The sequence below is a fragment of the Anomaloglossus baeobatrachus genome, chromosome 3, assembly GCF_048569485.1.
Source record: "Anomaloglossus baeobatrachus isolate aAnoBae1 chromosome 3, aAnoBae1.hap1, whole genome shotgun sequence".
NCBI lineage: Eukaryota > Metazoa > Chordata > Amphibia > Anura > Aromobatidae > Anomaloglossus > Anomaloglossus baeobatrachus.
In genome coordinates this window covers 176,030,217-176,174,395 of record NC_134355.1, presented here as the reverse complement: position 1 = coordinate 176,174,395, position 144,179 = coordinate 176,030,217, and positions in this window count along the sequence as shown.

Genomic DNA, 144,179 nt, shown 5'->3' with positions numbered 1-144,179 from the left:
TAAAAATTGCTGGAGAACCAGGTTCAACATGTGAGCCATACAAGGCACGTGTATCACATTGCCCTGATGAAGGGCCGCATCCAGGTTTGCATCATTGTCGCACACGGCTGTTAGTCACCACCGGAGTCCGCTCCATCAATTTGTACTACAGTCACCAGGTGACACCATGTTCCTTTCGTGCATAGTGCTGATGATGGGAGAGGAGTCGTTGCCAGCTGCGCCGGTGGACGCAGGTTATGCTCACCCACTCGGCTGCGTTACCTTGAGATATGCAGAACCAGTGGCTGACAGTAGGTGGTGGGTGTCTCACAGCTGAAGTACCATCATTCAGCTACAACCAATGGGAAGACACCACACCCTTTTTTTAGGCCCATCCTGTCTGCTGACCACTGCCAGACATAGCTCTAAACCTCTGGTTCCTGTTCCGCCCAGTTCTGTTTTGTGATTTTGTGTGCTTGTTTCCTGACTACGTCTCCTGCCTGCTGTTTATGTACCTCGTTGCCCGATCCGCATTTTACCTCTGCTTGTTTTCTGATTAAGTCCTGGCCGTCCCATTCTGTTCCTGTTGCTCAATTCATGGTTTGACCCTGCCTGACTACTACTCTCTCGGACTGCAGCCTTCCAAAGGTATTGATCACCTTGGGCCCTGTGTAATTCCAAATCCCTGTATAGGGGTTAAAGGGTTTCAGGGTTCTGGGGGTCCTGCTTGGTGAGTGGCTTCCCTCTAGCCTATCCTTTACAGCCCGTCTGAGTCTGTGGATCCAGGCAGGCGTTACATCGTGCCCTCTGCAGAAGGCCATGTAGGCCAGGATAGTGGTTTAAAAATTGCTGGACAACCAGGCTCAACACGTGAACCATACAAGGCACGTGTGTCACATTGTCACGGCGAAGGGCCACACCCAGGTTTGCATCATTGTCGCACCCGGCCTTCCCTGGCTGCTGGTTGAGTGGAGACAACCATTGATGAAACTCGGTCTCACTCTCCAGAGCTTACCATCCACAACTCCTCAGCGGTGTGACTCACATTTCACAGACATCTCAAAGAAAAGAGTCGACCACCTGATGCCGTTGAGCTCTGCTGCCACCATAGTAAGGAGGTGTGTGGGATTCCTTGTGCGCAGTTACAACGCGGGTGGCCTGACCACACAGGGTTTGGCGGAGGTGGAGGACCCAGACGAGGTTGAGGAGGCAGGAGCAGTGTAGGAACTTCTACATACAGAGGAAGGATTGACACACAACTCGTGGGGACGGCAAGACTTGTACAGCAGACCCTTCTCCATCTCTCCCCATAGTAACCCATTGCCCAGTCAGCGACATGTAACGTCCCTGTCCATGCTTACTGTTCCAAGTATCTGTGGTGAAATGCACCCTGTCACACACAGAGTTTCTCAAGGAAGCGATGATGTTGTGTGTGACCTGCTGTGTTAGCGCGGGCACCCCTTTCTTGGAGAAGGAGTGGCAAATGGCCATCGGCTCTTGGGGCACTGCAATGGGCATAAGGTCTCGAAAATCCTCGGTGACAAAAGGGTCTAAAGGCAGCCTTTCTGTAGCCAACAAGTTTGAGATGCTGAAACTAAACCTCTTAGGCATGTTATGCACTTCGAAAATCATGTAAAAAACAGCGAGGGGACTCCAACCACAGTCTCCCTCGTTGCCACTAATTGGGCCACACACACCCCACTTGACTGTCATCAGTTGACCCCCCTTTTCAAAATGAAAAAGATGCTTTGCATGAAGCACTATCAAAAATACGTGTGCCTTTCGCCTCCCCTGGCTGACCCAGGGGAAGAAAAGTCCTCTGAGAGCCATGACTTGTTCATCTTGGTTCTTTTAGAAACACAGCGAGGGGACTCCAACCACAGTGTCCCTCGTTTCCACTAATTGGGCCACACACACCCCACTTGACTGGCATCAGTTGACCCCCCTTTTGAAAATGAAAAAGATGCTTTGCATGAAGCACTCTCAAAAATACGCGTGCCTTTCGCCTCCCCTGGGTGACCCAGGGGAAGAAAAGTCCTCGGAGAGCCATGACTTGTACATCTTGGTTCTTTGAGAAACACAGCGAGGGGACTCCAACCACAGTCTCCCTCGTTGCCACTAATTGGGCCACACACACCCCACTTGACTGGCATCAGTTGACCCCCCTTTTCAAAATGAAAAAGATGCTTTGCATGAAGCACTCTCAAAAATACGCGTGCCTTTCGCCTCCCCTGGATGACCCAGGGGAAGAAAAGTCCTCAGAGAGCCATGTCCACATTGTCAGTGGACAGACACGTGTGCTTATCTGTCAGCAGACCCCCCAGCAGCACTGAAGACAGGTTCCGAAAGAACGCTGGCTGCAGTACACGACAAGATCCCCAAGGCGTACGTGGCGAGCTCAGGCAATTTATCCAGATCGGAAGCCTAAAATGAGCAAGGCTCAAGTTGCACAGTAATGGCATTGATGTTCCCTTGCATATACTCATATATCTGTGTCTCCTTCTCTTTTTCCTCGTAACGCTGTTTTGTTTTCGCATGTGAATTTGTTCTTGTCACTTTCCCATGTGTTTGTGTTGTGTTGTGAGTTGTTTGTCACCTTTTGGACACCTTTGAGGGTGTTTTCTAGGTGTTTTTATGTGTTTGTGATTGCCTCCCATTTTTCCTATGCGGTTCGAGTGGTTCGCCGAACCTAACTCGAACGAGACCTTCGTTCGGCCAACCGAACTCAAGCCGAACCATGGCCGGTTCGCTCATCTCTAGTGAGGACTCCTCAAGAACTTAGAAGTTTCAAGAGTGTTGCATTCCTCTCTATGACTTTAACAATTTTTGACTTTTCTGAGTCGGTTAAATCACTTTTTTTGGCCCATTTTGCTTGAGGAAACTAAGCTGCCTAATAATTAATTCTACACACCTTAATAAAGGGTTTTAATCACAGGTAGATTAAGAGTAGCCAGGGCCCAGGTCAGTTTAAAAGGCGTGGAGCGCCCAGCACCCGATATATATGATTTGACATTACACATGATTCCCTTGATACCCAGATGAGCAAAGGGTAACATTGTTTTGAACTTTTGACTTTGAGGCTCCATATCCCACTATACATTACAGCTTCTAACATGAAAATACCTTCATTTTATAGACAACCATCTTGGTTAATGTCATACATAAATTTGGCCTTCCAACTATTTAGCAAATGATTAGGTATGCATATTCTTGTCATGTCACTGTATTGTTATTTTGTAAATTCACCTTTGGCTTTCAACACTGCCACTTCTGGGCATGCTGTCAATCATATTCAAGCATATCTCGTCCAAAATCAGATTCTAGGTCACTTCTACCCATTACCAATGTTGATGCATACTAGTTGACTCACTTGCATGTGTATACAGATTTTTCTTTAACTTTACCCACAAGTATTAGTTTGAGATAACGTCTGGGGGCTTTGGGGCCAATTCACCACCTCTACTTCATTGCCATTGAACTATTTATTTACCAATCTCAAAGTATGCTTTGGGTTATTGTCCTGCTGGGACACCATGTTGTCCTTTTCGTACTCATAGTATGCGAGTGTATGAAGTAACTCATCTTCTAGTATAGTCACATATAGTTAAGCATTGAGACCACCATTTAGCCTGGTCAAGTGTACAATGTCTTTGGCTGTGAAACACCCCCATATCAGGCTTTATCCACCAAACTTGACAGTTCTTTCAATTTCTTGGTCCATTAGCCCCTTTTTCCCTTGTTTCTTCCAGACCCGTTTGCACTCATCAGAGCCTGGTCTATTGACTTTCATTGCATTGCAAACTTGAATTGATGCTTCTTCTGACAATATTGAAGTCAAAGCTTCTTCACCTGTTTTTGGTCAACCATTCCAGACTTGTGTAACATGCATCGCACATCTGTGATCCCACTATTAAGAAGCATATGAGCCTCCTCCACTGCCGTGTTTGTCACACCATAACTAATAGACCTTGTGATGACATACACCTCTTGGATTTTGAATAAATGGACGGATTTAATTTCGAATTCTTCAAACTGTCATGGCACTCACATGATGCAGTTTGACAATTTCCTTTGCAGAGAAACTGCTATCGATGAGCTGGATGATGCGGTTTCCCTTTTCTTAGGAAATCTTCTTCATGGCTGCTGCTCCTAGAATTGAACCAGTGACCTTTTGCTTTGGAATAAACCTAATAACACTCGGAGTTATTAGGGGATATGAGAACAGGTTTTAATTTGTAGTATACAGGAAGAAAAATATTTCATTAACAATCCAGTGACTTGACTAGAATCTGCATAACTAATCATATGATAAATAGTTGCAAGTCAAATTTATGTATGATATAGCCAAGAGGATTATTGATAAAATTAAGGTAGTCTCACGCTCAAAATTGTATTGGATGGTAAAATATAGAGCCTGAAAGTCAAAAGTTTAAAACATTGTTACCCTTTTGCTTGTCACTGTATATAGAGACTGTAGGTGCAGACCTACGCATTTCAACAATCCATCTTATTCATGGTATAAAATAAAATTGAGATACCCTCCATGATATATATGTAAAGCAAACAATGAGAGTTAATATTGCACAATTAAATCTTGTCTGCTATTAAGTCCTTTTGGGATTCTAGTCTCCAAGGTAAAAATCCATTCACTTTCTCTGTTTAGCAATTTGCATCTGAAATTACTTCCACATATAGGTTCTGTAACTTGCAAACTTGTAAATTTTAAAGTTGTCAATTTTCTTTTGTAGACTCTGGAAAAAGAGGAAGAAATAACATCTAGATGTATTGCATCCGCTATGTGTCTTCTCATGCGCATCTTCAAAGTTGTCATTGTGCAACCCACATATTGGACGTGGCAAATAGAGCATTCCCCTAAATAGATAACATGTTCACTATTGCAATTCTTGTAATTCCTAATGGGAAACGATTATGCTGAAAGAATAAAAGGTTTTTGTTTTCTATACATATTGACAGCATTTACATCTATTAGCTACACAACCAAATAAACCTTTTATATCTAACCATTCTGGCGATTACTATTCATAGTGAAGTGGCAAGGAGACAAAAGGCTTCCTAGTGGGGGCTTTTCTGGTCTCAAATCATATTTTATTTCTGAGGATCCTCTTTAGTTTTGGATCCTGGTTCAGAAGCAGTGTTTTTGAATTATTTCTGTAATGTCCTTAAATTGGACACTATAATTAGTAGAGAAGGTAATAGTGTTTTCTTTACAGCGATTCTCACATTTGAATTTTAGAAGTTCACTTTGTTTTATAAATTTAACAATGTTCTGAACTCTAGATAGTGACCATTCAGCTCGGCTCCGCAGTGTCTCACAAGTGTTGGCTGCTTCCATGGAGTAAAGGTTCCATCACACTAAGCGACGCTCCAGCAATCCCACCAGCAACCTGACTTGGCAGGGATCACTGGAGCGTCGCTACACGGGTTGCTGGTGAGCTGTCAAACAGGCAGATCTCACCAGCAACCAGTGACCAGCCCCCAGCCAGCAGCGACGCGTGGAAGCGATGCTGCGCTTGGTAACTAAGGTAAATATCGGGTAACCAACCCGATATTTACCTTGATTACCAGCGCACACCGCTTAGCGCTGGCTCCCTGCACTCCTAACCAGAGTACACATCGGGTTAATTACCCGGTGTGTAGTCTGGCTATGTGTGCAGGGAGCAGAGAGCCGGCACTGACAGCGTGAGAGCGGCAGATGCTGGTAACGAAGATAAATACCGGGTAACCAAGGAAAGGGCTTCTTGGTTACCCGATATTTACCTTTGTTACCAGCGTCCGCAGAAGCTGGCTTCCTGCTCACTGCACATTCAGTTGTTGCTCTCTCGCTGTCACACACAGTGATGTGTGCTTCACAGCGGGAGAGCAACAACTAAAAATGGTCCAGGACATTCAGCAACAACCAGCGAACTCACAGCAGGGGCCAGGTTGTTGCTGGATGTCACACACCGCAACATCGATAGCAACATCGCTGTTTCGTCACAAAAGTCGTGCCTCAGCAGCGATGTTGCTAGCGATGTTGCTTAGTGAGACGTGGCCTTAAATTACGCTATTATACTTTATCCTTGTCAGTTCTCCAATGGGTATGTTTTTCTTGATATGTGGAGGATGACATGAATCTGCAGTTAAGATAGAATTGCTGGAGGTGGGCTTTCTTTAAGGTTTAATGATTACATTAAAGATTTCCTAATTGGCTATAAGATTAATATCTAAAAATTTGAGTCAGTTCATCAAAAAGGTAGTAAATTTTAGATTGTATTTATTTTCCCGAATATACTCAAGAAAGTTTTCGGCTTCTTGTGGCATGCTTCCCCATACAAAGAGGAGGTCATAAATAAATTGATCCCACCATTTAATATTAGTTCCAGAGGGGTTATCATTATTATAAAGAAAATCCTCCTCCCATTCCCCCATGATAATCTTTGCCAATGAGCGGGAGAACTTAGCCCCTATACTAACGCCATCAGTACATGATAAATAATGTCTTGATTGTATTATCTCTGTGTTCCCAGCCTTGAATAAATCCCACTTGATCTGTGATAATAAGAGATGGCAACAGAGAATCCAGTCTGTCTGCTAAAATTTTTGAAAATAATTTAATATCAACATTTAATAAGGACGTAAGCCTATAGTTAGTTGTGATTGATGGATTCTTCCAAGGCTTGGAGAGTACACTAATGTGAGCTTCTAATGATTCGGTGACAAAGACAGTATGTTAATTCAAAGAATTAAAAGTTTGGTAATCACCGGAGCTAATTGGTCCTTGAAATATTTACTGGGAGTGGTGGATTGAAAAGCAGCACTAATTTCTATCTACAAAATATGTTCTTGCAATGAATCAAGGATGGGAGAGAGGTTTCTTGAATGTATTTCCCAAATAGAGCGACAAAGTCTAAAGGCGGAAGATCTGAGTATTGACCTTTGATATAATATAGCTTCTCATAATATAAAAAGGAAGAAATGTAGGATTTTGTCAGGATTCTGAGAATCTCCACCATCATGTCTCTTGATGCATGGGATATAAGTAACACTGGGATATAGGAGTCTTACAAGACGGCACAAATGCATGTGAGCCCGGTCACCATGGCCGTCACCTTGCCGTGGTGACCGGGCTTACATAAATTAGCCAATACATAAGCTACATATCTCTTTTTTTTTCAAATATTCCTACAGCAGTAATGCAATACCAGAGTTCCCTTATTCATTGTTAGCATTTTAGTGTGCAGCTCCATGTGTTTTGTAGTTAAAGTTTGTTTTCAGCTAGCACCTGTTCACACCTGTTGGATGTGTGGGTCAGTCATTGATATATTTGTAGGACAGGATTGGAACCAGGTGCCAACAGGTAGGATGGGCTGGTAGCCAGGTGTGGGTAGGACAGGACTGGAACCAGGTGCCAACAGGCAGGACAGGTTGGTAGCGAGGTACAGGTAGGAAAAGCTGGACCCAGGTGCCCACAGGCAAGATGGGTTGGGACCAGATTGGACAGGTGACCTGCCAACTGACTAGAGAGAACCAACTGACTAACAGAATCTATGGTGTTGAACAGGCCACTCCCCTAGTGGGAGATTGCCTTAAATACCCAGTACCTCTCAGCGATAGGCTGAGAGGCACTTCCTAGGAGTGGCACGCTGGCCCTTTAAGAGAGGGGCAGAGGCAAGCGCGCACCCCTTAGGAGCCCTCCCGGACAACCTGTGACACGTGTATAGACTCCGGGATGCGGGCGGTAGAGGAAACCACATGGAGGAGTGAGAAGGGATGCCAGGGAGCAAGGGAGCTGGCCACGGTGGTGAGTCAGAGCACATTCCTGCAAGAGGGGAGAGGCAGGTGTTGGGGGCTGGGGCCGCTGCCGCTTCTGGGGCCGCTCGTATCCGGGTTCGCTGCTGCGGCTCGAGTGGTGACCGGACCCGGGCTCACACGGCCGTCCGTCCTCACAACCATCAGAAGGGGATATTTACAGGGGATTGATGTGTCAGTGACGCCACCCGTGGGTTGTGGTGAGGGATGGTGACACCGCCGCTGCCTGTTGATGGGGCGCCTGGGGCTGATGGAGCGGGGCAGCAAGATGGGATCCCCTCCACGGGTAGGGGGAGGCGTAGTCCTGGGGCCCTTGGTACACGGGAGTAATGGCTGCTGAGGGCGGCGTGCCGGGTTGGACCGGGGATCAATGGTGTACTCACAGTTCAAGAATCACACACAAGTCCAGTGGTAAACCAAGTTGCCAGTGACCGGTCGCCTTTGGCGTGTGTTTTTGGGTCCCACAACCGGGTGTAGTAAACAGGGGTCCCTTCCTCCTGCACTCTGTGTCTGTGTCTTCTGTGGGACGACTCCGCATGTAACGGGGAAGTCCACTCCTGGTACTGTGTATATTTGGGAGCTGTGGCCCGCGAAATCTGACCCTTGGGATTTCTATGGGTTCTGACGAACACCCTATCCTCCGCGTTGGGCTTCCGTTTCACTCTCTGGGATTCTGGAGAACAAGGCCTGAAATCTCGTCCTCTGCTGCTTAATTAACAAGGGGCATGCAACCTTCCTCGTCCTAGGGTCCAGGCACCCCGTCTGTGCTCGGCCTACGGATCGGATTCCTGCTGTCGGCACCTGCGGGCTACAACCCTGCCCCAGTCCACTTAAGGTCTCCAGCGACCGGATCTCTGTCACCTTTAGCCCTGTTTGCTGTCTGCCACCTAGTCAGGTAGTCCAGGGGCCCCTACCCCTGACTCCACTTCTCTGTCTGCACTTGAGTGCTGTCAGACTTCAACTTCACTCACTGACTGACTTCAACTTGACTGTCGTGTTCCCGCCCTTGACAGCTCAGGACCCCTAGGTGGGCGTTCTCATCCGCCTGATCCCGCCCACTGTTGTGTCCCTATTGTCATGAGGGGCTGACTAGGCTTTAATGGCTGTGTGTTGTACCTGGGTGTGGGTTTTTGGTGGTATCAAGGAGGGTGGACTACTTCTGTGACTGCCTGGTTTTGCCAGGGTGTCACACTCCCCCTTAGTTGAATACAGCCCGTCCTCAGCCACCGATGTTTATTTTTTCTGCTTCTGCAATTAGTATAAACAAGTATAAGTGGGAGGCGATATATGGTGTTTCATTAACCACGACACACTTCTTCATGTCCACAGCAAACCATCCTCGTTTTCCACAATGCCAGGTATAGTTCACCATATCCCCGAGTTCCAGATTATGGTCTGGGTGGCCATTTGGCAAGTGAGGGGCCACATCCATCTGGGATACAAAAATTTTGGACTCCAGTCCCGGCTCATAGATAAAACTCCTTCCTTTCTGGGGGTCAAAGTATCGGACCTGTCCTCTATATATTGGGCCCCGGACCCAGAAGGTAGCCTGCCACAGGTGATCCTTCTCCTTATAAGTGTGGGCAAGCACATCCGCCTTATGCGTCTCTCTGGCAACGATCTCCCTGCGTAGCTGCTGTTGCTGCCGCTCCCAGTACGGGGCATGGGTTCCGTGCTCCGCCTCCTGCTAAGGAGCCAGGTCCACACGGATGCCCTCGGCGCAGGCGACGACCGGCCTCCCACTTTGCCGTTGGCCCCATCGATCAGTGGCCTTCTCCGCCTCTCTGCAGGTACATCTCGGCTGCTCCACAGCCGGAATGGGGTATTTGGGAGCGGCTGGCATCGCAGCTGGGGTAGACTTCCGGTCGGGTGCCGCCTCCGTTGCGGCCGGGCAGACTGTCGGAGCCGATGTCATCACCGTTGCGGCCGGGCAGACTGGCGGAGCCGACGTCATCATTGGTGCGGCCGGGCGGACTGCCGGAGCCGACATCATCACCATTGTGGCTGGGTGGACTGCCGGAGCCGACGTCATCACTGGTGCGGCCGGACTCGGGGCCGGGGAAGACATCATCGGGGTTGCTGCCTGGCTCGGGGTTGGACTGGATGTCATCAGGGTTGCGGCCTGGCTCAGGGCCGGGGCGGGTGCCGAGACGGTGCTACACACTAAGCCCGAGGTCCCTCCTGTTGGGTCCTCCTCCGCAGACAAGACGGGTTCCTCTGCCGCAAGTTGGGGTAGCAGAGCGATCAGGGCACTGGCCGCAGACACGGATGATGAGGAAGGTGGTGTGGCGGACGGGGCAGGCCGGACCCCTCAGCCGGGACAGCCGATTCTTGGGGAACATAGGGGCGTGGGTTACTGCTTACCCGCTCCTCTGAGGCCATCTCCATCTCGCGCGACCGGACAGCTGCAGCCAAGCCCTTCATCTCGGTCGTCCATCTCGTCAAGATGAAGTGGGCTTGGGCCTGGATCTTTCGGCAAATTTTCTCCATCTGCTCGTCAATCCAGTCGGCAGTCCTGGGAACGGGACCCTCCACACGCTGGTTCCCAGATCGCCGAGACATCTTGCCGCTTTGGTGTCCAGGAACAAATTTCTGCAGAGTCCTGGTGTCCCTGTCCTTTATTCTCTTAGGTCAGATGCCGCTCCTTCCTGCCCTCTCTCTTGGTTTTCAACAGTAGTCTCGTGGGACCCACTGTCCTTTGCAACTTCCTGCTTTAGGAGTCACTGGGTTCCGCCCACGTTCTTAGGTGGCGGGGCCTCAGCTTCGTGCCTTTTTTGGGGAAGAAGATGACGATGTTGTTGTTTTTGGCGCAAAATATGGCAGGCAAGATGGCGGCAGTCCAAAATTTTGTAACGGTTCACAGTCTACAGTTCAAAAGAAGGCGCATGTCATCCAGGTTTGTAGATGGGGTAAGAATCCTGTTCGTGATGCCAGGTTCGGGTTGTTGTGGTCGAGGGCCACTGCCGCTTCAGGGGCCGCTCGGATCCGTGTTCGCTGCTGCGGCTCGAGTGGTGACCGGACCCGGGCTCGCACGGCTGTCCATCCTCACAACCGTCGGAAGGGGATATTTACAGGGGATTGATGTGTCGGTTACGCCACCCGTGGGTTGCGGTGAGGGATGGTGACACCGCCGCTGCCTGGTGATGGGGCGCCTGGGACTGATGGAGCGGGGCAGCAAGATGGGATCCCCTCCACGGGTAGGGGGAGGCGTAGTCCCGGGGCCCTTGGTACACGGGAGTAATGGCTGCTGGAGGCGTCGTGCCGGGTTGGACTGGGGATCAATGGTGTACTCACAGTTCAAGAATCACACACAAGTCCAGTGATAAACCAATTTGCCAGTGACTGGTCGCCTTTGGCGGGTGTATTCGTGTCCCATACCTGGGTGTAGCAAACAGGGGTCCCTTCCTCCTGCACTCTGTGTCTGTGTTTTCTGTGGGACGACTCCGCATGGAACGGGGAAATCCACTCCCAGTACTGTGTATATTTGGGAGCTGTGGCCCGCGAAATCTGACCCTTGGGATTTATTGGTTCTGACGGACACCCTATCCCCCGCGTTGGGCTTCTGTTTCACTCTCTGGGCTTCTGGAGAACAAGGCCTGAAACCTCGTTTTCTGCTGGTTAATTAACAAGGGGCATGCAACCTTCCTCGTCCTAGGGTTCAGGCACCCCGTCTGTGCACGGCCTCCGGAACAGATTCCCGCTGTCGGCACCGGTGGGCTACAACGCTGCCCCGGTCCACTTAAGGTCTTCCGCGACCGGATCTCCATCGCCTTTTGCCCTGTTTGCTGTCTGTCACCTAGTCAGGTAGTTCAGGGGCCCCTACCCCTGACTCCACTTCTCTGTCTGCACTTGACTGCTGTCAGACTTCAATTTAACTCACTGACTGACTTCAACTTGACTGTCGTGTTCCCGCCCCTGACACCTCAGGACCCCCAGGTGAGTGTTCTCATCCTCCTGATCCCGCCCACTGGTGTGTCCCTATTGTCATGAGGGGCTGGCTAGGCTTTAATTGCTGTGTGGGTGTATCTGGGTGTGGGTTTTTGGTGGTATCAAGGAGGGTGGACTACTTCTGTGACTACCTGGTTTTACCAGGGCATCACACAGGGATGCTGAGTTATAGTAACCACCTTACATCCCCTCTTCCTTAGGGCTCAAAGTCGATGGTAGCTGGCAGGCAGGCAGAAATCAGGACAAGCTGGCAAGATAAAATCACATCAAAGTCAATGATAGCTGGCAGACAGGCGGAAATCAGGACAGGCAAGCAAGATGGAATCACATCAAAGTCAATAGTACCCGGCAGATGGCGGAAATCAGGACAGGTAGGCAAGACAAAACAAACCTACAAAAAAACTGACAAGACTGACAAGATAAAACAAGGAAGGAGATCTTTTTTTTATTTCGTATCTCCTACTGGAACAGGAATGAGGAATCTGGGTTCAGACTGGAGCATTCCACCTACACACGACACCAACCAAGACTTCTGAAGGCATCAGATAGGAGTTTGGAGATGCACCTAAGGCTCAGGAATGAGGCGACCAAGTTCAGATTGGAGCATTCCGCCTAAACATGATACCGACAAAGGCTTCAGAAGGCATCAGATAGGAGTTCAGAGATGCACCATGGGTTTAGGAACAGGCTCAAATTGGAGCATTCCATCTACACACAACACCGATGAAGGCTTCACAGGCATCAGATGGGGGTTTCCTGATATGACACCAACAAAGGCTTCAGAGGGCATCGGATGGGAGCTTGAAGATGCACCACGGGTTCAGGAACATGTTCGGATTGGAGCATTCCATCAACGCACAACACTGGTGGTGAAGGCTTCAAAAGGGATCAGGTGGGGGCAGCGAGGAGACTGCGCTCCTAAGAAATCATTTCATATGTGCTAGTGAGGCTAAAGTTCTTCTACTTCTTTCCAGGGCATTGTCTGTAGTTTAGCAGCAAATTACAGACACAGGAAATCTATGGAACCAGTCCAGAGACGGGAGCTGCGGATGATGCAACCCCGCTACTCAAAAGCCAGGCCCCTTCCCCACCTGTCCATTTTTATACATCCTGTATATCCTTTTGTTTGGGTTGATTTGCCAAGGGAATTGAGACTTCTGGATATGCCCACATTCTCCTACAGCTGGCAAGATAATCTGTATTTCAAGCAAAATATCTGACTTCACAAGTGATTTGAATAAAAGGAAACTGTATTTAGAATAAACGTTACAAATAAATAAGATAGACAAAGATGAGATATAAAATGTATAAGGGACCGCTTTGATTAGGAGAGAGGGATCTGCCCTATTCCAGAAGGATTCAGTAATTAAATAAAAATCTGGCTCACAGTAATGATTTTCTACATATGCTCAGAAACAATTCAAGTATAACATAAATAGTAGTGCTCAAGGATGATTCTGCATCAGGAGATCTCCAGAGAATATCTTATCCATGGAACATCTTACAGAACATTCTAAGGGGCACTTTGCACACTACGACATCGCAGGTGCGATGTCGGTGGGGTCAAATTGAAAGTGACGCACATCCGGCATCGCAGGCGATATCGTAGTGTGTAATGTTGTTCCTCGTTCCAGCGGCATCACACATTGCTGTGTGTGAAGCTGCAGGAGCGAGGAACATTTCCTTCCTGCGTCCAGCGGCTCACGACAGGTATGCGGAAGGAAGTAGGTGGGCGGGATGTTTACATCCCGCTCATCTCCGCCCCTCCGCTTCTATTGGCCGCCTGCCATGTGACGTCGCTATGACGCCGCACGATCCGCCCCCTTAATAAGGAGGCGGGTCGCCGGCCAGAGCAATGTCGCAGGGCAGGTGAGTGCATGTGAAGCTGGCGTAGCAATAATGTTCGCTATGCCAGCTATCACCATGATATCGCAGCTGCGACGGGGGCTGGGACTATCACGCACGGCATCGCAGCATCGGCTTGCGATGTCATAGTGTGCAAAGTGCCCCTTAGAATATCTGCAGACTTAGCCTTGGTTTATTTTACAGAAACAAAACATGTTTTTAAAAAGCTGGTATATATCTGACAAATTACAAGTAATATGCAATTAACAAGTAATATGTTATGCTAGTCACAACACGGACTAGATGAGAGGTAAAATAGTCAAACACTCCAGGGTCAAGTACCAGGAGAGCATGTCAAGATTAAGGGGATAGACAGGCATGCTCAAGTCACAGTCCGAATTCAGAATACCTGGAGAGGAAAGTGACAAGGCAAAAGGACTCTCAAATGAAGTCAGAGGTCTTGCAGCAAGAGATCAATACACAGGGCACAGATTACTGTAGCCATCAAGCATCTCTAAACAGAAGTCTAAGGCTATGTGCGCACGTTGCGTAATTACATGCAGTTATGCTGCGATCTGCACCGCAGCGTAACTGCATGCGTCCTGCGTCCAACCTCTGTGGCATTGTTCTGTGTGAAAACTGCACATTTTAGGCTGAGACCGCACTTTGCGTTCTCCTACTTGCAGTTCTAAACGCACGTTTTGGGCTTAATTGATTTGACCAAAGTTGCCTTATTCAGAACTTTAGTGTTGATAACGCATGCGTATTTACCGTGTTTTAGATGCGTTTTCAGCGTTTTCTACATGCTTTTTCACCTGCGTTTTGGCAGATGCATTTTGAACATCAAGACACTGCTAAATAAAGATTAAACAGTCCAACAAAATAAAAAAAAGAGAAAAAAAAGGAACACATAATTTTAGAAATAATTTAAGAAATAGAAATATTTAATAAAATTCTAGCGGTAATATCCTATTTATTGGAAAAATGGCAATAATTTATTATTTTTCTTTAATTTAATTGTCGGAATATGTGTGTGTGTAAAGGGACATATGAAATCATTATTTTAATGCCCAAAAAGCATGCGTTTTGGTAGTCCAAAACGCATGTTTTCTGCACATAAAAAGCAGGTTAAACTCAGGAATTTGTAGGAATCTTGGATTTTGCCATTTCTCATTGACTTCAATGTTAGCAAAACGCACTTAAAATGGCAAAAACAATTAACATGCTGCTTCTTTGAACGCATGGTTTTTGCCACAAAATATGCAGATTAAACGCAGCGTTTAGAAACGCAAAGTGCGGTCTGAAAATCACCATTTTCCATTGACTTTGCTGGAAAATAAAAACGCATGTCTTTTGGCATGAAAAAGGTGCTTCTCAAAACGGACCTAAAAAGCACCTGAAACGCAAAGTGCGGTCTTAGCCTAAGGCTAAGACCCCACTTTGCTTTTTACCTGTTTTTTCAACTGCAGCGTTTAATGCCAAAATGGATGTGTTCTGCTTTTCAAGCAAAGTCTATGGGAATTTGGGTTTCTAAACCCCACTATGCAGTTCAAACTGCAGCATTTTTGTGGCAGAAATTTGGGCAAAAACTCAGCTTTGCAGTTCAAAACGCAAATGGCAAAAACAATTGACATGTTTTTTCTCACTTTATTAATTTTATTCTCTATGACAAAATTAATTGTTATAAATTAACATGTCCTATGGATAGATATTTGTGCATTTTGCATTTTTCTATACATATGACCATACATTTTGTTTCATACTGCTCAGTAAATGCATAATTATGTGTCTTTAGGTACTGATCATACAGCAGAGATATAGATAGTTATATTTGCAAATTGTTCCTTCATAACATGTATTTAACATGTATTTTTGTATCAGTGTATACATTTTCTGATATATGTTACTTATTGTTGCAAATACCTATGTAAACAAGGTCTGGACGGGCTAAAACATTGTTTCAAATGTTCTGTCTCTGTTTTTTCCACTTAATACTTTCATACAAATTTGTGACCATTGATTTCTCCATAAAATATAAACTGACTTGAACTGCAGTGCATGTCGTCATTGTGATTGGTGCTAAGTGACGTCACAACTGGAAACCAAGTGGGATCTGGACAGCAACAGGGTTAATGGTAACCCATGGTAACAGCAGAGGGTAGCACAGACCCAGACATTTCTGAACTAGTGATCAAATTCTCGAGTGCTTGGTTCTTGAATCAAGAAGGTCGGACACTCGAGAGAGGCTCGGCTCGAGTACCGAGTATAATGCAAATTCATGGGAAACTCAGCCAAACAGTAGTTCTAGGGAGGCCAGAAAATCTCTGAAATAGACGGAAACAGTGCTCAAATGGAACAGGAACAGACTGGGGAAGACGCCTGGATGCATCTCTGACTCCAAGGTCACTGCTGGCAACCATGCTGTCAGAGTATTACTCCTCTTCTATAGACTGACAATAAAACATATAAAACTGAAGATAAAATACATTTTACAGGAAAAAATGTTAGGAAACATTATTTCTTCTGCAATGACTTGCATATAAAGCAAAATTAAAAAGAGAAAAAAACAAAGCCTCTTCCACCGCTTAATAGCCTGTCCATCTCTCAGTGTATTTTCACATCACCTATGACTAAGGCCTAAAACACACTTCCGCAAAAAAACCGTCCGTATGATACGGTCTGTTTTTCGGGTCCGTGTTCCGTTTTTTTGGGGCATTTCTCCGGTACGTATGGCATCTGTGTGATGGCGTATGCGAACCGTGTGTGCGTGTGGAATGTCCGTAGTGACATAAAATACGCACGTGTGCAGTCCGTGTGCTGTCCGTTTTTAAAGGTCCGCATTCTTACCCAATTAATGTTGTTAATCATTCATCATAAGATCCTGATGTTGTTGTTTGCCTTCAATTGACCTGATGGATTGAAAACAGGTGTTTCAGATTTTGTGATGAAAAACTGACACGGACGATACGTGCTGAACACGGACATACTCCGTGTGCGGTCCGTGCAGGCACGGACCCATAGACTAAAGCGTGTCCGTGCCTGCGTGTTGCCGGCAAAGAACGGACATGTCGTCCGTGTAGAAAAGTGCACACACGTACTTACGACATGGACACACGTTCCGTGTGATTTTACGTGCGTGTGCCATCTACCATTGAATAACATGGGCCTCCGTGTGTACGTGTCTCCGATCCATGCAAATACGTACCGCACACGTACAAAAAAAACGGATGTGTATTGCGGGTCTAAAGTAGATAACATAGTAGACAGGGAAATAAAACTATTCCCACCAGCAGTCACTGGTAAATGTAATTTTAACATTTATTAACTTTTCTGGGCATGTGGTATGTGCGACATGGTCAGACAAATCCTGTTTAATTTATGAAGAAGGCACTCTGAAAGCTTATCAGGACAATGCAAGAACTGCCAAATACTAGAAGGAAGAGAGACTCTGATATACCCTGCATTAGACATAAAGGGGAACATCATATACATTCTGGTAAAATTGTTGGGTAGTGGGCTCTTAAGGGGGCTTTATACACAGCGATATTGCTAGCGATATCGCTGGTGAAAACACCCGCCCCCGTCGTTTGTGTGTGACGCCCTGGCACAGCCAGGTTGTCACAGAAAGAGTTAATCCTCCTTGGTAATCTGATCTCACACCGGTGCAGCATGACAAAGCACAGCCCCAGTGTAAGGGAAAAGCAGAGGAGAGGGGAGGGGCTGGAGTAGAGAGTGTGTGGAGTGCAGAGAGGACAGAGGTCTGGAGTTAGCTCCCAGGCTGGGAGTGAAGCGTTCTCCAAAAGGGCCGGGGCAGGCCGTAGTGAGGAAGGGGCCAGAACAGGTAGCCGGAGCCGGGCGGTGGCCCCTCGGTACCTGGGTACCCGGATCACTACAGGGGAGAGGATTCCCCGTTCCCGGCTGAGGAGAAAGAGGAAGAGAGAGAGGAGAAAAAGGCACTTTGCTGCAGGGAAGGAAACAACAAGGGCTGCTGCACGGTGTGTGGGACTCTAACACCCCCGTACCGGAGGCCGCGGACACCGGCAATTCTTAGTTCACCAGTGACTCCGTGTGACTTTCTTGTGAGTACACCCGTGCCCTCGGGCACCGCACTGCAGCACTGCGCCCTGCCCCCTGCTTACCCCATCCCCGGGCCCCGGGACAACCAACCCCCTACCCACGGAGGGGACATAACAACTACGCTGCTCCCTGTCATCGCTCCCGGGATCCCCTTCCAGAGCAGCGGTGGTGTTCCACCATCACCACAACCGTGGGTGGCGTCACGGACAATCTCCCCTAACAAAACCCCTATTACTGTGGAGCCTGGGATCACAGACCGGGTCACGCCATCGTGATACCCACAGAAGTGACTCTGTGGCCCGGATCTGAGTACCCCCTGGTCCCCGGGCGAAACATGTGCGTTACATGCAAATCGCTGCCCATGGCGCACAATATCGTTAGGAGCCGACACACGTACTTACCTGCCTAGCAATGTCGCTGTGTCCGGAGAACCGCCTCCTTTCTAAGGGGCGGTTTGTGCGACATCACAGCGGCGTCACTAAGCAGCCGCTCAATAGAAGCGGAGGGGCGGAGATGAACGGGACGTAACATGCCGCCCACCTCCTTCCTTCCGCATTGCCGGCGGCTGCAGGTAAGCTGCAGTTTGTCGTTCCCGAGGTGTCACATGTAGCGATGTGTGCTGCCTCGGGAACGACGAACAACCTGCGTCCTCTACAATCAACGATTTTTTGACAAGGAACGATGTGTCAACGATGGACGATAAGGGAGTATTTTCCATCGTTAATGGTCGTTCCTTGCTGTCACATGCAACGAGGTCGCTAACGATGCAGGATGTGCGTCACGGAGTCCGTGACCCCGGCGATACATTGTTAGATACGTTGTTGCATATAACGGGGCCTTTAGACTCATAATGCCTATGCACTAAGTGCAAGGGCTGCCAAAAATGAGGAGGGACAGCAATACACACTGAAGACACAGAGGAGGGCATTTTTTCCCATTTTTAAAGAATGGACACCTAGATTGGTAAAGCGTATGCACTAAATGCAAGAGCTAAAAAACATTTACCCCAGGGGAGTACACATCTATATATGTAGGAGAAATGTGGAGGTAGGCATCATACACATACTGAAAAATTATCGAGGGTATCATATACACTCTTTTTGAGTGAGAAAGGTTGTAAGTAGTAGTGAGCACTTAATTATTCGTACTCGCTATGCTGTTAGCGAGTACTGTCTGCTACTTTCATATTCGTTACGAGTAGCGGGCGCAATGTAAGTCAATGGGAAATACTTTCTATGTAGCGAGTAACCCGAAAGCCATACTATTCGCTACTCACACGAAACGTATGGCTTTCGCGTTACTCCCTACTTAGCGAGTATTTCCCATTGACTTACATTGCGCCCGCTACTTGTAACGAATATGCGAGTAGCGGACAGTACTTGCTAATAGCATAGCGAGTATGAATAATTAACTACTTGCACAACACTAGTTGTAAGGGAATATACCAAAAAAAAGGAACATTTGAACTGGCTTTAGGTTCCACTGCTGTCATTCAGTGGTGTTGAGAAGTCTCGTCCAATCCAGGCCTTGTTTATTTTCATAACAGTCAGCCTGTCAGTATTTTCAGATGACAGGTGGATGCACCTGTCAGTTACTATGCTCCCTGTGGCACTATAAACCGGCTCTGACAAAAAGTTAGTAGTAGGGCAGGCTAGCACCTCCAAGGCAGAGAGAGACAATTCATGCCCCATGTCCAGGTTGGATACCCAACAGTTGTATGGCACAGATGAATCACAGAGGACTATAATACAGTTGGCTGGGTACTCCACTATCTTCTAAAACTTTTTAGTTTAGCTAACTTTTAATTTCTGGGCACTGGGAAAATCTAATTAAATTGTCCTATATTTTTCATAGTTTTCCCTGCCTCTGTTGGACCTGGTGAGTGCCTACTGGTCTCTCCACATTGCTTGACCAACAAGGAACTATAACCTCTGGCTAATATATATATATATATATATATATATATATATATATATATATATATATATATATATATATAACGCAAGCACATTGAGTCAGCCATGTGTGCCAGACACCCAAAAGCCAACACTTCCCTGTCTCCACAAGAACAACCCTCCTCCTCCTTTTCTGCCTATACACACTGAACAGATGGGATGAGGCTGGTGTGTGTAGTACCCACCAAAACAATGCGAATCTCAAATTCAGTCAGGAAAAAAAAAAAGAAGTGGGTGCATGTGTGGCACCCCAGGGTTCAGTTTCAACAAATATACCTGTACCTGGGCAGGGAAGGATCTCCACATTAAGTAATCCCACATACAACATTTCCACTTCAAGCCTGGAGGGGGAGCTCTACAAGTCGAGTTCAGTTGAGGTCCCCTTTAAAGCCAGGTTTGGAGGCGGAGTCAGAGAGACGAGACAGTTGACGGTTGGAGAAAAGGAGACTGTGTGAGGGAAGACATCAAAATGGAGAGGGCAGTGCTTAGCCCGCACAAGTAACTGTGTGACCGCCTGAGGGATCAAGAGTGAGGCAAAAGAGGAGAGACCGGGGAGGTGGAGCCTGACCGGTTCATCCCCAAGGAACAGCGCTGATTATCAGACACCGGCGTCTGAGATTGTGAGGGATCTAATCTGCCCAGCAATAAAGACCGGGGGCCAGGGAGACTGCAGATCTCCTGGCCGCAGCAGCACCTGAAGGCAAAGCCGCTACACAGAGCTTAGGGACCGCAGTGAGTACAGCAGTGCCCCTTAGAGAAGCACCCGCCACCTGCCATACAGGTGAAGACAGTGAGAGAGGGACAAGGTATAGCTACAGGCAGCCTAGTACCAAGGAGAAACAGCGCAGCAGGGAGGCCACACAACTGACCTGGTGCAGAGATCCTGAACTGTTCCCAGATTAACCAAAAACTGTATCATCAGAAACTGAACCCATTTTTAATAACACCTGCAAGTAAAATCTGGTCAGAGTTCATGAATTGGTGTGACGCACTTTATTTCTTTCATCTGAGGAGCCATAGGCTGCTGCACTAAAGTGACAGTTGAAAAGGCTGTGAAGAAAAACGGCCGCCATATCTGTGTACTACTAAAACTGCCCTGGGGACCCCGCTTCACCTACGGGAAGCGTAAATAACTGGCTGCCTAACCATCACCCCAGAGGTCTGACCTGCAGCCCCAGTAACCATACTGGAACCGTAGGTGGCGTCACAAAACACTTTTATTTATTTTTTTTTTTTTCTTTTCTTTATTATTTTTTTTATTTATTTATTTATTTATTTTTATTTTTATTATTTATTGACTTTCAGCGACCACCAGGGCCACGGAACCGGGTACAGGCCCCCGTGACATAATCCCATTAACCAACACCCGGAACCGAGTACCCCACGGCCCTGGGGCGGATCAGCTTTTGGCGTCACGAACAGGATCTGGACAAGGCCCAGTAACCCTGGGTAACGTGTGCCTTGAAAACTGTTTAATAATATCTGAACTTTGCCGCCATTTTGAGCATTTGAAAAACTAACTGCGCCACAGTGAGGATGGAGATGCAAGGCGATGCTGATGCCGCTGGAGCAGCTGCAGCACCTGAAGCTGTAGCCCCGATCATGCCGCTTGCTCTGCCGTATGTCCCAGGGGCGGCATGGTTACCGCAATATGCTGGGGAGCCCAATACCCTAGCTGAATTTAGAGAAAAGATGTGCAATTTCCTGGATATATACTCTATGACTGACAAGCAAAAAGTGTCTGTTTTTCTGGGGCAACTGACGGGTGCAGCAGAGCGAGAGGTTAAATCCTGGCTGAATACAGATAAAAGGACAATAACCCAGATATTTGCTAATTTAAAAGCTGCATTTGAAACTCACACTGTAGCTGAGCTAAGAATGAGGTTTTACAACTGCAAACAAAGACCGCAGGATAGCATACGGGATTATGCATTGAACCTTCAGGAGGCGCTGCTGGCTGTAAAGCAGGTAGACCCTGAAAGTGCACGAGAGGAAGATAAAATGTTAATTGAACAGTTTCTTGAGGGGCTACATTCACCAATTCATCAAACACAGCTGCGTCTATGGGTCATGGAGCATCCGAGTCTAGACTTTGTAACTCTGAAGAACCGGGCCATTAGAGCACTGCGAGTCCCTGGGACTACAGACCCCGTGAAACGGGGTGCCAGGGGCGCCTCGGGGCTTGTAGTCGTGGCCCTTAACACTAGGCTTACCCCTGGCTCCGCCGTCACTTTGGGGTCGGGAGATGACATGGTGGGGCAGAGTGTGGTGGTGCAGATGTCGTCCGACGTATAAACACTCTCCAGGCATGCTTTGGTGCAAATAAAAGACATTCTTTATTTTCCAAAATAAACCGGCAGTTGCAGATGACTTCACGTTTTCTTTAGCTGGGGGAAGCCTGCCCTGACGTCCTCTCCAGTGGGGATGTGCCCGGCTACTCTGCTTCACCCGGCTCCCACTATGGCTACCCACAAACCGGACCCACACCAGTCTGCTTCGCTCTTGAGATTCCGCCCGCTCCTGTGCTCTCCGGCTTCCCTATTCTTCCAGCTCCCACACTCTGCCCCGGCTCTGCTTTCTTTCTCCCGTCCCGGACACAACTGCCTTTTTCAGATCTCACACTTTCCTTTCTAACACTACTCCTCCCTCCCCTTTCTGCTGCCGGCTCCTCCTACCATCTGTTTCTGTGAGACAGCCGATCCACCCGGCCACTAGGGGATCCCTAAGACATGCATTATGAATAAAAACATTTTTATTAAAACAACATTAACATTCCGGGCTTCCTTTGTAAGGGGTCTGCCCACCCCTACATACCTCCCCTCTTAAAGCCTGAGCCTCCCGGCAAGGCACAACCCTAAAACACATTTAAAAACTAAACAAAGTCATTTTAGTAGAACGACAACCATGCGTACCCTAGGGCACCCAACGGGGGTATGCCAGTCCAGCGCCCGGAGTTCCTCCTGGAAGCTCCCGGTCTTAGTCGTGCCCGGAGGCCGTCGGCACGCACTCCCGGTCTTAGTGGAGCTTCTGCCCGGAGGCTTTTGTAGCACTCCGGGTCTTAGACGTTCAGACGGCAGGAACACCCAGCGGCAACATCTTCTTCAATGACGCGGAGGGAGCCCCTGGCTCAGTCCAGCAGCAGGCTCTCTCCGGGCTTAACAACTTGAACGGTGATTAACAGTAAAACTTCTGCCGGTTCAAACAACGCCGGTCTTCAAACAAGCCGATCAGGGCACTTCACTCCGGGTGCAAAGCCCGTTTCCATTCGGCTCGTTGGGCCCTCACATAGTCCGACAAGGACTGCCCGGGCAGCCGGCGCAGTCTCTGGAAGGGCTCATAACCGACGGTGGGCTCCGGTGCCTTGGTCTCCTCAACCCCCGATGGGGTTGACGGGGTCGCTGCACGAGGCGGCTGAGGTATGTCCATGACAATTACCGGATGTGTGGTGATGTTCTGGCTAATAGCCAGCACCGCCGGGGTTCCCTTCTCCGGGTCAGCGGCAGGTCCGGGCATCACTTCGGGAGTTACGGCCAAGGTGCGTCTCGAGTAGGAGAGTTCAGCCAGCACCGGTCTTGGCTGCGACCGCCGCCGGTACTGGCATTCCTCCCACTCCAATTCCTGCTGCCATTGAGCAGCCTCTTGTGAGGTAGGCATCCGGGTTACGCCGACTGCGAAGAGGCCTCGGCATCCCACCTCTCGCATAAACCGGACCTTCTCCCCCGGATATAACGTGTGCAGGCGCTGGGGTAGGCCTTCAACGTCCAGGTGCACTCTGTTATAAAAGTAGTCATCGCCGGTCTCTTCATCCTTGATGAAGCCGTAACCCTCCTTCTGATTAAACTTCACCACAATTCCTGTGGAGCACTGCTGCTCAAACTTCTCACTCCGGGAACCAGCCATCATTTCCCGGGCCACGGTCTCGGCAAGCAGTCGCTCCTGTACCGGGTCCGGTTCTGGGGACGGGGACTTCCGTTGAGGTAGGGGTGACGGCTGTACTGGGTCCCAAAAGAAACCCCAGTTGTCCTTTTCCAGCTTCCGGGCGTGTGAATCTTCCGGAGCTTGAACTGGAACAGGCAGTCGACGGTCCCACCGCGACTGGCGGGGGTGTCTCCAGGTGTGGGTATGGGTATGGGGTTCCCAGGGGCCGATTCCCCGACGGCAGCTGAGCGGTGTACGTCGCCCGGACCTCAGTCGTGGTCTCTCCAGTCACAGCGTTGTAACCCAGGTCACTTTGGTCGGGCGCTCTTGTCCTCCTGGTACAGCCGGTATGTTGATAGGAAGTGCTTCCGCAGCTGAAGTCTGCTTAGGACGTCCTCGGCCCAGGTTAGTGGCTGCCAGCGCGGCCACCACATCTTGCTGCTGTCTGGAGGTCTCCATCTCGTTAGCAGTCGGCAACTCTGATAATGGCGGCGGGGTCAGTGGAGATGCTGGAGGAAGTGGAGGCGGGCCTATTTTTCCCGCTCTTGGGTATACTCACCCCCAGTCTCACACATCAGGTCGACCCCTCCGCGGCGGTTCTTCTTTTTCTCTGGAACACCGCCCACTTCACATATCTTCATTCGTGCCCTGAGACCGGCACCTCCCCTCTTTGGGCGGAGTACTCCGAACTTCTTTTTCGGCACCGGCCAGCCCCAGGCTCTTCTTTTGGCGCCAACTTTTCGCGCGCTTTCTACGTCCTTGAAGACGACGGCCATCTTGCCGCCATCTTGTGCCCGGTCCAACGCTGCAGGCACTGCTTCTTCTTCCCACCATGGGATCGGGACTCTTCTCCAATAATCCGGATCCTGTGCCCTAGGCACCACTCGATCTCCATCTTCTTGTGGGACCCTTTGCATACAATCCGGATCCTGCCGACTACGCCACATGTAACGGGGTGCCAGGGGCGCCTCGGGGCTTGTAGTCGTGGCCCTTAACACTAGGCTTACCCCTGGCTCCGCCGTCACTTTGGGGTCGGGAGATGACATGGTGGGGCAGAGTGTGGTGGTGCAGATGTCGTCCGACGTATAAACACTCTCCAGGCATGCTTTGGTGCAAATAAAAGACATTCTTTATTTTCCAAAATAAACCGGCAGTTGCAGATGACTTCACGTTTTCTTTAGCTGGGGGAAGCCTGCCCTGACGTCCTCTCCAGTGGGGATGTGCCCGGCTACTCTGCTTCACCCGGCTCCCACTATGGCTACCCACAAACCGGACCCACACCAGTCTGCTTCGCTCTTGAGATTCCGCCCGCTCCTGTGCTCTCCGGCTTCCCTATTCTTCCAGCTCCCACACTCTGCCCCGGCTCTGCTTTCTTTCTCCCGTCCCGGACACAACTGCCTTTTTCAGATCTCACACTTTCCTTTCTAACACTACTCCTCCCTCCCCTTTCTGCTGCCGGCTCCTCCTACCATCTGTTTCTGTGAGACAGCCGTCCCACCCGGCCACTAGGGGATCCCTAAAACATGCATTATGAATAAAAACATTTTTATTAAAACAACATTAACATTCCGGGCTTCCTTTTTAAGGGGTCTGCCCACCCCTACACCCGCACCTCAACCGCGGCAAGCCATCACCTCTCCCTCAGAGGTGGCGTCCCTTTCCTTAACTCCAGCAGAAATGAATGGACAGGCTGTAATACCTGGTGCCTCTGATGACTTGCGTTCCCAGGTACAGCAGCTGACAAAAGATGTGGCCATGCTCCTAAAGGCCATGCAACTCCAGCAGAAACCACAGTCGTCGGAGAGGATCCAGTTGGCTGACAGCCCTGAGGACATCCCGTGGATGCGAGGAAGGAGGAACCCACCACCCAGAGGAAGACCCAACGACCGCTACGACTCATCAGGACAACCTATCTGCCGCCGTTGTAACGAGGCGGGCCACTTTGCCAGGTCATGTCCTTTAAACCAGCGACTCCTGGGGCAGCGGGCCGGCCACCAGGAATAAAACAACCAGGCCCATCGAACTGGCGCGATAGATATGTGGGAGGACGACCATTCCTATCTATCATGCTAGATGGCATTCCCACACTTGCTCTATTGGACACTGGCTCACAGGTGACGACGATCCCGCATATCCTTTACAAAAGATTTTGGGCCGATTCTGAGCTCACTCGCCCAGACCCAGACCTTACTATATATGCTGCTAATGAACAGTCGGTATCACAAATAGGGTACAAGGAGGTGACGATAAAGGTGGGGAGGGAGGAGCTAAAAGGCCAAGGACTTATTGTGGTGGATACTGATTGTCGTCAAAGAAATCCAACAATGATATTAGGTACTAATGGTGAAAATTGTCTAGGAGCAGTTCTTTTCTTGCTCCAGCAGGTTGCAGAAACTGCCAGCATCGGGCAGCAGAGGGTCCTACAGAAAGAAATCAAAGCCCTTCTGCAGAGACAACAGGTAGAGTTGTCTGGTGGAGAAAATCGGCAGTGTACGGGTAAGCGACCCATTCCCCATTGTGTTACCCCCAAGAAGTGAAGTGATGATTTGGTGTCGGGCAGCTATAGGCCTCAGAGGGCGGGATTACCAGGCAATGGTAGAGCCCATGTACTCAGATAGTAGGCCCACAGTCCTGACAGCCAGGGGGATAGTTGATGTACGCAAAGGGAGGGTACCTGTACGAGTTTTAAACTGTGGAGAGGAAGAGGTCAAGCTACACAGATATGCTACTGTTGCCAAGTTGTTCACTGTCAACAACAACTCAATTCAGGCAGTGGAACCCTTGACCCCGTCCGACCAGGCGGAGGACAACAGCTCCAAGGGACAGCTGGAGGACTGGTTTCAGAAGCTGCATGTCGGCACTGATTCCACCCCTTCTTACCAAAGGCACGGAGTTTATTGGGTGGTGAAGGAATATGAACGGGTCTTTAGTAAGCATCCATTAGACTTTGGGCGGATAACAGGGGTACACCATCGCATACCCACGGGAGACCATCCACCAATAAAAGAGAGATACAGGCCTATCCCACCAGCTCACTATCAGTGTGCTAAAGATATGTTACGGGAAATGAAGGAAGCTGGGGTTATTAGAGATACTTGTAGCCCCTGGTCAGCTCCACTTGTCCTGGTAAGAAAGAAAGATGGCACAATGAGGATGTGCGTTGACTATAGGCAGATAAACCGCATAACACACAAGGGTGCTTACCCGTTGCCCCGCATTGAGGAATCACTTGCTGCACTGAAAGCTGCTAATTTCTTTTCCACCTTAGATCTTACCAGTGGGTATTGGCAGGTTTCCATGGCAGAAGAAGATCGAGAGAAGACCGCATTCACGACGCCGATGGGTCTGTGTGAGTTCAACAGCATGCCGTTTGGACTCTGCAATGCACCCGGCACGTTCCAAACTTCGAGACTGTACTGATATATCTTGATGACGTCATTGTGTATTCCAAGACGTATGAGGAACATCTGGAGCACCTGGCCGAGGTGTTTGAAGCATTGTCAAAGTTTGGTATGAAACTAAAGCCTTCAAAATGCCATTTGCTGAAGCCGAAGGTTCAGTATCTTGGGCATGTGGTCAGTGCGGATGGTGTGGCACCAGACCCTGAAAAGGTCACTGCTATCAGAGACTGGCCAAAGCCAACAACCGTCAAAGAGGTGCGTCAGTTCTTGGGGCTGGTAGGATACTACAGGAGGTTCATAAAGGACTTCACGAAAATAGCGGCGCCTTTGCAAGATCACCTGGTAGGCCAGACCAAAAAGGGCAAGACGTCCGGCCCTCCATTTGAATGGGGTGAGAAAGAAGAAGACTCTTTTAAGCACATGAAGTGGGCCCTGACCGGTGAGGAAATCCTGGCCTACCCTGATTATAATCTGCTATTCATGCTGTACACAGATGCCAGTAATGTGGGATTGGGAGCTGTGCTGTCGCAGGTGCAGAATGGCAAAGAACGTGTAATTGCCTTTGCAAGCAAGAAGCTCCGTCCTACTGAGAGAAACCCAGAAAACTACAGTTCGTTCAAGCTGGAATTCCTGGCCTTAGTCTGGGCCGTCACTGAACGATTCAAGCACTACCTGGCATCTGCGAAGTTTACCATATTTACGGATAACAACCCGCTTACTCACTTGGACTCCGCAAAACTAGGTGTACTAGAGCAGCGATGGATGGCCCGGTTGTCAAACTATGACTTCACCATCAAATATCGGGCAGGCCGCAAAAACGCTAACGCTGATGCATTGTCGAGAATGCCCCATTTACCAGATGCAGGAGAAGACTCGGATGAGTTAGAAGAGATAGAGCTGCCGGCTTTTCACCGCAACAGTCCATCCCAGTGTAACCAAGGTGTTAAAGGCAAACGCCAACAGGCCACGCTGAACCCGTTACCTTACCATGGGTGGGAGGAAACGCAAGACAGCGATCCGGCTGTTCGCCTAGTTAAAGAGCTAATAATCCAACCAGACTCAAGTCTTAGCCCAGATGCCCCACCGGAAGCGCAGCACCTGTGGAAGGAAAAGAGAAGATTGTTCATCTACAGGGGTAGGCTATGCAGACATTACATCAACCCCCGAACCTATGAGAGGGTGTGGCAAATAGTGGTACCGAAGAGAGATGTTCAGATGGTGCTGGAGGCGTACCATGACGGAGCAGGACACTTCGGGTGGAAGAGGCTTGAGGTACTGTTACGCCACAGATTCTATTAGGTTGGCATGAGAACTGCCATTGAGAACTGGTGCCGAAACTGTGGCCCATGCAACCTGAGAAGAAAGGATTGTGACAGTCAAAGAGCTCCACTACAACCAATTGTCACCAAGCAGCCGCTGGAACTTGTAGCCTTGGACCATGTGAAATTGACACCCAGTAGATCCGGTTATACGTATGCCCTCACTATGGTGGCCCACTAATCCCCGTTTCTGGTGGTAGTACCTGTAAAGGACTTGACAGCAAGAACCGCAGCGAGAACCTTTCAAGCCTACTTCTGCAGACCACATGGCTACCCGGAACAGGTGTTGACGGATCAAGGTTCTGCATTCAAAGCTGAAGTGTTCCAGGAGTTTTGCAACCTGTATGGATGTAAGAAAATCCAAACCACACCGAATCACCCACAGACAAACGGCATGTGTGAGAAAATGAACCAGGTTGTTATAGACCTGTTGAAAACCTTGCCCTTGGAAGAAAGAAGCATGCGGCCAGAGAAGTTGCCTGATTTAGTGGACATGTACAACAACATCCCTGTGAGTTCCACCAATTGCACGCCAGCATACTTGATGAGAGCAAGACCCGGGAAGTTACCAGTTGACTTAGAAATGGGAATTGTTGTTCCTGAAACCAGGTCACCTGAAGCTGATTGGGACACTAAGCGCCAAGAGCAGTACAAAAAGGTACAGGAGTGCGTAGAAAGAAGCCTAGACCAAATTAGAGAAAGGCAAGAGAAAGATTATAACAAGAATGCACCAGCTGCTCCTTTAATACCTGGAGAGATGGTTCTAAAAAGAAAAAGAAAGACCCATAAGCTTGATGACCAGTGGGAAGCAGAACCATACACAATATTGCTCTCTAAATTTGACAACAAGAAAATCTGCTTAATCAGCAAGGATAAGGGAAAAACGTCAGCGGCAGTTTCTAGAGACCACCTTAAAAAAGGCCTGAACAGTTGCAGCAAAAAGAAGTAATCCCCTGTATACCTCAACCTAAAGAGGAAAAGAAAGAGAAGATGATAAGAACAGTACTTGGTGATTTTCCTGAAAGTTGGCCTCAGTACAATGGAGCCATAATTATACCATTATTGACTGGCGCTCAACCAGTAAAAGTCCCACAAAGACTGGAGGAACCGGTCAACGTTTCAGAAGAACTACCTGTCGCAGTAGAACCAGAGAACCCTGCTATTGGGGATCCTGCCAGTCCTATGGTAAGACTAAGACAACATTCACGCATACCAATATTGCGTAGATCCTCATGCAGACTAGTAGATAGTGCACACATAGCACCAGCACTAGGTACCAGTACACTGCACCGACCAGTTGTGACACAGGCATTACGTAGGTCTAGCCGTAGCAACTTTGGTCAGCCCCCGTCCCATTATATAGAAGAATATTAAATAGAAAGTGTAGTAGTTAGTAAAATGTAAAAATATTTTATTTATTTGTTTATTGCAACTAAGTAAATCCATAACCGTCAAGCGTGTTGAGCCTGCAAGACTTTTTGCATGAACTTTTGCATCTTCTTAAACTTTTATGGACCAATAGACCACAGAACTGGTAGTGGTCAAAAACTTTCTTATATTTACCATACTCACATTTTGCAGCGGAAGGACTGCATTTTTCTGTTTTATTGGTTTTTGTAATTTTTATTTTTTAAGACTTTGTACTACTCTTTATTGTTCCTAAAGTTTTATAAGTTTGTGTTTCCAGTCCAGGAGTACTGAATTTAACTAAGGGGGAATGTGGCACCCCAGGGTTCAGTTGCCACAAATATACTTGTACCTGGGCAGGGAAGGATCTCCACATTAGGTAATCCCACATACAACATTTCCACTTCAAGGCTGGAGGGGGAGCTCTACAAGTCGAGTTCAGGTGAGGTCCCCTTTAAAGCCAGGTTTGGAGGCGGAGTCAGAGAGACAGTTGACAGTTGGAGAAAAGGAGACTGTGCGAGCAGAGAGTGAGGGAAGACATCAAAATGGAGAGGGCAGTGCTTAGCCTGCACAAGTAACTGTGTGACCGCCTGAGGGATCAAGAGTGAGGCAAAAGAGGAGAGACCGGGGAGGTGGAGCCTGACCGGTTCATCCCCAAGGAACAGCGCTGATTATCAGACACCGGCGTCGGAGATTGTGAGGGATCTAATTTGCCCAGCAATAAAGACCGGGGGCCAGGGAGACTGCAGATCTCCTGGCCGCAGCAGCACCTGAAGGCAAAGCCGCTACACAGAGCTTAGGGACCGCAGTGAGTACAGCAGTGCCCCTTAGAGAAGCTCCCGCCGCCTGCCATACAGGTGAAGACAGTGAGAGAGGGACAAGGTATAGCTACAGGCAGCCTAGTACCAAGGAGAAATAGCGCAGCAGGGAGGCCACACAACTGACCTGGTGCAAAGATCCTGAACTGTTCCCAGATTAACCAAAAACTGTATCATCAGAAACTGAACCCATTTTTAATAACACCTGTAAGTAAAATCTGGTCAGAGTTAATGAATTGGTGTGACGCACTTTATTTCTTTCATCTGAGGAGCCATAGGCTGCTGCACTAAAGTGACAGTTGAAAAGGCTGTGAAGAAAAACGGCCGCCATATCCGTGTACTACTAAAACTGCCCTGGGGACTCCGCTTCACCTATGGGAAGCGTAAATAACTGGCTGCCTAACCATTACCCCAGAGGTCTGACCTGCAGCCCCAGTAACCATACTGGAACCATAGGTGGCGTCACGAAACACTTTTATTTATTTATTTTTTTTTCTTTTCTTTATTATTTTTTTTATTTATTTATTTTTATTTTTATTATTTATTGACTTTCAGCGACCACCAGGGCCACGAAACCGGGTACAGGCCCCCGTGACATAATCCCATTAACCAACACCCGGAACCGAGTACCCCACGGCCCTGGGGCGGGTCACATGACATTACTGAAATAGCTTGTTCTGGTACTGTAAAAAAGCAGCTTTTAATTTGCATTTAAAAAAAACTGGTAAAACACTGCATGTAAACATAGCCTTTTAAAAAGAGAATAATGAAAGTAATCAAATATGACAACACATCATGTTTAATAAACTAATAATGGCTGTGCTTTCCTCCCATCAGTCCAAGGTTGTTTTTAAGTCTGTTCACAAGTTGCTTTTTTGCTGCTGTTTTTCTGCAGCAAAACCTGCTTTCTTGGCAATAAAAAAAATTGCTTCCAAAAAACAGGTTTTGCTACTTTTTTTTACTGCGTTTTTGGTGTGTCATTTGTATACCGTACATGTTTAAATAAAGTTAGAAAAAATGCATCAAGAATGCAGCAAAAAACACAGCTACATCTTTGCACTCTTATTACTTTCAATGATGAAAAAAGCTGCAAAAAATGCTGAAAGAATTGACATGCTGCTTCTTTCCAAACGCAGCAAAGACACAGCAGTTTTCCCATTTTAGACAGGATAAAAAAAAAGCTGGTGTGTTTCTGTGTGTGAATAAGATTTCTGGAATCTCATAGGTTTTGCTGTAAAAAGCAGCTTTTTATTTGCATAAAACTCATGAAAAAAACTTGCAGGAAAAAGGCAGCAGAAATACAATGCGTGAACATAGCCTAATTAGTGCTAGATCCTACCTGCCCTTTAAATTGGTAGGCTTTTATCCCAGCAGAGGCATGTTTGCTAAATATTAGATATAGGGTCCGATCAAAGAGCCATGGTTGATGGGCTCACAATAATTTGCTAATTTATGCGCTAAGTACTTTCATTTTTCTAAGTATATTCCATATAGCATTAATGCAGTTTAAATTTCATATATTCTATGTCTGCTTATATCTTAGCACCTACAGAGTGCATCTCTATTTTTTTTTTTTGTGTATTGTGCAGTCATAGCAGCTTGCACCTGTTTACACTTTCTTTATTCCTTTTAACACTAGAAGTCCCAGAGAGGGGTCATTTAACATTTCTACCTTTGGAATCCATAGAGCTCGAAATTCCTGGGACTTCTAGTGTTAAGCCCATTTCACACATCCGGCATTTCTCCGGATTGCCGGATTCGGCACACTACAGTACAGTGCAATACTGTACAATGTCATAGCGGCAAGCACCAGTCAGCCGTGATGCCATTAGACTGTATCACACTGTACTGGAGTGTGCCGGATCCGGCAATCCGGCGAAATGCCGGATGTGTGAACCAGGCCTTAGCGGTTCTGGTACGTTTTTTTGCAATAAATTTAAGAAGGTTCTCCAGGAGTAAAAAAAATAAACAACTAAAAGAAATGTCTTTATAAATAAATTCTTAAATATTTTTAATTAGCAAATGAAAATAGTTTTGTCTAGGGAGGTAATCGTTATGTAATGTAAAAGGCTGAAGGATTGTTACTCTGGCAGAAATCTGTCTTAGGCCATTTGCGCACTAGAAATTGACTATTTAAGGAAAATCCGCACCTGCAATAAAAAAAACATACCAAAACCGCAACAAAATCCGCATGCGGTTTTGCCGCAGTTTGGTGTGGTTTTGGTGCAGATTTGCTACGGATTTGCTGCGGTTTTTCCGCAGGTTGGTCCTTGTGGGTTTTTACCATTATCTATGGCAAAAACCGAAGGTCCTGCAGAAAAGAACTGACATGCACATTAATTCCGCAGTGGAAATTCCGCGAGTAAATCCGCGGGCATAAAAAAACGCAGTGTGCTCCCAGCATTTTTTTTTATACCCATAGGTTTTGCTGGGGAATGACTGCAGAAATGTTGGACACATTTTCTGCAGCAAATCCGCGGTAAATTCCGAGGTAAATCCGCAGCGTGCGCACATAGCCTTAGGGGTGCTTCACACACAGCGAGCTCGCTGCCGAAATCTCTTCTGAGTCACGCTTTTTGTGACGCAGCAGTGACCTCATTAGCGATCTCGCTGTGTGTGACACTGAGCAGCGATCTGGCCCCTGCTGTGAGATCACTGCTCGTTACACACAGCCCTGGTTCGTTTTCTTCAAAAGCGCTCTCCCACTGTGACACACAGATCACTGTGTGTGACAGCGAGAGAGCGACAAATGAAGCGAGCAGGGAGCAGGAGCCGGCGTCTGGCAGCTGCGGTAAGCAGTAACCAAGATAAACATCGGGTAACCAAGGTGGTTACCCGATATTTACCTTAGTTACCAGCCTCCGCCGCTCTCACGCTGCCTGTGCTGCCGGCTCCGGCTCTGTGCACATGTAGCTGCTGTACACATCGGGTTAATTAACCCGATGTGTACTGTAGCTAGGAGAGCAAGGAGCCAGCGCTAAGCAGTGTGCGCGGCTCCCTGCTCTCTGCACATGTAGCTGCATTACACATCGGGTTAATTAACCCGATGTGTACTGTAGCTAGGAGAGCAAGGAGCCAGCGCTCAGTGTGCGCGGCTCCCTGCTCCCTGCACACGCTAAGCTAAGCGGTGTGCGCTGGTAACTAATGTAAACATCGGGTAACCATACCCGATGTTTACCTTAGTTACCAGTGTCCGCAGCTTCCAGACGCCGGCTCCGTGCAAGCGCAGCGTCGCTTGCACGTCGCTGCTGGCTGGGGGCTGGTCACTGGTCGCTGGTGAGATCTGCCTGTTTGACAGCTCACCAGCGACCATGTAGCGATGCAGCAGTGATCCTGACCAGGTCAGATCCCTGGTCGGATCGCTGCTGCATCGTTAAAGTGTGAAGGTACCCTTAGAATGTTGAGTTGCTCACTGCAAATGCTAACAGTCTAGGACAGGTCTGTCTATTTAACAATGCGATAACTATCTTAATTATACAATAATTTGTTAAAAGTATTTAGGAATTTATTTATAATGACATTTCCTTTATATTTTTCTTTCTCCTTTTCCTGGAGAATCTCTGCTTAATGACACAAGTTGTAAAAAACAGATGAGTGAATCATGTAGAACAACAATGTATGTAACATCCCATGAAGTGAGTGGATATTGACAGATTAATGTTCAATATGTGCAGGTTTGTAGAACCCATATCCTGAACGACATTCAGGTGCAAAGCTTGTGAATAGCTTTCCTGAATTCTTGCTCTGCATTTATCTGTTTTAATTAACATTAAGTTTTGTTGGGTTTTTTTAATAAATCTATTTTTAGAAAAAATAGAAAAACAAATATTATTATCTGAAAATCTGAAGTAATAAATTTATATTTATCGACACATGCTTTTTTTTGTAACACAAACACTCTCTATTTTTTGTTAGGCTATGTTCACACAGTGCATCTTTTGGTGTGTTTTGAGGTCACAAAGATGCACCAAAATACATGCATTTCCTTCTCCCAGCAAAGTCTATGAGATTTCTATTTTGCTGTCCACATTGGCCATCTTTTTTTTGGCTGCATCTTGGCTGTGTTTTTGATGATGCAGTTTGTCAATTCTTTTTGTGTTTTCCAGCATTTTTGAGCCCTTCAAGTCAATAAATTTGACTTAAAAACACATAGGGCAAAATGCAGTAAAAACAAGGAAAAACACATGCATTTTTGGTTCTTTTTTTCATTATTGGCTTCTATGTGGAGTCTGCAAAAAAGCATCTAAAAATCACAGTTGCATTTTTAAGTGCAGAATCAAAGTTTTTCTGTACTATAAAAAAAATACACATTGAAAAGTAGGTCCTTGTGTGTTCACAGCGATCCTCCACTGCTTTCGGCCAGCATCTTTCCTCTTTCACACACATCTGATTGCAGTACCATCACACATCCCACACAGACATCGTAGTGACATCACACACACATCCGGTGATACCGCACTGCTTCCAGCTGCAGGGGGACATGGGACACTGTGGAACGCATCGAGGACCTGCAGTGGAATATATTGAAGACCTACACTTTGATGCATTCCACAGTAGGTCCTTGCGGTTCACAGTATCTCTCCTTACCAATCGGAAGCAGTACGGTATCACTGTATATGTGTGTGTTTAAAGTTACAGCGCTCAGATGTGTGTGTATGATGTTAGTGTAATTGAATGTGTGTGTGTGAGCGGAATAGCAAGACCTGATAGTGAAGCATATGTCTGTGGAAGATCCCATCCACCATTAGCACCTTCCAGCAGTAGCTGTTCGACATCTGGTGCGTATGATTGCAGGGTCTATCTTCTCTCTTTTGAGGTGTCTTCTCTATGTAATGAAGTGTCCTACTGTATTCTTTAACTTTTTTACCTGCATGGACATTTTATTATTGAATCGCAACTGGGCTTATTTTCGGAGCTGGACTTATGATGAGAAGAAAAATTTCTGGTAGGGCTTATTTTTGGGGAGACACGGTACATACCCAAGTGAGTCAACTAGTATGCACCGACATTGGGAATGTGTAGAAGAGACCTGGCCTCAGATTTTGGTTGAGACCTGCTTGAATCTGATTGAGAGCATGACCAGGCAGTGTTGAAAGCCAAAGGTTGATTTACAAAATACTGTCAAAAACATAAAAATATATTTTTTTTTATTTAGGAGCTAAACAGTAACAATGCAGTGAGATTACAAGAATCTGCATAATTGATCATTTATTAAATATTTGCAAATCAAGATTCTGAACTAAAGTATATCACGGATGAATCAATTGAAAATCACTCTGATTCTACAGGTCCAGCACCTTCCTTTCACTTTGTATTAATATTTACAGACTGAGACAACCACTCCCATTTTTAATGTTTTTCAGTAGTACACCACAATCACATTAGGTGCATTAAATAATAATAATAATAATAATAATATTTATTCATTTATATAGCGCTGTTAATTCCACAGCACTTTACATACAAATGCACTCTCTGGCTGATTCAATCTTCAACAATGTGAGAAATAGCACTGGACATTTTTTTTTCTTTGTGATCTTTCTTTTTTGCTAATTAAATCACAAATTGTTAAAGTTCACCATAAAATTTTAGGAAATTTGACTCAAGGTTGATTCGAAGCAGATTGATTTGCTCATCTCTAGTTGATACACCTGTGCAGCCTCTATTAAATAACCCTTGCTACATGCACAATTTAAGAGCTAGAGATTGGATTTTGTTAATGTGCCGCCCCCGTGCCGGCAGCCTGTCGCTGCTCGGGTCCGGGCCTTCCGGTGGGTGGCTCGAGGGTCTCCGGACCCGGGTGATCCCGCGGACACTCCAAATGAAAAGGGTTGGGGGGATGGTGGATGTAGGACGTATATGTACGGGCTGGGCTGTACTAGGTTCGTGACGCCACCCACGGTATGTGGTGAGTCTGGACACCACTGCTGCAGTTACGGGGCATGGGAGATGTTGTGGAGCAAGTTGTTAACCCCTCTGTGGGAAGGGATGGTGGCCCCGGGACCCATTGGGTGCTTTGCTGGTGCAGGGAGATGGGTGACTGCAGGGTATTGGTGTACTCACTATTTAAGGAAACCCACGAGTCTCTGGTAAACCAAGGTGATGGTGGTCGGTGCCCGCAGCCGGCTGCGTTCTGGTCCCCCACCCGGCTGGTGGTCTCTGTCTTTCTCCTGCACCTTTGTGTAATGGTGGACTGCCTGTGCTTGCAACTTCAGGAGTTCGCTCCCGGCTGGATGTGGCCTAAGGAGCCCTTGCCCGCAGACGCTAGCCCGTGGGATCTCTGAGCCCTGGCGGTGGCCTTTTATCCCCCTCGTTGGGCTGTTGTCTTCTAATAGGGACTTTGGGTGGGACAAGACCTCTAATCCTGGCCTCAATTGGTTAATTAGCTGGTTCCAGTTGCTTCTGGTCCCAGCTTCAGGGTCCGAGTACCCCCCTGTCTGCTCCGGTTTCCGAGTCGGTTCCCCGGGTCGGTACCGGCAGGCCACTACCCTGTCCCGGTCCACCTCGGTTCTACCGAGCCGTCTTCCCGGCTCCTGCAGACGAAGACCGCTGTCTGCCTCCTAGCCAAAGGCACCAGGGCTGCTACCCTGATGCCTGTCAGTTTACTTCATGTCTTACACACAGGCCTGACCTCCACTCTCCTCAAACTCTAAAACTGATCTCTCCCTGACTGCTTTCCCGCCCCGGGCTGTCCAGACTCCTTGGTGGGCGTCTTCCAACTGCCTGGTTCTGCCCCCCTGGTGTATCCATCTAGCCCTGAGGGGTTGACTAGGGTTTAAAAGGTTGGCTGATGTCACCTGTGAGGGAAAGGTGTTATGCAGGGGCCTATTTGTGACTACCTGGGCTGGCCAGGGTGTCATACTCCCCCTTGGTTAAACACAGACCGTCCGCGGGCTGTCCAACCACCACCGGTTTATTTTGTTTAACTGAAAAAGATGAAAGGGGATAAAACATTTACAAGGATAATAACATATTTACATTCATGGATATTTTGGTTTCTTCCCTTAACGGGAGGCATGTTACTTAAACGTTGCATAACATTTTTATTAACCGGGACGGGACCATGTCCTTTTCACCTTAGCCCACCCAAACAAACCTAGCCCTGGTGCCAACGCTAAGCACTGGTGCGCACCCCTTTTCCCCCAGTCCAGGAAACGGGTTCGGATCCGGGTGGTGCCCACGCGGGCCGGGTAATAAGTTCCTTACCCAGCAGTCTCTCTCAAAGGCCCCACGTCCACGGGACCCCTGACCCGGAGGGTAGTCACCGGTTGCCATGGTGATGGGACCTCGGCCTACTCTGTCGCAGGCCCTTCCTCCAACCAGCTTCTCCGGAGACTGCGGCATGATGAAAAATGGTGGTCTGTTAAAACATTTAACTTCACTGCCGGTACAGCTTCCTCTGGCAACTGTCCCTCAGCCCAATTACAGGGCAGCGCGGGTCCCCAATGCCACCAGCATTCACGGGTGACACTGTCCATAAAGACCCTGTCTTCCACTGCCTGCAGTGCGGGTACGATTGCTCCTCCAAACCGGACCCTGTAAAACGGAACTGTCCTCACTCCAACTTAACTTCTTGTCATCCTCCACAAAGGGCTCCGACCCCTGATGACGCCCTCTGAGGCTCCGACCGCAGTGGTGTTCAACAAGTCAGACAAGATCCTCCTTTCCTTCCACCCGTGTGCTGGATGGCATCTCCCGGGGAACTTGGAGACATTCAACAAAGGTCAGGCAGTCAGTATAACAAAAGCGGGTCCTTTGCTTATAACTTTTCAACTGTAAACTTTTAAACTTATGGTTAGTTCATCTAAAACCGGCCATTCTCAGGGCACGCACCGGCAAAGTGCCCTAGCTGTCTGCAGTATTCACAGATTGGAATTATCATACCCCCTGCAGCAGTCAGGGCTTTATACTCCGAGATGGACTCCGTATCTCCCTCGGAGCCGCTGTCATCCGTCTCCCAGCTAGGCGCCGTTCCCGTAGTGGCGAGGCGGACTGCCGGAGCCGACATCCCTCTTGTGGCAGGCGGGTCACCGCCAGCTGCTACGCGGAGAGTCATTCCCGGAGCCCAAGGGTCCACCGCTCCTGCGACCGGAACAGGAGCTGCAGCTTCCTCACCGACTGCCTCACTTGTGGGTGCCACCGCTCCAGCGGTTGGCGCGGGGCTGGTGTCAGGTTTTGAAGCAGACACCTTCCCGCTTCTCCCCCTTGGTCTTTTGCTGGCACTCCTCTTTTCAGGCCGGTGAATTTCGTTTTTAGACTTCCGGCCTTGCTTTTCGGCCATGTTCCCAGGGGGCAGGGCTTCGGCTTTCGCGCCCTTTTCTCGGGGAAGGAGACTCTGAGGGGGAATCTTCACGCCAAAAGATGGCGGCAAAATGGCGGTTTCTGGAAATTTTGCAATGGATCACCGCTGACTTCAATACAAGTTGCACTTCCACAAGGTAAGTGGATGAGTAAGTATCCTGTTCGTGATGCCAAGTTTCGGGGTGTGCCGCCCCCGTGCCAGCAGCTTGCCGCTGCTCAGGTCCGGGCCTTCTGGTGGGTGAAACTCCGAATGAAAAGGGTTGGGGGGATGATGGGTGTAGGACGTATATGTACGGGCTGAGCCGTACTAGGTTCGTGACGCCACCCACGGTATGTGGTGAGTTTGGACACCACCGCTGCAGTTACGGGGCACCCGGGGGAGATGTTGTGCAGCAAGTTGTTAACCCCTCTGTGGGAAGGGATGGTGGCCCCGGGACCCATTGGGTGCTTTGCTGGTGCAGGGAGATGGGTGACTGCAGGGTATTGGGGTACTCACTATTGAAGGAAACACACGAGTCTCTGGTAAACCAAGGTGATGGTGGTCGGTGCCTGCAGATGACTGTGTTCTGGTCCCCCTTCCGGCTGGTGGTCTCTGTCTTTCTCCTGCACCTTTGTGTAATGGTGGACTGCCTGTGCTTGCAACTTCAGGAGTACGCTCCTGGCTGGACATGGCCTAAGGAGCCCTTGGCCACAGATGCTGGCCCGTGGGATCCCTGAGCCCTGGTGGTGGCCTTTTATCCCCCTCGTTGGGCTGTTGTCTTCTAATAGGGACTTTGGGTGGGACAGGACCTCTAGTTGTGGCCTCAATCTGTTAATTAGCTGGTTACAGTCACTTCTGGTCCCGGCTTCAGGGTCCGAGTACCCCCCTGTGTGCTCCGGTTTACAAGTCGGTTCCCCCGGGTCGGTACCGGCGGGCCACTACCCTGTCCCGGTCCACCTCGGTTCCACTGAGACATCTTTCTGGATCCTGCAGACGGAGACCGCCATCTGCCTCCTAGCCAAAGGCACCAGGGCTGCTACCCTGATACCTGTCCGTTTACTTCAGGCCTGACACACAGGCCTGACCTCCACTCTCCTCGAACTCTAAAACTGAACTCTCCCTGACTGCTTTCCCGCCCCGGGCTGTCCAGACTCCTTGGTGGGCGTCTTCCAACTGCCTGGTTCCGCCCCCCTGGTGTGTCCATCTAGCCCTGAGGGGGGTGACTAGGCTTTAAAAGGTTGGCTGATGTCACCTGTGAGGGAAAGGTGTTGTGCAGGGGCCTATTTGTGACTACATAGCCCGGCCAGGGCATCGCATTAACATTTCAAAGCACTGATTAGGAAATGGAGAACAGGATTTGAAGTGGAAGAAATGCTGCAAGAGAAAGAAATATTCTTTACAACTGTAGTTTTCTACTGTTGAGAGAGGGATGATACAGACACAGAGGGATGAGACAGAGAGATGATTTGTACATGCCATTTTTTGTGCACTAGCCTTATTAATTTGAGAGATTATGTGTATGTAATTCAGAATATATTTTTATGTAAGATACATTTTCCTGACTTTGTCCATGGTATGCTCCTGAAGACAGAAGAATACCACCTGATCAAGGATATTTTAACCGTAAGGTTTTAAGTCATAAACAGTTTTGGTTTTAACCTCTTACCGACATTGGACATACTGGCTACGTCATAGCTGATGTAGGTATAATTATCGCCGGTTGCTGCGGTGAGCCTCGCACATGTCAGATGATTTGAAAAGCTGACATGTGCGGCTATCAGGCGCAGATGGATCCACGATCCACTCGCACCTGTTAACTCCTGAGATTGCGCTGTCAAAATGTGACAGTGCTATGTAAATGGCAACAGCGGGCAACTCGCCTTTCCCTGCCGCCATCGGAGGCCCTGTGACATGATCACAGGGAGCTGATGGTTGCCATGGTAGCACAGGGTCATGTGATGACTCCTGTCGCTAGCATGACTCACTTCCTCTTACAGCCATCAGAGCGCTAGCTGTAAGAGAAGAGAAGCTCTTCTCCTGGTCTGAGCTGTGCAGTTATGATCAGAAGAAATGAACAAGCGATCAAACTGCTGATCCTTAGGCTATGTGCACACTTTGTGTCGTCCTAGTTGCAGTCCTAAATGCGCATCCTCTGGCAGAAATTGCTTTTGCCAAAGTTGCTTTTGACCACAGAATCGCGGTAAATACGCATGCGTTTTCACTGCGTTTTGAGCCGCATTTTTAACATTTTGATGTTAGAAAAGCATGCGTTTATGTAGTCCAAAACGCATTCTTTCTGCAGCTAAAAAACATGTAAAACGCTGGAATTTTGGTGTTTCTAGCTTTTTAAAACTTCTCATTGATTTCAATGTTAGCAAAACGCAGCCCAAATAGCAAAAACAATTGACATGCTGCTTGTTTGAGCGCAGAGATTTTGCCCAAAATTCTGCAAATTAAACGCTGCGTTTGAAAGCGCAAAGTGTGGACAGGAAATCCCCATTTGCCATAGACTTTGCTGGAAAATCAAAACAGTGGTCATCTAATTGTGGGCGCTTTATTGTTGTATTTGGAGAACTGCCCACTTCTGTGTAACTGTGGGCGTTTCATAGGTGTATCAACAGCTTCCCACGTGATTGGTCACGTGTCACCGCTGGGGATGGAACCCCCTGTGCGTCCTGCGCCCTCCCGGATGATCACGTGGCTTTTCTGGACGGCCGCGTGACCAGTGTTGGGTCGTACATATGATGTTACAGGTAGGCGGTGCCCGACGTTGCGTCTGGCTCTTCCATGGTCACGAGGTCTTCCGGATGACCGCATGACCGGATATGCGTTGTTCGCACGTCCGACTGACAGGAAATCACATGATATGGATGTGAGGCAATATGACACGACCGGATGTGTGTCGCACAACATGCGCGCCGCCAGCAACAAGCGGCCGGATGGGCGTGAGCACGGTGGGCGGAGTCCGGATGACGCCCACAGCCCGCAGGCCTTGTGACTCGGCTGCACTGGGGGTGTTTCTTTACACGTCAGTGCGGTTACGTCAGAGGGGAGTGGAACCTCTGTGACGCGTTTACAGGGAGGGCTTTGCCCTCTATTTGGGTAATGCTGGGGGATGATTATCTATCTCCGCCCAAACAGCCAAGGGGCGTTCACACTCAGGGGAAGTGTTATCTCCCTGTATATGGTGGGCAATTACTATTAGTCTCATTAACATAAGTGGGGCGACCCCCTACACACCCACAGGATATTTAAGGGCGGTAGTTTTGAAAGTCCTGTGCTGTATGCCAGGCCCAGACACAACATGCTGGAGGTCCATTATACTGAAGGTAAAAACATATATGTTTTTTTTGGAATATACGCTATCTCTCTTGTTTCATGTGTTTAGATAGTATCCTGACCATTTTGCTCATCTTTGCAGCTCTCTCTTGACCACAGTCCCCTGAGGAATAAGCAAATTATGAAACGCGTTGGGAGGTCTAAGAGCACATCAGGTCAGATGGTTGCCAATTGAGGGGTATTGTGAGGCTATAACAGTTTGCCCCCCCCTCTATATATTGGACAACTTTGTCTTTTTTTCTCGTTATCTTATATAGAGATTACAGTAAGTGTTGTCTATATGACCCTGCTGTATACTGCTTATAATATTGTTTAGTGTGTCTGACAACTTTTTGATTGTTGTCTTTATTACCATTACTACGGTGGGAGGAATCCCCCCCCCATGTGAAGTTTGTCCTTCTTTGGTAATACAGGGAGCCCTACATCTGCTCCATTTTATTGGGTTGGTTAAACAACCGTAATTATTGTGTGGTTTAATAATTTTTAACTACTAGCCATTAAAGGTTATATTTTAATTGTTACCACAGTTTGTATACTATTTTGCTTGGCTGTATTTGAATATTTTGTGAAGCAAACAACACTGATTAATTAATTTTGCCTATAATTATTGGAATGGCAGGCTTCCTCACAACTGGCTTTGACACCGGTAGTTGGGTTCAGGAGGCTAAGGATATTTTTTCCGAAAAAAAAATTTCGCAACCAAAATATACTCCCACATACACGGCTGCCTTTAAAGAGCTCACCAGAGTTTATAAAAACCAAATCACTTCCTGTTGGGAAGTTCAAAGTTTTGAAAACTATATTAAAGCCGATATAGTTCCCCGCCATCTCAGAATTTCTCTTCTCCTAGGCCTGAGATATAAGAACTCTACCCTTCTCGATAAATGGGAAAGGGAAGCTACCAATAGTTCTGTACAGTTTATGAAACTTTAGTTGGAAGAAGAGAAGGCGACTGTCTGCTCTTTCGGTACAACTACAAGAACAAATTGAGATTACAAAGAAGTTCTCAAGTGAACCGGATTTTGCCTCAAAAGAGACATCTTTACAGGGGCAATTGGAAAGATTCCAGTATCACTTAAAAGAGTGCAAACACAGATATTTTGTAAGAGATTTGCAGGAGTTTAAGGATAGTAGGGCCTATCTTTTTTCCACTTCTAGGAACACCCCTGCAAATCTTGAAACAGACTTCTTGTCTACTGACACTGAAGCTTCGGATAACGAGAAGCGTAATAAGAACTCCAGAGGGAGACAGCGTGGCCGAGGGGGAAGAGGAAGGGGCAGAGGCTTTTACAATGAGAATTCAGGAGTTCGTTTTTTAGACCAGGGGTATTATCTGAGAAGTCATTCTCGAGCATCCCATCAAACAGACAGCCACAGGTCTTGGATCTATCCTCGCGCACTTTAACCACCGAAGAGATGTGTGTGGTCAGTAAAGGCCTGTCGTTTGTTCCCACTTCAGACTTCCAACTTTTTGAGGGCATTAAAGATTTACATCTGTTTGCCAGGAAGCTGAAGTGGCACAAACATTTTGTAAAAAAAGAAAAACACGCGAGTAAGGAGCTGGGGGTGCCTGAGACTTTGTTGGGAGATATACGCCTGCTATATCATTTATCGGACCCAGATCCGAATCTTTGTGGTGAAGGTCCTTTTACCTCTTTGAAAAACAAGAGCATGCCTCCTAACTTATTTGATCAGTCCACCATTGACGTCTTTGTTGAGCAGGTCTCAAGGGTCTTTGAATCATTGGCTCGTAAAAAGAAACACAAGACATTTAATTTGACTAAATCTGAAATGACAGCCCTTCAGACCCTTGAACGTGATCGTTCAATTATTATAAAAAGCTCAGATAAGGGGGGCAATATTGTGGTACAGGACGTGGAACATTATAAGGAGATGTGTCTTACTATCCTTCAAGACAAAAATAATTATAAGAAACTCTTGAGTAACCCCCTCAATGAATTTAAATCTGAACTCCAAACAATTCTATCTGAGAGCTTGAAGGATAGACTAATAGACAAAAATGAATATGATTTTCTGTTTCCTGCACATCCCACCTTGGCTACTTTCTACTGCCTCCCCAAGGTTCACAGAGGCCTCACTCCCCTTAAAGGTAGACCAATTGTGTCTGGGGTGGGGGGGCCTTTGTCAGAACATTGGTACTTACCTGGATCAGATCCTTAAGCCATTCGTAGGGGCTCTGAATTCATTTACTTTGGACTCCACCGATTTTTTGAGGAAAATCGAGGATGTGGTACTCGATGAAAACACCATCTTGTGCTCAATACACGTGGAGGCGTTATACTCCTCTATCGTACATAGTGATAGATTGAGAGCGGTAGAGTACTTCTTGAAGGGACGTGGTTGTCATTTTTTCAAACACAATGTTTGGCTTCTCAGGTTGCTTGAATTTTGTCTCACCAGGAATTTCTTTTTGTTTGACGGGTTTTACTTCCACCAACTCAGGGGCACTGCCATGGGTTGTCCATGTGCACCCTCTTACGCCAACTTGCTCCTGGGTTGGTGGGAAGAAAACCTGATTTTTGAGGAGGATTCCCTTTTTGATTTGAATAGTATCGTCTTGTGGACCCGCTACATAGACGACGTGTTCGTATTGTGGCGGGGGACAAAAGAGACATTTTCTCGTTTTGTCTCCGATATTAATCATAATCCCCATGGCCTCCGATTTACGGCAGAGAGTGATGAAAGGGAGCTCTCTTTTTTGGACATCTTGGTTACTAAGCATTCAGATGGAACCCTTGTTACTAGAACTTTCCGCAAATCGACTTCGTCTAATTCACTCCTGCGGTGGGAGAGTAACCACCCTAGACCTCTTAGGGCAGGCATCCCTAAGGGCCAATACCTACGGGCACGTCGGAATTGCTCTTTAAATTTCTCTCGTCAAGCAGAGGACTTACGTAGCCGGTTCAGAGAGAGGGGTTATCCTGATCATGTCCTTTCCCAGGCTTTTCGGACAGCACAATCAAGGGATAGGACAAACCTGCTGGTCCCTTTACCAAAGAAGGATGAGATAACGAACGGCAAGTTCCGTTTTATCTCCACTTTTAACAACTGCTCCACAGAAGTACGCAGGATTCTCGAGCGACATTGGGCTATTCTGAAAATGGATGTAGACATTTGTGATGTAGTGGGTGCCTATCCAAAATGTACTTACCGGAGGGGCCGTTCCATCGGTGATAGGGTCGTTTACAGCCATTTTATTCGTCCTAAGGAAATCAGTTGGCTGCATTCGGACCTTAAAGGTTGTTTTAGATGTAGCGGCTGTGTCGCATGCCCACATATTCAGACTTATAAAACCTTCTCGAGCTCCGTGACGGGGGATTCTTTCCGATTAGAGCATTTCACCGCTCGAGAGGTGTGACATACAAGGCAAGATGTGGCTGCAGTCTTGAGTATGTGGGCAAGACGAGCAGAGAGCTTAGGAGGCGTGTCGGGGAACATCTTCGTGACATAGCCAATAAGAGAGATACCCCCTTGGCCAAACATATAGAAACAGTACATAATGGTGATATCTCTGGCCTTACATTCATGGGCATTGATCTCATTAACTATCTGGCCCGGGGTGGAGATTGGGATCGGAAAATTCTTCAACAGGAATGCAGATGGATCCACACCCTCAAGACGCAGACACCACTAGGCCTCAATGAGATTCTTAGGGTATGTGCGCACGTTGCTTTTTACCTGCTTTTTACCTGCTTTTTTGCTGCTTTTTCTTCTGCGCTGTTTAATGCAAAAATGGATGTGTTCTTCTATTCAAGCAAAGTCTATGGGAATTTGGGTTTCTTGTTCACACTATGTTGTTCAAAATGCTGCCTTTTTGAGGCAGAACTTTGGTCAAAAACTCAGCTTTTCAAAGAAGCAACATGTCAATTGTTTTTGCCATTTGGGTTTTGCACTGCAAAGCTGAGTTTTTGACCAAAGTTCTGCCACAAAAAGGCAGCATTTTGAACAACATAGTGTGAACAAGAAACCCAAATTCCCATAGACTTTGCTTGAATAGAAGAACACATCCATTTTGGCATTAAACAGCGCAGAAGAAAAAGCAGCAAAAAAGCAGGTAAAAAGCAGGTAAAAAGCAACGTGCGCAAATACCCTTACTTTTGGATGTGTTCTGTAGTTTTGAGGACCCCATAGGGACTCCAGGGACAGCCACCGTGGAACAGGGGCACCCGGTACTTTAAGGTGTTGTTACACTCCGTCGGTAGGTAGGAGCTATTTAGGGTTACACAGGGACATCTTTAGGAATCGTGGCCTTCCTTGTTTTTTGATTTTTGTGTATACCTCTCATTTATTCATTTTGTTTTTTTCCTTTGCTTATTTCCCCGTGCCCGAGTTATGGAACTCTTGCTGATACCTGCCTTAATCCAATTATATGTGTCCACCCTATATGGGTTCTTCTTGTAGGACAACCTAAGTTAGCGTATATTTAACCTTCACTCCCCGTTTTGGGGTCTGTACCCAGCCTTGACAATATGGGGCTTGTTAGCATATGCCCCCCCCCCCATCTAACCCATCTTACCTTCACTATTCATGCCTGGGGCATCCTGCCCAACTGGGTAATTTCCTTAATACAAACTACTATAGCTATATACTATATTATTATTTATTAACATTACTTTTGAATATTAGCTATGTTATACACTTCTAGTCGCATCCTGATCTTTAGTACAAAATATGCGTTTTTTACATTAAGCAAGGGCCATTGACAGTGGTCATCTAATTGTGGGCGCTTTATTATTGTATTTGGAGAACTGCCCACTGTGGGCGTTTCATAGGTGTATCAACAGCTTTCCACGTGATTGGTCACGTGTCACCGCTGGGGGTGGAACCCCCTGTGCATCCTGCGCCCTCCCGGATGATTACGTGGCTTTTCCGGACAGCCGCGTGGCCAGTGTTGGGTCGTATATATGATGTCACAGTTAGGCGGTGCCCGACGTTGCGTCTGGCGCTTCCATGTTCACGAGGTTTTCCGGATGACCACGTGACCGGATATGCTCTGTTCACACGTCTGACTGACAGGAATTCACATGATCTGGATGTGAGGCAATATGACGCGATCGGATGTGTGTCGAACAACATGCGCGCCGCCAGCAACAAGTGGCCAGATGGGCGTGAGCACAGTGGGTGGAGTCCGGATGACGCCCACAGCCTGCAGGCCTTGTGACTCGGCTGCACTGGGGGTGTTTCTTTACACGTCAGTGCGGTTACGTCAGAGGGGGGTGGAACCTCCGTGACGCGTTTACAGGGAGGGCTTTGCCCTCTATTTGGGTAATGCTGGGGGATGATTATCTATCATACAGCCAAGGGGCGTTCACACTCAGGGGAAGTGTTATCTCCCTGTATATGGTGGGCAATTACTATTAGCCTCATTAACATAAGTGGGACGACCCGCTACACACCCACAGGATATTTAAGGGCGGTAGTTTTGAAAGTCCTGTGCTGTATGCCAGGCCCAGACACAATATGCTGAAGGTCCATTATACTGAAGGTAAAAACATACGTTTTTTTTGGAATATACGCTATCTCTCTTGTTTCATATGTGTTTAGATAGTATCCTGACCATTTTCCTCATATTTGCAGCTCTCTCTTGACCACAGTCCCCTGAGGAATAAGGAAATTATGAAACGCGTTGGGAGGTCTAAGAGCACATAAGGTCAGATGGTTGCCAATTGAGGGGTATTGTAAGGCTATAACAGTTTGCCGCCCCCTCTATATATTGGACAACTTTGTCTTTTTTTCTCTTTATCTTATATAGAGATTAGAGTACGGTAAGTGTTGTCTATATGACCCTGCTGTATACTGCTTATAATATTGTTTAGTGTGTTTGACAACTTTTTGATTGTTGTCTTTATTACCGTTACTACGGTGGGAGGAATCCCCCCCCCCATGTGAAGTTTGTCCTTCTTTGGTAATACAAGGAGCCCTACATCTGCTCCATTTTATTGGGTTGGTTAAACAACCATAATTGTTGTGCGGTTTAATACTTTTTAACTACTAGCCATTAAAGGTTATATTTTAATTGTTACCACAGTTTGTAATACTATTTTGCTTGGCTGTATTTGGCTATTTTAAATAGCAAAAAGTGCTTCCAGTTTTAGAGCCATAGTTTCATTGTCAGGGATAGTCAGTGTTGGTTCTTCAGCTGTCAATAAAGCTAGACCACTTCTGCATTGTACACCACCTGTCCATTTTTGCTACACAATTTTAATTGCCAAAAGTGCTGCCATTTTTAGGGGCATACTTTCATTGTCTGGCATACTATGTTAGGGTTCCTCTGCTGACAATTTAGCTATACCACCTCTGCATTGTACACCACATCTCCATTTTTGCTACGCTATTTTAAATTGCAAAAAGTGCTGCCAGTTTTAGGGCCATAATTTCATTGTCAGGGATAGTCAGTGTTGGTTCTTCAGCTGTCAATAAAGCTAGACCACCTCTGCATTGTACATCGCCTCTCCATTTTTGCTACGACATTTTAAGTGTCTAATCTGGTCACAAACAAAATGAGTGACAAAAGGACAGATGCTGGTCGAAAGGGGAACATGCGTGTTGGAAAGGGAAAAAGGTTTGTGTCCGTGGGGTAGGTGGTAAAGCTACAGTATCATCTGCTGAAGAAAGGCCATCTTCCAGCAAAAGTAAGATGTCTACTACTTTCCGTGGACAATCTGATGTGATCCTTTTTTTACGGAACCGAACAACTCTAACAAAGGTAGATGATGCACAAAAAAAGAACATGCTTGAATAGATCTCAAGTGCTCCAACAAGTGGCCTCTCCTCCACCTCAACTTCAACATCCAAAAAACAACAATCCTCTGAGTTGTCACCCCAATTGCACTTGCTTTCTACCAGCTCTCAAGTCTCCACCCGCCCTGCAGAGTATGGTGTAACAGAGATGGGTGAGTCTGCAGAGCTGTTCAGTCACACTATAGCCTGGGAATCAGAGATCTGCTCCCAAGCTACAGTGAGTACAGACCAGGAAATGATCTGCAGTGATGCCCAGAAGCTTTGTGAGTCAGATTCAGGCCCTGATGACCACGTTTCTGAGCATAATGTAAACCCTCATTTCCAAACTGTAACACCTCTTGGTGGAGACAATGAGGAACATGCAGATGATAATGAGACTCAGATACCTGATTGGAACAACAACTTAACTATTCAGTCAGGGCAGGAAGAGGATAGGTCTGAGGGCGAGGGGAGTGCAAACACATAGGTTGATGATGAGGTTGTAGATCCCACTTAGTGTCAACCCACAGTCAGGCACTCGAGGAGGTCAGAAGAGGCGGTGGAAGAGGATGGGAATGACGACGATGTTAGCTTGCGCCTTCCTGGACAAAGACGGAGTACTGGAAGCACGTCAACAACTGCATCCTCAGCCACAACTCTGCCTCTGAGCACAAGTCGGGGTGGCTCTGCAGGTCGCATGGGCTCTAATAGTTGCCTAGCCTTTTTTGACATCGCAAAGGATCACCCAACTCATGTGATCTGTAAGATTTTTCGCCAATATGTAAGTAGAGGCCAAAAACTCACTAGTTTGACTACTTCATCCATGAACCGTCACATGAATAACAAGCATAAGTCCCAGTGGGAAGCTCACTGTGCTACAATGCGGCCTAGCAGACCGGGCCAACCACCGTCTGCCCCTTCAAGTGCATCCGCACGCTCTTCATCCTCTATGACTGTGGGGACAGCTGTCACATATGCTTTTCGACGTGGACCTTCAACCTCTTTAACCGCAACAGGCAGTTTGATTGGCAGGTCGTCAGTTGTTTTGGAAGGGGAAACAGGTGCTGGTGTAGAGCTCTCTCAGACATCGAGAGCACCAACTTTGGATGAAGGCGACATCATGTCTCTGCCTGGACTTTCCTCACAGACCGGCAGTTTTCCGGGGACACCCTACTCAACGCCATCTCCTCACACCAGCCAGAACGCGGTCCCTCAGATGTGGACAATTAAAAGACCATTTCCTCCTAGCCATGACAAAGCTAAGAGGTTGACTTTCACCCTCTGCAAGCTGTTGGCTACAGAAATGCTGCCTTTCCGCCTGGTGGACACAGGATTTTCGAGACCTTATGTCCGTTGCTGTGCCCCAGTACCAGATGCCCAGTCGCCACTACTTCTCCAAGAAAGGCGTGCCTGCACTACACCAGCATGTCGCACGCAACATCACCGCTTCCTTGAGAAACTCTGTGTGTGACAGGGTGCATTTCACCACCGATAGTTGGACCGGTAAGCAGGGACAGGGGCGTTACATGTTGCTGACTTGGCACTGGGTAACTATGGTGAGAGATGGAGAAGGGTCTGCTGTACAAGTCTTGCCGTCCCCACGAGTTGTGCGTCAATCCTCTGTATGTCGAAGTTCCTCCACTGCTTCTGCCTCCTCAACCTCGTCTGGGTCCTCCACCTCCGCCCATAGCCTGTCTGATCAGGCCACCCGCGTTGTAACTGTGCACAAGGAATCCCGCACACCTCCTTACTATGCTGGCAGCAGAGCTCAATGGCATCAGGCGGTCTTTACGTTGAAATGTCTGGAAAATAAGAGTCACACAGCTGAGGAGTTGTGGTCAGCTCTGGAAAGCGAGTTTAGTAAATGGTTGTCTCCACTCAACCTGCAGCCAGGGAAGGCCGTGTGCGACAATGCTGCAAACCTGGGTGCGGCCCTTCGCCGGGGAAAGGTGACACATGTGCCTTGTATGGCTCACATGTTGAACCTTGTTGTCCAGCAGTTTTTAACCCACTATCCCGGCCTAGATGGGCTTCTGCACAGGGCACGGTCACTTTCTGCTCCCTTTCGCCATTCAATCGGCGCGGCTGACCGACTTGCATCGCTCCAGAAATTTTTCGGCCTGCCGGTTCACCGCCTGAAATGCGATGTGGTGACACGCTGGAATTCGACTCTCCACATGTTGCAGCGACTGTGGCAGCGCCACCGAGCCCTGGTGCAATACGTTATGATGTATAGCCTGGGCCAACGAGATGCAGAGGTGGGGCAGATCATGCTGCTGGAATGGTCTCAGATCAAGGACCTATGCACCCTTCTGCACAGTTTCGACATGGCGACGAATATGTTTAGCGCTGACAATGCCATTATCAGCATGACAATTCCAGTCATTTACATGCTGGAGCACACGCTAAACACTATTCGGAGTCAGGAAGTAGAACAAGAGGAAGGGGAGGAAGTACAGGAGGATTCATATGTGGAAGGGATACCAAGATCTACAAGGTCCAGACGCTCAGAATCACCAAGGCGGCAGGCATGGGACGGTGGGGGAGAGGGATTAACAAGGGCGCATGATAGCAGCCAAACTGTTGAGGAAGGTGCAGGAGCCCAGGAAGAAATGGAGGACGAACTGGCGATGGGCATGGAAGACTCAGCAGATGAGGGAGACCTTGGTCAAATTTCTGTTGTTCGAGGTTGGGAGGAGATCTCAGAGGAAGGAAGCACGGTTATCACCTCGCCGCCACAAACACAGCAAGGACTTGGTCCGCATGGATGTGCAAGACACATGAGCGCCTTCTTGCTGCACTACCTACAACATGATCCTCGGATTGTCTGAATTAGAAGTAATGATGACTACTGGGTTGCCACACTCTTAGATCCCCGGTACAAGTCCAAATTTGGCGAAATAATTCCAGCCATAGAAAGGGACGCACATATGCACGAGTATCAGCAGAAGCTGTTATGCAATCTTAGCTCGGCTTTTCTACCAAACACCAGTGGTGCACAGAATGAATCTCCCAGTTGTAACTTGCCAAGCATGGGACTGTCTCATCATCATCAGTCAAACCCTACCAGCAACACCGTATCTGGTGGTAACAGCAATTTTATGGAATAGTTTCATAATTTTTTTAGACCATCCTTTGCAAGGCCACAAGAGACAAGAAGTCTGACACATAGTCAACGGCTGGAGAGGATGATACAGGAGTATCTCCAAATGAACATCGATGCTATGACTGTGCAACTGGAGCATTGCTCATTTTGGGCTTCCAATCTTGAAAAATGGCCTGAGCTCACCATTTATGCCTTGGAGATCTTGTCGTGTCCCACAGCCAGTGTTGTCTTGGAACGTGTCTTCAGTGCTGCTGGGTGTGTGCTGACAGATAAGCGCATGCTTCTGTCCAGTGACAATGTGGACAGACTAACGTTCATCAAGATGAACAAGTCATGGATCAGCAAGGACTTTGCCACCCCGGTGTCATCCTGGGGAGAGTAAAGGCTGGCGTATTTTTGAATGTGCTTGATGCAAATCAACATGTGAAGTTTGCAACTGGGGCACAAGTGGTGCCACTGAAGTGGTGTGTTTGGCCCAATTTTTGGAAAAAAGGGAGACTCTGCTTGGAGTCCCCTTGCTGTGTTTTTAAAAATGATCCAAGAGGAACAAGTTATGGTTTAGCAAGGACTTTGCTACCCCGGTGTCATCCTGGGGACAGTTAAGGCTGGCGAATTTTTGAATGTGCTTGATGCAAATCAACATGTCAAGTTTGCAACTGGGGCACAAGTGATGCCACTGAAGTGGTATATGTGGTCCAATTTTTTGGAAAAAAAGGGAGACTCTGCTTGGAGTCCCCTTGCTGTGTTTACATGATTTTAGAAGGGCATGCCATGCCTATATCTGTGTCTCCCCCTCTTTTTACTTGTCCAGCTCTTTTGTTTTCGCATGAGTATATGTCCTTGTCACTTTTCCATGTGTTTGTGGTGTCTTGTGAGTTTTTTGTCACCTTTTGGACACCTTAGAATGTGTTTTCTAGGTGTTTGTATGTGTTTTTGTTTGCCTGCTTTTGTTTTCAATGGGGTTCGAATTGGTTCGTTGAACTTGTCCTCCGTTCGGCGAACCGAACCGAACTCGAACTCTAGGGGCTCATCTTTATTAATAACCCCATATTCTATTTGATGGGTAACTATACTTTCATGTATCTTTTCAGAATAAACTGTGCTGTGTCAGGAATAACATTTCTAAGCATTAGACTTGTATCTTGCAGTAACACCCTCTTTCCCCTCTGCCTGCTCTAGCTCTTAATTTGCAGTTGACTCTGAACTGGTGGGAAAGACTAGCTTCTATAATCTCTGCTATGCACAGGAAGAATGAGAATTTCTTGCTCTTCATTTCTCTTTTAGTACACAGACAGAAAGATAAGCAGCGCCATGGAAAACACTATACAGTAGTTTTAAGTTGTCTTCATGTGAATCAAGCTCTAGAGTGAGGTAAAAGACTTTTTAGAAAGCTCAGCACAATCTATCTGTGGCTCAATCTGTCACTGTTCTCACTGTACTCCTTATTGCTCTACCCTACTGTCTCCATGGAGTACAATGGGCTATGTAGCATAACACCAAAGTGAGCCGTCAGTTTATCTTACCTGAGCATGAAACAGTTGAGCTATTTTGTTCACAGTGGATGATATGTTCAGAAGACAGGGGAGAGAAGTGGATGATAAGTAGAGAAGAAGGCAGATTCTGCTGATAAAGTATATTGCAAAGTTTCAAGAATGCAGCTTTATTTTACTTTATTTATGCAAAGGTTTTTTTTCCCTTTTAATTCCTCTGCAAATCAGAGTAGCCAAAATATAGTGTCAAAACATAGAGTAGGGCAGGACATTGAGCGTAAGATTATATTTTTTTATATTGGATTCAGCTGATATGCTGACTAACATACGTTCCTTTGCATGTTAATTGTATTTTAGAATAAAATTTGCTATTGGTTTTACACAATGTTTTACACAATTTGGCTACTCTGATTTATCAAGAATCACACTGCTTACATTGAGAAGCGCTTTCAACAAAACTCAGCAATGTTCGATTTTGTTCATTACAAAAATGCTTTTCTAGTAACATTTTATGCTTTTGTATAGAATTTTGATGCTCTATGATGAATGGGAATATGTGTTTAATCAGTGGAGGGAGTGGGGACTCAGGAGAAGCCTTTTTTTCCTTAACTTTATTTGTGGATGTTCCTGCAACCAATCACGGCACTGCAAACATTCACAAGGTTCAGACACAAGACCTTGTATCATTGGCTACCTTAGTCACATGTTTGTCAACATATAAAATGCGGACATGTGTTGACACCATTTTGTGAATGTGAAAAATTAGGGAAGGTGCTGCTATAGCAGCTGCTGCTGCTGATGCTGCTAGACTGTTAGCTTAGCTAGGTGTTTAATGATTGGTAGTTGAGATAGATAGGAGAGCGATGTGTAGGGAAAGGTGTATGCCACAAATTGTCATTTCTTGAAAGAAATAGGGATTGCTACTTGTCAGTGCATGCTAAAGAGATGCCAGTAAATGATATAAATAGGTATTGCTATGTATTATAGCCTGTTCCAAATTCGCCAGTGAAAAACATTTCTAGTTATTGCTGTGTATTACTGACTGCTCCAAATTAGCCAGTGAAACACATTTCTAGACATTGCTACATATTACTGCCTGCTCCAAATTTGGCAGTGAAATACATTTCTAAGTATTTCTACATATTACTGCCTGCTCTAAATTAGGCAGTGAAACACATTTCTAGGTATTGCTACTTACTACTGCCTGCTCCAAATAAGGCAGTAAAAACATTTCTATGTTTTGCTACATATTACTGCCTGCTCCAAATAAGGCAATGAAACACAATTCTAGGTATTGCTATGTGTTACTGCCTGGCTCCTCATATTTTTAGGTATTGTTATTTGAGTTATTGGTGTTTTTCAGTGCCTTCACATTATTGCCAACCCAGGCAGGAAATAAATAATTTACCTTTTCTGTCAGGTGTCTGACAGGTGTGGGCGTAGGGTTGCAAAACATCTGTTTGAAAGGGGAAGGGTACATCAACTATGAGTGGTAAATCATGATGAGGTTGTGGTGGAAGTGTGAATAGGTGGGGTGTTTGAGGTGTACGTGTGGGAATTTCAGTCAAAGCTCTACTGAGCTAACACCGGATCATCCTATCCCTAGAGAAATGAGAAAAACTTCCGTTACTAGACAGCCTACTTTACTAGATTTCTTTGGTAGCTGCACATTGTTTCAACTTCGAAATGAGACTGATAAACAACGTGTGCTAGAGTGGATGTCAAACACTGCAGCAAGTGGCCTCTCCTCCTCTTCCTGCACCTTAACATTATGCACAGTTCATTCCTCAGGAGGTGCCACCCCAATTACACTTGTTTCCACCGACATCACAAATCTCCAACTGGCAAACTGACTGTGGGGAACCACACATGGGGAATCTGCAGAGCTGTTCCCACCTTCTATCCCAGGGGCATCAGAGGTCTGCTCCATAGATTCCCAGACTCTTGAGGAGGAAAATATTTGCATCGATGGCCAAACTCTTTGTCAGTTGGATTGTGGCCCGGATGAAGTAGGGCCCAAGCAGAATCTGACCCTCGTCAACTGATATTAATCCCCGGGGGGGTGGAGGTGATGATGATGATACTCAGATACCTGAGGCGCGCAAGTACTGTTCTGTGATATCAGGTCAGCAAGAGGAGGAGTACGAAAACATATAGCCTGATGATTAAGTTGTAGATCCATGAACCCAGAGGCATGCAACTCTGTAGCTCAGTAGATGAGGAGGGGGGAGGAGGAAGACGAGGAGGTTACGTTGGTGACTCCTGCACAAACACATAGTGATGAAACCATGAGAAGCAATGCATGCTCAGCCATAACTCTGGCTGTGGCCAGCAGCGGTCACGGGTCTGCAGTTCGCAGGTAGAGTTACCTAGTCTAGGCCTATTTTGATATAGCAAACGATGACCCAACTTTCATTATCTGCCAATGTTGTAAACAATGGCTCAGTAGGGGCAAAAATTAAAATAATTTGACTACTACATGCATGAACCCACACATGCGCAACCAATATGCATTACTATAGGAATCTTACTGAGCTACAATTTAAAACTACCAGGCCTACCCAACCTGTGATCGGATTGCTGTAGGGTGTTATGAGGAAGTCCATACTGTCGCCAGATGCCATTAACCCACCCACTGAGTGTGCCGCATGTGTAAATTGGTGCTGGACATTTATTTTAATTGCGAAAATCTTCTCTCAGATTGTACTAATTTATGTAAATCTATGGATTTCAGGAAATTTGACTTAAAGACGATCCTTCGAGCATTGATCCTCTCATGTCTAATTTTGACACATTTTTCATTGGCATTGATGGAAGTAAAGTATCATTCAATCACACATTTAATCAAGCCACCTTTAATGCTTAACCACATATATATATGCATGGTCAAGTAATACGTGGTTGCAAAATAGTGATTATACTTTGTGAAGTTAGATAGTCACTGGTTGGGTAAAAAAATTACAAAAAAAAACGATAGAGTAATGACATATTACTGTGCTGGTGCATAACTAGATTGTTCAATCATAAAAGTATTTGGATACAAGCCAAACTTTTTGCATATAAAAAATAATGGAAAGGAAACTGGAAAGGGAAATAGCACACACTTTATGTCAATGTAAGGTCATACAAAGGATAATTTGAACTAGCTATAGACGTAAATCATGAAAAGGTTTTCCCATCTGTTAGGAAGTGGTGATTCATACTGTGGAATTTTTGCAATGTTAAGGCCGCCAGTATCATTATTCTACTCTGTGGAGTACACCTGTGATGGGGATGTGCAGACACAAGAAATCTAGACCAAAGTTACACAAAACTATTTTTTAAATGTGATTGTGAGTACAGTTAGATATCTAAAAAATATTTTACTATAATGTGCTGCAGGAAATCAGGGGACAAAATAATCTTCTACCAGGTAGTAGAGAATAGGGAAAGTCATGATGTTCCAGATTCTATATTTGTTCTTTAGGTAAGACAATGTTTAGCTTAAATGAATATTGAAGAAACAATATCACACAATACCATGCCATATTGGCAGCCAATTATGATGTCAGGTTGGCTCATGTCTCTCTTGAGTGGTCAGTGTTAAAAGGTTATTCACAAGCTACAGTAAATATGTGATCTTATAATAATGTTTACATGTATTTAGTGGAACCTGGAAAAAAGCTTAGAAGAAGAATGCATTGTTGCTGCCACACAATAAAAGAGCATAGTACAGATCTACCTCTGGTCAAATATTTTTGCAGCCAGATCACAGCATCATTGACATGAAAATGTTAGTATTAGGCTATATACACACAGTGCAGTTTTTCTGCACACAAACTGCAACCAAAACTGCACCTTGTCACAGGGAGCCTGGAATTGTAAAAAAAAAAAAAAAAAAAAAGTGCTTGTAATGATGGTGCGTTTTTGCAGCATTTTTGCAACGTTTTTACCGCAATTTTACCTCGATTTTGCCGCATTTTTGTTAATGCGTTTTTTAAAGGAGAAACTAAATATGATAGGATGGGATGATTCATAGATAGCTAGAATAGATGGATAGATGGAAAAAAATAAATTGATAGATAGTAGCTAGATAATAGATAGATCATAGATAGATAATAGATAGGAAATATATAGATAATAGATTATGATGTCAGGTTGGCCATAAATAACAGAATAGCTTAATAGAGCGATAGCCAGCTTGGCCAGCTGTTTCTTTTTTTAATTTGGGGAGGGGGGGGTTAAAAAAATGATGTGAGGTCTCCCTCATTTTTCATATCCAGTGCAGGAACAGCAGCAACTGCAGGCTGCAACCCTCAGCTGTGTGCTGTACCTTGGCTTGTTATGAAAAATAGAGGGGATCCTACGCTTTTTGTTTTTAAATTATTTGATTTATTTAAAAAAAAAAATGAAAAAAATAGCGTGGTGTCCCCTCAATTTTCTAAAACCAGCCAAAATACAGCAGACAACTGGGGGCTGATATTATTAGGATGCAGGGGCGGACTGGGGTGTCTGGGGCCCACCAGGGGAATTGACTCCAGGGGCCCACCCTACAGCTAAGTATAAACACCCATTAGCGTTATCCCCATTATTGTGTTGCTTTGACTGTAAAGCACAGGCGGCTCCTGCACATCTATATTGTGCACCATAACTGTGATGTACAATTATAGTCCTTTGCAGTAATGGGGTCTTTGGTGAAAACAAGTTATCACAGGGTAGGTTGGTGATAACTTATTGATCGGTGGAACCAGACCAGTGGAAACCGCACCAATCGGAAGATTGGGAAACTTTTTGCAGCGGCAGGTGGGATGTGTGACCGCAGCTCCATTCATCCTCTGTGGGGTGGGGTGTGTGACCGCAGCTCCATTCATCCTCTGTGGGGTGGGGTGTGTGACCGCAGCTCCATTCAGCCTTTGTGGGGTGGGGTGTGTGACCGCAGCTCCATTCTTCCTCTGTGGGGTGTGTGACCGCAGCTCCATTCATCCTCTGTGGGGTGGGGTTTGTGACCGCAGCTCCATTCATCCTCTGTGGGGTGGGGTGTGTGACCGCAGCTCCATTCATCCTCTGTGGAGCAGCCAGATAAAAACAAGCCCAGCGCTCGCAGCAGCCACTGAGGGAATGAATGGATCAGGGGTCGAGTCGGACATGAGCTCCAGTATAATGGGGGATAAAAGTTGCACGATCGCTGCAGGTCCCAGCAATCAGACCCCACTGATGAATAAGTTATCACTTATCCTTAGGCCACGTTCACACGTTTAGTATTTGGTCAGTATCTTACATCAGTATTTGTAGCCAAATCCAGGAGTGGGTGATAAATACAGCAGTGGTGCTCGTGTTTCTATTACACTTTTTCTCTGATTTTACCACTCCTGGTTTTGGCTTCAAATACTGAGGTAGAAAAACTCACTGAATACTCAGTGTGTGCACGTGGCCTTAGTAAAGGTGTATACTTGTTTTCACTGGAGAATCTCTGTAAGTGCATATTTACTGCAGTGTAATAGTCACAGGACAGGGAGGGGTTAAATGTTTAAGTATTTAATTTCTACTGGAAATAATCTCCCCCTTTATAGAGAGAAAATGTGACCTCCATACACAACACAATGCACTATACCAAAACCAATAATACCATATACAAGGGGGAAATACCGCCACACCGTGACAAGACAACATATTACCACCACATAGTGACTGAATACAACCACATACAAGGGATAAATACCGCCACACAGTGACCAGACCACATATTACCACCAAACAGTGACCAAATACATCCACATACAAGGGAGAAATACCACCACACCGTGACCAGACCACAAAGTGACAGAACAATACCACATACAAGGGAGAAATACCGCAACACTATGACCAGATAACATACTACCAACACATAGTGATCAAAAGCAACCACATACCAGAGAGTAAAACCACCACATCATAATTAGACCATACAGTAACCGAATATTACCACATACAAGGGAGAAATACCGCAACACTATAATCACACCACATAATGACCGACTATAACTACATACAAGAAAGTAATACCGCCACACCATAATCAGACCACATAGTGACCGAATACAACCACATACAAGGGAGAAATAACGTGACACTATTACCACACCACATAATGACCAAATAATACCACACATGAGACAAATATCAGTACATGACCAGACGACATATAAGGACATATAATACTATAATAATGATCATGAATAAAAACTACAATGCTAATAACACTAAGGCCTAAGCCACACGGCGAGAAAATCGGTGCGAGTGGAGTGCGATAAAACATCGCATTCCCCTCGGACCAATTCTAGCCTGTGTGACAGCACACATGAGCGATTATTTTCTCAGCCCTAATCGGACCGAGAAAACAATCGCAGCATGCTGCGATTGTAATCCGAGACTCTTTCTCTCGCACCCATTCAAGTGAATGGGGCGAGAGAAAAATCGCACTGCACTCGCGGTACACCGGTGTACCGTGCGTGCAGAGCGAGAATGTCTATAGCCGGCTACACAGGCGAGAGGGAGAGAAATCCCTCCCTCCCCTCCTGAGTGCCGGCCCGCCCCCCGCAGCTGAGGTCTGCTCGCACGAACGGACCTCAGTTGCAAGGACACAAGCATGAGACTCGGCTCTGCTGTACTGCCAGCACGAGCCGAGTCTCATGCAAGGGGATCGCAGTAGTCCCCGTGTGGCCCCAGCCTTATAGTATCATCAGTGCCATAATGCACATGAGCTCTGTATATAGTGTATAGGTAATACAGTGCTCACCAGTAACATTATACACAGGAGCTCTGTATACAGTGTACTGCCCTATAATGTCCCGACTGTCCTATAATGTTTGCCACTGCCCTATAATGTCCCCACTGCCCTATAATGTTTCCCACTGCCCTATAATGTCTCCCCACTGCCCTATTATGTCCCCCACTGCCCTATTATGTCCCCCACTGCCCTATTATGTCCCCCACTGCCCTATTATGTCCCCCACTGCTGTATATTGTCCCCCACTGCCCTATTATGTCCCCCACTGCCCTATTATGTCCCCCACTGCCCTATTATGTCCCCCACTGCCCTATTATGTCCCCCACTGACCCATAATATGCAACATAAAGTCCCCCACCGCTTCTTAATGCCCCTTGTAAAATAACAATGCTCCTCCCCCACCCGCAGCCCCTCATATAAAAGTACATCTTCGGCTCCTCTGGAGCGCTTACCTGTGCCTGCGCGTCCTGCTCTTCATCCCTGCAGCTGCGGCCCCGGTGATGATGATGTCGGTGCAGGACTGAGGCGCGCTCCTCTGCAGCCCCGGCGTTGACGGTACGTCGCGGTACCAGCGCTGCTCTCCCTCCTGTCACCGGCCGCACTGTACAAATGTATTGCGCGCCTGAAAGACGCACATACATCTGGATACCGGCAGGCCTTCGGACTCCCACATTGCACCATTAGGACCTTTGGTGAGTCACATGACACATGTGATGTCACTAAAGGTCCGGCAACTGCAAAAACTTCAGTGATAGTGATTGTACAAGTTCTGTACGATCACTGAAGTTTACGATAGAAAGCCCGGGTGGCGGGGCCAACTCTGGCCTGTGATGCCCTGTGGCATGGGAGCTGCCTGAGGGCACCATACTGGGGATGGGGGGCAGCTGCACTACAGGCCCCCAGCAGCAGGACAGATGGGATCAGTGGCATAACTAGAGTTTGATGCGCCCCGGTGCAAAGTTTGGACCTGGCCCCCCCACACGTACATGACACTCGGGGTATGGGATAGTGTCGCTGACACTTGGCTCTTTCCCTCAGCACCCAGGTTTCCCATGATCTGAAATCTCTCTATCAGCAGCTTTCCCATGCTCTGCTATACATCTTTCTCTCGGCACCCAGCTTTCCCATGATATCAGAGCATGGGAAAGCTGGGTGCTGAGGGGAAGAGCCTCTTTTCCTCAGCACAAAACGTTCCCATGCAGTGCTTTATCTTTGTCCCCCTCGTATATAGTTATCCAAATACTATAATGACCCCCACATAGCCTTCCATATAGTATAAAGGGTCCCACATAACCCTTCATATATTATAATGCACCTCCCATAGTCCTCCATGTATTATAATACACGTTACATAGTCCTCCATATTATATAATGTAGAGCATAGTCTTCCATATAATATAATACACATCCCACAGTCCTCGATTTAAGATAATGCACATCCCATAGTCCTCCATATAAGGCAAACCCCATAATCCTCAATATAGTATAATACACACTCCATAATCCTCAATATAGTATAATGCACCCCCATAGACCTCTAGCCACTGTTTACTCACTGCTTAAAAAAAAATAAATTAAATATAAATACATTAAAAATCATTTTTAATGTAGTGAATTGGGAGATGATTTGAACTTTTAGGTTTTTTATTTTTTTTAAACTTTTTTGTAACATATACATTTTATATATATATATTACTAGTCCCCCTGCTGCATTGCTCTGATCTGCATAAATGCTGCTTTCCTCTGGCGGTCTGTCAGGTGTAAGAGGAACTGACTCATGATAGCTACAGGAGTCATCACATGACTCTGTGCTACCATGGCAACCATCAGCTCTACTTGGTCACACACCCTGCTCCCCATACAGCCTGCACCCCCCCATATCACACACACTACACCCCCATATGTCACACACCCTGCACCCCCCATATCACACACACTACACCCCCATATGTCACACACCCTGCTTCCCATACAGCCTGCACCTGCCATATGTCACACACCCTGCACCCCCATATCACACACACACACTACACCCCCATATGTCACACACCCTGCTTCCCATACAGCCTGCACCCCACATATCACACACACTACACCCCCATATGTCACACACCCTGCACCCCCCATATCACACACACACACTACACCCCCACATGTCACACACCCTGCTTCCCATACAGCCTGCACCCCACATATCACACACACTACACCCCCATATATTACACACACTGCTCCCCATACAGCCTGCAACCCCTATGTCACACACACACACACACACTCTACACCCCCATATGTCACACACACTACACCCCCATATGTCACACACACTACACCCCCATGTCACACACCCTGCTTCCCATACAGCCTGCAACCCCCATGTCACACACACACACAGACACACACACACACTCTACACCCCCATATGTCACACACCCTGCACCCCCCATATCACACACACACACTACACCCCCATATGTCACACACCCTGCTTCCCATACAGCCTGCACCCCCCATATAACACACACTACACCCCCATGTCACACACCCTGCTCCGCATATAGCCTGCACCCCCCATATCACACACACACTACACCCCCATATGTCACACACCCTGCCCCCCATACACCCTGCACCCCCCATATCACACACACTACACCCCCATATGTCACACACACTGCCCCCATACAGCCTGCACCCCCATATCACACACACACACTACACCCCCATATATCACACACACTGCTCCCCATACAGACTGCAACCCCCATGTCACACACACTACACCCCCATATGTCACACACCCTGACCAGATTCAAGTTAGTCTGCAGTTAGATGTTAGCTATTAGATATTCATTCATCTATGGTGCACCAACTGTTTTAAAACAAACTGATCATACATAATTTTTATTTTGATCAAGGTGCCTGGTCCACAAGTGCTCAAAATGAATGTCTCAAGGTTTCTGTATGAATTTGAAATTCTAAGATATATAATGCTATATACAAATGTAATCAAACGTACTCAATTGTCCATACGTTTAATTTGAAAAGAGGTACCCTGGACCACAAGTACTCAAAATGAACATCTCAATGTCCTAAATAATATTATCTAAAACAATTATTAAGTCTATGTGTAGTTTAGAAGTTATTCACGTAAATCTGTGTCACATAACGCTATACGCGCATAATCAAACATACTCAATCGTTCATACGATTAATTTGAAAAGAGGTACCCTGGACTACAAGTACTTAAAATGAACATCTCCATGTCCTGAATAATATTTGCTAAAAAAATTATCAAGTCTATGTGTAGTTAAGAAGTTATTAAAGCAAATCTATGTTATATTATGCTATACACGCGTAATGAAACACACTCAATCGTCCATACGATTAATTTGAAAAGAGGTACCCTGGACCCCAAGTCCTCAAAATGAACATCTGAATGTCCTGAATAATATTTTTAAAAAAATGATCAAGTCTATGTGTAGTTCAGAAGTTATTCACGTAAATCTATGTTATATTATGCTATACACGTGTAATCAAACGTACTCAATTGTCCATACGTTTAATTTTAAAAGAGGTACCCTGGACCACAAGTACTCAAAATGAACATCTCAATGTCCTAAATAATATTAGCTAAGAAAATTATCAAGTCTATGTGTAGTTCAGAAGTTATTCACGGAAATCTGTGTCACATAACGCTATACGCGCATAATCAAACATACTCAATCGTCCATACGATTAATTTGAAAAGAGGTACCCTGGACCACAAGTACTCAAAATGAACATCTCAATGTCCTGAATAATATTTGCTAAAAACATTATCAAGTCTATGTGTAGTTCAGAAGTTATTCACGTAAATCTGTGTCACATAACGCTATACGCGCATAATCAAACGTACTCAATCGTCTATACGATTAATTTGAAAAGAGGTACCCTGGACCACAAGTACTCAAAATGAACATCTGAATGTCCTGAATAATATTTGCTAAAAAAATTATCAAGTCTATGTGTAGTTCAGAAGTTATTCACGTAAATCTATGTTATATAATGCTATACACGTGTCATCAAATGTACTCAATCGTCCAAACGTTTAATTTGACAAGAGGTACCCTGGACCACAAGTACTCAAAATGAACATCTCAATGTCCTAAATAATATTAGCTAAAAAAATTACCAAGTCTATGTGTAGTTCAGAAGTTATTCACGTAAATCTGTGTCACATAACGCTATACGCGCAGAATCAAACATACTCAATCGTTCATACGATTAATTTGAAAAGAGGTACCTTGGACCACAAGTACTCAAAATGAACATCTGAATGTCTTGAATAATATTTGTAAAAAAATGATCAAGTCTATGTGTAGTTCAGAAGTTATTCACGTAAATCTATGTTATATTATGCTATACACGTGTAATCAAACGTACTCAATTGTCCATACGATTAATTTGAAAAGAGGTACCCTAGACTACAAGTACTCAAAATGAACATATCCATGTCCTGAATAATATTTGCTAAAAAAATTATCAAGTTTATGTGTAGTTCAGAAGTTATTAAAGCAAATCTATGTTATATTATGCTATACACGCGTAATCAAACGTACTCAATCGTCCATACGATTAATTTGAAAAGAGGTACCTTGGACCACAAGTACTCAAAATGAACATCTGAATGTCCTAAATAATAATTGCTAAAAAAATGATCAAGTCTATGTGTAGTTCAGAAGTTATTCACGTAAATCTATGTTATATAATGCTATACACGTGTAATCAAATGTACTCAATTGTCCAAACCTTTAATTTGAAAAGAGGTACCCTGGACCATAAGTACTCAAAATGAACATCTCAATGTCCTGAATAATATTTGACCGAAAATTTATCAAGTCTATGTGTAGTTTAGAAGTTATTCACGTAAATCTGTGTTACATAACGCTATACGCGCACAATCAAACGTACTCAATCGTCCATACGTTTAATTTGAAAAGAGGTACCCTGGACTACGCCCTCCGGCCCCTCATCCGATAGGTGGGGCATCCGGGATAGCGCGTCCGCGTTGTTGTTCTTGCGGCCGGCCCGGTACTTGATCGTGAAGTCATAATTAGACAGCCTGGCCACCTACCGCTGCTCCAACGTGTCCAGCTTGGCCGTGTCCAGATGGGTTAACAGATTATTGTCCGTATAGGCGGTGAACTTAGCGGCTACGAGGTAATGGCGGAATCGCTCAGTAATGGCCCACACCAGGTCTAGGAACTCAAGCTTGAAGGAGCTGTAATTCTCAGGGTTCCTCTCCGGGGGCTGGAGTTTTCTGCTGGCATAGGCGATCACTTTTTCCCTTCCGTTCTGGACCTGGGACAGGACGGCTCCCAAGCCTACATTATTGGCATCGGTGTAGAGGATGAATGGGAGATTATAGTCGGGATATGCCAGGATTTCTTTCCCTGTCAAGGCCGTCTTCAGCTGGTGGAAGGACTCTTCGTGCTTCGCTTCCCATGCCAACGGGGTTCCAGAGGGCCTGCCACCCTTGGTCTGTCCCACGAGGAGGTCTTGCATGGGGGCGGCCATCTTCGTATACCCCTTAATGAAGCGATGATAGTAGCCCACCAGGCCCAGGAACTGTCTCACCTCTCTCACCGTGGTCGGTCTCGGCCAGTCCTGAATGGCAGTGATCTTCTCGGGATCTGGGGCGACGCCTTCTGTGCCCACCATGTGTCCGAGGTACTGCACCCTGGGCTGGGTTTCAGTACGTGGCACTTAGAGGGCTTCAATTTCATCCCATATTTGGCTAGGAACGCGAACACTTCAGCCAGATGTTCCAAATGGGCCTCGTACGTCTGGGAGTACACAATCACATCGTCGAGGTACAGTAGGACCGTTTCGAAGTTGAGATGTCCCAGGCAGCACTCCATGAGCCGTTGGAAGGTCCCAGGGGCATTGCACAGCCCGAACGGCATGCTGTTAAACTCGCAGATTCCCATGGGGGTGGCGAATGCCGTCTTCTCACGGTCCTCTGGCGCGACCGCTACCTGCCAGTACCCGCTAGTGAGGTCAAGGGTAGAGAACAAGTTAGCAGTTCTCAGTGCAGCTAGCGACTCTTCGATACGGGGGAGAGGATAGGCATCTTTATGCGTGATCTGGTTGATCTTCCGGTAATCCACACACATTCTCATGGTGCTGTCCTTCTTCTTTACCAGCACCAGTGGGGCTGCTCAGGGACTACAACTATCCCGAATGACCCCCGCCTCCTTCATGTTCCTCAACATGTCTTTAGCGCATTGATAGTGTGCTGGCGGAATGGGCCTATACCTCTCTTTGATGGGTGCGTGTAGGCCTGTAGGGATATGGTGTTGAATCCCCTTAATCCTCCCGAAATCTAATGGGTGCTTGCTGAAAACCTGCTCATACTCTTGCATTACCCGATATACCCCCTCTTTGTGATGCATGGGTGTGGTTTCGGTACCTACGTGTAGTTCCTGGCACCACCCCTCTAACTGTGCAGAGGGTGTATGGTTACTGGCAGGGGATGCCGAGGTAGGAGGGACAGCTTCGTAAATGGTGTGAGGGTCTAAGGTGAGTAACTTGGCGAGGGTAGCATAACGGGGGAGCCTGACTTCCTCCTCTCCACAATTCAGCACTCTTACATGCACTCTCCCCTTTTTAACGTCAACCACCCCTCTGGCCGCCATCACAGTGGGCCAGTGTTCAGAAGGCATGGGTTCCACCATCGCCGGGTAGTCACGCCCCTGGGGGCCTACTGCTGCCCTGCACCAGATCATCATTTCACTTCGGGGTGGCACTACCAAGGGGGCCACATCCATCACCCTCACTCCACCAATCTCTCCGCCAGTCGAGCTCACTTGCTGCCGATACAGAAGGGCCCGGATCTCACGCTGCACAGCCCTCTGCCGGCCTCCTCCTGCTGTGGTGGCCAACTGCTGCAACAGACTCAGCACCTCACTCATACAATGTTCCATCACGTTAGTCCCCAAGATTACTTTCGGGGTGTGATCACTGGGTTCATTCATTGCCACAATCATCCCTTGATTCTTTACCTCCGCACGTCCCACAGTCAGGGTCACTTGCTTGTAGCCCACCTGGGTTAGCGGGAGTCCATTAGCTGCGATCAGGGTTAGGCTATCATCAGAGGGGGCAAATTCGTCAGTGCCCCAATACTGCTGGTACAGTGTATATGGTATAGTGGTTACCTGTGATCCTGTGTCCAAGAGGGCCATGAGCGGGACGCCATCCACTGCCAGGGGGATGATGGGGCGAGCTCCGACGTACCGGTCTCGACAATCAGGGCGGCCATTGGTGTCTACTCCTGAGGATTGGCCCTTGGCCCCAGGGGTTGTTCGTTTAACGGGCACCGCCTAGAGTAGTGGCCAGGCTTGCTGCACCTGTAACAGATAGGAGGCCCATACCGTGAGTCATTGGTCCTTCTCCGCTGCATCCAGGGGACGTCCTCCGGGCTGTCGGCGAGCTGGATCCCTCCTGGAGGCTTGACTCTCGTCGGAAGCTGGAGTGCGGCGAGGATCTTGGCTAGGTCTCCATCCATGCGGCGGACCTGGGCTGCTAGTTCCTCCATCATCCCGATGGGTGCTGCAGGAGCCGGTGGAGCCGGGGGTGGAGGCGCCACCGTGATAGGAGCGGTCTCAGCTGGCCACGGGGCCGCCTCAGGAGCATCTGGCGCTGGGGCCTGCAGGGCCTTGATGGCCCGCTCTTTCAGTACTGCAAAGTCCAGATTGGGGTGTTCCAAGGCCCACAGCCGCAGCTGCTTGCGGTCTTCCACGGACCCCAGCCCCTGCAGGAATTACTCTACTAGCATCTTATTACTATCCACATCATTAATAGTGTCCACCCGCTTCAGCGTACGGAGAGCCGTTTTCAGGGCATAGTCTCTTACATTGTCCGCAGGCCGTTGTCGGCACCGATAAAACTGCATCCTCAGCTCCGCTTCGGTGCGGGTCTCAAAAGCGATTTGTAGTTTTTAAAAAATGGTAGTCACCGAGGCCCGGTCCGCGTCGGTCCGGGTCTCCGCCTCCTGCTCAGCCGCGCCGGTTAGCTGCCCTAGCACTACCGCTGCCCGTTGCCTATCAGCCAAGGGATATAAATCGAGGACCGGGCTAATCTTTTTCCGGAACACCTGCAGAGCATCAGGCTCCCATTGTACTGTGGTAGCCAGGTAGCACCGGGCACATAGAGCAGGGAGAATGGCATCACCTGCGACCGGAGGAGGGGCTATCCTGTTTCCAACTACGGGTGCGGCGGGAGCCGCAACCGCCACTCCTCCAACAGCTCCGTCGGGCGCAGACATCTTTTTCCCGTCCCCCCTTGGTTCTCTTCAGCACTTTCGTTTGTTGGTGACGGGGATCCCGGGAGCGATGGTAGGGAGCAGCTGGGATGTTGTTTTCCCCCTCCGTGGGTAGGGGTCGGTGGTCCCGGGGCCCGATGATGTGACGGGGAGGCAGGGTTGGCGAGGTGCAGGGTTGCAGGGACAGCGCGGCGCGGTGCCGGATGGCATGGGTGTACTCACTCAGCAAGAAAGGTACAAAGTCCTCGGTAAACCAAACGGCTGGATGGACGGGTCCCGCAGCCGGCTGCAGTGTTTCTCCCTGGACAGGTGATGGCGGCTGTCTTTCCCTGCGCCTTGATGTACTCCTTTGACTACTATGGATCCCCAATGGTATTCCGCTACCCGGTGTATGGGTACCGGAGGAGCCCGTTTGCCCGCCGGCGCTGGCCCTTGGGTCTCTAGCCTTAGGCGGTAGCTGTATACCCTCACGGTGTGGGCGGTTGCCTTCAATCGGGACTTTTGCTGTTAAGAAACCCCTGGCGTTCCAGTCACATTCGGATTTGACTATTGTCGGCGGCTCCAAGCCTGGTCGGGGTCCGATGGCCCTGCCTGTGTGTGCTGGCTTCACTTCTCTTCCCGGTCGGCACAGGCGGGCTGTTGCCCATCCCCGGTCCTACGGTTCTGCATTGCTTCACCACTCCTGCAGATGGCCACCACCGTCTGCCAACCTTGCTGTCAGTGCCTGGGCCACAAACCCAGACACCCAAGTGTTTACTCCTCTCACCTCCACCTCCTGGACTAAACTGTCACTTTTCCCGCCTCCTGGCCTGTGAACTCCTCGGTGGTTGGGGCCAACCGCTTGGCTCTGCCCCACCTGGTGTGGACATCAGACACTGGAGGGAGGCAACAAGGGTTTTGTGTTCGGCTGGTGTCCCTGTCTAATGGGGGTGGGGTGTTTGTGTGTTATCTGTGACGACCTGGCTAAGCCAGGGCGCCACACATGCAGTTACGCTGCAGTTCAAAACGCAGCGTTTCCACGGAAAAAAAACGCAACGTGCGCACGTAGCCTTACTGGTATTTGAATCGACAGCCTCTAACGTGACAGACAGCAGCTTAATATTCAAGCCACAGGCTCGGACTACACAGATATGTTATACTGTTACATAGAGATATATTGTACATAGCTGTGTATTTCTATGTCCCTGTAATCTAGAAGGAGAATAAAAGATACATTTTTTTAATTCCTATAAAATTACTAAAAAAATAATAAAAAAACAATTCAAATTATGACACTTTAATGCACTTTTTTTAAAAACTAATAAACATCAGAAATTAGAAAATAACATGAAAAAAGCCAAGCAACTGGTGTAACCAAAATATGTGAAGACAAATAATAAAATATAACTTTTAATAATCACATATTAAAATATTTTACACACACAACATAAATGGTTGTAAAACCAACCAATAATTACAGCACAAGGAGCTGATGTTATGCAAAGCTCCCACTGTATACACAGGGGACAATAACAGTAAGAGAACCTGGTCCCAAAGAATTCTCTCACTGTGTACACAAGTATGATTTACCCAAAATAACATCAATTGTATCCAACCGATGTCTATAAGTGTGTACGCCAGAATGTGATAATCATAATCACACCTAACAGTGTTAAGAAATGTCAATAAAACATGCATATGGTCATAAAGCACTAAGGTGATATAAGTAGTATGAACCTCCACCATAGTATGTCCGGGCATAACATAGCGCTATGTTATGCCTGGACCTACTATGGTGGAGGTCCGTACTACTCTGAAACTTTCGCTTTCTTGGCCAGTGTCCCCTGATGAGTAAGCTATTTATGAAAAGCGTCGGGAGATCAAGGAGCATATAAGGTCAGATTGTTGCCTTTGAGGGGTATTGTGAGGCTGTTGTTTTGCCCCCCCCATCTACTAGACAACACGTCTTATTTTGATTTATATCACCTCAGTGTAAATCATACTTGTGTACAGAGTGAGAGAATTCTTTGGGACTAGGTTCTCTTAGGCTATGTGCGCACGTGTGCGCTCTGCACGGCACCTAAAAAGTGCGCTTCAGAGCGCAGTTGAAAAGCTCCGTTCTGAAGCGCATGGTGCCGGCGAGAACGTGCGCTCTGCCTGCAGCTCCTGCCATAGACAGAGCAGGGGCTGCCGGCAAAGCGCAGGAAAAAAGTGACATGTCACTTCTTAGAACGCAGCGATTCGGGCAGCAGCCGAATCGCTGCGTTCTAATATGCCACGTGCGCATGGCCCCTGCACAATCTCCATAGACTGTGCAGGGGACGCAGGACGCATGCAGTTACGCTGCGCTACTGCATAACATCAGCTCCTTGTGCTGTAATTATTGGTTGGTTTTACAACAATTTATGTTGTGTGTGTAAAATATTTCAATCTGTGATTATTAAAAGTTATATTTTATTATTTGTCTTCACACATTTTGGTTACACCAGTTGCTTGGCTTTTTTCATATCACCGTGGTGAGCAACAACACATGATTTCTAATATCAGAAAATAACATGGACTCATTTGGTGTCCCTGTAATCATAATGACCCAAACAGCTGTGAGCTGTCATTAACCTTTTATATTACTCTGTCTCCGCACTGGGGCAATCGAGATGAGCTAGGTAAAGTGTCTGGGTTGTCAGATCTAATGGTTGCAACAATAGCCATGGGCCTTCCCAACCTGAGAATACCAGCAGCCAGCTATTCCTCTTTATCTTGGGTGGGTATCAAAATTGGGGTGGACTGCACACCTTTTTTGAAATAATTTAATTCAATATTTTTTTACAACACAGCCAGGAAAAGTACACGGCTGGGGGCTGCATCCTGTAGCCATATGCTTTATCTGAGCTCGGTATTTATATACAGGGCACCTTACCTCATTTTTTAGAAAATGTATTTACTTGTACACTTTACTTGGGCAAACAGACAGCCTCTGTGGGGGCAACCAATCAGAGATGCTTACACGCCGGCAACTTGACTGCAGACAATCAAAGATGTTGTCACAGATGGTGAGTGAGAAAAGCAGTGAATATCCATGAAAGCTGATTAGCGGACCTGGAAGCACTGTCACAGGTGCGCTGTTGAGGCTGGTATGTCCTGCTTTAATCATTTTGCTTTTTTTTTTTTTTTTTTTTTTTACAGTCATTTCCCTGGCCAATCACATGCCAAGCTTTATTAAAGTGATAAACCTGAACAGGAATCGGACATACAGTCAAAAGTCTGTTTTGAGTTTTTACACACAAGGTATTTGGTAAGCTACATTTAGCTGCTAAAACTATGAATGAATGAACAGTCTGGAGCATCTGCTGTGTGCACCTCACTGCAAAATGGGTGTGGCTTGGGGGGTGGCTAGGAGTGTTGTGACAAATTGCCAAGGTGCGCTGTGTTATCCCTCTTTTCATTCTTTAGAGGTTTGTTTTTCTAAAATGGATTCATATGACTATGAGATAGTCTTGAATAATTATTATTATTATTATGTACCATATAGCGCCATTTATTCCATGGCGCTTTATAAGTGAAAAGGGTATACATAAAATCAAGTACAATAATCATGAACAATACAAGGCACAGACTGGTACAGGAGGAGAGAGGACCCTGCCAGCGAGGGCTCACAGTCTACAGGGTATGGGTGAGGGTACAGTAGGTGAGGACAGAGCTGGTTGCACAGTGGTGTGCTGGTCAGAGGCTTATTGTATCTTGTAAGCTTGTCAGAAGAGGTGGGTCTTCAGGTTCCTTTTGAAGCTTTCCATGGTAGCTGAGAGTCTGATATGCTGGGGTAAAGCATTCTAGAGTATGGTGGAGGCACCGGAGAAATCTTGTATGTGATTGTGGGAAGAGGAGATAAGAGAGGAGAAGGAGATCTGAGGTTGCATGCGGGTAGGTACTGAGAGACTAGTTCACAGATGTATGGAGGAGACAGGTTGCGGATGGCTTTGTATGTCATGGTTAGTGTTTTGATCAGAAAAAAGAGTAACTGGAACGTGTGAATTTCTTCTGACTGAGAACCCAGAACCCCACCCTATTACCAGACTTTATTCATGATCCTATATAGCCAGAAGCCTGTCTGCCCATACTTGCAGATTTTTAATAGCACATACAGAGGCATTAAGATTAAGATTAGGTTCCCAAAAAATTAGAGGTTACCTTGTCGTTGGTTTTGGGCTCATTTGCATTGATCAATACATTTGCTAAACCTCTACTATTTTCAAATATTCATAGCAGTTTTGCAATACCATTTTTCATGTATTTCATTTTTTCCAGATAGTTAAATGTATTTTTCATTGTTTATAGTATCCCTATAGCAGTAATGCTTTACCATTTGTCATGTTTATATTTTTATAGTGGTTAGTGTGCAGCTTATTATCTTTATTATGGTTAGTGTTTTGAACTGAAGTCTTTGGGCAATGGGAAGCCAGTGAAGGGATTGACAGAGTGGCGAGGCCAGGGAATAGCGGGGAGAGAGGTGGATTAGTCGAGCCGCAGAGTTTAGGGTAGATTGGAGAGCTGCAAGAGTGTTAGAAAGGAGGCCACAGAGCAGGAGGTTGCAGTAATCGAGACGGGAGATAATGAGGGCATGCACTAATGTTTTTGCTGGTTCTTGGTTAAGGAATGCATGGATCCGGGAGATATTTTTGAGTTGTAGTCAGCAGGAAGTGAAGAGGGCTTGGATGTGTAGCTTGAAGGATAGAGCAGAGTCGAGGGTTACTCAGAGACAACGAGCTTGCGAGACTGGGGAGAGTGAGCTGCCATTAACTTTGATGGATAAGCTTATTAGAGAGGTTGAGTGAGGAGGAGGAAAAACAATGAATTCAGTTGTGTCCATGTTTAGAAATCGCGCAGAGAAGGATGAAATAGCAGAGCAGCATTGTGAAATTTTGGTTAATAATAGTCCAGAGAGGTAGCTCTGTGTATCATCAGCATAAAGGTAATACTGAAAGCCATGAGACTCTATGAGCTGTCCCAGGTCAAAGTTGTTGATGGAAAAGAAGAGGGGTTCAATAACAGAACCTTGGGGAACACCAACAGATAGGGGGCAAGATGAGGAAGTGGTACGAGAGTGGGAGACGCTGAATATCTGGTATGTTAGGTATGAAGAAATCCAAGATAAAGCCAAGATGCCCAGAGATGAGAGAATCTGTAGTAGGAGGGAATGGTCAACTGTGTCACAGGCAGAGAACGGGTCCAGGAGGAGGAGGACAGAGTAGTGTTGCTTGGCTTTGGCGGTTAGTAGGTCATTGGTGACTTTAGTTAGGGCAGGTTCAGTGGATTAATGCGGTCGGAAGCCAGATTGTAACTGGTCAAAGAGGAAGCAGGAGGAGAGGTGGGAGGAAAGTTCAAGATGCTGTTCCAGTAGTTTTGAAGCATAGGAGAGAAGTGATATGGGGCAATAGCTAGACACAGTGGCTGGGTAAAGGGAGGGCTTTTTGAGAATGGGTGTTATTTGAAGCATGTTTAAAGCATGAAGGGAATACACCAGTTCTTAGTGATAGGTTGAAGAGATGGGTAAGGGTCGGGATGAAGACTGCAGTGAGATTGGAGATGAGGTGGGACAGGAGCAGGTCAAGTGCACAGGTGGTGAGATGTGATCTTGAGAGTAGAGATGATCTTCTCTCATGGTGAAGAAGCTGAATTTGGGGGAAGAAGGCTGGGTGGTTAGGAGGAGGGGCTGTGGGGATTGTGGGCCAAAGCTTGCTCTGATGTTATCAATCTTCTGCTTGAAGAAAGAAACAAAGTCTTCAGCTGAGATGAGAGGAGACGGAGGTGGTGCTGGGAGGCGGAGAAGATAGTTGAAAGTGAATAGCTGTTTAGGGTTTGTGAGACAGGGGGGGTATGAGAGATGAAAAGTAGGTTTGTTTTGCAGCAGTAAGGGCTACTTTGCACGCTGCTAGCCGATGCTTGCGATGCCGAGCGCGATAGTACCCGCCCCCGTCGCACATACGATATCTTGTGATAGCTGCCGTAGTGAACATTATCGCTATGGCATCTTCACACGCACTTACTTGCCCTGCGACGTCGCTCTGGCCGGCGACCCGCCTCCTATCTAAAGGGCACGGCACAGGGCAGGCGGCCAATAGAAGTGGAGGGGTGGAGATGAGCGGGACGTAAACATTTCGCCCACCTCCTTTCTTCCGCATTGGCGGTGGAGGCAGGTAAGGAGATGTTCCTCACTCCTGCAGCTTCACACACAGCGATGTGTGCTGCTGCAGGAACGAAGAACAACATCGTATCTCCTATTGGTGCGACATTATGGAAATGTCTGACGCTACACAGATCACCGATTTACGATGCTTTTGCGATCGTTTATCGGCACATCTAGGCTTTACACGTTGCAATGTCGTTACCGGCGCCGGATGTGCGTCACTTTCGATTTGACCCCGACGATATCGCAGTAGCGATATCGCAACGTGCAAAGTACCCCGTAAGGTGGCTTTACACGCTACGATATCGTTAATGTTTTATCGTCGGGGTCACGTTGTTAGTGACGCACAGCCGGCATCATTAACGATATCGCAGCATGTGACACTTAACAGCGACCTCAAAAATGGTGAAAATCGTTCACCATGGAGAGGTCGTCCCAAACTCAAAAATAGGTAAGGGTTGTTTATCCATGTTGATCATCGCTCATGCGGCAGCACACATCGCTATGTGTGACACCACAGGAGCGAGGAACGTCTCCTTACCTGCCACCGGCTGCAATGCGGAAGGAAGAAGGTGGGCGGGATGTTACGTCCCGCTCATCTCCGCCCCTCCGCTTTGATTGGCCAACCACTTAGTGACGTCGCGGTGACGCCGAACATCCCTCCCCCTTGAGGGAGGGATTGTTCGGCAGTCACAGCGACGCCGCCGACCAGGTAAGTGCGTGTGACGCTGCTGTAGCGATAATGTTCACAGCGGCAGCGATCACACGATATCACATGGGTGACACGCTCGATATCGCTAGAAATTGCTAGCAATATCGTAGCGTGTAAAGCCACCCTAAGTGTGGTCTTGAAATTGGTGAGGCATGGTTTGTATGCAATGACGTGTTCAGTAGACCTCTTCCATCTCCGCTCAGCAATTCTAGAAGCTCGTTTCAGTTTTTAGTCTGGCTCGTGTGCCAACACAGTGACACTGGTATAGGCGGTTTCCTTGCCTGGAGACTGCCCTTCCTGTGGTTGTTCCTTCCCGGTGAAAGACCTGGATAGTTTCGAAACATGTGCTGGTGTCTCCGCGGCATTCTTGTTTTGCATATTTTCCCAGGGTGCCTTGTTCTAGTGTCACTGCATTGAGAAACACGTGATGGAGTCTCCGCGGTGTTGGATGTTGATCTCCCCGAGGTCAACCATCCTTACCTATGTAGTTTCTGGAAGACATCTTCTTCAAGCAGTGGTACAGGAAGAAGTCGGTATCGTTCAAGAAAAACATGATTTTTAGGCTATGTGCGCACTAGACCATTTTACCCGCGGATTTACCGCGGAAATTTCTTGAGAAAGATTAGAAATCTTTCTGCAGACATTTCCCAGCAAAACCTATGTGTAAAAAAAATAGCTGTGCGCACGCTGCGGATTTTTCTCAAGAAAATTTCTTGAGAAAATTTTCTCGAGAAACTTTCTTGAGAAAATGAGCATGTCCATTATTACCTGCGGAATACCCCCGGAATTTCTATACTTGCATGTGTCAGGAACAACCTGCGGAAAATCCGCGGTGAAATCACAGTAAATTCGCGGCTAATCTGCGGTAAAAACACATGCGTTTTTACCTCGGATTTGGTGCGTTTTTTTCCCGCAGGTGCGGGAATCTTCAACTCCCAGAATGTCTCTCAAAAAAGTTTCTTGAGAAAAAGGACATTTCTAGTGCGCACATAGCCTTATGCAGGAAAATGCTCCATCACATGCGTCCAACTACTCCACAGCATGGCTGGCCAGTAAAGGTCTAAAAGATGAAAAAATAATGACATGGGCCCCCTTGTTCACCTGATCTGAACCCCATAGAAAACCTGTGGTCCCTCAAAAAATGTGAAATCTACAGGGAGGGAAAACAGTACACCTCTTGGATCAGTGTCTGGGAGGCTGTGGTCGCTGCTGCACGCAATGTTGATCGTAAACAGATCAAGCAACTGACAGAATCTATGGATTCTGACCTATAGGCTGTTGAGTGTCATCAGAAAGAAAGGTGGCTATATTGGTCACTAATTTTTTGGGGTTTTGTTTTTGCATGTCAGAAATGTTTATTTCTAAATTTTGTGCAGTTATATTGGTTTACCTGGTGAAAATAAACAAGTGAGATGGGAATATATTTGGTTTTTATTAAGTTGCCTAATAATTCTGCACAGTTATAGTTACCTGCAAAAACAGATATCCTCCTAAGATAGCCAAATCTAAAAAAAACCACTCCAACTTCCAAAAATATTAAGCTTTAATATTTATGAGTCTTTTGGGTTGATTGAGAGCATAGTTGTTGATCAATAATAAAAAAATCTTCTAAAATACAAGTTGCCTAATAATTCTGCACATGGTGTATATATGCAATTACCTTCTGGTCCAATTCAGGTCTGATTCATTGCTGCACACTTGTATAATGCACATTTTGATAATGCAGACCAAAGTAAAATTCTGCAGTGTCCAATTATTCATGTGAAAGCTCTATCAAATGCAGTACCATTGGTATGAGCAAAGGTATTGTCACTATATCATGTGTTTCACTGGTGTTTAGAGTTTCTAAATATCACTCAGCCAAAAAAAATCTTTATGCTATTGTGACGCCCTGGACTAGCCATGTAGTCACATACATACCAACATACACACCCCCACCCTAGGCAGTTACAACAGTCAGACAAAAACCCTTGTTGCCTCCCTCCAGGGTCTGATGTCCACACCAGCTGGGGCGGAGTCAGGCGGTTGGCCCCACCCACCAAGGATTTCACAGGCCTGGAAGCGGGAAGTGTCAGATCAGTCTTGGAGGTGAAAGTGAGAGGAGTAAACACTTCAGGTGTCTGGGTAGGAGCCCAGGCACTGACCGCAAGGTTGGCAGACGGTGGTGGCCATCTGCAGGAGTTGGTGGAACTACGCAGAGCCGTTAGGACCGGGGTCGGGCGTCGGCCCGCCGGTACTGGACCGGGGAACGGAGTGAAGCAAAGCACACAGGCAGGGCATTCGGACCCCGACCAGGCTTGGAGCCGCCGTCAATAGTCAAATCCAAGTGTGACAGGAACCCCAGGGGTTTCCTAACAACCAAGTCCCGATTGAAGGCAACAGTCCACCCAGAGAGGATATACAGCCACCACCACAGGCTAGAGATCTAAGGGCCAGCGCCTGCGGGCAAAACGGGCTCCTACGGCACCTATACGCCGAGGAGCGGACTACCTGTGGGCAACCACAGGAGTCAAGAACATTCTAACAGGTGCAGGAAAAGACAGCCACCATCAGCCGTCCGGGGAAAGCACAACAACAACACTGCAGCCGGCTGCGGGACCCGTCCATCTGGCCGTTTTGGTTTACCAGAGACTCTGTCAGTGATTGTCTGAGTGAGTACACCAGTGCCGTCCGGCACCGCGCTGCTCTGTCCCTGCAACCCTGCACACCAACCATCCAGCCTCCCCGTTACACCACCGGGCCCCGGGATCACCAACCTCTTACCCACGGAGGGGACAACATCCTAGCTGCACCCTACCATCTCTCCCGGGATCCCGTTACCAGCAGCGATGGTGCCATCATCACCATGTCCCGTGGGTGGCGTCACGAACAATCTCCCTAAACATACCACCCCCCTTTTCCCTCACGGGCGCGGAGCGCTGCTCGAGTCCCCGGGTCCGGTCCACCGCTCGAGCCACCGAGCAGCAGCAGCAGCAGAAGCCCCGGACCCGAGCGTGGCGTCCCCTCCGCCCGCGCCACTATCAAGTAAACTTTTAAATAGAAGATATGGCTATTCATAGTGCAATTTCCACAATAAGAACTTAACCGTTCTTATGTAAGGGGGTGGTTGGTACCACAAGCTGCTGTCCCAATACACCAACAGCGCTGGTTATGTTAATATCTTACATAGAGTGATAAGATTATAGCGCATAAGAATGTATGTATTAATGTGGCAGAGTCAGTAATGTTTACATAAAAACATAAGGGAGTATGTTATGAAGGCTATAGTGTGAGATAAGGTTTTAGTTTGTTTCACTAGGTAATATTGCCCTCCAGTGGTCAGTTATTTTATTATGGGGTTTTTTTATAGGATGACAAATAGTTAATGAGGGTGTAGCCAGAGCAGAGGCTGCAGGCAGCAGCCATCTTAGAAAGTCAGTCAGTGTATGGAGTAGATGCAGAGAGAGGCTTGTCAGGTCTAGGAAGGAGAGAAAGATGAAACTGGCTTGTCGGGCCAGGTGTGTCTGTTTCTAGTGGGCAGGACCCCGAAAATACCAGGTGTGAAAACATTTAGATGTCTGGAGATTAAGGCTTGGGGCTGGTTTTAGAAGAGCACCTGAAAACCCCCTTATGTGCACTGGAAGTGAAACCAGAGGATGCCTAGTAAGGCCCCTTTCACACATCAGTGATTCTGGTACGTTTGTGCTTTTTTTTAAACGTACCAGAATCACTGACATACGCAGACCCATTATAATGAATGGGTCTGCTCACACATCAGTGATTTTTCACTGCACGTGTCTCCGTGCGGCGTACCCGCGTGTGCGTGATTGCTGCACGGAGACATGTCCATTTTTTTCTGGCATCACTGATGTTCCACGGACCACGCAGTGGTGTGGTCCGTGAAACACGTGCCAGAAAAAAACGTGCATTTAAAATAATAAACATTTTAACTCACCCAGCGTCCAGCGATGTCCTCTGCAGCCCGTGCAGCTTGCTGCTTCTAAGCCGGCTGATTACTGTCGCGCATATTCATTATGCGCGACACAGCCGACCCGGAAGCAGCTGCTGCAGGGGTCACCGCCGGCCGGATGCTGCACCGCGGGAGGATTCAGCACCATGGAGAGCGGGAGCGGGCGCAGGTGAGTTGATTTCTAAGTGCAATCACGGGCCACGGAGAATGGAGCCCGGATTGCACTTAGACAACCCACGTGTGGCGTGATTCACGGCACACGCAGGGACATGTGCGTGTTTTACACGCCAGTAAAAAACGTCTCTGTTTTTCACTGACGTGGGAAACGAGCCTAAGAGAGTCATGGGCACCGAAGCTGGAGAGAGATTGGGAATTCCTCAGGCAGCAAGAAGAAATAGTCCAGGTAGTGACCAGGAACAATATGAATGTACACTGTGCCATGAACAGTTTCTGAAAAATTTTATGCCTCATATACAGTGGAGATATATGATGAAACGGGAATGTTGAGTAAAGTTCTAGTTGAAGAAAAGTGTTTGGTGCCTGCTGAATTTTGTGCAACAGCTACCGAAGCTGAGGAATGGAAGTCAGCTGCAGCCAGCAGCCTGAAAGTGGCCAAGGAGATGGAGACAGTGGAGACTTCTGGCCCACATGTGAGTGCCGTGCACCACATGTCCCAAAACTGATCACTTGCACTATGGAGGTGGCCAGGGCGCAGACTGATACTGCAGGGCTGCTCAGGAGCCTGGGTTTGCCCTCGCCCATGACTTACAACAGCCTCGTGCCACCCCTACATCACTTACATGGATTTAAAATCAGAGAGACTCTTTAACAGTATAAATTATTACACATTTGATTACATTCAATGGCTCATTTCATAACTGAACTTGACAACTTTTGAAAATATGTAGAACAGTGTCATTATTGTAATAAGGAGTTGTTGTACCCTTACCTAAAGGGTCCGTTACACGCGTCGATTTATCGTGGGTTCGTATGTGCGATCGCACCTGCCCCTATCGTTTGTGTGTTACGGGCAATTTGTTGCCTGTTTCGCACAAAGTCAGTAACCCCCGTCACACATACTTACCTCCCAAACGACCTCGCTGTGGGCAGAGAACATCCTCTTCCTGAAGGGGGAGGGACGTTCAGCGTCACAGCGACATCACACAGCGGCCGCCCAATAAAAGCGGAGGGGTAGAGATGAGCGGGACGTAACATCCCGCCCACCTACTTCCTTCCGCATTGCCAGCGACGGCAGGTAAGCTGCAGTTCATCATTCCCGGGGTGTCACACAGAGCGATGTGTGCTGTCTCGGGAACAATGAACAACTGGCGCGCATAAAGACGATGTTTTTTTTTTTTTTTTTTGAAAATGAGCGACGTGTCAACAAGCAACGATAAGGTGAGTATTTTTGCTCGTTCACAGTCACTCGTAGCTTTCCCACGCTACGATATGTCAAACGATGCCGGATGTGCGTCACTAATGTCGTGACCCCGACGACATATTGTTAGATATATCATAGCGTGTAACGGGGCCTTTAGGCTTGTAAATATATATCTTCAAGTGAATTGTTTAACAAATTCTGTAAATGTGTGTAAATTATATCCTTTTAGCAGGAATGGAGTGATTACTCAGGAATTAGGCAAGTGCCAAAGGGATATATCCACTTGGGATTCACAACCCTTAAGTAGGATATATTAAAGTGTAGGGTCTACTTAAACAAAACAGAGATGTCAGGATAGCTTTTAACTCTATCCAACTAAAGTGTAGGGTTTGCATGAGGCACATGACCATTATTATCCAGGGGGCTAAAACACTTAGCCCACTGCAAGATTGTTTGTATAAAATAATGCAAGCGACCCATGAAAATAGTTAAACAAGTGAGGAGTATTTAAAGAGTATCTGCCCTGAAGTTTATGGCCATTATCCCAGTTCTAGGACTTTCTTGGCAGGATTGTTTCATTCTCTTTTTTTTTTGTTTCGAATATAGTTTATTGTTGTACAAGGGAATTTTTCTTTTACAGTACAGTATATCTAAAAACAACTGTCAAGAGAATAATAAAATGACTGCTGAACTTGTTGAAATTGTTTTTTCAAGTATAATAAACTTTTTATTTCCTAATCAAGAAGACTGAATACACATTCGTCCTTTCAAGAGGCACAACTACACCCTTGAACCCAAGGATCATTTTTACTTTAATTCTATGTTGATTTTTGGTAAACTTTATATGAAAGAATTAATCTGAAAAGTAGTTTAAGCTTATGATAATCTTAACGGATTTTTTTAGTTCTAGCAGTTTTGATTCTTTTATAGTTATAATTTGAAAAGGTGCATACAAGAAGAAGTCCTTTAAAAAACAATATTAATATCCATTCCTCTGTAATGAAATGTCATATAAAGTTAGAAACATTACAGCATTAATTGCCTTGATTTCTGTCTGGAGCATATTTTACATGAAGGCTTTGTGTGAATCAAAAATCACAAAATACAACTTACACTTTCAACTAGATTGACATTGGCAAAATATTTATGTGTATAGTTGAAAAAGGGTTCCTACATACTTGCACTACTTGCATGCGTCAATAATTGTGTATGCTAAAACCATGTGTACACTTAGATTGGATGCTTCTCCTTAAGGCTAGTTTCACACTTGCGTTGGACGGGATCCGTAGCATTGCGTTGTGTGACGCATGCAACGGATGCGTTGCATATAGTGGCACAACGCATGCTACAGATCGTACAAAATAACGCAATCCGTTGTAGTTTTTTTTCCTTGTCTTTACACATCTGAGCATGCGCAGATGTGTAAAGACAGCTGCGTTAACTGAATCCGTCAAATGACGCATTCTAACGGAATCCGCCACCATAGGCGTCCATTATAAAAACAACGGACGCCTAACGGATTCCTACAGGTTGCGTTTTTTTGACACTCCGCCAAGCGCAGAAAAACGTTACATGCTGCATTCCATCCACCCGACGCAGCGTCAAAATAACGACGCTGCGTCGTCCAGCGTATGCAACGCAGACACTTGCGTTACAGTGCGTCGTCCATACAAGCCTATGGAGCATAGCGCAGTGCCTTAACGGACTGCGCTATTCTCCATAGTGACGGAATGCGCTGAACGCAAGTGTGAAACTAGCGTAAGCAGGCTGGATTGGGTAGCAGAGGGGATGGGCCCGAGCAGCTGTTTAGGGCCGCTCAGCTGCCTACTGCATTAAGGTAAGTTGGGTGGCACTGTACCTTTAAATATAGCAGTCTGGCCTCATCAGAAAATACCAGACACACCCTTGCAGCATACAATGTGTGACCCTGTCCTATTGCACAGTGCACCTGATTGAAGGGAATTTCCAGCTGTCCATCTCTGCAGGTCAGGACTTGTGTGAACTTCAGTGCTGCTTTTGCCTCCTTGCTTGTCTTCCTGTGCTGCCTCTCAGGTTTCCCCTCCTGCGGCAAAAGGTAGCTAACGTTTAAAAAACGGATCTGGATCCGTTGTGTGCTCAATACATTTTTAATAAATCCACTTATATCCTTAACCAAGAATATATAATGCCAAACTTCCTTAAAAATACTTTATTAATTTATTCAGAAAATAAAAACATATAAACAACCATAAAGGCACAGCAGGGTTTGGGATTGGGGGAGGGCGGATGGGGGCCGCAATTTGGATCCTAACACCTTATATAATACGGTATTACAACAAAATCCACGGTCTGCATACACATATAATAAATATATGGACGATAAATTGCTAATACATAACCTACATGGGAACACCCAGAGATGCTCCCACCTGAGCGCGCTGATCCAACAGGCTACCACAAATATCTATAATCATACCATAATACCAAAGTGTAAATACGTTTATAGCAACACGTGGAAAACAGCCCGCTCACCTAGGAACAAACCCAGGTCCCATATAGCAACAATCGATCAAATCGTGCCTATACTTTAGGAAGCATCTGTATTGATTAAGCCCCCCATAGATTATTCACACACCTATGGGCCACAAGGGGAGCCTCCCAGATTAATCATAAGCCAGCTAATATTCCCCAAATGGGGCCTCCTTTCTAGGGACACTCACACCCTGTCGCCCCCAGAACTCCAGAACCGAGAGGTATGTGGCTCCCACTCCAAAATCTGTGACCCACCGGTTAGCAGAAATATGCATATGAAAACAATACAACACAAATTACAATAGTGTAATATGGGCATACAGACCTGAACAAAGTATAAGCGGACCCCACCCACTAGACACCTCAACGCGTTTCACCGCCTAGGGCTTCATCAGGAGGCAGATACACACCCTACATGACTAGCATCCTTTATATATTCACCTATAAATATCTGCACGAGGTCCGTAACCGCATGATGAGCCCCATGTTTGTCGGCGCGGCATAGTTCTGGCCTGAGGACAGGGCGGAAGTTACCTCACTTCTGTTTCCGGCCTGGGGAGGGACACACGCAGGCCCGGCAGCCATGGCAATGCGATGCCACAACTACCGGGCATGCGCGCGGCCCCCACACTGCGGCCGTACTGCAGAGTGAGGAATCCTCCAGCCCGGAACGACCCGCGTTCAGCATGGATAGCTCAGCAGCAATGACAGCACCCGTGACATGAATCACATATATCCACTCCCAGGGATCGAAAACCACCCAATCGTCATATGCACATCTCCATTTTTATTTTATAAGTAACATGTCAATAATACTCACGAATCCACTTCTATTATTATAACACTGACCCGGGCAATATAATAGGATGGAACTTATATACTTATACCAGGCGCATAGTCATACATTAACCCATTATGGACCATATGAAATACACATTCCCACATCCCATACCAATCCCAATCTAGAAAACCAAAATGCCGTATTTCCCATTTATCTTGTAACTACCCCCAAAATAGAAAAAAATAGAAAAAAATTGAAAAAAATCATTATATAAATCCCTTAGAGCATTAAAGATCATCCTTCTATATCCAACATCCATGCCAAAAAAGCAGGATTTTAAGAAACCCCACTTCCCACCAAAAACTTCACCCCACCTCTCCCATAAACAACTCCCCCACAATATCTAACCATATCCCCATACTTTAATCCCACCACACATCGATTTTTTAAGGGTGGGCATGGGGATGTTGGGGGGGGGGTTGGTTTGGGGGTTTAGGATCTTTGGGGTTAAAGGGGAGGAAAAGGAAAGGGAAGGGAAGAGGGAAGGGGGAAGGGGAAGGGGGGAAATTCATATCCCTGATACATAATAGCCCCTCACAACTTATAATCACACCGATTAATAATCGCATCGATCAAGGGAGGGGGGGGGAATTCATACCCCTGATATTTAATAGCCCCTCACAACTTATAATAGAACAAGCACGGAATCCAGCCAAAATGGTGAACCGAAATTATCAGTCACTCTCCATTAAACATAGTAAGTGCTTCAGCCTTCATCCATATGGCGTATAGTCCATCCAATGATGTTACAATATCCATCCTGTTTGTTTACTTGCATCAAATAGTACTTCATAAGTAGATGACAGGCTAGAGATAGACAGGCCAGTGGTCAAATCTTGCCGTTGTTTAAGACTCTGATCAATGTACATACGCTCAAAAAAACGGGGTAATGGTAACCTCAAAGGGAAAAACAAGGATACAAATTAGCACTCAGCAGGGTGTATTATCCCCTATACCCAATTATACATATGTGCCAATTATATAACACACAGACAACAGGTACAACAATTAAAATTAATATTAAAAAGACATCTCAACCAGTGCAGATGAGTTGTTCACAAAAAAGCATTAAAACCAAAATTTTCATTAAGGCCCTCGGGGGCCACAGTACCCAGCCTATAAATCCACCGGCTTTCCAGCCGTGCGAGGGTCCTGCCTATATCACCCCCTCGTACATCAGTCTTGATCTGATCGATAGCTTTTACAATCAAGAGTCGAGAATCCGAGTTGTGACACTCCTTAAAATGTCGTGGGATTGTTTTTAGTTTCTCACTACCAGATGTCTCTTTTGAGTTTTTTATATCCCTGACATTTTCTCCTACTCTGATTTTTAACTCCCGAGTGGTCATACTGATGTAAAATAGACCACACGGGCAGGAGGCTTGGTAGATTACGGCTTTAGAAGAACAATTCAGGAACATCCTAATTTCATATTCTCTGTTGTCCTTGGCCCCACAAAAGGTTTTTGCCTTACGCATATTACTACAGGCCTTACACAATCCGCATGGATAGAACCCAATCGTACCTGTATTACGTTGATTAGATGTAACATTATAATGACTTTGCACAAGATAGTCCTTCATATTCCTGGCCCGACGTGCCGTAATTAATGGATATTGTGGGATATTGGATCTTAAAGTTGGATCCGTTTTTAAAATACCCCAGTGTCTTTTGAGGATCTTCACAATATCATACCAACGGTTGTTATACGTTGTAATAAGACGGACCACATCTTGCTTCTGTTTTTTAGATTGCGTGAAATTGGAATATAACAAAGACTCTCTTGTGCTCTTTCTTGCTCGATCATATCTTTTTTTGATCGTTCTTCTGCTGTATCCTCGGTGCAGGAACCTTTGTCTTAGGTCCTCTGCCTGCACCGAGAATGCCTCCTCAGAAGAACAAATCCTCCGGGCTCTAAGGAATTGTGCTACAGGAATGCTTTTAATCGTTGCAGGGAGGTGCGACGATTGGGCATGTAGAAATGCGTTTGTTGCCGTTGGTTTCCTATATATCTTCGTTGTTAGCCTCCCGTCCTCAGTTGTTTGGATTTTAAGATCCAGGAAATCAATCTCCCGGCCAGACCGGTACGTAAGGAATATGTTGACAGAATTATTATTAAGTCTGTCAACAAACTCCTTCAACTCTCTGGGGCATCCATCCCACAGGAACCAGACGTCATCTATATATCGCATCCAGTTGTTAACTTTGTGGATGCTGATGTCTGGTTCCGTGAGAAAAATTTCCCTTTCCCATGCCCCCAAAAAAAGGTTGGCATAGGCTGGTGCACATGCCGCCCCCATGGCAGTTCCCTGCTGCTGGATGTACGTGGCCCCCTTAAATGTAAAGACGTTGTGGGTCAAGATAAACTCCAACAAAATCAGGAGGAGTTCAACTAACCCGCCCTCCAAATTACTGGTGCTCAGAAAATATTTTACAGCTCTGAGCCCATCATGGTGGCCGATAGACGTATATAAACTTTCCACGTCAGCGGTCACCATGATGGTACCCGGTTCCACCACAATGTTATCCAACCTTTTAAGTGCTTCGGTGGTGTCCCTAATATATGAAGGGAGAGAGGCAGCCAGCGGCTTCAAATAATAGTCCAACATCTGGCATACCCTCTCACATAGCCCTTCCAACCCTGAAACTATTGGGCGTCCGGGGGGACAGCTGTTGTTCTTATGCAGTTTCGGTATAAAGTACAGGGTTGGCATTCTTGGATGTTTGACCACCAAACTATCGAATAGTTTTTTAGGAATTATGCCTTCCCTGAGAGCATGCTCTAGAACAGGGGTCAGGAACCTTTTTGGCTAAGAGAGCCGTAAACGCCACATATTTTGAAATATAATTCCGCGAGAGCCGTACAATATGTTTAAAGGGCCATTGACAGATCAATCGCTCCAATGTTCACTTAGTACAGCAAGGAATGCTCCTCCCTGCTGTATAAAGCCACAACTGGACTGAAACAATGGTAATTAGCAGTAAAAAAATCAAATAAATAACTTACATTGTGAACTTGCGAAGCATGACATCAGTCCAGCAGTCTGGCTTCTTCTTTTTCCTGCGCATGACTGGAAGCTGGCATTCTTCCCACCTGATGTTGAGAGAATGCCAGCTTTGAGGCATTCGCAGAAGAAAGAAGCTGGAATATTGGACATGTCACACAACGCATTGTCAGTTATGTCAATTATCTATTTTATTATTTTACAGCAAATTAGTGTTTAGGTCCAGCGGTGGCTTAGTGCAGCAGAGAGGAACACTCCTTTGTGTACTAAGTGACCGCTGGAGCAATTGTATCTGTCAGTGGCCCAGACACCCTGCTTCCCATACAGCCTGCACCCCCCATATCACACACACACTGCTCCCCATACAGCCTGCACCCCCCATATCCCACACACACACACTGCTTCCCATACAGCCTGCACCCCCCATATCACACACACACACTGCTCCCCATACAGCCTGCACCCCCCATATCCCACACACACACACACTGCTTCCCATACAGCCTGCACCCCCCATATCACACACACACACTGCTCCCCATACAGCCTGCACCCCCCATATCCCACACACACACTGCTTCCCATACAGCCTGCACCCCCCAGATCTCACACACTACACCCCTATATGTCACATACCCTGCTTCCCATACAGCCTGCACCCCCCCATATCACACACACACACTGCTCCCCATACAGCCTGCACCCCCCATATCACACACACACACTGCTCCCCATACAGCCTGCACCCCCATATCCCACACACTACACCCCCATATGTCGCATACCCTGCTCCCCATACAGCCTGCACCCCCATATCACACACACTACACCCCCATATCTCACACACCCTGCTTCCCATACAGCCTACACCCCCATATCTCTCACACCCTGCTTCCCATACAGCCTGCACCCCCCATATCACACACACACACACTGCTCCCCATACGGCCTGCACCCCCCATATCCCACACACACACACACACACACACACACACACTGCTTCCCATACAGCCTGCACCCCCCAGATCTCACACACTACACCCCCATATGTCACATACCCTGCTTCCCATACAGCCTGCACCCCCCCATATCACACACACACACTGCTCCCCATACAGCCTGCACCCCCCATATCACACACACACACTGCTCCCCATACAGCCTGCACCTCCCATATCCCACACACTACACCCCCATATGTCGCATACCCTGCTCCCCATACAGCCTGCACCCCCATATCACACACACTACACCCCCATATCTCACACACCCTGCTTCCCATACAGCCTACACCCCCATATCTCTCACACCCTGCTTCCCATACAGCCTGCACCCCCCATATCACACACACACACACACTGCTCCCCATACGGCCTGCACCCCCCATATCCCACACACACACTGCTCCCCATACAGCCTGCACCCCCCATATCCCACACACTACACCCCCATATGTCACATACCCTGCTTCCCATACAGCCTGCACCCCCCCATATCACACACACACACTGCTCCCCATACAGCCTGCACCCCCCATATCACACACACACACTGCTCCCCATACAGCCTGCACCCCCCATATCCCACACACTACACCCCCATATGTCGCATACCCTGCTCCCCATACAGCCTGCACCCCCATATCACACACACTACACCCCCATATCTCACACACCCTGCTTCCCATACAGCCTACACCCCCATATCTCTCACACCCTGCTTCCCATACAGCCTGCACCCCCCCATATCACACACACACACTGCTCCCCATACGGCCTGCACCCCCCATATCCCACACACACACACACACTGCTTCCCATACAGCCTGCACCCCCCAGATCTCACACACTACACCCCCATATGTCACATACCCTGCTTCCCATACAGCCTGCACCCCCCACATCACACACAATACACTCCCATATCTCACACACCCTGCTCACATATCTCACCCTGCCTGTACCCCAACTTACCCCTCTCAAACACTCTGCACCCCTTCACATGCTTCTGTCACAGTCTGCAGCCCTCATATGCCCCTCACCCTGCAGCCCCCCTCACCCTCATGTCCCCTCTTTTCTCATTACCACTCATGTGTTCGAAGTATCTTCTGCTTTCTCCCCGGCATCCTGTGTCTCCTCCCACACAGTCACATGGGCGTGACATCATCGCAGGTCCTGCAGGATGGAGATTCTGTCTGCTGTGCAGGTCAGGACTAGCACTCCTGCAGCTCAGACACGGCTGGTGGCCTCTCCAGGTCAGGGGCCCCTCTACTGACACTGGGCTCCCCTGACTCACAGTTCGGCCACTACACAGCGGCACTACACATAGACGCAGAGCGGCTGCCGGGCCCCTATGTGTACTAGTGCCGCTGTGTAGTGGCCGGCCTGTGAGTCAGGGGAGCCCAGTGTCAGTAGAGGGGCGGCTCACTTCTCGTTCCCCCGCTGATCCGGTCTCCTCGGCGCATCGTCCATTGCTGTCGCTCGCTGACCTCTCAGCAGGCGCGCAGTGATGACGTCACCGCGCTCGCTGCAGAGCTGTCAGAAGAACGCCGACAGTCACAGCGGGGAGAATGATAAGAGAGGGAGCGCGCCGCTCACTCTCTCATCATTGCTCTCAATTGTATCGGCACCTGCGATGCCGATGCAATTGAAAGCTCGATCCTCGGCGGGGGGTGGTGACAGCCGGCCCTGATCCTTCCCATAGACAGGTAGGAGCCCTGTCTGCGAGCCAGATACGGCCATCAAAAGAGCCATATTGTAATACTTATTATATGTTCTGAGGATTTCGATAGCGTAGGGCAATGATCAGCAGAGACGAGTTTTTGATACAAGATGTTTTATAATCTGTAACCACGGTAGATAACAACGGAACAAACACAGCAATACAAATACACACAATACCTTCCCGAAACGGAGCGGAGGGAATTCCCGGGGCCACGCACCGGACTCCCCCAGGGAGACCACCAGAGCGAACCCCTATACAGGGACTGTCCGGCAATCACCCCGGAAGGCCTAAATGCGCAGCAGCCGGGACACAAGGGGCAAGCGGTAAAAGTCCAGGAGTGTCCGTACGGGATGATTGTCCAGAGTGGTTACGAACCAGAGAGAACCGGGCAGAGTGCTGACCGAAGATGGCAGACGGAATCCGGGCACAGCTTGAGAAACCGGGTAAGGTCCAGAGTCGGTCGGTCGGTAGTCTTTAGGAGGATCCAAAAGCAATCAGGATTAGCAGCAGCAAAGCAGGAGCACACAGCAAGCAGTATACTCAGGCACTGGACTGGGCTGAGAGGCGGCCTTTTAAGCAGCTGGACAGGAAGTAGGGCAACAGAACCTTAAAACTCCATGTTAACTGAGGGCAAGCTCATTCAAAAGAGAACTGGAAAACCTGGAAACCTGACATTACTCCCCCCCCCCAGAGACGGCCTCAGGACGGATCAGGGCCCGGCTTGTCCGGGAACCGTCGATGAAACTGAGCGATCTTCCGGGGTGCCCGAATGTTACCCACCGGTTCCCAGGAATCGTCCTCGGGGGCGTACCCCTGCCAACGTACCAGATATTGAAGCCGACGACGATGGAGCCGGGAGTCAATAATGTCCTCAACCACGAACTGCTCCTCGCCGTCGACCATCACAGGCGGAGGAGGAGGCACAACACGACCACGAAACGTATTAGGGGAGACAGGTTTGAGGAGAGACATATGAAAGACCGGGTGTACCTTTAGATGGTGCGGCAACCGTAGCCGACAGGCCACAGGGCTCACGATCCCGGTGATCTTAAATGGACCGATGAATTTTTGTCCCAGCTTCTGCGAAGGAACACCCAATCTCAGGTTTTTGGTGGACAACCATACAGAGTCCCCTACCTTGTACAAGGGTGCCGGTTTCCGGTGAGTGTCGGCCGACCTCTTGTAACGCTCCTGGGCCGTAGCCACAGTGTCCTTCAGAACCTCCAGATTTTGTCGTAGCTCTGTCAATCTGTCCTCCACCGCTGGCACCGAAACCGCAACCGGTGACCTAGACAAAACATTCGGATGGTAACCCAAGTTAGCGAAAAAGGGCGTTACCTTAGTGGAGCTGCTCTGAGTGTTGTTATATGAGAACTCCGCCAACGGAAGCATCTTCAACCAATCGTCTTGGAGATGGCTGACATAACATCGAAGGTATTGTTCCAGGGTTTGATTCGTCCGTTCGGTTTGCCCATTTGTCTGAGGATGGTATGCAGAAGACAAACAGACATCAATCTGGAGTGCCGTACAAAACCCCTTCCAGAATCTAGACGTGAACTGCACGCCCCGGTCAGAGATGATCTCGTCTGGTACCCCATGCAATCGGAATACATTCTGGATAACCAAATCCACTGTCTCTGCGGCTGAGGGAAGACCGGTACACGGAATGAAGTGAGCAGCTTTAGTCAATCGATCTACCACCACTAAAATGGTATTGTGTCCGCATGAGACTGGCAACTCCACAATAAAATCCATGGAGATAGACCCCCAAGGGCGAGATGGCACGGGTAACGGTTGGAGGAGTCCCGTAGGAGCCACACGAGGGACCTTGCACCGGGCACAAACTACACATGAGTGGACATAGTCCTTCACATCCTTTAAGCAAGTAGGCCACCAGAAAAAACGGCTCAGAAATTCTTGCGTCTTCTGTACCCCCCTATGACCAGCCAACACGGAGTCATGGACCAACTTGAGAACCCGAAGTCTTACGGCCTCCGGGACATAAATGCGTCGCTCTCTCAACCACACACCATTCCGAAGAACAAGCGTTACATCATTCGGGGGGGCAGCAAGAAATACGTCACCATCATAGGCCAGCTTGATGTCCTTCCACAAGTCCTGGTCCTGGATTACTCCAACGAAATTGGCATCCGATAACACGGTCTGAGACGGGGTTCCAGGCACGGAGTCCACGGCGTGGATTCGGGACAAGGCATCGGCTTTCCCATTACGTGAACCTGGACGGTATGTAACGACAAAATTGAATTGGTTAAGAAATAGGCTCCAACGGGCTTGCCGTGGAGACAGGCACCTGGCAGACTTAAGAAATTCCAGATTACGATGATCCGTGAGTACTATCACTTGCTGCGCGGCTCCCTGTAAGTGGTGTCTCCATTCCTTGAAAGCGGAAATAATCGCCAATAATTCCTTGTCCGCAATGTCGTAGTTCCTTTCTGCAGGGGACAACCGGCGGGAAAAGAAGGCACACGGATGCAAGAGACTCTTGTCCCCGGTCCTTTGAGAAAGAATGGCCCCTAATGCATAGTCGGAAGCGTCGACCTCCACGATAAAGGGAAGTGCGGGATTCGGATGGACTAATAGTGGCGCTGAGGTAAAACATACCTTGAGACGATGGAATGCTTCCTGGGCCTGGGCGGACCACACAAACTTCTGTCCTTTCTTGGTTAACAGAGTGATGGGACGGACAATCTCTGAAAAGTTACGGATAAAGCGTGGGTAAAAGTTGGCAAAACCGACAAAGCGTTGTACCTCCTTGATGTTTCCCGGTTCCGGCCAGTCCAGAATGGCTTGTATCTTGCTAGATTCCATGTTTAGTCCCTGAAGAGAGATGACATAACCTAAGAATTGTATTTGTGAGCAGTGGAACTCGCATTTCTCCAGCTTAATGTACAGGTGGTTTTCCCTCAGACGGGTAAGTACGGTCTTGACGTGCTCCTGGTGTTCCTGTAGAGAATCAGAAAAGATTAGGATATCGTCCAGATAGATCACCATGAATTGGTCCATGATATCCCTAAAAATATCGTTAACTAGATGTTGAAATGCCGCGGGAGCGTTACAAAGTCCAAAAGGCATCACTAGGTACTCAAAATGTCCGTACCGACATCGGAACGCGGTCTTCCACTCGTCTCCGGGACGTATACAAAGCAGATTATATGCCCCACGGAGGTCCAATTTGGTGAATATTTTTGCCTGTTGGACCCTCTCCAATAGCTCAGGAATCAACGGTAACGGATACCGGTTCCGGATGGTTATTTTATTCAGTTCCCGGTAGTCAATACAGGGTCTCAGAGTCCCCTCCTTCTTTTTCACGAAAAAGATGGGTGCCCCTGCGGGGGAGGTAGACGGACGAATAAATCCCTTGGCTAGGCTTTCATCAATATACTCTTTTAGTGCTGCTAGCTCAGGTGCCGCCAACGGGTAGACATGACCAAACGGAATCTCCGCCCCTGGGAGTAAGTCTATGGGGCAATCATACGGTCTATGCGGGGGAAGTCGGTCGGCTTTTCTTTTGTCGCATATATCAGCGAAGTCACGGTAAACCGGGGGTAAAACAGGTACCTGTACAGTGCTCTCCGTATTTGGTGGTACTGGAACCGGAACAGTTGGACTAATGGTCGGAATATTCTGCGGTGGGAAGGATATTTCCTTAGTTTCCCAATCGATGACCGGATTTGTAGACCGTAGCCACGGAATACCTAAAATAATCGGAAAATGAGGAGATGAAATTAGCATGAAAACAAGGGTCTCCTGCTGACCTGGCTTCATGACGCATTCTAGCGGTACGGTTTCCCGATCGACTGGTCCAGAGATTAACGGAGATCCGTCTACCGTCTCCATGGTAACCGGTGAGGATCTTTGCTGAGTCCGGATACCGTGTTTCCTGGCAAAAGAAGAGTCCATGAAATTTCCCCCTGCCCCAGAGTCTATCATTGCAGAGGTAGGTATTAGCTGTCCCTCCCACCGGATCTGAATGGGGAGCGAGCAATGGGTATATTTCCCTTCCGAGTCCTTCGGTGAGGTTGACATTACAGTCAAGGGAAATACCGCATCCAAGTGTCCACTTGCCTCAGAGATATCGGACTCTGCGTCCGTGTTGTCACACTCTGCCATGGCTGCCAATACCTTATTTGGGCGATTCGGACGTTTCGGGCAGTCGATCAAGAAATGGTCCGATTGACCGCAATAGAAACACAAACGCTCACGGAGCCGGTGTTCGCGACGTTCATTGGTCTCTCGCTTTTGCAGAGAGTCTACTTGCATAGGAACGTCCTCGGCCTCCCGTGGCGTCCTGAGAGCGGGTTCTCTGGAAGGAAATGTAAAGTTGTTTACACGGTTTACAGCTGCCCATTTTTCCTGTCTACGTTCCGTCAAGCGGGTATCAATACGCACACAGTGCTGGAGAAACAGTTCAAAATCCCCTGGAGATTCGGAACGAGCTAACTCGTCCTTGATGGTACCGGACAACCCCTTTCTGAAAACAGACAATAATGCATTGTTTCCCCAGTCGGTGTCTACCACTAACCTCTTAAATTCAGTGGCGTATTCAACGACAGAACGCTTTCCCTGACGTAAGGAAAGGAGAGCCGATTCAGCGGTAGCACGGCGATTCGGATCATCAAACATTTGCGCCATTGCGGTCAGAAAATCATCTAGGTGATTTAAACGGATGTCTCGGTTCTCTATCATAGGATTAGCCCAAGCCAGTGCTCGCGAGGTTAATAACATAATTATACATAACACTTTGTACCGGTCAGAACGGTAATAATCAGCATGTACATCAAAAAACAGTATACATTGGTTCACAAATCCACGAAACTGACCACGGTCACCATTGAAACGGAATGGGGGTAACCTAGGCATACCGGCAGCTGATACGGACGTAGTGGGGCCGGCTTCCTGAGCCTCCACTCTGACTTGCAAATCCTGTATAGCCGGACCCAGTACCTGGTGATCATGACCCAGCTGTGCCTCCACATCTCTAAGTTTAGTCTGCACCACCTCCATCTCCTGCTGCAAGGAGTTAATCATAGAAAAGAGCTGATCTACTCCTCGTGTCTCAGTCATTGCCCCAGCGAAATCCTCTTTTTTAGGCCTGAGTATAATGTAATACTTATTATATGTTCTGAGGATTTCGATAGCGTAGGGCAATGATCAGCAGAGACGAGTTTTTGATACAAGATGTTTTATAATCTGTAACCACGGTAGATAACAACGGAACAAACACAGCAATACAAATACACACAATACCTTCCCGAAACGGAGCGGAGGGAATTCCCGGGGCCACGCACCGGACTCCCCCAGGGAGACCACCAGAGCGAACCCCTATACAGGGACTGTCCGGCAATCACCCCGGAAGGCCTAAATGCGCAGCAGCCGGGACACAAGGGGCAAGCGGTAAAAGTCCAGGAGTGTCCGTACGGGATGATTGTCCAGAGTGGTTACGAACCAGAGAGAACCGGGCAGAGTGCTGACCGAAGATGGCAGACGGAATCCGGGCACAGCTTGAGAAACCGGGTAAGGTCCAGAGTCGGTCGGTCGGTAGTCTTTAGGAGGATCCAAAAGCAATCAGGATTAGCAGCAGCAAAGCAGGAGCACACAGCAAGCAGTATACTCAGGCACTGGACTGGGCTGAGAGGCGGCCTTTTAAGCAGCTGGACAGGAAGTAGGGCAACAGAACCTTAAAACTCCATGTTAACTGAGGGCAAGCTCATTCAAAAGAGAACTGGAAAACCTGGAAACCTGACACATATCTGGCTCGCGAGCCATAGGTTCCCGACCCCTGCTCTAGAATATTCACTAATTCACTCTGGAACCCTGGCAACGGGTCCATATATAACCTTCTATAGCATGCCTTATTACTTAACTGCCTATTAGCCTCTCTTTCATACATGCTATTAGGCCAGATGACAAGGTTGCCACCCTTGTCAGCTGGCTTAAATTGCACGTCAGTCCACCCCTTAATTTCTTCAAGGGCCTGTTTTTCAAACCTATTTAAGTTTGAAAACCTATTAGGTTTACAATTAAGCTGTTCAATGTCCCGGGACACCATTTTCTCAAAAATATCCACCGCAGGGCACATACTGAGGGGCGGGAATTTCTTAGATTTATTATAGAGGTGTGTAGGGAACTTACTTATTACGGCACCTTCCGCTTCTTCAGCCAATGCTTCAAGTGCCTCTAGTGCCTCTTCCTCCCTTTCCACCTCTGTTGGCCCCCCTGCAGTAGATTGATGAAATATACGCTTAAATAATAATTTGCGGGCAAATAAATGTACGTCTTTAATGGCCGTAAACGTATCCAGCTGCATGGTAGGGGCAAAGGATAAGCCCCTACCAAGCAGCTGGATCTGAACATCGGACAACACATGTTCTGACAGGTTGATTACCTTGTATTGGTCCAGACGTTCGTTCACGGCCTGAGGGGCATATACACCAGGTTTCCTCACACCTCCAGATCTGGTATTAACTGTACTGCCAGATGGAAGCTCTTCCTCAGATTGTTCAGCTTCACTGGCAGTAGTGACCGAGGACATAGAGCCTGTTTTATCCCTCTTTCTTTTGATCGGGCCAGACTCAAATTGCCACTTGAAAACTCTTTTATTGGCATAATCCGAGACATCCCTTTGATATTTTCTTGCCTTAACGGTGCTAATTTCTTTTTCCCATTTCTGGGTATCCTTTTCAACATCTTCCAAAAATTTATTTAGCACTTCCATAGAAAGATCTTTACGTAGGGTGGTCTCTAGATCTGCTATTTGGTTATCCAAAGCTGACAAAGATGTTTTATTTTTATCCACAATAATTTCCAAAAAGGTCTTGGTGCAGCTTTCTGCTGCTTCTTCCCACCTTCTAACGTAATTATCGTCCTCTAGTGGGAAGGATGGATATATTTGTATCCTCAACCCTCTTGGAGTAATGTGGTTAGATAAATAATTCTCCAGTGACATATTCGTCCACCATATTTTAATCCTCTTGTGAACACAATCTCTGTACTGGTTACAAATCTCCTTATTGGTAGAAGATGTCTGGTTTAAAATCATAGCGGAATCACATTTGAACAGGTCTGCCGCCCTGCTGCGCCATGCCTTTTCTTTTGTTGTAAAATCCATAATATACAATTGTGGGATAAACCCTGTAAAAATACAGGTGAACATTAACTCATATAACCTCATATTCCACATTTTTGTACTGACATCATCAGAAGTGCATCCAACCAGACAGTAAATCCACTTATATCCTTAACCAAGAATATATAATGCCAAACTTCCTTAAAAATACTTTATTAATTTATTCAGAAAATAAAAACATATAAACAACCATAAAGGCACAGCAGGGTAGAGAAATATACAACTGTGACTCCCACGGATTGGGGGAGGGCGGATGGGGACCGCAATTTGGATCCTAAAACCTTATATAATACGGTATTACAACAAAATCCACGGTCTGCATACACCATATAATAAATATATGGAGGATAAATTGCTAATACATAACCTACATGGGAACACCCAGAGATGCTCCCACCTGAGCGCGCTGATCCAACAGGCTACCACAAATATCTTTAATCATACCATAATTCCAAAGTGTAAATACGTTTATAGCAACACGTGGAAAACAGCCCGCTCACCTAGGAACAAACCCAGGTCCCATATAGCAACCATCGATCAAATCGTGCCTATACTTTAGGAAGCATCTGTATTGATTAAGCCCCCCATAGATTATTCACACACCTATGGGCCACAAGGGGAGCCTCCCAGATTAATCATAAGCCAGCTAATATTCCCCAAATGGGGCCTCCTTTCTAGGGACACTCACACCCTCTCGCCCCCAGAACTCCGGAACCGAGAGGTATGTGGCTCCCACTCCAAAATCTGTGACCCACCGGTTAGCAGAAATATGCACATGAAAACATTACAACACAAATTACAATAGTGTAATATGGGCATACAGACCTGAACAAAGTATAAGCGGACCCCACCCACCAGACACCTCAACGCGTTTCACCGCCTAGGGCTTCATCAGGAGGCAGATACACACCCTACATGACTAGCATCCTTTATATATTCACCTATAAATATCTGCACGTGGTCCGTAACCGCATGATGAGCCCCATGTTTGTCGGCGCGGCATAGTTCCGGCCTGAGGACAGGGCGGAAGTTACCTCACTTCTGTTTCCGGCCTGGGGAGGGACACATGCAGGCCCGGCAGCCATGGCAACGCGATGCCACAACTACCGGGCATGCGCGCGGCCCCCACACTGCGGCCGTACTGCAGAGTGAGGAGTCCTCCAGCCCGGAACGACCCGCGCTCAGCATGGATTGCTCAGCAGCAATGACAGCACCCGTGACATGAATCACATATATCCACTCCCAGGGATCGAAAACCACCCAATCGTCATATGCACATCTCCATTTTTATTTTATAAGTAACATGTCAATAATACTCACTAATCCACTTCTATTATTATAACACTGACCCGGGCAATATAATAGGATGGAACTTATATACTTATACCAGACGCATAGTCATACATTAACCCATTATGGACCATATGAAATACACATTCCCACATCCCATACCAATCCCAATCTAGAAAACCAAAATGCCGTATTTCCCATTTATCTTGTACCTACCCCCAAAATAGAATTTTTTTTTTCTAGTTTTTTCTATTTTGGGGGTAGGTACAAGATAAATGGGAAATGTAGGGTGTGTATCTGCCTCCTGATGAAGCCCTAGGCGGTGAAACGCGTTGAGGTGTCTGGTGGGTGGGGTCCGCTTATACTTTGTTCAGGTCTGTATGCCCATATTACACTATTGTAATTTGTGTTGTAATGTTTTCATGTGCATATTTCTGCTAACCGGTGGGTCACAGATTTTGGAGTGGGAGCCACATACCTCTCGGTTCCGGAGTTCTGGGGGCGAGAGGGTGTGAGTGTCCCTAGAAAGGAGGCCCCATTTGGGGAATATTAGCTGGTTTATGATTAATCTGGGAGGCTCCCCTTGTGGCCCATAGGTGTGTGAATAATCTATGGGGGGCTTAATCAATACAGATGCTTCCTAAAGTATAGGCACAATTTGATCGATTGTTGCTATATGGGACCTGGGTTTGTTCCTAGGTGAGCGGGCTGTTTTCCACGTGTTGCTATAAACGTATTTACACTTTGGAATTATGGTATGATTATAGATATTTGTGGTAGCCTGTTGGATCAGCGCGCTCAGGTGGGAGCATCTCTGGGTGTTCCCATGTAGGTTATGTATTAGCAATTTATCCTCCATATATTTATTATATGTGTATGCAGACCGTGGATTTTGTTGTAATACCGTATTATATAAGGTGTTAGGATCCAAATTGCGGCCCCCATCCGCCCTCCCCCAATTCGTGGGAGTCACAGTTGTATATTTCTCTACCCTGCTGTGCCTTTATGGTTGTTTATATGTTTTTATTTTCTGAATAAATTAATAAAGTATTTTTAAGGAACTTTGGCATTATATATTCTTGGTTAAGGATATAAGTGGATTTACTGTCTGGTTGGATGCACTTCTGATGATGTCAGTATAAAAATGTGGAATATGAGGTTATATGAGTTAATATTCACCTGTATTTTTACAGGGTTTATCCCACAATTGTATATTATGGATTTTACAACAAAAGAAAAGGCATGGAGCAGCAGGGCGGCAGACCTGTTCAAATGTGATTCCGCTATGATTTTAAACCAGACATCTTCTACCAATAAGGAGATTTGTAACCAGTACAGAGATTGTGTTCACAAGAGGATTAAAATATGGTGGACGAATATGTCACTGGAGAATTATTTATCTAACCACATTACTCCAAGAGGGTTGAGGATACAAATATATCCATCCTTCCCACTAGAGGACGATAATTACGTTAGAAGGTGGGAAGAAGCAGCAGAAAGCTGCACCAAGACCTTTTTGGAAATTATTGTGGATAAAAATAAAACATCTTTGTCAGCTTTGGATAACCAAATAGCAGATCTAGAGACCACCCTACGTAAAGATCTTTCTGTGGAAGTGCTAAATAAATTCTTGGAAGATGTTGAAAAGGATACCCAGAAATGGGAAAAAGAAATTAGCACCGTTAAGGCAAGAAAATATCAAAGGGATGTCTTGGATTATGCCAATAAAAGAGTTTTCAAGTGGCAATTTGCGTCTGGCCCGATCAAAAGAAAGAGGGATAAAACAGGCTCTATGTCCTCGGTCACTACTGCCAGTGAAGCTGAACAATCTGAGGAAGAGCTTCCATCTGGCAGTACAGTTAATACCAGATCTGGAGGTGTGAGGAAACCTGGTGTATATGCCCCTCAGGCCGTGAACGAACGTCTGGACCAATACAAGGTAATCAACCTGACAGAACATGTGTTGTCCGATGTTCAGATCCAGCTGCTTGGTAGGGGCTTATCCTTTGCCCCTACCATGCAGCTGGATACGTTTACGGCCATTAAAGACGTACATTTATTTGCCCGCAAATTATTATTTAAGTGTATATTTCATCAATCTACTGCAGGGGGGCCAACAGAGGTGGAAAGGGAGGAGGAGGCACTAGAGGCACTTGAAGCATTGGCTGAAGAAGCGGAAGGTGCCGTAATAAGTAAGTTCCCTACACACCTCTATAATAAATCTAAGAAATTCCCGCCCCTCAGTATGTGCCCTGCGGTGGATATTTTTGTGAAAATGGTGTCCCGGGACATTGAACAGCTTAATTGTAAACCTAATAGGTTTTCAAACTTAAATAGGTTTGAAAACCAGGCCCTTGAAGAAATTAAGGGGTGGACTGACGTGCAATTTAAGCCAGCTGACAAGGGTGGCAACCTTGTCATCTGGCCTAATAGCATGTATGAAAGAGAAGCTAATAGGCAGTTAAGTAATAAGGCATGCTATAGAAGGTTATATATGGACCCGTTGCCAGGGTTCCAGAGTGAATTAGTGAATATTCTAGAGCATGCTCTCAGGGAAGGCATAATTCCTAAAAAACTATTCGATAGTTTGGTGGTCAAACATCCAAGAATGCCAACCCTGTACTTTATACCGAAACTGCATAAGAACAACAGCTGTCCCCCCGGACGCCCAATAGTTTCAGGGTTGGAAGGGCTATGTGAGAGGGTATGCCAGATGTTGGACTATTATTTGAAGCCGCTGGCTGCCTCTCTCCCTTCATATATTAGGGACACCACCGAAGCACTTAAAAGGTTGGATAACATTGTGGTGGAACCGGGTACCATCATGGTGACCGCTGACGTGGAAAGTTTATATACGTCTATCGGCCACCATGATGGGCTCAGAGCTGTAAAATATTTTCTGAGCACCAGTAATTTGGAGGGCGGGTTAGTTGAACTCCTCCTGATTTTGTTGGAGTTTATCTTAACCCACAACGTCTTTACGTTTAAGGGGGCCACGTACATCCAGCAGCAGGGAACTGCCATGGGGGCGGCATGTGCCCCAGCCTATGCCAACCTTTTTTTGGGGGCATGGGAAAGGGAAATTTTTCTCACAGAACCAGACATCAGCATCCACAAAGTTAACAACTGGATGCGATATATAGATGACGTCTGGTTCCTGTGGGATGGATGCCCCAGAGAGTTGAAGGAGTTTGTTGACAGACTTAATAATAATTCTGTCAACATATTCCTTACGTACCGGTATGGCCGGGAGATTGATTTCCTGGATCTTAAAATCCAAACAACTGAGGACGGGAGGCTAACAACGGAGATATATAGGAAACCAACGGCGACAAACGCATTTCTACATGCCCAATCGTCACACCTCCCTGCAACGATTAAAAGCATTCCTGTAGCACAATTCCTTAGGGCCCGGAGGATTTGTTCTTCTGAGGAGGCATTCTCGGTGCAGGCAGAGGACCTAAGACAAAGGTTCCTGCACCGAGGATACAGCAGAAGAACGATCAAAAAAGGATACGATCGAGCAAGAAAGAGCACAAGAGAGTCTTTGTTATATTCCAATTTCACGCAATCTAAAAAACAGAAGCAAGATGTGGTCCGTCTTATTACAACGTATAACAACCGTTGGTATGATGTTGTGGAGATCCTCAAAAGACACTAGGGTATTTTAAAAACGGATCCAACTTTAAGATCCAATATCCCACAATATCCATTAATTATGGCACGTCGGGCCAGGAATATGAAGGACTATCTTGTGCAAAGTCATTATAATGTTACATCTAATCAACGTAATACAGGTACGATTGGGTTCTATCCATGCGGATTGTGTAAGGCCTGTAGTAATATGCGTAAGGCAAAAACCTTTTGTGGGGCCAAGGACAACAGAGAATATGAAATTAGGATGTTCCTGAAATGTTCTTCTAAAGCCGTAATCTACCAAGCCTCCTGCCCGTGTGGTCTATTTTACATCAGTATGACCACTCGGGAGTTAAAAATCAGAGTAGGAGAACATGTCAGGGATATAAAAAACTCAAAAGAGACATCTGGTAGTGAGAAACTAAAAACAATCCCACGACATTTTAAGGAGTGTCACAACTCGGATTCTCGACTCTTGATTGTAAAAGCTATCGATCAGATCAAGACCGATGTACGAGGGGGTGATATAGGCAGGACCCTCGCACGGCTGGAAAGCCGGTGGATTTATAGGCTGGGTACTGTGGCCCCCGAGGGCCTTAATGAAAATTTTGGTTTTAATGCTTTTTTGTGAACAACTCATCTGCACTGGTTGAGATGTCTTTTTAATATTAATTTTAATTGTTGAATTGTTGTACCTGTTGTCTGTGTGTTATATAATTGGCGCATATGTATAATTGGGTATAGGGGATAATACACCCTGCTGAGTGCTAATTTGTATCCTTGTTTTTCCCTTTGAGGTTACCATTACCCAGTTTTTTGGAGCGTATGTACAATGATCGGAGTCTTAAACAACGGCAAGATTTGACCACTGGCCTGTCTATCTCTAGCCTGTCATCTACTTATGAAGTACTATTTGATGCAAGTAAACGAACAGGATGGATATTGTAACATCATTGGATGGACTATACGCCATATGGATGAAGGCTGAAGCACTTACTATGTTTAATGGAGAGTGACTGATAATTTCGGTTCACTATCTTGGCTGGATTCCGTGCTTGTTCTATTATAAGTTGTGAGGGGCTATTAAATATCAGGGGTATGAATTCCCCCCCCCCCCCCCCCCTTGATCGATGCGATTATAAATCGGTGTGATTATAAGTTGTGAGGGGCTATTAAGTATCAGGGATATGAATCCCCCCCCCTTCCCCCCTTCCCCCTTCCCCCTCCCCTCTTCCTTTCCCTTTCCTTTTCCTCCCCTTTAACCCCAAAGATCCTAAACCCCCAAACCAAACCCCCCCCCAACATCCCCATGCCCACCCTTAAAAAATCGATGTGTGGTGGGATTAAAGTATGGGGATATGGTTAGATATTGTGGGGGAGTTGTTTATGGGAGAGGTGGGGTGAAGTTTTTGGTGGGAGGTGGGGTTTCTTAAAATCCTGCTTTTTTGGCATGGATGTTGAATATAGAAGGATGATCTTTAATGCTCTAAGGGATTTATATAATGATTTTTTTCAATTTTTTTCTATTTTTTTCTATTTTGCGGGTAGGTACAAGATAAATGGGAAATACGGCATTTTGGTTTTCTAGATTGGGATTGGTATGGGATGTGGGAATGTGTATTTCATATGGTCCATAATGGGTTAATGTATGACTATGCGTCTTGTATAAGTATATAAGTTCCATCCTATTATATTGCCCGGGTCAGTGTTATAATAATAGAAGTGGATTCGTGAGTATTATTGACATGTTACTTATAAAATAAAAATGGAGATGTGCATGTGACGATTAGGTGGTTTTCGATCCCTGGGAGTGGATATATGTGATTCATGTCACGGGTGCTGTCATTGCTGCTGAGCTATCCATGCTGAGCGCGGGTCGTTCCGGGCTGGAGGACTCCTCACTTTGCAGTACGGCCGCAGTGTGGGGGCCGCGCGCATGCCCGGTAGTTGTGGCCATGGCTGCCGGGCCTGCGTGTGTCCCTCCCCAGGCCGGAAACAGAAGTGAGGTAACTTCCGCCCTGTCCTCAGGCCGGAACTATGCCGCGCCGACAAACATGGGGCTCATCATGCGGTTACGGACCACGTGCAGATATTTATAGGTGAATATATAAAGGATGCTAGTCATGTAGGGTGTGTATCTGCCTCCTGATGAAGCCCTAGGCGGTGAAACGCGTTGAGGTGTCTGGTGGGTGGGGTCCGCTTATACTTTGTTCAGGTCTGTATGCCCATATTACACTATTGTAATTTGTGTTGTAATGTTTTCATGTGCATATTTCTGCTAACCGGTGGGTCACAGATTTTGGAGTGGGAGCCACATACCTCTCGGTTCCGGAGTTCTGGGGGCGAGAGGGTGTGAGTGTCCCTAGAAAGGAGGCCCCATTTGGGGAATATTAGCTGGCTTATGATTAATCTGGGAGGCTCCCCTTGTGGCCCATAGGTGTGTGAATAATCTATGGGGGGCTTAATCAATACAGATGCTTCCTAAAGTATAGGCACGATTTGATCGATGGTTGCTATATGGGACCTGGGTTTGTTCCTAGGTGAGCGGGCTGTTTTCCACGTGTTGCTATAAACGTATTTACACTTTGGAATTATGGTATGATTATAGACATTTGTGGTAGCCTGTTGGATCAGCGCACTCAGGTGGGAGCATCTCTGGGTGTTCCCATGTAGGTTATGTATTAGCAATTTATCCTCCATATATTTATTATATGTGTATGCAGACCGTGGATTTTGTTGTAATACCGTATTATATAAGGTGTTAGGATCCAAATTGCGGCCCCCATCCGCCCTCCCCCAATCCGTGGGAGTCACAGTGCGAGGTACTGAGGAGAGTGCGAGGTACTGAAGTAAAGGGAGGCGACTGAAGATAAGTGTGGCATAGTTTTAACACAATCTCATAGTGGTGATAACTGTAACTGTTTAATTTCATTAGGGATTTGTTGTCTGTGTTTGTCTGGGGTACTGTGAAAAAGCAAAAAAAAAAGTGTGTCTAGTGATTTAGTCAGTAGTATTAGCCACACCTGTTTCTAGAAGCTTCTAGCAGCTTCTAGTAGTCCTTGTAGAACTATATAAACCAGCCAGAGCAAGCGAGGTGCTGAGAGTGCGAGGTACTGAAGTAAAGGGAGGCGACTGAAGATAAGTGTGGCATAGTTTTAACACAATCTCATAGTGGTGATAACTGTAGCTGTTTAAGAAGAGAAGAGTCGCCGTAAGCTGATTGATTGCTGGGACTTGCCAGGTTTCGCTGTTTGAGGACATCGCAAAACCGCGCGCCTGACGGCGCGCGACTTTCGCCTGTCATACGCTACATCAGCATTATGGAAGAGAAGAAAATCCACATGGTCACCTGCAACACATGCTACATGTTTACGGATCTGCCGCACAAAAAATCCAACTTCACCTGTCAAAAGTGCAAACTTGTTGCCCTCTTAGAGGAAAAGGTGCAGGGACTGGAAGAAAGAATAGCAACTTTGAAGCTAATTAAAGAACATGAGGACTTCTTGGACGAGGCAGAAGCAACAATTCAGGGTATGGAAAGTGAGAAAAGCTTCAGAACACATACAGAGGCTGAAAAGTGGACACATGTGACCAAAAGAAGCCAGCGGATCAAGTGGTCGGCACCACCCACACAGCTTAGCAACCAATATGAAGCCCTCATGCTGGAGAACGAAAATGGCACAGCTCAGGATGATACCGTCTCTACAGGAGAAGACACAGTATCATCAAAAGAAGTTACTTTGTCAACAAAAGCAGAAACAAAAGACACTCAAAAACACTCAGGAGCAAAATGCAGTGCATCCAGAAAGAAAAGAAGAGTGGTAGTTATGGGCGACTCACTACTAAGAGGCACGGAGGCAACTATCTGCAGGCCGGACATAACCGCACGAGAAGTATGCTGCCTACCGGGAGCAAAAATCAAGGATGTGGCCAACAGGATACCAACTATCCTCGGATCCAAGGACGAATACCCGTTCCTATTGATACATGTAGGAACAAACGACATGGCAAGAAATGATCTACCAACTATTTGTGAAAATTTTGAAATTCTGGGGAAGAAAATTAAGGAACGGAACGTACAGGTTGTTTTCTCATCAATCCTCCCAGTCGATGGCCATGGTGTCAGAAGATGGAATAGGATACTAGATTTGAACAACTGGCTACGACTAGAGTTGAGCGCGGTTCGTGGTTCGTGGTTCTCCAGTTCTAGGCTTGAGTGATTTTGGGGCCTGTTCTAGATCGAACTAGAACTCGAGCTTTTTGCAAAAGCTCGATAGTTCTAGAAACGTTCGAGAACGGTTCTAGCAGCAAAAAACCAGCTAAATCCTAGCTTGGTTTCTGCTGTAATAGTGTAAGTCACTCTGTGAATCACACTATTATGACATTTCAGTGTATAGTGTGCGTGAACAGCGCCTTCAGATCACTGCTGTTTCTATAATGGCGATCGCCATTTTTTTTTTTCCTTGTCTTCCTTCCCTAAGCGCGCGCGTCTTGTGGGGCGGGCCAGCATGTCAGCCAATCCCAGACACACACACAGCTAAGTGGACTTTGAGCCAGAGAAGCAACGGCATGTGTGATAGGATGTCCATGTCACATGTCCCTGCATTATAAAAACGGACATTTTCTTCCAGGACGCCATTATCTGCCTTCTGCGCCTTTGGTGTCAGACATCACTGTCGCAGCTCCGTCCTCCTCCTGAGTCCTATCGCCGATACAGCTGTATGCGCTGCATACACAGCGTTAGACAGCTTAGGGAGAGCACTTTATAGCAGTCCTTTTAAGGCAGGGGTGGGGAACCTCCGGCCCGCGGGCCGCATGCGGCCCGCCATGACCTTTTATGCGGCCCCCGGGCACATTCCCGGGGGCTGTAGTGCTGGGGCCGCCAGCCCTTTAAATGACCACATGCACTGTTTGGGAGAACCAATGGGCTCTCCCGCTGTCCAGTAGCGTAATCAGCGGTGTGTGCCCGCCCCTCTTTCCCCTCGTGCTGTGTGTGCCCGCCCCTCTGCCCTCTGGAGCGATGTGCCCCCCCCTCTTTCCCCTCGTGCTGTGTGTGCCCGCCCCTCTGCCCTCCGAAGCGATCTGCCCGCCCCTCTTTCTCCTCGTGCGGTGTGCCCGCCCCACTGCCCTCCGGAGCGATCTGCCCGCCCCTCTTTCTCCTCGTGCAGTGTGCCTGCCCCTCTGCCCTCCGGAGCGATCTGCCCGCCCCTCTTTCCCCTCGTGTGGTGTGCCCGCCCCTCTGCCCTCCGGAGCGATCTGCCCCCTCTGCCCTCGGCGCGATGTGCCCGCCCCTATGTCCTGTCGTGTGGTGTGACCGCACCTTTCAACTTCAGAGCGATCTGCCCGCCCCTCTGCCCTCCGGCTTGCACTGTCTCCGGCGCTGTGTGCGCGCGCCTTCACTCTGCTCCTCGTCCAGTACTTTGTGTACCCTCCCCCCAGAGTTGTGTGCAATGATCAGTGCTGTGTCCCTCACCCCATGCTGTCTATCACCTCAGGTTTGTGGCTCCCCGGTAATGTCAGGGCTCTGCAGGTGCTGTGTGCAGAGCCTTGACATTACTGGGGGGCAGTGCTGTGTGCCCTCCCAATGCTGTGCATCACCCCCAGTGTTGTGTTCCCCCAGTGATGTTTGTGCCCCCCTCAGTGATGGCTTTGCCCCCAGCTCCTCTTGTGATGTGTATGTCTCCCAGCCCTTCTTGCGTTCTGTATGCCACCCAGCACCTCTTGCGTTGTGTATACCCCCCAGCCCCTCTTGTGTTGTGTATGCCCCCCAGTGTCTCCTGTTATGTCTATGCCCCCCAGCATCTCTTGCGTTGTGTATGCCCCCCAGCCCCTCTTGCGTTGTGTATGCCCCCCAGCCCCTCTTGCGTTGTGTATGCTCCCCAGCCCCTCTTGTGTTGTTTGCCTTCAGCGTCTCCTGTGACTTATACATCACATTGGAGATGCTGGGGGCATATACATCACAGGAGACACTGGGGACATACACAACACAGGAGGGGCTGTGGGCATTTACATCACAGGAGGGGCTGGGAGCATATATAGCTCCTCATGTGATGTATGTGCCTCCAGTGTCTCCTGTGTTGTGTATATACAGCAGTCCCAGCGTTTCCTTTCTGTGGTGTATACGTCAGTCCCAGCGTTTCCTTTCTGTTGTGTATACGTCAGTCCCAGCGTTTTCAATGTGATGTATATGCCCCCAGCCCCTCCAGTGATGTATGTGCCTTCAATGACTCCTGTAATGTATATAGAGCAGTCCCAGTGTCTCCTATGTGCTGTGTGTGCCTCCACTGTCTCCTATGTGTTGTGTGTGCCTCCAGTGTCTCCTATGTGTTGTGTGTGCCTCCAGTGTCTCCTATGTGTTGTGTGTGCCTCCAGCGTCTCCTATGTGTTGTGTGTGCCTCCAGCGTCTCCTATGTGTTGTGTGTGCCTCCAGCGTCTCCTATGTGTTGTGTGTGCCTCCAGCGTCTCCTATGTGTTGTGTGTGCCTCCAGCGTCTCCTATGTGTTGTGTGTGCCTCCAGCGTCTCCTATGTGTTGTGCGTGCCTCCAGTGTCTCCTATGTGTTGTGTGTGCCTCCAGCGTCTCCTATGTGTTGTGTGTGCCTCCAGCGTCTCCTATGTGTTGTGTGTGCCTCCAGCGTCTGCTATGTGTTGTGTGTGCCTCCAGCGTCTCCTATGTGTTGTGTGTGCCTCCAGCGTCTCCTATGTGTTGTGTGTGCCTCCAGCGTCTCCTATGTGTTGTGTGTGCCTCCAGCGTCTCCTATGTGTTGTGTGTGCCTCCAGTGTCTCCTATGTGTTGTGTGTGCCTCCAGCGTCTCCTATGTGTTGTGTGTGCCTCCAGCGTCTCCTATGTGTTGTGTGTGCCTCCAGCGTCTCCTATGTGTTGTGTGTGCCTCCAGCGTCTCCTATGTGTTGTGTGTGCCTCCAGCGTCTCCTATGTGTTGTGTGTGCCTCCAGCGTCTCCTATGTGTTGTGTGTGCCTCCAGCGTCTCCTATGTGTTGTGTGTGCCTCCAGCGTCTCCTATGTGTTGTGTGTGCCTCCAGCGTCTCCTATGTGTTGTGTGTGCCTCCAGCGTCTCCTATGTGTTGTGTGTGCCTCCAGCGTCTCCTATGTGATGTATATGATTTAGCAAATATTATTATCACAAAGAGTTGACCGCTTCAGACCGAGACAGAAAAGCAGTTGTGAGAAGAAACATGATTAGTATCATCCAACATCACAGCCGCACCAAAGAGAAGCCGCTTCGGCCGCCACAGTAGGGGTGAGTTAATTGTTTGACCAAATATAGCCGAGTAATTTTCACATTGATAATTTTGTGCGGCCCCCGAAGGTTGGTAGAAATTTCCAAATGGCCCCCGGCTGAAAAAAGGTTCCCCACCCCTGTTTTAAGGGCTCAAACCGGCAGGGTCAGAGAGCCATAGGTGACAGGTCCTGCAAACAGCAACAGCGTCTGTGTAGCCAAGGTCAGGGATTTCCTCCCTGCATTTCACCATTAGGAGGGAATAGAAAGGCAGGCTTCCATTCCTCTACCCAGAGCACCACAATCCTGCCACTGTACCCTCTTGTCCTCTGCACACTCCAACTCATTATAACTAAGCCATTATACTAGCAAACACTCAGTGTACCTAGTGGCATCCTATCTGTGGCTATTGGACTTTGCTATAGTCCCACTAGTGCAAAGACATTTGCAGAGCACGTCTGCCTGCATTGCACACTCCAACTTTTTTAAACTAAGCAATTTTACTAGCAAACACTCAGTGTACCTAGTGGCATCCTATACGTGGCTATTGGACTTTGCTATAGTCCCACTAGTGCAAAGACATTTGCAGAGCACGTCTGCCTGCATTGCACACTCCAACTTTTTTAAACTAAGCCATTATACTAGCAAACACTCAGTGTACCTAGTGGCATCCTAAACGTGGCTATTGGACTTTGCTATAGTCCCACTAGTGCAAAGACATTTGCATAGCACGTCTGCCTGCATTGCAGACTCCAACTCTTTTTAACTAAGCCATTATACTAGCAAACAGTCAGTGTACCTAGTGGCATCCTAAACGTGGCTATTGGACTTTGCTATAGTCCCACTAGTGCAAAGACATTTGCAGAGCACGTCTGCCTGCATTGCACACTCAAACTTTTTTAAACTCAGCCATTATACTAGCAAACACGCAGTGTACCTAGTGGCATCCTAAACGTGGCTATTGTACTTTTGTCTATTCACACTATTGTAAACATATTTGCAGCCCGTCTGCCTGCATTGCACACTCAAACTTTTTTAAACTCAGCCATTATACTAGCAAACACTCATTGTACCTATTGGCATCCTAAACTTGGCTATTGTACTTTTGTCTATTCACACTATTGGAACGATATTTGCAGCACGTCTGCCTGCATTGCACACTCAAACTTTTTTAAACTCAGCCATTATACTAGCAAACACTCAGTGTACCTAGTGGCATCCTAAACGTGGCTATTGTACTTTTGTCTATTCACACTATTGTAAACATATTTGCAGCACGTCTGCCTGCATTGCACACTCAAACTTTTTTAAACTCAGCCATTATACTAGCAAACACGCAGTGTACCTAGTGGCATCCTAAACGTGGCTATTGTACTTTTGTCTATTCACACTATTGTAAACATATTTGCAGCCCGTCTGCCTGCATTGCACACTCAAACTTTTTTAAACTCAGCCATTATACTAGCAAACACTCATTGTACCTATTGGCATCCTAAACTTGGCTATTGTACTTTTGTCTATTCACACTATTGGAACGATATTTGCAGCACGTCTGCCTGCATTGCACACTCAAACTTTTTTAAACTCAGCCATTATACTAGCAAACACTCAGTGTACCTAGTGGCATCCTAAACGTGGCTATTGTACTTTTGTCTATTCACACTATTGTAAACATATTTGCAGCACGTCTGCCTGCATTGCACACTCAAACTTTTTTAAACTCAGCCATTATACTAGCAAACACGCAGTGTACCTAGTGGCATCCTAAACGTGGCTATTGTACTTTTGTCTATTCACACTATTGTAAACATATTTGCAGCACGTCTGCCTGCATTGCACACTCAAACTTTTTTAAACTCAGCCATTATACTAGCAAACACTCAGTGTACCTAGTGGCATCCTAAACGTGGCTATTGTACTTTTGTCTATTCACACTATTGTAAACATATTTGCAGCCCGTCTGCCTGCATTGCACACTCAAACTTTTTTAAACTCAGCCATTATACTAGCAAACACTCATTGTACCTATTGGCATCCTAAACTTGGCTATTGTACTTTTGTCTATTCACACTATTGGAACGATATTTGCAGCACGTCTGCCTGCATTGCACACTCAAACTTTTTTAAACTCAGCCATTATACTAGCAAACACTCAGTGTACCTAGTGGCATCCTAAACGTGGCTATTGTACTTTTGTCTATTCACACTATTGTAAACATATTTGCAGCCCGTCTGCCTGCATTGCACACTCAAACTTTTTTAAACTCAGCCATTATACTAGCAAACACTCAGTGTACCTAGTGGCATCCTAAACGTGGCTATTGTACTTTTGTCTATTCACACTATTGTAAACATATTTGCAGCCCGTCTGCCTGCATTGCACACTCAAACTTTTTTAAACTCAGCCATTATACTAGCAAACACTCATTGTACCTATTGGCATCCTAAACTTGGCTATTGTACTTTTGTCTATTCACACTATTGGAACGATATTTGCAGCACGTCTGCCTGCATTGCACACTCAAACTTTTTTAAACTCAGCCATTATACTAGCAAACACTCAGTGTACCTAGTGGCATCCTAAACGTGGCTATTGTACTTTTGTCTATTCACACTATTGTAAACATATTTGCAGCCCGTCTGCCTGCATTGCACACTCAAACTTTTTTAAACTCAGCCATTATACTAGCAAACACTCAGTGTACCTAGTGGCATCCTAAACGTGGCTATTGTACTTTTGTCTATTCACACTATTGTAAACATATTTGCAGCCCGTCTGCCTGCATTGCACACTCAAACTTTTTTAAACTCAGCCATTATACTAGCAAACACTCAGTGTACCTAGTGGCATCCTAAACGTGGCTATTGTACTTTTGTCTATTCACACTATTGGAACGATATTTGCAGCACGTCTGCCTGCATTGCACACTCAAACTTTTTTAAACTCAGCCATTATACTAGCAAACACTCAGTGTACCTAGTGGCATCCTAAACGTGGCTATTGTACTTTTGTCTATTCACACTATTGGAACGATATTTGCAGCCCGTCTGCCTGCATTGCACACTCAACCATTATACTAGCAAACACTCAGTGTACCTATTGGCATCCTAAACGTGGCTATTGTACTTTTGTCTATTCACACTATTGGAACGATATTTGCAGCACGTCTGCCTGCATTGCACACTCAAACTTTTTTAAACTCAGCCATTATACTAGCAAACACTCAGTGTACCTATTGGCATCCTAAACGTGGCTATTGTACTTTTGTCTATTCACACTATTGTAAACATATTTGCAGCACGTCTGCCTGCATTGCACACTCAAACTTTTTTAAACTCAGCCATTATACTAGCAAACACTCATTGTACCTATTGGCATCCTAAACTTGGCTATTGTACTTTTGTCTATTCACACTATTGGAACGATATTTGCAGCACGTCTGCCTGCATTGCACACTCAAACTTTTTTAAACTCAGCCATTATACTAGCAAACACTCAGTGTACCTAGTGGCATCCTAAACGTGGCTATTGTACTTTTGTCTATTCACACTATTGGAACGATATTTGCAGCCCGTCTGCCTGCATTGCACACTCAAACTTTTTTAAACTCAGCCATTATACTAGCAAACACTCAGTGTACCTATTGGCATCCTAAACGTGGCTATTGTACTTTTGTCTATTCACACTATTGGAACGATATTTGCAGCACGTCTGCCTGCATTGCACACGCAAACTTTTTTAAACTCAGCCATTATACTAGCAAACACTCAGTGTACCTAGTGGCATCCTAAACGTGGTTATTGTACTTTTGTCTATTCACACTATTGGAACGATATTTACAGCACGTCTGCCTGCATTGCACACTCAAACTTTTTTAAACTCAGCCATTATACTAGCAAACACTCAGTGTACCTAGTGACATCCTATACGTGGCTATTGTACTTTTGTCTATTCACACTATTGTAAACATATTTGCAGCACGTCTGCCTTCATTGCACACTCAAACTTTTTTAAACTCAGCCATTATACTAGAAAATACTCATTGTACCTATTGGCATCCTAAACTTGGCTATTGTACTTTTGTCTATTCACACTATTGGAACGATATTTGCAGCACGTCTGCCTGCATTGCACACTCAAACTTTTTTAAACTCAGCCATTATACTAGCAAACACTCAGTGTACCTAGTGGCATCCTAAACGTGGCTATTGTACTTTTGTCTATTCACAGTATTGGAACGATATTTGCAGCCTGTCTGCCTGCATTGCACACTCAAACTTTTTTAAACTCAGCCATTATACTAGCAAACACTCAGTGTACCTATTGGCATCCTAAACGTGGCTATTGTACTTTTGTCTATTCACACTATTGGAACGATATTTGCAGCACGTCTGCCTGCATTGCACACTCAAACTTTTTTAAACTCAGCCATTATACTAGCAAACACTCAGTGTACCTAGTGGCATCCTAAACGTGGCTATTGTACTTTTGTCTATTCACACTATTGTAAACATATTTGCAGCCCGTCTGCCTGCATTGCACACTCAAACTTTTTTAAACTCAGCCATTATACTAGCAAACACTCAGTGTACCTAGTGGCATCCTAAACGTGGCTATTGTACTTTTGTCTATTCACACTATTGGAACGATATTTGCAGCACGTCTGCCTGCATTGCACACTCAAACTTTTTTAAACTCAGCCATTATACTAGCAAACACTCAGTGTACCTATTGGCATCCTAAACGTGGCTATTGTACTTTTGTCTATTCACACTACTGCAAATCTATGTGCAGCACCTCTGCATGACAACCTCCTGCTCTGTTTTTAATAAGCTATAATGATAGCACAAAATACTGCCATTTAGTGGCATCATAGAACTGGCGGTTGTATTCCATTAGTGCCCCACTGGTGACAAGCTATTTCTAGCACCTCTACATCACACCCTCATGCACATTTTGCTACGCTAATGTTATAACAAACTCATGGAATTCATTGCTGCATTTCATAATTCGGAGGGATAGAAAGTCAGGCTTCCTTTAGCTTTTCCTTCTGTTCATAGACAGCATCTCCAAGAGCAATTTCCCCTCCACGTCTAAGTGTGGAGAGGCAGCTAGTGCGCATGCGTGTGCCGATGTACCCCAGCTGCAGCATAATTACAGTGTTTCGCGTAGTGAGTATGCTCAGCCTGACTGTGTTATTCCTGACGCTAAGTCTTCTTTTCGGGATACAGCGCATGCTACCACACTAAGTGTGAAAAGCCTCTTTGCACAGGTGCTTGCATTCCGTGCCGGGTCTAAGTCCTGTTTTGTGCCTAGACACCATGCTAAAGCTGATAGTCTTTTTTCAGAGACTGTATTTCATGCTACTGAGCATGCTCAGGCACTTCCTGCATCTGAGACTAGGTCCGGTAATGAACTCTTTGGCCCTGGCCCTGATGTGGGGGTCCCATATAGACCACAGGGCATCAGGTGTCCTCCCAAATGGCTTGCAGAGGCCCACACCTATGACTTGTCACCGCATTATTGATGGTCAGACGATGACTGGTGAGGTGTTTGGGTCATGGCAGCCATGAGGTCATCATTGAAGTTGCGGTTCCAAATAGGACGCTAGTTATGCCACTCATGACGTGTCACTCTACTTTTGTCTCCAGGAGGTGCATTGTGGTTCACCCTGGTTTGGGGCGGACCCAGGTTATAAAAGGGGCTGGAGCCAACAAGGAGGTGCCCAGTCTTCTATTATGCTCCGAAAGAGCACACCTCCATGTGTTGAACCCATTGCGGCTTTAGGCCAGAGGTAGGCAGGGATAGGGTGGTGGATGCAGGCCACCACCACAGTTGGTAACGCAGAACGGTTAAGACCAGCTCCTGTCCTACCAGTCCTGCTTGTGCAGCCCAGTGGCATTAACAGGCCTGCTGCTGCTGATGCGCCTGCTGTCCACAGGTGTGGCCCCTACGCACACGGTCAGCGTACTCAATGGCCCCTGTGTTGTTAACAGGGAGTTCCTGGGCTGGGTGGGCATGTGGACCCTGTGACGCTAACAGGGCTCACAGTCTCCAGATCCGAATGGCGTCTAACTCGGTTCAGGCTACTATTAGTTTCATAGCCACACAGCTCTGTATCCTCCACCAAACCTTCAAGTTGCCAACCTCTCCTTTTCCAACTGGGAGCACGGTGGACACTGACTGATGATGGGGATATATACCTTTCTCTTTCTTTTCTTATTAATTTTCGTTATATAGCGGTCACAGATTATATACCACTTTATCCAAATCTGCCAGTCCCACTGTAACAGATGGTGTTTCTTCAGCAAATGTTACAGTTGCTTAACCACCAAATCCACGGACCAAAACTTTTTTCCCCTTTCCAACACACCTGTTCCCCTTTCCAACAGCATCTGTCCTTTTTCAACTCATTTTGGGATATGACCAAAAGTGCAACTGTGCAGGGCCAGGGACACCGTACTCAACGCCATCTCAGCACAGCAGCCATCCCTCGGTCCCTCCGATGTGGACAAGTAAAAGACCATTTCCTCCTATCCATGACAAAGCGTTGTGATTCACTCTGTGCAGCACTGGTGTTTAGTGAAAAAGTAGATCTAAGATTGCGTACCACATTCTGCAGATACTCCTGTATACGTGCGTACATTTCTATGGCAGGAATTAGTTCGCCAAATTTTGTCTTGTACCGGGGATCTAACAGTGTGGCAACCCAGTATTCAGGATTACTTCAAATTCATACAATCCGAGGGTCATGTAGGTAGTGCAGCAAGAAGGCGCTCATGTGTCTTGTGCATCCAGGAGGACCAAGTCCTTGGTGTGTTGGTGGCAGAGAGGTGAGAATCGTGCCTCCTTCCTCTGCCCTCTCCCCACAACCTCGCACAACCGAAATGTGAGCAAGCTCTCACTCATCTGCTGAGTCTTCCATGCCCATCGCCAGTTCGTCCTCCATTTCTTCATGGGCTCCTGCACTTTCATCAACACTTTTTGCTGATACTATGTGCCCTTGTTAATCCCTCTACCTCACCATGACTGCCGCATAGGTGCCGCTGACCATCTGGACCTCGTAGATCTTGTTATCCCTTCCGCATATGACTCCTCCTGTACTTCCTCCCCTTCCTCTTGTCCCAACACCTGACTCCGAATAATAATTACAGTGTGCTCCATCATGTAGATGACCAGAATTGTCACGCTGAGAATGACATTGCCAGTGCTAAACATCTTCGTCGACATTTGTGAACTGTGTAGCAGGGTGCATAGGTCCTTGATCTGACACCACTCCAGCAGCGTGATCTGCACCACCTCTTGATCAAGTTATCCCAGGCTATATGTCATAACGTATTGCAGCAGGGTTCGGCGGTGCTGCCACAAACGCTGCAACATGTGCAGATTCAAATTCCTGCGTGTGGGCACATCGCATTTCAGGCGTTTAACCACCAGACCTAAAGACTTCTGTAGCGACGAAAGTTGTTGAGCTGCTGTGTGCGCACGATGGAAGTGAGCACATAGCGAGCGTGCCCGCTGCACAAGGCCATGTAGGCCGTGATGGTGTTTTAAAAATTGCTGGAGAATTCGGTTCAACACGTGAGCCATACAAGGCACGTGTGTCACATTGCCCTGAGGATGGCCCGCAGCCAGGCTTGCATCATTGCCGCACACGGCTGTTAAGTCACCAACGGAGTCCGCTCCGTCAATTTGTACTCCGGTCGCCAGGTGACAACGTGTTCCTTTCATGAATCGTGCTGATGATGGGAGAGTAGTCGATGCCAGCGGCGCAGGTGGACGCAGGTTATGCTCACCCACTGGGCTGCATTACCTTGACAGATGCAGAATCTCTGGCTGAATGTAGCTGGTGGGTATCTCACAGATGAAATACCATCATTCAGCTACAACCAATGGGAAGACACCACACCCTTTTTTATGCCCATCCTGTCTGCAGACCACTGCCAGACATAGCTATGAACCTCTGGTTAATTTTACCCCCAGTTCAGTTTTATGATTTTGTGTGCTTGTTACCTGACTACTTTTCCTGCTTGCTGTTTATGTACCTTGTTGGCCGATCCGCATTTCACCTCTGCTTGTTTTCTGATTAAGTCCTGGCCGTCCCATTGTGTTCCTGTTCCTCAATTAATGTTTTGACCCTGCCTGACTACTATTCTCTTGAATAGCGGTGTGACTCACATTTCCCATACATTTCAAAGTAAAACTTTGACCGCCTGATGGCATTGAGCTCTGCTGCCAGCATAGTAAGGAGGTGTGTGGTAGTCCTTGTGCGCAGTTGCAAGGAAGGGTGGCCTGACCACACAGGGTTTGCGCCAAGGTGGAGGACCCACACGAGGTTGAAGAGGCAGAAGCAGTGTATTAACTTCTACATACAGAAGAAGGATTGAAACAACTCGTGGGGACGGCAAGACTTGTACAGCAGACCCTTCTCCATCTCTCACCATAGTTTGCCAGTGCCCAGTCAGTGACATGTAATGACCCTGTCTATGCTTACTGGTCCAAGTATCTGTGTTGAAATGCACCCTGTCGCACACAGATTTTCTCAAGGAAGTGGTGATGTTGTGTGCGACATGCTGGTGTAGCGCGGGCATGCTTTTCTTGGAGAAGCAGTGGTGATTGGGCATCTGGTACTGGGGCACAGCGACAGACATAAGGTCTGTAAAATCGTGTGTGTCCACTAGGCGTAAAGGCAGCATTTCGGTAGCCAACAGCTTACAGAGGGATAGAGTCAACCACTTAGCTTTGTCATGGGTCGCAGTAAGTGGCCTTTTATTTGACCACATCTGAGGGACAGAGATCTGGCTGCTGTCTGTAGACGGTGTTGAGTAGGGTGTCCCTGGAAAAATGCAGGTTTGTGAGGAAAGTGCAGGCGGAGACATGATGTTGCCTTCATCTTGCCTTCAGATCTGTTCATCTTGTATCATTTTTAAAAAACACAGCAAGCAAGGGTTACTCCAAGCGGAGTCTACCTTTTTTCCAAAAATTGGGCACACAGACACCCCATCAGTGGCAGCACTTGTGCCCTAGTTGCAAACAGGATGTTTTGATTTGCATCAAGCACATTCAAAAATACGCCATAATTAACCGTCCCCAGCATGACACCGGGGTAGGTAGATAAAGTCTTTGCTAAACCATGACTTGGTCATCTTGGCTCCTTTGAAAAACAATGTAAGCAAGGGTTACTCCAAGCGGAGCCTCCCTTTTTTTCCAAAAATTGTGCCCCACACACACCCACCCATTCAGTGGCAGCAGTTGTGCCATAGTTGTACACTTCACAGCTAGATTTGCATCAACCACATTCCAAATCCACAAGCTTTTACTCTCCCCAGGATGACACAGGGGTTGTAAATTCCTTCTGGATCCATGACTTGTTCATTTTGATGAACGTCAGTCTGTCCACATTGTCACTGGACAGGCGCGTGCGCTTATCTGTCAGCACACACCCAGCAGCACTGAAGACACGTTCAGAGACAACGCTGGCAGCTGGACACGACAAAATCTCCAAGGCGTAACTGGATAGCTCTGGCCATTTTTCTAGATTTGAAGCCCAAAATGAGCAAGGCTCTATTTGCAAAGTCATGGCATCGATGTTCATTTGTAGATACTCCTGTATCATCCTCTCCAGCCGTTGACTATGTGTCAGACTTGTTGTCTCTGGTGGCCTTGCAAAGGAGGGTCTAAAAAAATTATGAAAAGATTCCATAAAATTGCTGTTACCAGCACCAGATACGGTCCTACTGGTACGTGTAGACTGTTGAAGATGACGAGACCGTCCCATGTTTGTCAAGTTACAACTGGGAGATTCCCTCCCTGCACCTGCACGATTGTTTGGTGGAAAAGCGGATCTAAGATCGAGTAACAGCTTCTGCTGATACTCCTGCATAAGTGCGTCCCTTTCTATGGCTGGAATTATGTCACAAAATTTGGACTTGTACCGGGGATCTAATAGTGTGGCAAGCCAGTAGTCATCATCACTTCTAATTTTGAGAATACGAGGGTCATGTTGGAGGTAGTGCAACAAGAAGGCACTCATGTGTCTTGCGCAGCCATGCGGACCATGTCCACGCTGTGTTTGTGGCATAGAGGTGCTAACCGTTCTTTCTTCCTCTGACATCTCCCCCCAACCTCTTTCAACTGAAATTTGACCAAAGTCTCCCTCATCCGCTGAGTCTTCCATGTCCATGGACAGTTCGTCCTCCATTTCTTCATGTTCTCCTGCACCTTCCTCAACATTTCCCCTGCTACCATGCGCCCTTGTTGATCCCTGTCCCCCATGGTCCCATGCCTGCCGCGTTGGTGATGATGAATGTCTGGACCTTGGTGATGTTGTTGTCCCTTGCGCATATGAATCCTCCTGTAGTTCCTCCCCTTCCTGTTGTCCCACACCCTGACTCCGAATAGTGTTTAGCGTGTGCTCCAGCATGTAAATGACTGGAATCGTCATGCTGATAATGCCATTGTCAGCGCTAAACATATTCGTCGCCATGTCGAAACTGTGCAGAAGTGTGCCTAGGTCCTTGATCTGAGACCACTCCATCAGGGTGATCTGCCCCACCTCTGCATCTCGTTGGCCCAGGCTATACGTCATGACGTATTGCACCAGGGCTCTGCGGTGCTGCCACAGTCGCTGTAACATGTGGAGAGTTGAATTCCAGCGTGTCGCCACATCGCATTTCAGGCGATGAACCGGCAGGCCGAAAGACTTCTGGGGCGATGCAAGTCGCTCTGCTGCGGCGCTTGAACGGCGGAAGTGAGCAGACAGTTTTCGTGCCCTGTTCAGAAGGCTATCTAGGCCGGGATAGTGTGTTAAAAATTGCTGGACGACAAGGTTCAACACGTGAGCCATACAAGGTACGTGTATCACCTTGCCCAGGCGAAGGGCCGCACCCAGGTTTGCAGCATTGTCGCACACGGCCTTACCAGGCTGCAGGTTGAGTGGAGACAACCATTTATTAAACTCGGACCGCAGAGCTGACCACAACTCCTCAGCTGTGTGACTCTTATTCCCAAGACATGTCAAGCTAAAGACCGCCTGATGCCGTTGCGCTCTGCTGCCAGCATAGTAATGAGGCGTGCGTGATTCCTTCTGCGCAGTGAGAACGCTGGTGGCCTGACCAGGCAGGCTTGGGGCGGAGGTGGAGGACCCAGATGAGGTGGAGGATGCAGAAGCAGTGGCGGAACTTGGACAGACAGAGGATTGACACACAAGTCGTGGGGACGGCAAGACTTGTGCAGCAGACCCTTCACCATCTATCACCATAGTTGCCCAGTGGCCAGTCAGCGACATGTAACGTCCCTGTCCATGCTTACTGGTCCAAGTATCGGTGGTGAAATGCACCCGTTCACACACAGAGTTTCTCAAGGAAGCGGTGATGTTGTGTGTGACATGCTGGTGTAGCACGGGCACACCTTTCTTAGAGAAGTAGTGGCGACTAGGCATCTGGTACTGGGGCACAGCGACAGACATAAGGTCTCTAAAATCCTGTGTGTCCACTAGGCAGAAAGGCAGCATTTCGGTAGCCAACAGCTTACAGAGGGATAGAGTCAACCTCTTAGCTTTGTCATGGGTCGCAGGAAGTGGCCTTTTATTTGACCACATCTGAGGGACAGAGATCTGGCTGCTGTGTGTAGACGGTGTTGAGTAGGGTGTCCCTGGAAAAATGCAGGTTTGTGAGGAAAGTGCAGGCGGAGACATGATGTTGCCTTCATCCAACGTTGGTGCTATCGATGTTTGAGAGAGCTGTACACAATCACTTGTTTCCCCTTCCAAACCAACTGACGACCTACCAAGCAAACTGCCTGTTGCGGTTACAGTGGTGGAAGTTGTGGGTGGAAAAACAGGTGTGACAGCTGTCCCCACAGTCCTAGAAGATGACGAGCGCGCGGATGCACTGGAAGGGGGAGGCGGTGGATGGTTGGCTCCGCTAGGCCGCATTGCAGCACGGTGAGCTTCCCACCAGGCCATATGATATTTATTCATGTGACGATTCATGGAAGAAGTTGTCAAACTGATGAGGTTTTGACCTCTACTAAGATAACCATGCCAAATGTTACAGATCACATAATTTGGGCGATCTTTTTTTATGTCAAAAAAGGACCAGGCTAGGCAAGGCTTAGAGGCCATGCGACCTGTTGATCCACCCCGAATAATGCTCAGAGGCAGAGTGGTGGCTGAGGCTGCAGTTGTAGACGTGCTACCAGTGCTCCGACTGTGTCCAGGAAGGCGCAAGGTTACTTCGTCGTCGGTTGCATCCTCCTCCACCGCCTCTGTTGACCTCCTCGAGTGTCTGACTGTGGGTTGACAGTAGGTGGGATCTAGAACTTCATCATCAATTGTTGTGTTTGCACTCCCCTCCCCCTCAGACCGAGCCTCTTCTTGCCCTGACCGAATATTTAAGTTGTCATCCCAATCGGGTATCTGCGTCTCATCTTCATCAGTATATTCCTCATTGTCTATAACCACAGTTGTTGGAAAGGCAGCATTTTGGTAGCCAACAGTTTGCAGATGAGGAAAGTCAACCTCCAAGCCATGTCATGCCTTTCTAAAAGCATGTAAAACACAGCGAGGGGACTCCAACCACAGTCTCCCTCGTTTCCACTAACTGGGCCACACACACCCCACTTGACTGGCATCAGTTGACCCAATTTTCAAGATGAAAAAGATGCTTTGCATGAAGCACTCTCAAAAATACGCTTGCCTTTCCCGTCCCCTGGCTGACCCAGGGGAAGAAAAGTCATCTGAGAGCCATGATTTGTTCATTTTGGTTCTTTTAGAAACACAGCGAGGGGACTCCAACCACAGTCTCCCTCGTTGCCACTAATTGGGCCACACACACCCCACTTGACTGACATCAGTTGATGCCCCTTTTCAAAATGAAAAAGATGCTTTGCATGAAGCACTCTCAAAAATACGCGTGCCTTTCCCGTCCCCTGGCTGACCCAGGGGAAGAAAAGTCCTCAGAGCCATGACTTGTTCATCTTGGTTCTTTTAGAAACACAGCGAGGGGACTCCAACCACAGTCTCCCTCATTTCCACTAACTGGGCCACACACACCCCACTTGACTGGCATCGGTTGAGCCCCCTTTTGAAAAAGAAAAAGATGCTTTGCATGAAGCACTCTAAAAAATACGCTTGCCTTTCCCGTCCCCTGGCTGACCCAGGGGAAGAAAAGTCCTCTGAGAGCCATGACTTGTTCATCTTGGTTCTTTTAGAGACACAGCGAGGGGACTCCAACCACAGTCTCCCTCGTTTCCACTAACTGGGCCACACACACCCCACTTGACTGGCATCGGTTGATCCCCCTTTTGAAAAAGAAAAAGATGCTTTGCATGAAGCACTCTCAAAAATACGCGTGCCTTTCCCGTCCCCTGGCTGACCCAGGGGAAGAAAAGTCCTCAGAGCCATGACTTGTTCATCTTGGTTCTTTTAGAGACACAGCGAGGGGACTCCAACCACAGTCTCCCTCGTTTCCACTAACTGGGCCACACACACCCCACTTGACTGGCATCGGTTGAGCCCCCTTTTGAAAAAGAAAAAGATGCTTTGCATGAAGCACTCTCAAAAATACGCGTGCCTTTCCCGTCCCCTGGCTGACCCAGGGGAAGAAAAGTCCTCTGAGAGCCATGACTTGTTCATCTTGGTTCTTTTAGAGACACAGCGAGGGGACTCCAACCACAGTCTCCCTCGTTTCCACTAACTGGGCCACACACACCCCACTTGACTGGCATCGGTTGAGCCCCCTTTTGAAAAAGAAAAAGATGCTTTGCATGAAGCACTCCCAAAAATACGCTTGCCTTTCCCGTCCCCTGGCTGACCCAGGGGAAGAAAAGTCCTCAGAGCCATGACTTGTTCATCTTGGTTCTTTTAGAGACACAGCGAGGGGACTCCAACCACAGTCTCCCTCGTTGCCACTAACTGGGCCACACACACCCCACTTGACTGGCATCGGTTGAGCCCCCTTTTGAAAAAGAAAAAGATGCTTTGCATGAAGCACTCTCAAAAATACGCTTGCCTTTTCCGTCCCCTGGCTGACCCAGGGGAAGAAAAGTCCTCTGAGAGCCATGACTTGTTCATCTTGGTTCTTTTAGAGACACAGCGAGGGGACTCCAACCACAGTCTCCCTCGTTTCCACTAACTGGGCCACACACACCCCACTTGACTGGCATCGGTTGAGCCCCCTTTTGAAAAAGAAAAAGATGCTTTGCATGAAGCACTCTCAAAAATACGCGTGCCTTTCCCGTCCCCTGGCTGACCCAGGGGAAGAAAAGTCATCTGAGAGCCATGATTTGTTCATTTTGGTTCTTTTAGAAACACAGCGAGGGGACTCCAACCACAGTCTCCCTCGTTTCCACTAACTGGGCCACACACACCCCACTTGACTGGCATCGGTTGATCCCCCTTTTGAAAAAGAAAAAGATGCTTTGCATGAAGCACTCTCAAAAATACGCGTGCCTTTCCCGTCCCCTGGCTGACCCAGGGGAAGAAAAGTCCTCAGAGCCATGACTTGTTCATCTTGGTTCTTTTAGAGACACAGCGAGGGGACTCCAACCACAGTCTCCCTCGTTTCCACTAACTGGGCCACACACACCCCCACTTGACTGGCATCGGTTGAGCCCCCTTTTGAAAAAGAAAAAGATGCTTTGCATGAAGCACTCTCAAAAATACGCTTGCCTTTCCCGTCCCCTGGCTGACCCAGGGGAAGAAAAGTCCTCTGAGAGCCATGACTTGTTCATCTTGGTTCTTTTAGAGACACAGCGAGGGGACTCCAACCACAGTCTCCCTCGTTTCCACTAACTGGGCCACACACACCCCACTTGACTGGCATCGGTTGAGCCCCCTTTTGAAAAAGAAAAAGATGCTTTGCATGACGCACTCTCAAAAATACGCGTGCCTTTCCCGTCCCCTGGCTGACCCAGGGGAAGAAAAGTCCTCTGAGAGCCATGACTTGTTCATCTTGGTTCTTTTAGAGACACAGCGAGGGGACTCCAACCACAGTCTCCCTCGTTTCCACTAACTGGGCCACACACACCCCACTTGACTGGCATCGGTTGAGCCCCCTTATGAAAAAGAAAAAGATGCTTTGCATGAAGCACTCTCAAAAATACGCGTGCCTTTCCCGTCCCCTGGCTGACCCAGGGGAAGAAAAGTCATCTGAGAGCCATGATTTGTTCATTTTGGTTCTTTTAGAAACACAGCGAGGGGACTCCAACCACAGTCTCCCTCGTTTCCACTAACTGGGCCACACACACCCCACTTGACTGGCATCGGTTGATCCCCCTTTTGAAAAAGAAAAAGATGCTTTGCATGAAGCACTCTCAAAAATACGCGTGCCTTTCCCGTCCCCTGGCTGACCCAGGGGAAGAAAAGTCCTCAGAGCCATGACTTGATCATCTTGGTTCTTTTAGAGACACAGCGAGGGGACTCCAACCACAGTCTCCCTCGTTTCCACTAACTGGGCCACACACACCCCACTTGACTGGCATCGGTTGAGCCCCCTTTTGAAAAAGAAAAAGATGCTTTGCATGAAGCACTCTCAAAAATACGCGTGCCTTTCCCGTCCCCTGGCTGACCCAGGGGAAGAAAAGTCCTCTGAGAGCCATGACTTGTTCATCTTGGTTCTTTTAGAGACACAGCGAGGGGACTCCAACCACAGTCTCCCTCGTTTCCACTAACTGGGCCACACACACCCCACTTGACTGGCATCGGTTGAGCCCCCTTTTGAAAAAGAAAAAGATGCTTTGCATGAAGCACTCTCAAAAATACGCGTGCCTTTCCCGTTCCCTGGCTGACCCAGGGGAAGAAAAGTCCTCTGAGAGCCATGACTTGTTCATCTTGGTTCTTTTAGAGACACAGCGAGGGGACTCCAACCACAGTCTCCCTCGTTTCCACTAACTGGGCCACACACACCCCACTTGACTGGCATCGGTTGAGCCCCCTTTTGAAAAAGAAAAAGATGCTTTGCATGAAGCACTCTCCAAAATACGCTTTCCTTTCCCGTCCCCTGGCTGACCCAGGGGAAGAAAAGTCCTCAGAGCCATGACTTGTTAATCTTGGTTCTTTTAGAGACACAGCGAGGGGACTCCAACCACAGTCTCCCTCGTTTCCACTAACTGGGCCACACACACCCCACTTGACTGGCATCGGTTGAGCCCCCTTTTGAAAAAGAAAAAGATGCTTTGCATGAAGCACTCTCAAAAATACGCTTGCCTTTCCCGTCCCCTGGCTGACCCAGGGGAAGAAAAGTCCTCTGAGAGCCATGACTTGTTCATCTTGGTTCTTTTAGAGACACAGCGAGGGGACTCCAACCACAGTCTCCCTCGTTTCCACTAACTGGGCCACACACACCCCACTTGACTGGCATCGGTTGAGCCCCCTTTTGAAAAAGAAAAAGATGCTTTGCATGAAGCACTCTCAAAAATACGCGTGCCTTTCCCGTCCCCTGGCTGACCCAGGGGAAGAAAAGTCCTCTGAGAGCCATGTCCACATTGTCAGTGGACAGACATGTGTGCTTATCTGCCAGCAGACCCCCAGCAGCACTGAAGACAGGTTACGAGAGAACGCTGGCTGCAGGACACGACAAGATCCCCAAGGCGTACGTGGCGAGCTCAGGCAATTTATCAAGATTGGAAGCCTAAAATGAGCAGGGCTCAAGTTGCACAATAATAGAATCGATGTTTCCTTGCATATACTCATATATCTGTGTCTCCTCCTCTTTTTCCTTGTTAAGCTCTTTTGTTTTCACATGAGTATATGTCCTTGTCACTTTCCCATGTGTTGTGAGTTGTTTGTGACCTTTTGGACACCTTTGAGGGTGTTTTCTAGGTGTTTTTATGTGTTTGTGATTGCCTGCCATTGTTTCCTATGCAGTTCGAGTACGGTTCGTCGAACGTTCGACGAGCCGAACTCGAACGGGACACCCGTTCGGCGAGCCGACCTCGAGCCGAACCGGGACCGGTTCGCTCATCTCTAGCTACGACGGTGGTGCAGGCAGCAAGGATTTGGATTCTTGGACCATGGAGTGAATTACCTCTACGATGGACTTCTCGCAAGAGACGGGATACACCTCACAAAACCTGGGAAACACACGTTCACCAGAAGGCTTGCCACACTCATCAGGAGGGCTTTAAACTAGAAGAAGAGGGGATGGGAGAAAAAACAGCAGACAAGAACATGCAACAGAAGGACAAACTAATCAAGGATACTAGATGCCGTAAAGAGGACCCAAGACAGGGTAATCAGAAGGAAGCTAAGAAAAGGGGAGCAAAACTTTTTTCCTGCATGCTGACCAATGCAAGAAGCCTGACCAATAAGATGGAGGAACTGGAGCTGGTAATGTATGAGGAGAAATACGACATAGTAGGAATAACTGAGACATGGTTAGATGATAGTTATGACTGGGCGGCTAACCTGCAAGGATATGAATTGTTTAGGAGGGATCGTAAAAAAAGGAAAGGGGGTGGAGTCTGTCTATATATAAAGTCCAGTTTAAAGCCCAGACTAAGAGAAGATATTCAAGAGGGAAATGAAGAGGTGGAGTCTCTATGGGTGGAGATACAAGGAGGGAAAACTAATAAAATCCTCATAGCGGTTTGTTATAAGCCACCAAATATAACAGAAACCACTGAAAATGTATTATTGAAACAAATAGACAAAGCAGCAAATCACAATGAGGTGATTATTATGGGGGACTTCAATTACCCCGATATAGACTGGGAAACTGAAACCTGCGTATCTCAGAAAGGAAACCGGTTTCTGTCAGTAACTAAGGATAATTATCTGTCCCAACTTGTGCCGGGCCCAACTAGAGGGGCAGCCCTTCTGGACTTAATTTTAAGCAACAGGCCAGATAGAATAACAGACGTACGAGTGGATGGGCACCTAGGGAATAGTGACCACAATATAATACAATTCCACTTGTCCTTTAGTAAGGTGCCTTGGAGGGGGGTTACAAAAACGCTGAATTTCAGGAAAGCAAAGTTTGATCAGCTTAGAGAAGACCTTCGCCAAATTGATTGGGACAATGTCCTCAAAAATGGGAGCACAGAAAATAAGTGGGAAATTTTTAAATCGGTATTAAACACCCACTGCGAGCTAGCCATACCATACAGAAATAAAAGGGCTAGGAACAGGAGAAAACCAATGTGGCTAAATAAGGATGTAAAAGGGGCAATGAATAATAAGAAAAAGGCATTTAAAAAGCTAAAACAAGAAGGCAGCGAGGAAGCATTAAAAATATATAGAGAAAAAAATAAAATGTGTAAAAAACAAATATATTTAGCAAAAGTAGAAACTGAGAGACTCATTGCTAAGGAAAGCAAAGCAAATCCCAAACTATTCTTTAATTATATAAACAGAAAAAAGATTAAAATTGATGGTGTTGGCCCTTTAAAGAATAATGAGGGTAAAATCATAGAAAGCGATGTGGGAAAAGCAAATGTTTTAAATACTTTTTTCTCAAATGTTTTCACACAGGAAAAGCATATGCCAGGGGAAATGCAGAGTGATCATGTAAATGCCCCATTAAGTATGACCTGCCTAACCCAGGAAGAAGTGCAGAACCGACTTAGTAACATTAAAATTGACAAATCACCAGGCCCTGATGGCATTCACCCTCGGGTATTAAGGGAGTTAAGTAATGTGATAGACAGGCCTCTATTCCTTTTATTTAAAGACTCTATAGAAACTGGGTCTGTTCCACTGGATTGGCGGCTAGCAAATGTGGTACCAATATTCAAAAAAGGGTGCAAAAGGGAACCTGGAAACTATAGGCCGGTAAGCTTAACATCTGTTGTGGGTAAAATGTTTGAAGGGTTTTTAAGGGATACTATTATGGAATGTCTCAATGTTAATAACTGTTTAACTCCATATCAACATGGATTTATGAAGCATCGCTCCTGTCAAACTAACCTGATCAGCTTCTATGAGGATGTAAGCTCTCACATGGACCGAGGAGAATCATTGGATGTCATTTATCTCGACTTCGGTAAAGCATTTGACACTGTCCCACATAAAAGACTGCTAAGTAAAATGAGAACGCTTGGGCTCGGGGAAAATGTGTGTAGATGGGTAGGTAGCTGGCTTAGTGGTAGAAAACAAAGAGTGGTTATTAATGGTGCATACTCAGATTGTGCCAGGGTTACTAGTGGGGTGCCACAGGGGTCTGTATTGGGCCCCCTACTATTTAATATATTTATTAATGATCTGGTGGATGGTTTACAGAGTAAAATATCAGTATTTGCAGATGATACAAAACTATGTAAGGTAGTTAACACAAAGGAGGACAGTTTGCAACTACAGATGGATTTGAGTAAATTGGAGAATTGGGCTGAAAAATGGCAAATGAGGTTTAACACAGATAAGTGTAAGGTTATGCACATGGGAAGGAGAAACAGATGCTACGATTACTTACTAAATGGGAAACTGCTGGGGAAATCAGACATGGAAAAAGACTTAGGCATCTTAGTGAATAAGAATCTAAATTGGAGTGCCCAGTGTCAGGCAGCAGCCACCAAAGCAAATAGGGTGATGGGATGCATTAGAAGAGGTCTGGGGGCACGAGATGAAAACATCATTCTCCCTCTGTACAAATCACTAGTCAGACCACACTTGGAGTATTGTGTGCAATTTTGGGCGCCGGTGCTGAAGAAAGACATTACTGAACTTGAAAGGGTTCAGAGGCGGGCTACTAAAATAATAAATGGAATGGGTGCATTATAATACACGGAAAGGTTATCAAAATTAGGTCTATTTACTCTAGAAAAGAGAAGACTTAGGGGAGACCTAATAAATATGTACAAATATATCAGAGGGCCATATAGAGAGCTCTCCCATGATCTTTTTGTACCAAGGACTATGACAAGAACAAGGGGGCATTCTTTTCGATTGGAGGAAAGAAAATTCCTACATCAGCATAGAAGAGGGTTCTTCACGGTAAGAGCAGTGAGGCTCTGGAACTCTCTTCCTGAGGAAGTGGTGATGGCCAACTCACTGAATGAATTTAAGAGAGGAATGGATGCATTTCTTGTTAGCAAAAGTATAGAAGGTTATAAATAGCATAATCTTACAGGTAGATAGAAGAGCGACCTAAATTATTAGAGGAATGGGGGGGGCTGCAATACCAAGACAGGTTATTAAACTTGGGGTTAGTTAGTTAGGAAAAACAAAGGCTTAGGGGGATCTAATCACAATGTATAAATATATGAGGGGACAGTACAGAGACCTTTCCAAAGATCTCTTTACACCTAGGCCTGCGACTGGAACACGGGGGCATCCGCTACGTCTTGAGGAAAGAATGTTTATACATAATCACAGATGAGGATTCTTTACTGTACGAGCAGTGAGACTATGGAGCTCTCTGCCGTATGATGTTGTAATGAGGGATTCACTAGTAAAATTTAAGCAGAGCCTGAACGCATTTCTTGAAAAATATAATATTACCAGTTATGTATATTAGATTTTATGACAGGGTGTTGATCCAGGGAACTAGTCTGATTGCCATATGTGGAGTCAGGAAGGAATTTTTTTCCCCATTGGAGCTTATTTGACACATTGGGGTTTTTTTGCCTTCCTCTGGATCAACATGTTAGGCTACGGGTTGAACTAGATAGACTTAGAGTCTCCCTTCAACCTTAAAGACTATGAAACTATGAAACTATGAAACAGTTGTATATTTCTCTACCCTGCTGTGCCTTTATGGTTGTTTATATGTTTTTATTTTCTGAATAAATTAATAAAGTATTTTTAAGGAAGTTTGGCATTATATATTCTTGGTTAAGGATATAAGTGGATTTACTGTCTGGTTGGATGCACTTCTGATGATGTCAGTACAAAAATGTGGAATATGAGGTTATATGAGTCAATACATTTTCAATATAGTAGAAAAGATTTTCGGTCTTAATGAGCGCTAGTGATAGATTGACAGGCTCCGTCAGTAGATTAATTTTATTATTAAAATATTAGAGAGCTCCTGTTAGTTACATACAACGCGTTTCAGCAAATACTCTGTTGCTTTCCTCAGGTATAACAGGAGTGGTTGACATACTATAAATTTATAAGAGCCCCACAGGTGGGATCTGTGGGTGTGCCGTACAATTAAATCATTGGTTCATTTGGCCCTAATGGTATTTTTTTTCCCTTATAATGAATCGGGGTTTACATGATAAACACTTGTTTTGGATCCCATTGGGAACATTATTGACTAAAAAAATATATACCGTATATGCCGGCGTATAAGACGACTGGGCGTATAAGACGACCCCCAACTTCTGCCCTAAAAATATAGAATTTGGGATATACTCACTGTATAAGACTACCCCCGTTCAGTATGCTTCAGTATGCTAAGAGCAGGGGGCCGCACTGTGTGAGGAGGTGTTTTTTTTACTGTCCAGTATAACCAATAGGATTAGTGCAGGGGCCAGCATGTAAGCTCTTCATTAATGTCCCTGCATGGATGCGAGGGGAATCTGGCGTTACTGCACTAATCCTATTGGTTATACTGGACAGTGAAAAAAAAAAACACCTCCTCACACAGTGCGGCCCCCTGCTATATATACGCTATATATCCGCTGTATATATACCAGTATATATGCTGTATGATATACCAGTACGGGGCCGGGCTGTGTATCGCGTTTCCATAACGACGAGGCAGGAACTTCCCTGCTAGAGCGCTGACGTCAAGGCAGAGCTGCTTGCCTCTGATTGGCCAGCGCTCTGCCATTCAGCAGCGGTGACAGGAAGTTCCTCCCTCGTCGCTATGGAGGCAGAATCCAAGCGTGGAACGGAGTGGAGCGGCGCACTACAGCACCCAGGTATATATCCGGCGTATAAGACGACCCCCCACTGTAGCCATTATTTTAAGGGGGTAAAAAGTCGTCTTATACGCCAGTATATACGGTAATATATGATAAAAATAGCAATAATATAAAAACAGTAATAAAAGGAAGTTCATATTAGCCATAAAAGTTGCTATCAAATTTAGAAATATAATCAATGTATTTATACTCTTTTGTGTGCATACTCTAAAATCTTTGTACTTTAAAATTAATTTGTTCAAAAAAATTTTTTTAAAAGAAAAGTTTGTCATAAAACCACTATAAGATTAAAAAAGTAGTACAAATGGGATATCAAACAAATAGAGATCTTTACATTATTTGGCTATATTGTCCAGTGTTAGATTGTGTCCTTCTGGGGCCAGGGTGCCCAGCTTAAAGATCCAATAACTTTCTTTCCTGATCAATTTAGTTAGTGCTTGTGGATCTTTGCTGTTGATGGAATCTATGATCGTAAGTGTCATTTTTTCGTGATCCCTATTATGCTGGGTACTATAGTGTTTTGAAATACTATGTAATGTATAGCCAAATTTAATATTATGACGATGTTTATTAAGCCTAGAGTGCATTTCTTGTATCGTCCGACCCACATATTGAGTGCCGCATGGGCATTCTAACAGATAAATACATATGCGGATTGGCAATTAAATTTATGTTTTATTGAAAAGGTTTCCCCTGTGGTCTTAGAAGTAAAGGTTTTTGCTCCTTTTTTATAGTCTTACAACATAGGCATTTAGGTGTTTTACAGGGATAACAGCCCCAGAGGCCCGGGTTGTCAGCTTTAATTGTTATTGATTTTATAGAGGTGTTGCTGGGTGCAATCATGTTACCTATACTCTTATTTTTCCTGTAAATAACAATTGGTCTATGGGGTATATATTCTGTTAGGATGGGGTCACTTTTTAGTATAAACCAGTATTTATTCAGTAGTTTTTCGATGTGGGTTCTTGGCTGGCAGAATGTGGTGACTAAACTCCATTTTAAAAAATTTATTTTTTCCTTCTTTTTCTGTTATATTCTCTTGTTTAGATTGTAGGCATTTTTCTTGGGTAAGGGAGTTTGTTTTTTTAAAAGCATCCTGAATTAACTTTTTCGGGTATCCTTTCTCTATAAATCGCTGTTTGAGAATTTTGGATTCGTTCTCATAATCCTTATCAGCCGTGCAGTTTTTCCTTATCCTCCTATATTGTCCATATGGGATATTCCGAACCCATCTTGGTAAATGTCCACTGTCAAATTTCAGATAACTGTTGACGTCCACAGTCTTAAAGTGCGTTGATGTTGTAATTTTTCCAGTTTCATTAAGGGTAATCTGTAAATCCAAATACTGAATAGTTTTATCTGAGTAATTAAATGTGAAAGATAGACCCCAGTCATTCTTATTTAGGTTATTTATGAATTCTTCTGCTTTTATAAGTGGACCCCTCCATATTAGGAAGAGGTCGTCGATGAAACGACGGTAAAGGACTATATGTTCTTTGTATTTTGTCTGTGCAATGGAGACGGATTCAAATGCACCCATAAAAATATTAGCATAACTTGGTGCGAATCTCGTCCCCATCGCACAGCCCCTGATCTGTCTATAGTGGGATTCTTCAAAGGTAAATATATTATTCTCCAGTATAAACTCTATTGCTGTTAATAAAAATTGTCTTTGAATTAAAGGGATTTCTTTGTCTTTTTTCAAAGTTTCATCAATGGCTTGTAGTCCCCTGGCGTGTGCTATGTTGTTGTATAAAGCGCACACATCCAGTGTGAGTAAGATGCTATCCCTTAATGGGGGTAGGTTTAATATTTCTTTTATTAACTGAGTTGAATCTTTAAGGTATGAGTCCTGTTGGACTACATATTCTTGTAGAAAAAGGTCTACATAATGGGAGAGGTTACTAGTAATAGAATTTACCCCTGAAATTATCGGGCGTCCTGGTGGATTTATTGGGTCTTTGTGTATTTTAGGTAAATAATAAAAATATGGCATCGTAAAATTTGTAATGTTTAAAAATGTTTTCTCTTTTTTGTTTAGTAATCCTTTCTGTGAAGCTTCCTTAATGATCATATTATAGTTATTAAAAATTTGAGTTGAGGGATCCTGTTTTAATGGTTCATAATAATCTCTGTCATTAAGAATTTTTTTACCTTCGTTGATATACCATGATCTGTTCATTATTACTATCCCTCCCCCTTTGTCTGCCCTTTTAATAATTATATTGTCATTCCCTCGTAGTGTAGCGATTGCTTTTAGTTCTCCTGGTGTGAGGTTATTTTTTATTTTTGGGTTGATATATGATCTGATCTCTTTTAATACTATTTGTTGAAAAGTTTCTACATGTGAACCCTTGTGATGTAATGGATAAAATTTGCTTGTAGTGTTTCTCGGGTCCAAATGTTTGATAGTCATCTGTGTTTCTTCATTAATATCCTGATTTTTTTGTGTGTCTTGTCCTTGCTTGCTTTTTCCTTTTTCTTCTATTAAAAAGTGTCTTTGTATTGTAATTTTTTTGAAATTTTTTTTTTTTCAGAATACATTTTCAATAGACTTGCGGTAAGATGCGTTTGCATGCGGTTGCGTGCGTTACTTTCAGGATCCAGTAATTTGCGGTATTTTATCTTGATACAAAAACACAACATGTTGCATTTTTGTATAAAGATAAAATACTGCATCTCACCAGATCCGGTACATTGCGGCGTACTCTGCAATGCTTTTCAATGAGCGCTGGATCCGTTTTGTACCACAAGTCACCACATCTGATTTGCAGGATCCGGTTTCCAGTACTGAGCATGCCCAGAAAGTAGGAAAACAAAGTTATCATGAAGTATATATACCAAGGAACATCCACATTGTCTCAAAATTGCCTGAACACCCCTGAGCTTTGACTAAATGTAAGTTTTGTCACACTGTGCTTTTATAATGGCCTGCTTTATTTTTTTTTTTTTGTTCTAATGTACTTTCTTTATACCTTCACAGCTGCTGACTTCCCAGCCCAGGAGCCAGTAATTGCCCCAAGTTTGGCACCAAAAATCTTCAAAACAATGAGTATATTTAAATTGTACAAATTTCTACATGCTTTAACCCCTTCAGCACCCGGGCATTTTGCGTTTTTCCAGGTTTTTTTTCCTCTCTTTCTTCTAAGAGCTGTCACTTTTTTATTTTTTCGTCAATCTTGCCATATAAGGGCTTGTTTTTAGCTGGACGAGTTGTAGTTTTAAATGGAACCATACGTTTTACCTTATAGTGTACTGGAAAACGGCAAACAAAATCCAAGTGCGGAAAAATTGCAAAAAAAGTGTGATCGTACAATAGTTTTTGGGATATTTTATTCACCATGTTCACAATATGGTAAAACTGATGTCAGTGTGATGCCTCAGGTCGGTGCGAGTTTGTAGACACCAAACATAAATAGGCTTACTTGTATCTAAAAGGTGAAAAAAAAATCACAAGTTTGTCCAAAAAGTGGTGCACATTTTGCGCCATTTTCCAAAACCCGTCGCGTTCTCATTTTTCTGGATATATGGCATAGTGATGGCTTATTTTTTGCGTCTCAGGCTGAAATTTTTAACGGTACCATTTTTGTGCAGATGGTAAGTTTTGATTGCCTATTATTGCATTTTGCGCAAAATTTGCGGTGACCAAAAAACGTAATTTTGGCATTTGGAATTTTTTTGCTGCTACACCATTTACCAATCAGATTAATTGATTTTATATTTTGATAGAACGGACATTTCTGAACGCAGCGATACCAAATATGTGTATATTTTTTTATTTTTTTAACCCTTTAATTTTCAATGGGGTGAAAGGGGGGGTGATTTGAACTTTTAGGTTATTTTATTTATTTATTTTTTAAAACTTTCTTTTTTACTTTTTTTATTTTACTTGTCCCCCTAGGGGGCTATAGCGATCAGAAATCTGATCACTCTGACATATCTACAGATCACAGCTACAGAGCTAAGATCTGCAGATATGCTGCTTTACTTTCAATGCTGGCTGTATTCCGGTATTGAGAGGAAGTGACTCATGTTAGCTACAGGCGTCATCACATGACCCTGTGCTACCATGGCAACCACCGGAAGTCATGTGATCATGTCAACAAATGGTGTCCAGGGAACAGTCAAACAATGTATATATACCTTTGTTGGGGTGTAAAAAACAAACAATAAAAAAAAAAACGGATCCGTCAAAATTTGGCAAAAAAACAGCAGTCAAACGCATGCAAATGTGACGCCCTGGCCTATCAGGTTGTCAAAGGGTATTGCACAATTTTCCTTTCCGTGCAGTACCCATCTCCTCCTTAGTTCCAGGTGCCACCCAATGGTATTGCAAATCCCAGTCACACACACCAGTGGGTAGGTCCAGTGAAGAAATAGCCGCCCACCTTAGAGTCAGGCAGACTGGGGGGGAGGCATACCTCCCAACTTTCAAAGAAAGGAAAAAGGGACAAACTGTGCGGCACGGCAATTTTAGGCCACGCCCCTAACCACACCCATTTCACAACTAGTCACACCCATATCCACTCCCCATCCACACCCATTCGCCCCACTGAAAATAAAACTGTTTAAAAAATAAACAAATATACACATATTTGGAATCTCCATGTTCAGAAATGCCCGATCAAAATCTAAAAACAAATAATCTAATCGGTACGCGGTGTGGCGAGAAAAAAATTCCAAAGTCAGCCAGGACCCAGCAGAGCTGAACTGGTTGGACAGCCAGGACCCAGCAGAGCTGAACTGGTTGGACAGCCAGGACCCAGCAGAGCTGAACTGGTTGGACAGCCAGGACCCAGCAGAGCTGAACTGGTTGGACAGCCAGGACCCAGCAGAGCTGAACTGGTTGGACAGCCAGGACCCAGCAGAGCTGAACTGGTTGGACAGCCAGGACCCAGCAGAGCTGAACTGGTTGGACAGCCAGGACCCAGCAGAGCTGAATTGGTTGGACAGCCAGGACTCAGCAGAGCTGAACTGGTTGGACAGCCAGTATGGAGCAGAACGGAACTCGATGGGCAACCAGGATCTAGCAGACATGTGTCTGTTTGATGTTCAGAGTGTGCTCAGACAGGTGCCATGCAGTGGCTTTCCTGCTTCTTTTTCATTGTTTGTTCCTCTTGCATATTAACAGGATCTAGCAGAGCAGAACTGATTGGGCAGCCAGGATCTAGCAGAGCGGAACTGGTTGGGCAGCTAGGATCCAGCAGAGCTAAACGGTTGGGCAGCCTGGACGCAGCAGAGCTCAACCGGTTGGGCAGCCAAGACACTAGCAGAGCCGAAGCGGTTGGGCAGCCAAGATGCAGCAGAGTTGAAGCGGTTGGGCAGCTAGGACGCAGCAGAGCCAAAGCAGTTGGGTAGCCAGGATGCAAGAGTCAAAGCAGTTGGGCAGTCAGGACACAGCAGAGCCAAAGCGGTTAGGCAGGCAGGACGCAGCAGAGCCAAAGCGGTTGGGCAGCCAGGATCCAGCAGAGAAGAACCAGTTGGGCAGCCCGTCCAACAGAGATTAAAGGGAACCTGTCACTCATCCGACCAGTCTGCACCGCACCGCCCCTTAGGTATTATAAAGTGATTTTTACGTTCTACACAGCAGCCTGGGCTCTTATATATAGCATGTTAGAATACTGTATATAAGAGCTCACTGGTGGTGGCCGCAGCTTATAGTCACCAAATTTGGAGATAGGTTCCTTTTAAAGGGGGGAACCTGTCAGGTGCAATATGCACTCAGAGCCAGGAGCAGTCCTGGGTACATATTGCTAATCCCTGCCTAACTGTCCCTGTATACACTAGCATAGATAAAGAGATCTATAGAAAATGTATTTTTAAAGATCTTATATCTTATGCTAATGAGCGCGGGGACTAGTCCCAAGGGCGTTACTTCGCTTGGCTAGTTGACTCACATAGCATGTTAGCATGTTATTACGCCCCTGTGTAAGTATAACACGCTATGTGAGCTGACTAGCCAAACGAAGTAACGCCCTTGTGACTAGTCCCCGCGCTCATTAGCATAAGATATAAGATCTTTAAAAATAATTTTTCTATAGATCTCTTTATCTATGCTAGTAGATACAGGGACGGTTAGGCAGGGATTAGCAATATGCACAGAACTGCTCCTGGCTCTGAGTGCATATTGCACCTGACAGGTTCCCTTTAACTGGTAGGGCAGCCAGGATAAAGCAGAGCTGAAGCTGTTGGGCAGCTAGGACCCAGCGGCTCTGCAGGCAGGAGACCATGTGATCGGTAAGCTAATAGAAGCCTCAGCAGATGCTAACTCCTGATAGGTTATTACTGGCCAGTGCTAACTGCAGGAGAGGAAACAAGCGCTGATTGCACGGTCTACTCCTCTGTTTCCTGATTTCCCGTGTGTCTCCAGCAGTGAGAAGCAAACACATGGGAAGTCAGAGAAAACAGCCGGAGAGAAGCGCACAGGCTCAGGGGCTGGGGATGTCGGCTCTGGTGCCGGGGAGGATTCATACCTTAGCAGCAGTCACAGGAGTTTCATATAGCGCGCTTGGCTCTGTAATGGATAGAAGGGAGAAACAGCAAGGTGGGGCTACAGTGGGTGGGCAGAGCCACGAGATACATAGCTCCCACTCGGGAGCAAAGGCTCAAAAGCGGGAGAGTCCCGTTATACCCGGGACGGTTAGAAGGTATGGGGGGAGGTGACTGGGCAGTCGTAGGCAGGGGAGCAAGGAGAGTGGTGGCTCTCAAGAAGCTCTCAGGGGGAGAGCAGGCTTGGGAGTTGGAGCTTCCAGGACAGCGAGGCAGCAGCCCTCAAAGTGTGAGGGGCTGAGTAGTAGAAGCTCCAGGAAGGTCGAACTAGACTGGAACACACCAAGCAAAACCATTGGGAATGGTCACCTGGACGGGCTCCCCTCTCAGCAGCAGCGGTACTGCAGGACTTTTGGTTTAATTACAGTATGTGTGTTTACTGGCCTTCCAAAGCAGCACAGCCTCATCCAGCACCACGACTACCAACTGTGAGTTCCCTGCTCTCTGCCTCCCAAACCTACATCCCACGGCTTCCCCCTACCATCACTGAGTCCCGGGGCATTCCCCCCTACCCGTGGAGGGGTTAAACACCTAGCTGCCCACTCCATCACCACCGGGTATTCCAAGCTGCAGCGCTGGTACTTCACCCTTACCACACACCACGGGTGGTGTCACGAACGTTAACCAAACAACCCCATGTAAATACTCCCCCTTTTATTTGAGTGGCCGCATGACCCCGACCCCCAGGTCCGGAGACCCCTCGAGCCACTGCGGATCTGGATCCGAGCAGCCCGGCTGCTGACGCGGGGGAGGCTCACAACCGCAAGTCACCGGGCCGGTTTTATGCCAGATTCGGTAGACAGATCTGGTAAAATAACGGTCCGGTGACATGCGGTTGCATGCAGTGTACTATAAATAAAACTGATCCGGCATGATGGGTTTTTTGTTTTTTTGCCATTAGGTAAAAAAACGCTGATGTGAAACCAGCCTTACCCTGTTAATTAATGGTAAGATAGACTTGTGGTTTCAGTGTATGTGTTTCTGTGGTGGTCTGTTTGGAGAGCTACAATTCTGATAGTCTGTTATCATGTATATTAAAAGGGGCTGAAAGTATGTTACCATGTATACTATTAGGGCCTGTGGAACAGAGAGAGGGGGGAGCCAGCACTGCCTGAGAATGGCATGCAAAAAAAAATATTTTTTTAGTGTAAATTCACAATTATTCCAACTGTACTACAAATGCAAATTGAGATTTCTAGCAAATGATTGATCAATAATTTGAGCCGCCCCTGCCAACATCAAGGCAAATCTCTATAGGGAGGTTCCTACCTATATTTATATTTTCAATGTGCCATACGGCTAACTAATTAAATTAAAAGCAGAACCTTATTAAAGTAATTGTGCTTTAATAAGGTTCTGCTTTGAATTGAATTAGTTAGCCGTATGGCACATTGAAAATATAAATATAGGTAGGACCCCACCTATAGAGATTTGCCTTGATGTTTGCAGTGGCGGCTCAAATTTTTGATCAATCATTTGCTAAAAATCTCAATTTGCATTATAGTACAGTTGGAATAATTGTGAATTTACACTAAAAAATATTTTTTTTTGCATGCCATTCTCTGGCAGTGCTGGCTCCCCCTCTCTCTTATGAGGGTCTGTGGGTCTGTTGCCATAACACTGACAAGATATTATCATGTCACTGCATTGTTACTGTTTTTCCCCTGGTGTTTGAAACATCTTTTTCTTTCTCTACACTACAAATTACAACCTGTTCTCACATTCCCTAATAGCTCAGAGAGTTATTTGGTTGATTCCCAAGCGAAAGGTCACTGGTTCGAATCTAGGAGCAGCAATAAAGAAGATTGCCCAAGAAAAGAGAAATAGCATCATCCAGCTCATTGATAACGATATCTCGGTCAAGAAAATTGTCAAACTGCATCATGTGCCATGACAGTTTGAAGAATACGGAATGAAGTCCATCCATTCAAAAGCCAAGATATTCAGAATAAGAATCAGTCAGCAAGTCAGCCTATCACAATGTCTGTGAGTTCTGACAAGACTAACATGGCAATGGAGGTGGCTTGTATGCTTCATAATAGTGATACTACATACATTCATGCAAGCAATATGCGACACACATTACACAAGTCTGGAATGTTTGACCAAAAAAAAGTAAAGAAGCCTTGACTTCAATATCATTATAAGAAGCATCAACTCGAGTTTGCAAAAAAAGTATGAAAAGTGGACAGTAGAAGATTGGAAATGCGTGAATTGGAGCGATGAGATGATAGTCAATAGACTAGGCTATGATGGGTGCAAATGGGTCTGGAAGAAATAAGGGAAAAAGGGGCTAACGGATAGAGAAATTGAAAGAACTGTCAAGTTTGGTGGAGAAAACTTAATGATACGGGGTTGTTTCACAGCCAAGGCATTAGATACTTGACCAGGATTATTAGTGGTCTCAGTGTTAAGCAATACTGTATATAACTATCCTAAAAGACAAAAAAGGAGGGGAGCCAGCACTGCTTATGAATGGCATGCAACAATGAAGAAATAAAAAGTGTAATATTCACAAATTCATTCCTACTGTAAAAATTCAATGAGATTTTTTGCAAATGATTGATAAATGATTTGAGCCCCCCTGCCCCGTCACGGCAAATCTCTATAGGGGGGTCCCTAACGCTATATTATAAATTATTATGTACCATAAGGTCTCATATAATGAGCAGGACCATATGAAAACACCACTTACCCAATACATGTCTGAACCGCTCCCATGCTGCCAGGACTGACAACCGCGAATAAAGGCAGCCCAGGTGCCAGTGTGTGTGGCAGAACCACACACACCAGCACAATGTCAGGACTGGCCCTCACAGTGCCAGACCAGCAAACATGGATGAGGGCGGAACAAGGTTCAGGCAGGTGGTGTTTAAATAATGATGCCTTGGAGCAGGAGCCGGTGGCTGTGTGTGAAGAAGCACCAAACTGAATTTTGATGGCGACAGAAGGAATTTGCAAACCACACTGGGCGTGCACGGCATGGTGGCGGTCAACCACCTGACCAGTAAATGAAAAAAGGAGGGGAGCCAGCACTGCTTATGAATGGCATGCAACAATGAAGAAATAAAAAGTGTAATATTCACAATTTCATTCCTACTGTAAAAATTCAATGATATTTTTTGCAAATGTGGTGTTTTCATATGGTCCTGCTCATTATATGAGACCTTATGGTACATAATAATTTATAATATAGCGTTAGGGACCCCCCTATAGAGATTTGCCGTGACAGGGCAGGGGGGCTCAAATCATTGATCAATCATTTGCAAAAAATCTCATTGAATTGTTACAGTAGGAATGAATTTGTGAAAATTACACTTTTTATTTCTTCATTGTTGCATGCCATTCATTAGCAGTGCTGGTTCCCCTCCTTTATCCTAAAAGACAAGTTACTTTGTACATTTGAGCACTATGGGTATGAAAAGGTCAAGACAATGTTCAAGCAGGACAAGGACCTGAAACATATGTTGAGAGGGGCGAAGAAATGGTTCAATGACAATGAAGTAGAGGTGCTGTATTGATCCCCACAGTACCCAGCCCTCAGCCCAATTGAACACTTGTGGGCAGAGTTGATGAAAAAGCTGCATAAATAGCCAAGTTAGTCAACTAGTAGCATCAACATTAGGAACATTTAGAAGGGATCAGATTTCTGTTGAGACATGCTTGAATCTGATTGAGAGCATGCCTAGAATGATTCAGGCAGTGTTCAAAGACAAAGGTGGATTTACAAAATACTAACAAAATAATAAAAATACAAATTTAGATTTTTACGAGCAAAATGGAAACAATGAAGTGAAATGACAACAATCTGCGCAACTAATCATATGCTAAATAGTTGCTAGTCAAATGTATGTATAGGATAGCCAAGATGATTGTAGATAAAATGATGGTAGTCTCACATCAAGCTCAAGTTGTAGTGGATGGTGACATATCGAGCCTGAGAGTCAAAGGTTCACAACATTGTTACTAGGCATGAACGAATAGACATTTAAGCACCAAATTTGCACCTCCTCAGTGTCTGCCTGAAGCTACAGCAGGTGGTCATGTTCTATGGCCCTGCACTGTGCCTTCAGATGTGGTAGAGTTGGAATCTCATGTGGATTACATCGGACCTTGGTCTTTTGGGGGTTAATAAAGGGGTGAAAGAGGGAGTTTTTTTGTATTTTATTTGAAATAAAGATTTTTTTTCAGTGTTTGTGTTTATTTACTTTCAATTACATATTAGTAATGGGGTGGTCTCATAGACGCCTCCCATTACTAATATAGGGCTTAGTGGAAGCTGCCATTAACCCCTTATTACAACCGCACAAGGGCAATTGGGAAGAGCTGGTAAAGTGCCAGAATTGACGTAATTAATGGATGCAACTATTCTGGGTAGCTGCAGGCTACTATTTTTTTTATCCTGGGGGGCCCAATAAGCATGGGTTTCCTCCGCCTGATAATACTAGCCCCCAGCTGTTGGGCTTTATCTTGGCAGGGTATCAAAAACGGGAGGGGGGGGAGAATGCCAGTTTTTTAAATTATTTATTTAAATTATAAAAAAGCCACATGCGGTTCCTCCTATTTTAATACACAGCCAAGATAAGAGCATGGCTATGGCCTGTAGCTTGTAGCTGAATGATTTATCTATGCTGATCTCAATTTATTTCATACCACAATTTAGGTGCAAAGACAGGGTCTGTGATTCCAACCAATCACAGACGCTGTGTGGGGGGTGGGTCTGACTACAGCCAATCCGAGACACTGGTGGGCAGGGAAAGTAGTGAATATGGATGAGGTATAATCAGCGACCCTGGAACTATAGCTGTGGGAGCAGTTACAGCTGTGGGGAGACTCGGTAAGTATGTCATGCTTTAACCCTTTTGCTTCCTTTTTTTACAGTGGTTTCACTGGCCAATCACAGCCATGCCAATACTTGACATGGCTGTGATGAGTCAAAGAGTGGGTTTTCTGCAAATGATCACTTACCGAATATTGACGACTTCTGAGCAAAGTGTTCGTTAAACCAAACCCGAACAAACTGACCATGGCTCGCATTGAATCCAAAATTGGCAAACCTACTAGATTCGCTCATCTCTAGGTGTGAACTTTGGTGAAAGATTGCAATATTTAAATCAAAACTCTGTCTCACAGCCATAAAGTTTGTCTGCATGCCTAGACCAAAGAATGTTGAGCATCAGTACTAATTACACAATTTTCAAGCAAACATAAACAATTATTAATTTTCATAAATAATTCTCTTGCAGGAACCTTGGAGGTATCTTTTTTGTGAATAATATCTTATCTATAGACCAGCATCTACAGAACATTCCAACAATATCTGCAGGCTTAGCAATAGTTTCTTTTAGCTGAAACAAAACACGATTTTATAAAGCTGTTATATAGCTGGCATATAATAAGAAATATAACTTATTGACAATTTTTTGATCACAATAACTGTATTGATTATTTTCTTTGTCAAAGAGGCCTTTTTACCAATCTAAGCATGTTAAATTGGCTAAATAATGCAATAGGGGCTGAAGAGCTGTGCAAAAATAAGTTTTTAAGTTCTCCGCTTCGTTGTGGAGATATTTAGCTTGCTAAGTTTAGGTTATAATTTATGTTCTAGTTCATCTGGGAATTTCTAAAGATTTGTCTCTTGGGGGTGTACTTATTTTTCTGCATTAGGTTGATGGTTCTCTTTAATCTGGTCTCTAGTAGTTTTCTTAAAATAGGATCCATCTGTACGGCACCTCAACATACGGCCGTGTCTGCTGCCTCCCAACTGAGAAGAAGTCAGAGGAGGATGTTACTGTCTCAAATATCATGTAAAACTTGCTATGTGTTTTAACCAATTAGAATAGTAAATAGATTAGCTAAATTCATTATGAAAAAAATATATTCTTGGCTCAAGCATGATAGTTCTAAGTCTAAGGAAATCATCTATCTCTCCAATGAAATACTTCACAAAAGCAATGCAATAACTCAAGGTTTTACGTAATTTTATGTATTTTTTTTTTTACTTTACCTTGTTATACATTGTGGCATGGTACTTCTATACAATCTAAATGAAGGAAAACCATTAGATTATCATATTGCTATTTTAGCCACTTTCATATTTCTTCAGAAAATGATTTGTTTTCTATCACCTGTCTTCTCTTGCTTATTATTATTATTATTTATTATCAAAGCGCCATTTATTCCATGGCGCTTTACAAGTGAAAGAGGGTATACATACAACAATCATTAACAGTACAAAACAGACTGGTATAGGAGGAGACAGAACCCTGCTCGCGAGTCTACAGTCTCACAGTCTACAGGGAATGGGTGACGGTACAATAGGTGAGGACAGAGCTGGTTGCGCATTGGTCTACTGGACTGAGGGCTATTATAGGTTGTATGCTTGTTGGAAGAGGTGGGTCTTGAGGTTCCTCTTGAAGCTTTCCACGGTAGGGGAGAGTCTGATGTGCTGAGGTAGAGCATTCCAGAGTATGGAGGATGCACGGTAGAAATCTTGTATGCGATTGTGGGAAGAGGAGATAAGAGAGGAGCAGAGAAGGAGATCTTGTGAGGATCTGAGGTTGTGTGCAGGTAGGTACTGGGACACTAGGTCACAGATGTAGGGAGGAGACAGGTTGTGCATGGCTTTGTATGTCATGGTTAATGTTTTGAACCAGAGTCGTTGGGTGATGGGAAGCCAGTGAAAGGATTGGCAGAGTGGAGAGGCTGGGGAATAGCGAGGGGAGAGGTGGATTAAGCGGG